Source organism: Poromitra crassiceps (assembly GCF_964638095.1).
Source record: "Poromitra crassiceps genome assembly, contig: HAP1_SCAFFOLD_136, whole genome shotgun sequence".
Lineage (NCBI taxonomy): Eukaryota > Metazoa > Chordata > Actinopteri > Beryciformes > Melamphaidae > Poromitra > Poromitra crassiceps.
Genome location: NW_028152226.1, coordinates 411,534 through 555,712, shown reverse-complemented (window position 1 = coordinate 555,712; position 144,179 = coordinate 411,534). Strand labels below are relative to the sequence as shown.

The 144,179-nt window shown below is 44.2% G+C and overlaps 2 protein-coding genes and 1 long non-coding RNA gene across 3 annotated transcripts; all 3 read right to left on the bottom strand.

Annotated features, from left to right (window-relative positions):
- Positions 1-52,540: 52,540 nt before the first annotated feature.
- LOC310770618 lies at positions 52,541-57,199 on the bottom strand. Its single transcript, XR_014552332.1, has 3 exons — positions 57,099-57,199; positions 52,871-52,943; positions 52,541-52,677 (listed from the first exon to the last, which is right to left on the bottom strand). It is a non-coding gene; the product is annotated as an uncharacterized lncRNA (long non-coding RNA).
- Positions 57,200-66,916: 9,717 nt separating this feature from the next.
- Positions 66,917-92,912, bottom strand: LOC310770632 (uncharacterized protein; the record flags this gene model as incomplete). The annotated part of the gene is made up of 5 exons (XM_083663375.1): positions 66,917-67,027; positions 69,193-69,388; positions 80,427-80,720; positions 90,262-90,361; positions 92,831-92,912. 5 exons carry the CDS (start codon positions 92,910-92,912, stop codon positions 66,917-66,919), a joined length of 783 nt encoding a protein of 260 aa, XP_083519501.1.
- A 5,195-nt stretch (positions 92,913-98,107) lies between these two features.
- LOC310770631 (angiotensin-converting enzyme-like) lies at positions 98,108-121,515 on the bottom strand (the record flags this gene model as incomplete). Its single annotated transcript, XM_083663374.1, has 9 exons — positions 98,108-98,281; positions 98,440-98,537; positions 99,174-99,365; positions 102,219-102,362; positions 104,799-104,886; positions 105,706-105,882; positions 109,063-109,317; positions 117,261-117,323; positions 121,420-121,515. The coding sequence occupies 9 exons, from the start codon at positions 121,513-121,515 to the stop codon at positions 98,108-98,110; spliced, it is 1,287 nt and encodes a 428-aa protein (XP_083519500.1).
- Positions 121,516-144,179: the final 22,664 nt, after the last annotated feature.

Below are 144,179 nucleotides of genomic sequence, written 5' to 3'. Positions count from 1 at the left end.
TTACATGTGCGCTAAACTGCGACCATATTTGTTTGCGGAAATATCAGACTGCTCTCTCTACTCTCAGAGCACAGAGAGCTCTGCTCTGCTGCGCGCGCCCGCGGAGCTTGGAGCTAGTGCATGAGGTTTACAGTACGACTCTCTCCCGCATGCCTGGGCTGGAGAGAGCTAGCCTAGGTAAACCCAGCCACCACGTGACCTGCTCTCTCAGTTCCCAGTCACTAGTAGTGATAGTAGTAGTCACTTCATAGTGACTGAGAACAGGTCTGAGAGCAGGTCACGTGGGGGATGGGTTTACCCAGGCTAGGAGAGAGCTGCTTCCAACTCGGACTGATAATATATACATCATCATTCGAGCTTATTCAGGTAAGATATAAATAAAGTAGTGACACATTCAGCGGGAAACTAACTATAATTAAGACATGTGCCAACTTTGACAACGTTTGGTTCAGTATTTTAAGAGCAAACTTCAATAAGAATAGGCTTGGAGTTCTGAGGAGCCGAAAGGGTACAGAGGGGGTAGGGGAGTAATTATCTTGAAATCCCATAGTCTTTGGGGGCACTGTGACGTCAGTGTGCCCCTAATCTCCCATTCATTTGAGAAAAAAAAAAAAGCAGTCTTTGACCCTAAGAGGGCGCTTATGCCAGGTATGCTGCTGAAAAATGATACAAATGGTAAAATGGCAACAGTTTGGTGTCAAATGTGGAAATTCTGACCAGAATTCTTCACACATCACCCCCAAAGTCATATATATTGGTTAAAAGCTGAAAAAAAGTGTTTTGGAGGTTAATTCTCCTTTAAGGAAATCCCAAAATATCCAGTGCTGATGTTGGATTCATTTGATCCCTTTCTAGATGTACACTGATCCAGAAAACCCCCAAGTAATTTGCAAGTCTAGTCCTTGCAGTTGTTGATGTTTTAACACCCGGTCAGCTGGGCTCCATGTTGCTATGTGTTTACAGATCTCTCTCTCTCTCTCTCTCTCTCTCTCTCTCTCTCTCTCTCTCTCTCTCTCTCTCTCTCTCTCTCTCTCTCTCTCTCTCTCTCGATCAGCTGGGCTCCATGTTGCTATGTGTTTACAGATCTCTCTCTCTCTCTCTCTCGATCAGCTGGGCTCCATGTTGCTATGTGTTTACAGATCTCTCTCTCTCTCTCTCTCTCTCTCTCTCTAACACCCGATCAGCTGGGCTCCATGTTGCTATGTTTACAGATGTCTCTCCCTCTCTCTCTCTCTCTCTCTCTCTCTCTCTCTCTCTCTCTCTCTCTCTCCACCACCAGAAAGTGACTGAGTTTTACCAGTTTAAGATTGAATACACTGCAGAGGGACCTCAGATGGCCTTTGAAAGGTAGGATTTGTTATGCTGGGAGTCAGTTAGTTAACTGACTCATTGAAACATGTGGGATGACGATTATGCAAACATTTTTTAATGTCTACTTCAAATCAGTGCAGAAAACAGACTTTTGAGGTGCTGAGGACAGGAACACCTCTATAAGCTGCTGTGTGTGTGTGTGTGTGTGTGTGTGTGTGTGTGTGTGTGTGTGTGTGTGTGTTGATTTGTAACAGTGCACACACTGCTTATGGGCATTATGGTACGTGTTGTTTATGTGTGTCACACAGAGTTGTAAGAACCTTCCATAAGGGAAATACAGTGTGTACTCATGCAGCAGCTGGCAGTATGGTAGAAGTCAGCACGGTGGAGCAGTGGTAGCGCTATCGCCTCACAGCTAGAAGGTCCTGGGTTTCGATTCCTGCCTGGGACGCTGTGGATGTGACCCCCCCCATGTCCTCAGTGCCTAGGTGGGCTATCTCGTCAAAAGGGCCTCTCTGTGTGGAGTTTGAATGTTCTCCCCGTGCTCCCCTGGGGGTTCCTCCATACAACATCGGTATGGGCCCCCACCAAAAAAAAAAAATGCAGAAGATGGTCACCTGACCGGCGACGACAGAGAACTGAAGATGATCCTCGGGCGCTTTACACTGAAAGCTGCCCACTGCTCCTGGCTGCCCCCCGGAGGAAGGGCATGCCTCCATGGAGGAAGGACATGCCTCCATGGAGGAAGGACATGCCTCCATGGAGGAAGGACATGCCTCCATGGAGGAAGGACATGCCTCCATGGAGGAAGGACATGCCTCCATGGAGGAAGGACATGCCTCCATGGAGGAAGGACATGCCTCCATGGAGGAAGGACATGCCTCCATGGAGGAAGGACATGCCTCCATGGAGGAAGGACATGCCTCCATGGGATAAATGCAGAGACTAAATTTCATGGTGCCACTCAGCATGTGTGTGTGTTCATGCAGTGTGGTGATTTAAAGATGGGCGTGTCATTCAGAACCTCCTTAGTTGGCACATTCACTTCCTAGGGATTAGCGAGTTAATTGATAACTGTGATTGGCTGAATCTACGCATGAATTATTACATATTTGTTCATCTTAGTTCCAACTAGGGATGGGCATTTCTAGCAAAAACACTATTCGAAATTCGCTGGCCAAAGTCGACTTTTAATCGAAATTCGGAAAAAAGTAAAAAAAAAAAGTAAAAAAAAAAAAAAATTGTGAGTGAAATGCTGCATTGTCTCCCCTTTTCTAACTCTAAGGCTTTATTAATTAACTCATTGAGTGCCATGGACGAACATGTTCGTCATTTCAAATAGTGACGTAGAGTGCCAAGGACGAACATGTTCGTCAATTGCGTTTTTCGTCAAACTACTTTCACCATTTGACATTATAATTATTGCATTAGCGTAACCGTGTCCTGCAACGGACACCTGGACGCCTGTTTCGTCACGTCCGGGTCAGAGGTCTCTCGACGTGGTTTCCGGTACTTTAGCAGGCATTTCAGATGCTGGATCGCCGCTTTGTGAAAGTGGAACTAATTTATACATCTATATGTGTCAATATGTGGAATTTCATATGAATATGTGCATGGTAACATGTCAAATTACTTTAGGAAAGTGACTTTGATGACAGAAAGCCATAAGACGTGCTTGGGCGACGAGAGTTACTGATCGTTAAAGTTGCTAGCTTGCTAGCTAGCTAACGCTAGTTTTGTCTAAAACACAACAAGGCCAGCGGGTGGCAATAATGCAGCAAAATGGGACTCAGCGACCACTACAAGCCACTCTTTGTTGACTATTACTGGCTTGCTAACCACTGGCTTGCTAGTCTCGCTAGCCAGCCTCTCTTCCTTTCCGTCAGAGAGAGAGGCTGGCTAGCTAACCAGCAGAGCCGCAGAGTGAGCTGTCCGTAACAGGACAAGAGCAGCTTTCAGTTAAGACGCCAGCGGTAGCGTCCGTTCCCCGACTCTGGTAAATCAAAGACACAACTAAAAGAAATGATTTCAACGGTATGTTGCTAGAAAGAAGTTCGACTTAACGTTTTCGCCGTTAAACTACACGGAAACATGACATGATCATTGTAGCAGTGTTTGAAGCACAATTTTAACAGGAGTTTTGTAAAAATATTGTCCGTTGCAGGACACGCTTCCGTTATGTCATTTAGCAGACGTTTTGATCCAAAACCACTTACAACAATAGTACATTTTTGTCAATAGTAGTGAAATCAACTGTGTACCACAGTCTTCAGGTCTTTTGACTAAAATGCCATTTAGTTTGAGTCATATTTTAGTCATCTGAAATAAATGTTTTAGTTTTAGTCGTTTTAATTGACTAAAGGACTGAGTCTGTAAACGCCTTAATGCTACACTGGCTGCTCTATGGCTGAGCCTGACCTCTGACCTCTCTAAATGAACAGGGACTGAAAGAGCAGGCACATTGAGCAGCAGTAGTGGGCTGGTGATTGCTGTTGACTTGTCATCCGGCCATTTTCAATCTCAGCAACAACAACAACAAGGTGTCGGCCATGGCCTGCGAGAACACCAAGAAGGCCAGCATCCTGCTGGTGACGAAGCTCTACACTCTGATGCAGAACCTGGGTCCTCTGTCAGAAGAGGTCTGCCTCAACATGAAGCTGGCCTACTACGACCATGGTAACACACACACACACACACACACACACACACACACACACACACACACACACACACACACACACACACACACACACACACACACACACACACACACAGCTTTAGCACAGTTAGAATCTCCAGCAGTGTAGCATAAATTAATTGCATAACTCAAGAGTAATTTCTTTAGTGCGCCCGGGTAATGCAGCGGTAGTTTGCCTGCCCACCTACACGAGGGTTGCTGGTTCAAACCCCGGTGTTACCTCCAGCTTGGTCGGGCGTCCATACAGGCACATTTGACTTTTGTCATTTTAAGCATTCTCTTATTTTATCATTGATTATCTGTACCCCAGTATTGTACCCCAGGAAATTGGCAGTTAATGGGGATCCTAAAATAGATGAATAAAACCAAGGAAATGTTAGCATTGTAGCCAAAAATCATTCATCAATTATCCAAATTGTAATCAATACATTTTCTGACAATTAACTAATTGGTTAATGGACTAATGGTCTCAGCACTGTCTGTCCCTCTGTCTGTGTCCCTCGTCTGCCTGTCCTCCAGTCACTCCTCAGGACTACCAGCCTCCGGGCTTCAAGGAGGGTGACAGCTACAGCATGGAGTTTGAGAAGGAGCCGGTGAAGCTGGCCCTGGGCGAGGTGTCCACCGCCTTCCACAGGGTGAAGGTGGACATGACCACAGAGAAGCACAGAATGGAGCAGGTGAATGACAGGAGAAGACAGAGGGAGAGAAAATAGAAAGAGAAAACAGAAGGTTGAACTTAAGGCCTAAACATGGTCGTCCGTCAGAGCCTCGCCCCGCCCTCCCCGTATGACGGCGGGTGGAGCGCCGTCCTACGGGGAGGGGCCGCCGTCGGCTGACGGGGGCTGCTCGAAAATGTGACTTCACGGCGACGATACGTGCGTGACGTCAGCTGCAGGAGAGTTGTGACTGGCCGTTGCCTTGGCTCATCATCGTAAAGTCGCCTTTCAAAACATGACGTTAGATTATAACGAACTAGTTGTGTGGCTTAGCCTTCCCAAATGTTGAGGGTCGTTTTTTAGAATTTAATACATAGAATTGGGAACGTTACATTCAATTTCATTCAGACTGCCTGGCACACAATCTCCGCCATTTTCACACGGAGCTTCCACAGGAGGAGGGAGGGTGGGAGGAGGGAGGGCGTAGTGGCGTCCGAGCATGTAGGGCTCGCTGGCGCCGCCAGACGGCGAGACGGCTCCAATTCGAGGCGGACGGATGACCATGTTTAGGCCTTTACCTTCAAGTGAGCTGTGAGGGTCAGAAGAGGTATTATTAGCCGATTATATATATACTAGGCATCTCGTGCGCGAAGCGCGCTCGATGCCTAGGCTCGGCCGCTGCGTGGCCTCGCCCGTGGCTCGGCTGCTGCGTGACCTCACCTGCACTATTGGCGCGTGCTGTGTGTTGCTCACTAAATGTTAATGCATCAGTAATGTCACAATGCCTCCTTGTGTGTGTGCCCCATTATGATATCACTGATGACATCATCAGTGTGTGTGTGCCCCCCTATGACATCACTGATCAGTCTTGTCACAATGCCTCCTTGTGTGTGCACATGTGTATGCGCCTTTATGACATCACTTTTGACATAATCACTGGTGACATTACATCATTAGCTAATTAGCCTAATTAAAAAATACGGCTCCGTCAGGTCACCCGCACAGGTGCCCTTTACACACCCTGAAGGTTTCAGCCCGATCGCACGTAAAAGATTCAAGATTCAAGATTCAAGATTTATTAAGTGTCCCAAAAGGGCAAATTGGATTGCAGAAAGCGTAGTACGAAGTACATACATAAAAACAAATAAGACAAAAAAACATTGTAAAAACAGTCTAGAGCAGCAGGTTAAAGTGCAACACAATAGTTAAAGTGCAAATGACAACAGTAGCAACGATCTAAAGTGCACAGTAGAGATATAAAGTGCATAGTAGCAAAGTGCAGTTCACTCTCAGCAGCACATTTATATCACAAGAAAGAGCTACAATGTATCATTGTATTAAAGCACAAAAGAAAAAACCTCGGTCCAGACCAAAGGGCAGACAAAGTATATTTAAGCAATATAGCATGAGAGCTAGTGTGTTGTGGCAAATTTATAAAACGGCTCTCTCAAATCAAGCAATCTGATTGGTTCACAGCCATTGTATAATTCCAGTAACCGAGTTCAATAACCCATGGCCATGGGTTATTGGTTGCCATGGCAACTCTCTTACTAAAAGGCAGCGCTGCGCTCGAGCCAAACAGCTTTCTCCTGATCTGCTGTATGGAGGGTCACTAGTCCTTCAAGTCTTTGTACAATGAGTCATTATGGACGCATGATGGCGCAACTCTCTTACTAAAAGTACCTCAAAAACAAAATGGCGGAGACAGCTTTCAGATCCTTGTACTGTAAATCGATCTTCGCTTATAACTTTACTAATACTTCGCAGAAAATGATGTTTTGTACAAGAATAGACGCGGGCTAATGTCTTAACCCCTCTCTCGCGCGCCCTCACTCTTAACCCCGCATTTCTAAATAAGACGTAACGTTACTTGGTGTCGGCATACGGCTCTGGTGTCGGGCTTTGCAAAAAGCTCTCAGCAAGCGCCAGGATTGGCCAATGTCGACTTCAGTCTCCAGAACGATCCAATCAAATCACCCGCACGTCTATCTTCTTGCTAGAGGTCCCGCCTTACAGTAGTGCGGCCTCGTGGGATAACAACTGATCAGCGGGATATTTGCCACAACACACGCTGCTCGAGTGCTATATTGCTTTTATAAAACGGTTTCCAAGTATGATAATATAAATATAATAATAATACTATAAGTCCGACTGGCATGGTATTCTGATAGTCAGTTGAAACACTACTGTAAGGCGGGACCTCTAGCAAGAAGATAGACGTGCGGGTGATTTGATTGGATCGTTCTGGAGACTGAAGTTGACATTGGCCAATCCTGGCGCTTGCTGAGAAGCTGAGAGCTTTTTGCAAAGCCCGACACCAACTAACGTTACGGTGTTAAATGCGGGGTTAAATGCGGGGTTAACAGCCTTTTTTTTTGCAAAGAAGACATTAGCCCGCATCTATTCTTGTACAAAACATAATTTTCTGCGAAGTATTAGTAAAGCTATAAGCGAAGATCGATTCACAAGGATCTGACAGCTGTCTCCGCCATTTGTTTTTTTTTAGGTAACCAAAGGCTTTTAGTAAGAGAGTTGCCATGGCAACCAATAACCCATGGCCATGGGTTATTGGAGTGGGTTATTGGATTTATACAATGGCTGTGAACCAATCAGATTGCTTGATTTGAGAGAGCCGTTTTATAAAATACAGATATACTGTACTGTACCCCTAAGAATAAATAAAGATAAAAGAATAAAAGGATAAAATAAATAAAATAATAAGTAACAAAATAACAGCAACGGCAGATGAGGGGACATTACATTTGTACCCCAGCAGCGTTCAACGCTCTTGATAGAGACAGGCACAAAGGAATTTCTGTATCTGTTCTTTTTAACTATGGGGGCACGAAGGCGGAGCCCGGAAGGAAGCAGCTCATATTGGAACCTCAGAGGGTGGGCATCATCTGATCGGATGGACACAGCTTTTTTCAGCACCTGTTTATTACAGATCTGGTCCAGGCTTCTGAACTGGGTTCCGGCTATTTTTGAAGCCACCTTCACTATTCTCCCCAGGGAGTTCTTGTCTTTAGTACAAAGATTACCATACCAGCAGATTATGGAAAATGAAATGACAGACTCCACAAAAGCACTATAGAACATTTTCATCAGAGTTTTATCAACCTGAAATTTGGCCAGCTTCCTAAGGCAGAAAAGGCGCTGCTGACCTTTCTTACACAGCATGTCGGTATTCAGATCAAACTTCAGCTTGCTGTCAATTACCGTACCCAGATATTTGTAGTCTGTCACTATATCGACAGGCTGACTGTTGACAATACTGCTCTGGGGAACAGGGGGGGAACGTCTAAAATCAATACAAACCTCTTTCGTTTTGGAAACGTTGAGTTGTAAGGAAGCGTTTTCGCACCAAGAAACGAAGTCGTCAATGACTTGGCCGTGTCCCACATCATCATCGTCAAGCAAACTGACGATGACAGAGTCGTCAGCGTACTTGACGATGAATCTGTTGGCGAAACGGCTGCGACAGTCGTTACTGTATAGAATATATAAGAAAGCAGATAAAACACAGCCTTGGGGCGAGCCGGTAGAGGACAATAGGATACTGGACAGTATTCCATTGACCCTCACCTGCTGAGATCTATTCGTTAGAAAATCTAGAATCCAACCAACGAGGCACTTATCCAGACCCAAAGAGCTGGTTCATTTCTCCACCAGAATGTGCGGCTGGATGGTGTTAAATGCTGATGAGAAATCAGCAAAGAGCAGTCTAACGTGATTCTTACTGCCCTCTAGATGCTTGAATATGAGGTTCAGTAAGGTGGCTGTAGCTGTGGCCGAACACAGAACTTGAAACAAACAAACAAAGCCCACATACTCAATTGTATATAGAATATATAATCTATCTATAATCTATTATATATAAGGGATTTTATATGATTTTACTGTGTATTGTTTATCATTTTAGTGTTTCATTGTTTTATATGCACAATCTTATTCTTGATTTTAATTGTTTTAACTTGTTTCAATTGTGATTACACTGTAATCAGGGCTTCCTTGGAGTGTGCTCGCAATGGTCCTCCCTGGTAAATAAATGTTAAATATATATACGGTATACTAGTGATCTATATATACTAGGCTCTTTTATATACATAAAATGTTGATCTATGGGCCACTCTACCCCACAGAGCCCAGTACAGCCGCACTGCACTGCCTGTACTGTCTATATATTTACACCCCTCATTCTGTCTATTATAGCATCTAATGTTCAACTTTATCATCAGTATGGGAGCTCTGTTTGTTTGTTTCTCTGTCCCACTGTGATAGTCCCACCGTGATGTCATAAATCCCACTGTGACATTATCACTGATGTCATAAATCCCACTCAGTATATAAATGGGAGCTGGGGCTCTGTTTGTTTGTTTCTCTGTCCCACTGTGAATGTCCCACTGTGATGTCATAAATCCCACTGTGACATCATCTGTAATGTCATAAATCCCACTGTGACATCATCAGTGATGTCATAAATACACTGTGACATCATCACTGATGTCATAAATCCCACTGTGACATCAGTGATGTCATAAATCACACTGATGACATCATCAGTGATGCTGGTCTCATTGGCCTAGCAAGCCTAGGAATCGAGCGAGCATAGCGCACGAGATCCCTAGTTATAATAAAATCACCATGTGCTTATGATGCCTGAGCAACGTGTAAAGTGAAGTCATGCCATTCGAAACATTTAGAAAACCACGGACAGAACTGGAACAGGAAAAGCTTGGTATGGTATGTAGCAATAGCAGGGAAGTGTTCTACCTTTGGATGTTCACTGAAGGCAGCAGCAGGGAGGCTAGCCGGTTAGAGTAGGGCTGGGTATTGGCAAGGATCTCACGATACGATACGTATCACGATATGATTGTATCACGATATATTGCGATGCGATACATATTGCGATATTCTACAGAATTTACTCAAAATTAAATAATAGAGCTAAAGATACAACACACTGTGTACCACCCAGGTAGTGTAATAATATGTACATCACTTGAGAACCATTGCTTTAGAGAGACACTAAAGGCCACAACAGACTCGTCCGTCCGCCTCGAATTGGAGCCGTCTCGCCGTCTGCCGGCGCCAGCGAGCCCTACATGCTACATGCTACATGCAGCGAGCCCTACATGCTACATGCAGCGAGCCCCTACATGCTACATGCTACATGCAGCGAGCCCTACATGCTACATGCTACATGCAGCAAGCCCCTACATGCTACATGCAGTGAGCCCTACATGCTACATGCAGTGAGCCCCTACATGCTACATGCTACATGCAGCAAGCCCTACATGCTACATGCAGCGAGCCCCTACATGCTACATGCTACATGCAGCGAGCCCTACATGCTACATGCAGAGAGCCCTACATGCTACATGCTACATGCAGAGAGCCCTACATGCTACATGCTACATGCAGAGAGCCCTACATGCTACATGCAGCAAGCCCCTACATGCTACATGCAGCGAGCCCTACATGCTACATGCTACATGCAGTGAGCCCCTACATGCTACATGCTACATGCAGCGAGCCCCTACATGCTACATGCAGCGAGCCCTACATGCTACATGCTACATGCAGCGAGCCCTACATGCTACATGCTACATGCAGCGAGCCCTACATGCTACATGCAGCGAGCCCTACATGCTACATGCAGAGAGCCCTACATGCTACATGCTACATGCAGCGAGCCCCTACATGCTACATGCTACATGCAGCGAGCCCTACATGCTACATGCAGAGAGCCCTACATGCTACATGCAGAGAGCCCTACATGCTACATGCTACATGCAGCGAGCCCCTACATGCTACATGCAGCGAGCCCTACATGCTACATGCAGCGAGCCCCTACATGCTACATGCTACATGCAGCGAGCCCTACATGCTTAGGACGTCAGTCAGCACGTTGGTTGAGTCGTTTGAATCACACAACACAGGCCTTGTTTACATGCTGGGCAAGTGAGTGGTGCAGCACAAACCCAATCTGCACTGCGGTTAATCAATACAATATAAGATAGCCCTGATAACAATAGTGATATATTTTAGTATAGTGATTAACTAGTACAATAGTATTGTTAGCTAAAAATATGATTGTATGTAGGAAGGAAGAAAGAAACACAGAAGCTACGTATGCGGCCCAAGGCAACGGCCAATCACAACTCTCGTGCAGCTGACGTCACACACGTATCGTCGCCGCTGAGTTACATTTTTGAGGAGCCCCCGTCAGCCGACGTCATCCCCTCCCCGCATGACAGCTTCCACCCGCCGTCATATGGGGAGGGCGGGGCGAGGCTCTGACGGACGAGTCTGTAAACGCCTTAATGCTCCACTGGCTGCTCTATGGCTGAGCCTGACCTCTGACCTCTCTAAATGAACATAACAGCCAGGAATCAATAGAAAGAGAAAACAATGAAACGGTATTTGGGTTCATTAACACTAGAAAGGCCAAACTGCTCTCAGTTAACTGCTGTTTGAATTGTAGAACAGAAATAACTTTGAAAATGTCCTTCCATGACTCATCCTACAGCCACTTTCAGTACAAAGAAACGTAATAATTGTATTGACCAGTGATGGGCAAGCTACTTGGAGAATGTAGTAAGCTAAGCTATCAGTTACTCTCGATTAAATATAGCTAAACTACATTGAAGCTATCCCCAGAGAAATGTAGCAAGCTAAGCTACGAGCAACATGGCAAAAGCAGCTTGCTACATCAAAGCTACTTTTTTTCTCTCACATTGAATCAACGTCATGTCAAAGAACAACTTTCCACCAAACAAAGGCAGGCAAAAAAAAATCTAATTTTGATTGTTTATTATATTATAAAACACTCACTGGCACAATATTCAAAAACAGACAATAAAACCTGAACGTCTTCTTCACTGCCAGTGGCTCCCTCTGGCTCTGCCATCTTTCAAAGTTAATTGCTGATGTGACTTCGCCAGTACAATGACATATTTTGCCCTACCCTTAACCAATCATCAGTCTTCATTGCCTAAACCCAACCCAATCAGAGGCAGAGTAGTGCCGGGTCTTGCTGCAAGAGAGGCAAGGATGCTAAAAGGCAAGGATGAGACAACAACACTTGTTGTCCGTCATAATGGAACTGGAAGTGCTTTATTGGCTACACAGGCACACTTGACATATGCAATGTCTCCTCCTGTTTAATCCAAACCGCAGCAGAAATCTCCACTGCGTGCTTTGCTCATGGCTCTTCTCTGGCAAGTAGCTTGTAGCTTTTGCGGGAAGCTACAAGCTACTTGGGTATGTAAATAGCTTAGCTACTGAAAAATCTACTTGGTTCAAAAGTAGTGAAGCTACCACCAAGCTACTGAGAAATGTAGTTAAGCTATGTAGCTTCGCTACTTGTAGCAAGCTACTGCCCAACACTGGTATTGACCCTCTTTATAACTGACTTTCTTGGCCTTTGCTTGGAGCCCCAAAAATTCAATGGCCTTTCTGGAGTTAAGACCAGTAAAAGACGGTGAATAACACGCTTCATGACAGTCAAGGCTTCTGGGAGGTGGTTTTATATTTTGATTGACAGCTGTGTTGGTGAACGTCTGCAGGTGGAGGAGGAGCCTGAGTGTTCCAGGGACAAGTGGGACGTGGAGGAGGAGGAGGAGGAGGCCACTGTGATGCAGGTCAGCACACAACTTAGATATGGATCTACGTCTTTTAATATATCTACAGTCAAATACATTTAAAGGGATAGTTGGGTTTGTTTGAAGTGGGGTCCTATCAGCTAGTTCCATACACTAACTGAAATAGGTAAAGTGTTCTGGACGCTGAGCACACTGTGTATGGCGACCCAGCACTCTGAAGCAGCAGCCTCCAGAGCTCTCTCTCTCTCTAGTTCAGGGAACCAGGAACTAAAATGTAATTTAGCCACATAAAACAACGCCCATATATACAAATCAATATCAGTGTACATGTACGCTCTATTTTGACCATTTTCAGCGCTTTACTTTACCGTCAAACAGCCCTCTCATTCGGCACTTCATTTCCTCCCACCCATAGGACTACCGTGTTCCTCCGCTAAACGCCTGCACAGAGCCGCGGCGCTGGATTACTCTATATTATAGAATATTGTAGTCTATATTATAACGTTACATATCAGATGAAGGTGGTGAGATTATCATCCTTGCCAGTTACAAAACAGGAAGGCTTAGAAGAGAGACAAAACACTGACTTACTTTAGAGACAACAAGTCACCTGGCCTCTCTGGTCTGGGACGTTTTCCACAATTTATCCTGGGAATGGTGAAAAAGGTCTGCAGGACACTGGCATTCAGTAAGGCAGCATATTATGGCAGTTCCCCGTCTCTCTCTTTCTGCCTGTTCACTCTCTCTCTGCAAAAGTTCCTCTTCTGTATATTACTGTCTCTGGTTCATAATTGTATCCTCTTGTCACCAAGGTGAATGGCATATCGTCCTCACTATCAAAATCACTCATATTTTCGTTTGTGTATTCTATTTGTTGTGTCTTCAATAACAAACCGGGAGAAATAACCCAAAATAACAGCTGATCTGCGGAGTAATCCAGCGCTGCGGCTCTGTGCAGGCGTTTAGCAGAGGAATACGGTAGTCCTATGGTTTACTGGCTCACCCCTGTGTTGGAACATAAGGTGAATATGTATTCCAGATGGAGAGCTCCCATTTCCTCCTCTGGCAAAACGCTCCGTTGTGACACGTTTTACATAAACACTGCCCATCTGCTTATATTAACCACATTAGATGCAAAGTGGGTTGATAATCGGTAAAACCATCCTTTAAAGATAAGCTATACAATATGTTGGAGACTAGCAAATGAAGACTTCTCATCAGAGGCGCTTTATTATGATCCAAACATATTCATGCATATCATATAGAACGCAGAGCCATCTTGACAATGTTCCCCAAAGTATTTTTTTTTTTTTTTTACCTTTATTTATACAGGGAGAGTCCCTTGAGAGCAAGCTCTCATTTGGAAGGGACAAAGAATATATACAGCATTTACAAAATTACAGGTTAACAAGACAGACAATAAGAACAACAAGAGCATAATTAAATAATTTCAAAGAAAACATGAACACACCCTACGAGGAATGCTTTCTAAAAGTGCTTTAAAAGAATCAAGTGATCCATTTTTAAGTTTTCCTGGAGCACATTCCATTTGTTGGGGGCGAACCAAGAAAAAGCGGTCTTTCCTTGTTCGGTCCGCACCCGTGGGACAGACAGTCTGATATAGGACCGCGATCGTGTTTGATAACCTCCACTGTTACAAGAGAGGAGTGAGGATAGGTAAGATGGAAGTTTCCCAATTAATGCTTTATAAATGAAGTACCAGGAACATTTCTACAAGTTGAAAATGCATCTCTGTCGTCTCTGCAGTGGACATCTTTCCATTGACTATGATGTTGTCATTGTTAGCTCAAATAAATGTGTTCACGACACTGCATCAATCTGGGCACCCAGAAACTGGTGGGAATAGCGTGACCCTCCCACGTGCTACGTCCGTGCTATGCCCCCCCCCATGACATGGTTTTCATCTTTAGTCATGTGACCAGTCATGTGACCAGGTCAGACATATTAGGTCGTTGACTCATGTTGTTGTGGTCATTGTTGACATGTTGTTGTGGTCATTGTTGACATGTTGTTGTGGTCATTGTTGACATGTTGTTGTGGTCATTGTTGACATGTTGTTGTGGTCATTGTTGACATATTGTTGTGGTCATTGTTGACATGTTGTTGTGGTCATTGTTGACATATTGTTGTGGTCATTGTTGACATGTTGTTGTGGTCATTGTTGACATATTGTTGTGGTCATTGTTGACATGTTGTTGTGGTCATTGTTGACATATTGTTGTGGTCATTGTTGACATGTTGTTGTGGTCATTGTTGACATATTGTTGTGGTCATTGTTGACATGTTGTTGTGGTCATTGTTGACATGTTGTTGTGGTCATTGTTGACATATTGTTGTGGTCATTGTTGACATGTTGTTGTGGTCATTGTTGACATGTTGTTGTGGTCATTGTTGACATATTGTTGTGGTCATTGTTGACATGTTGTTGTGGTCATTGTTGACATGTTGTTGTGGTCATTGTTGACATGTTGTTGTGGTCATTGTTGACATATTGTTGTGGTCATTGTTGACATATTGTTGTGGTCATTGTTGACATGTTGTTGTGGTCATTGTTGACATATTGTTGTGGTCATTGTTGACATATTGTTGTGGTCATTGTTGACATATTGTTGTGGTCATTGTTGACATATTGTTGTGGTCATTGTTGACATATTGTTGTGGTCATTGTTGACATGTTGTTGTGGTCATTGTTGACATGTTGTTGTGGTCATTGTTGACATATTGTTGTGGTCATTGTTGACATATTGTTGTGGTCATTGTTGACATATTGTTGTGGTCATTGTTGACATGTTGTTGTGGTCATTGTTGACATGTTGTTGTGGTCATTGTTGACATATTGTTGTGGTCATTGTTGACATTGTTGTGGTCATTGTTGACATATTGTTGTGGTCATTGTTGACATATTGTTGTGGTCATTGTTGACATATTGTTGTGGTCATTGTTGACATGTTGTTGTGGTCATTGTTGACATATTGTTGTGGTCATTGTTGACATATTGTTGTGGTCATTGTTGACATGTTGTTGTGGTCATTGTTGACATGTTGTTGTGGTCATTGTTGACATGTTGTTGTGGTCATTGTTGACATGTTGTTGTGGTCATTGTTGACATGTTGTTGTGGTCATTGTTGACATATTGTTGTGGTCATTGTTGACATATTGTTGTGGTCATTGTTGACATGTTGTTGTGGTCATTGTTGACATGTTGTTGTGGTCATTGTTGACATGTTGTTGTGGTCATTGTTGACATATTGTTGTGGTCATTGTTGACATGTTGTTGTGGTCATTGTTGACATGGTTTTCATCTTTTAGAGTCATGTGATTGAAGACGTGGAGAAGCCTCGCAATGAGAACTCGGACGACTCTGGTACGTCTTCCTCTGAGTTCACTTTCAGAAATGCTTCAGTCCCACTTTTTTCAGTCTGTAAAGTGTTCATCACCCTTGCAGCTTTTGTAAAATTTTGAAGGAAGAAAAAAAGTGTCTTCAGATCCTGAGAAAGTATTAAAATGTCTTAAAGATCCTGAGAAAGTATTAAAATGCACCAAAACCTTCCAACTATGTAATTTAGGCTCTTATGTGCCTAATTGTAAGCATCAACATTGTAGACATTAGTTTCAACCCAAATCCTAAATATTGCCATTTCTCTGTTTTTACTGTTTGCTGAGACTGGAGTTGAAGTGGGCGGTACACTTAGGGCTCATGATGTTACAACCATATCCCATCATAAATGCTAATTAATCTTATAGGAGCTCTCAGCTGTCTGTCAAACCTGAGATTTAAAAGATGCCGCCTCCCTCTCCAGCATGAGACGTTACTCACACATGCTCTGTGTCATTTGGCATTTGCCAGCCCAGGGACTGTGACTGACTATTGAGCTCCAGGAATCCCCCCGGCATTCCAGTGCAACTAAGCCCGTTGCCGAGTGCTCACATTCAGGATGCAGTTGAGGAAGCGGGTCGGGGAGCGACCTTGAGCTCCAGGGAGAGACAAATCGCGGAAAAAAACAAACATTTTCATGATAGAAAACATTTATCTATCGTTTCACTTTCATATTATGCTCTATCGTTTATAGCATTGTGTTGCAAATCACACGCTCTTCCGTCAGTGTTTTTTTACTCACCTCCACACCGCACCAGACTCTGTCAACACGCCCCTTGTGAAGTTACCTCCAGTTATCCACTATAAGTCAGCCTACAGAGGCATTTGCGCTGTGTTAAGTCCGCGTTTGATCCAAATTTGCGTGCGTCCTCATAATGTTAAACATGGCAAAATATCTCCTCATCCTCTCGTCATCGCCAGGAAATCCATTGAGGAGCCGACAGACAGCTGTTCTAATCTTGTAATTGACTAACCAACTAATGAACTAACCTGAACTGACAACAGCATGTCAGCAGCCGTGCGTTGGCATAGACGGGTGACCACTTGACAAAGCTTTGGTTAATAGCTTTGGTTAGCTTTACCAGCTTAAGTTTATATATCTATAAAATAGTTTCCTTGGGTCGCATTGGTCCAAGTTATTTTTCTTGGATAACAGGTGTTAGAGAATGGAATTTCCGGGAAATTACATTCTCTAACAACAGGGACATCCCAGAATGTATTTTTGTTGAGTGAACTTGAATGCATTGAACTGGTAACATGGAAATCCCGAAGTGGAATATTTTTGTTCATTTATAAACTGAACTGAGGGAACTGGAGTGAACTATAAATGAGAACAGTCTTCTAGCCGTTTCTACTCTCAACACAGTCTTGTGCACCAGTTATATCACACAAAGAAATCATGTTGGTGGTTTCCTTTAGCCTACACAAGAAAATGTGCTGCACTTTCAATTTGATGCATGAATTGTAGGCCTATTATGTCAAATGGAAACTGTTTTATAATTGACTATAGCTGCTTTAAAAAAGAAATTGTAGTTGGTGATCGGTCAGGAAGATATTTCTCATGGGTGATCGGTGGCAAAAAAAAAAACGTGATCGGAGCACCCCTGTCTTAAATACTGTTAAATATAGCAGTTTAAGTCTTCAGTTAAAGACGTCTTCAAAATGCTGTTTCTTTGGTGCGCTGTTTTATGCTGATCTTCTCAATTCTGAGCTTTTACATTTTTCTGATTTGACAATGACAGTGTAGCAAGCCATAACAAGCCCTCAATAAAAATATATCATTTATATATATACATTGGTAATATCACTGAAATAAATGTCACTATGGTTGAATGTGTTTTGTGCTGTTTTTATTGGATGGACTGTTCAGATGAGATCCAGATGATCTGCCAGGAGAACATAGAGTGTGAAGAAGTCATGGTGAACTCACAGGTTAGTGTGGCATTAACAGCAACACACAATGAGCATGTGTGTTGTTGGTGGGAGCAGAGAAGAGCGCCCCACCCCCTCTTAGTGATACACTGTGACATTTACCTTATTCACCCAAATCTATTTCAGGTGTCAGATATAGCTCTCTCTTACTCTGAAAAAACACATCTCAAAATGTCTTTATTGGATAGAATTACATCTTGAACAAAGCTGTGTTATCAAATAAACACAAATGACAGTGGAGATTGTTGACCAACAGCAGCCAACACAGTGGGTAAAGGCAGAGTCTGTCTAGCCTGGGTAAACCCATCCCCCACGTGACCTGCTCTCAGACCTGTTCTCAGTCACTAGGTAGTGACTGGGAACTGAGAGAGCAGGTCACGTGGGGGCTGGGTTTACCTAGGCTAGAGTCTGTCAGCGCTGTGTAAACACAAAGAGAAGGACCACTTCAAGTGCTCTTCTAGTCGGTGGAGTTACGGCCATCTGTCTGTCCCCTTTCAGATGGACACTCTGGTGAAGAACACGTCTGACATGGAGGTGACCCTCATGAGGACCAGGAGTGGAAGAGTCACCAGGTCCACCACGGTCAGTTCACCATCCAAACCTCAACAACTGCCAATTATCTGCTTAAACTGTTGCTTACAGCTAGGGGGCTTGAACGCCCTTCACACTGAAAACACTGGCTAATGGCTATGTTTCCATGCACCAGGCTATTGGCCACACTGGCTCTTAAGCTCTTATTCAGGTTCTTCTGTTTACATCAGGGATGGGCAACTTTGATGATAGAGAGGGCCACAAAAACATCCTTGCTACTAGAGGGCTAGATTGTGACCGTGCACTTCCACCAGTAGCCTACTGCAACACCATCACTCACAATTACTGTATAGCTACTAATTTGATGAAAAAGACTGGTAATCAACATTTATTATACCAACAACATTTATATTTTTCATATTCAAATTTATTCATTCTTCCATTCAGATGACACCAGAAACTATGCTTCAGCTTTAAAACAGCCCGCTATAGCAATTTGATGAGGTAAATCACCCAAATATGTGATATTAATCAGATTAGTAATGTTGCATGTGCAATGCGCATGCTGGTGGTGTATATAGTTAGTTACAATAGCGTTAGCTCAAATGCTAACATTAAACAGTATGTGGGTGGACAATGCTCACGCCATTAGCGCCATGTTCTGGGATGTACAGTAAAATAAAAACACAGATTTTGGTTTTTTAACCAAACCAAACCAAAAATGTCTGCCTTGTTTTTTGTTTTGTTAGTTTTTTATTGACCCACACTGAGTGAGTGAAGCCAGTTGCCCACCCCTGGTTTACATGAACCTTTCATACCCTGTGATTCATTTCCTCCGTCCCTCTTCGACTGAGCAATAGATGACTTTAGAATAGACATAATAAGTAGCTTAGCTGTTCCCGGAAAACCCAAACACCAGAAGCATAATCCGACACAGGACAGACATGATTCATACAGTTGTGTGTTGAGGAATACAGAAATGACAAAATGAGACGTTACTCTTTATTGAGGTAGAGGCAGAGCAGGTATGCAGAAATGCATGCCCAATGTTGCCCATGTCAGGCTGTAGTCACTCAGCCACCCGCAAGAAAAATCCCTATAAATAATCCCCAACCTAATGCTGGCCAAAACTTAGTTGAGTTGGCTGAGGCAGTCATGTTCTCAGCATAGTCAGATGAGGCAGTCATGTTGTACACATGGTCATACACAGGGGGGAAGGGGGGGGGGTGTCTGCACCAGCTTCCACTTCATTGGTTTCCAATCATAGGCTACTGTAGAGTAAAAAAACAATGAGAACTGAACACTCATGATTACCACATCAAAGGCTAAAAAGGCAAAGCCACACAAAATTAGGCTAGCTATGGATTTTCAGAGAACCCATTTACCCTCCCAGTGATTCCCAACCTGTGGTTAAAAAAAAAATAGGTGGAGAAGCCCACTGGGTTTAGGTGGAGAAGCCCACTGGGTTTAGGTGGAGAAGCCCACTGGGTTTAGGTGGAGAAGCCCACTGGGTTTAGGTGGAGAAGCCCACTGGGTTGAAGGTGGAGACGCCCACTGGGTTGAAAATTAGGAAAGCAGTGTAGCAGTTTCATGTGACGGCCTCTTACTCACGTCTGTCACATGTCTGCTGCCTGGCTGCGTTTGTTCTCAGGTCTGTCACATGTCTGCTGCCTGGCTGCGTTTGTTCTCAGGTCTGTCACATGTCTGCTGCCTGGCTGCGTTTGTTCTCAGGTCTGTCACATGTCTGCTGCCTGCCTGCGTTTGTTCTCAGGTCTGTCACATGTCTGCTGCCTGGCTGCGTTTGTTCTCAGGTCTGTCACATGTCTGCTGCCTGCCTGCGTTTGTTCTCAGGTCTGTCACATGTCTGCTGCCTGGCTGCGTTTGTTCTCACGTCTGTCACATGTCTGCTGCCTGGCTGCGTTTGTTCTCACGTCTGTCACATGTCTGCTGCCTGCCTGCGTTTGTTCTCAGGTCTGTCACATGTCTGCTGCCTGGCTGCGTTTGTTCTCACGTCTGTCACATGTCTGCTGCCTGGCTGTGTTTGTTCTCACGTCTGTCACATGTCTGCTGCCTGGCTGCGTTTGTTCTCACGTCTGTCACATGTCTGCTGCCTGGCTGCGTTTGTTCTCAGGTCTGTCACATGTCTGCTGCCTGGCTGCGTTTGTTCTCAGGTCTGTCACATGTCTGCTGCCTGGCTGCGTTTGTTCTCACGTCTGTCACATGTCTGCTGCCTGGCTGCGTTTGTTCTCACGTCTGTCACATGTCTGCTGCCTGGCTGCGTTTGTTCTCAGGTCTGTCACATGTCTGCTGCCTGGCTGCGTTTGTTCTCAGGTCTGTCACATGTCTGCTGCCTGGCTGCGTTTGTTCTCAGGTCTGTCACATGTCTGCTGCCTGGCTGCGTTTGTTCTCACGTCTGTCACATGTCTGCTGCCTGGCTGCGTTTGTTCTCAGGTCTGTCACATGTCTGCTGCCTGCCTGCGTTTGTTCTCAGGTCTGTCACATGTCTGCTGCCTGCCTGCGTTTGTTCTCAGGTCTGTCACATGTCTGCTGCCTGGCTGCGTTTGTTCTCACGTCTGTCACATGTCTGCTGCCTGGCTGCGTTTGTTCTCACGTCTGTCACATGTCTGCTGCCTGGCTGCGTTTGTTCTCAGGTCTGTCACATGTCTGCTGCCTGCCTGCGTTTGTTCTCAGGTCTGTCACATGTCTGCTGCCTGGCTGCGTTTGTTCTCACGTCTGTCACATGTCTGCTGCCTGGCTGCGTTTGTTCTCAGGTCTGTCACATGTCTGCTGCCTGGCTGCGTTTGTTCTCAGGTCTGTCACATGTCTGCTGCCTGGCTGCGTTTGTTCTCACGTCTGTCACATGTCTGCTGCCTGGCTGCGTTTGTTCTCAGGTCTGTCACATGTCTGCTGCCTGGCTGCGTTTGTTCTCAGGTCTGTCACATGTCTGCTGCCTGGCTGCGTTTGTTCTCAGGTCTGTCACATGTCTGCTGCCTGGCTGCGTTTGTTCTCAGGTCTGTCACATGTCTGCTGCCTGGCTGCGTTTGTTCTCAGGTCTGTCACATGTCTGCTGCCTGCCTGCGTTTGTTCTCACGTCTGTCACATGTCTGCTGCCTGGCTGCGTTTGTTCTCAGGTCTGTCACATGTCTGCTGCCTGGCTGCGTTTGTTCTCAGGTCTGTCACATGTCTGCTGCCTGGCTGCGTTTGTTCTCAGGTCTGTCACATGTCTGCTGCCTGCCTGCGTTTGTTCTCAGGTCTGTCACATGTCTGCTGCCTGGCTGCGTTTGTTCTCAGGTCTGTCACATGTCTGCTGCCTGGCTGCGTTTGTTCTCAGGTCTGTCACATGTCTGCTGCCTGGCTGCGTTTGTTCTCAGGTCTGTCACATGTCTGCTGCCTGGCTGCGTTTGTTCTCAGGTCTGTCACATGTCTGCTGCCTGGCTGCGTTTGTTCTCAGGTCTGTCACATGTCTGCTGCCTGGCTGCGTTTGTTCTCAGGTCTGTCACATGTCTGCTGCCTGGCTGCGTTTGTTCTCAGGTCTGTCACATGTCTGCTGCCTGGCTGCGTTTGTTCTCAGGTCTGTCACATGTCTGCTGCCTGGCTGCGTTTGTTCTCAGGTCTGTCACATGTCTGCTGCCTGCCTGCGTTTGTTCTCACGTCTGTCACATGTCTGCTGCCTGGCTGCGTTTGTTCTCACGTCTGTCACATGTCTGCTGCCTGGCTGCGTTTGTTCTCAGGTCTGTCACATGTCTGCTGCCTGGCTGCGTTTGTTCTCATGTCTGCTGCCTGGCTGCGTTTGTTCTCAGGTCTGTCACATGTCTGCTGCCTGGCTGCGTTTGTTCTCATGTCTGCTGCCTGGCTGCGTTTGTTCTCATGTCTGCTGCCTGGCTGCGTTTGTTCTCATGTCTGCTGCCTGGCTGCGTTTGTTCTCACTGCGCGTGACGGTGTGAGTAGAACCCCGTGTTAAACAGTGTTAGCCTGAAGGACCCCGCCCAGCCAGAAAACTAGAGACAGTCTCACAAAGCCCTCATGTTAGCCGGCTGCACACCAAAAGAGATTTAAATTTTACACAATTACTATTTTGGGAAGCGCCACGTGGCGGTAGACCCCGGAGCGTCACCCATCAACCGTAAAATCTAGTCGCCAACATGGTGCTTGGCGTTGGCGGCCGGGTGTTAATTTTAGGCCCTGTGTACAGGTAGCTTCACAGTCTCTCTGCCCGTGGATTTTTTTTAAATACATTCGGAAACCTGTATGGTGGAAAATCTGATTTACCTCCCAGGTTCTTCAAACCATCCTCATGTGGGTCCCCAACTGGTGAACAAGGTCCTGTAGAATAGATGGTGCACTTGCAGTTAATACAGGTTACTGCCGTTATTGATAACAAAATACAGGGCAAAGCCAGTCCAATTAAGCCTCAATATTTCTCTTGCCTTGTCCAATGCAATAAAGAACAACCTGAAGCTGCAAGGCTGAGAGCCCAGAATATTGTGAAATTATACATGGCCTTACTCTCACCTTAATCAAGTTAATTTCCTATTTCATACAAACTGATGTAAACAGCATTATAGAGAAATACAAACCTTTAGCAAGCCAAACAGTCAGCACACAGAGAACCAAAGCCCAAAAAGTTTCCATTGCTCTGCTGATCACCAATAGACAAAACAACTGAACTACCAGAGCCACAGCAGAGGCTTATAAAAGCACTTCCTACTGCTGCCACAGCTGTTGCTGATCAGCTCTCATCAGTAATTGGCTCTCTCTCTCCTGATAGGAATCAGTGCAGGTTCAGCTGTTCAATTAGTCTGATAGGACAAATCTGCTTGAAGTTTTATGGAAGATTCTTACCCCCCCCATCCACCCCATAAAAGATCTTGAAATAAAACACTGCAGGATATTGTCAAAGAGTCAATAAAATGGGGGTTGGATTTAAAAGTAAATGTAACTACATGTACATTTTGGGGGAAACTGCACCCTGATGGTGATTTTTTTAATATTTAAGTGTGTCCTTTAAAATGTTGCTGTTTGTAAGAGTGCAAGATAGTTAATAGTGCAGTTTTAATAGTGCAGTTGCTAGTGCAGTTCACTCTCAGGAGTCATTTTGTCAGTTTTCACACTCATTTTAAAATGAAAATCTTCATTTTGGTACTAATTTCCCTACAGATTGATTCACACCGAAATAAATAAATAAACATCAGAAATAATCTGTTGCTTTCCTTTCCTCATCCCAACACAAACGTGCCATCTAGTGGTAGAGGGATATGAGCTAGTTTTCCACTGAGCGTGATAGCAAAGCTGTCACATCTGGATAACAGGAGTTCATGTGATGGATTTGGCTTTGTTGAGATGAACTCTGAAATAAGAACAAACAAGTCCATTCCCTTCTAATCAAATTAGCAGTAAATTCACCTAAAGTCCATTCCCAAAATGTAAAAACAGAAACAAACTACTTTAGGGTTTGCTACAACCATGGGCGCAGGTTATGGTGGAATTTTCAGAGCAGCTAAAATTGTCCCCACCACTTTTTGGGTGGGCCCGAAAATCCACGATTGATGTTATTACTGTCTTTGGGAGGCTGTGGCTAATTTTTAAAGCCAACCTACCATGTCGCGAAGGGGGCTAAATAACGCTCCAAAGTTAGGCTAAATTTTGGCAAGGGGAAAAAATTGGCATGGCCATTTTCAAAGATAAGATAAGATACTTTATCAGTGCCACACAACAATGTTGGTGGTAATTGTTAGGTACAGCATGGTAGCTCAGCTTCAGTGCAAGAAGTAGACAAACAGACACAACACCATAAACATTACAGCACGCACAGAGAAACATACAGCAGCAGAGAAAAGTCAAAGTCCAGATTGGGGGGGGGGGGGGGGGGGGGGGGGGTGCTAGCAGGGGGAGTTTAGAGTTCTGGGCCCGTATTTATCAAGCTTCCTAGAATTACTCCTAAGAACACTGCTAAGAGTACACTTATGAGCAAAAAAATTCCCAGCCAAAAGCTGCACTTAAAAGTCAGTTATTATGCATCTCACTCCCGCTTTCAGCGAGGTGTAGGACTGAATCCTAAGTGTCAATCTCAGAGCTGATTTACGACAGGTGTGTGTGACAGGTGTGTGTGTGTGTGACAGGTGTGTGTGTGTGTGTGTGTGTGTGTGTGTGTGTGTGTGTGTATGTGTGTGTGACAGGTGTGTGTGTGTGTGTGACAGGTGTGTGTGTGTGTGTGTGTGTGTGCCGTAAAGGGAAATGTTGATGACGCAATTCCAAGTACACAGGAATGGCCAATCGCTGAATGGAATCCCTTATGCACGAATATCCTAAATAGAGATGATTCAACAGTGAAATGCACAATGGGAGTGTAGCATATATTCACCAATAATTTCAGAAGAAATTATCAACTAAATAATAAAAGATAGCCTACATTGAAAATGACTCAAGAATAGGCTAAATGTTTCCTAATCCACCCAATTCACCTAATCCCACAACTGACTCGAAACTGGTGTGCTGTCAATTGACTACCCTATATAGCCAGGTTCTATAGGCTGTATGATTAGCAAACATGTTCTGCTGTTATGGCATTGCTGCGAAGGGTCAGTGGTGTGATGATGTCCCTAATCAAATCGGTCACATAGATGATGCCCGCTCTGTCTAATCGATATCGTTTGATCAACTGCTCGTTGTCAAATAATTCAAGTACATCCTTCCGCTCTCTGAAGATTCGCGCACGTCTCTGTCTCCTGAATGCCATGATGTCAACATCATGCTTGATAAATACGGGCCAAGGGCCCGTATTTATCAAGCGTCTCAGAGTGCCATTTTAGTCGTAAGTGCTGAGAATTTGTGAAATTTAGTCTCTACTCTCACACTTAAGAATAAAAGCTTTTTATCAACCTTCTTAAGACTAGGAAACACTCCTACTCCCCCAGCTATTTAGGAGTCCTCAGGAGGTGTCCTAAGTGGTTAGGAGTTGCCAGCAGGGCAATGTTGATAGGACACTGTACCATTTCTTCTCACAGTCTGTTGGTGAGCGAACACAATGTACTTGTGATGCATTCAGCTCCAATGCAATATGCTCCCATGCCTTCTTCTTGTCTCGACTGGTGAGAGTTGGGCTGAACTTTCCTTTGATTATTTGTTTCCTCTGCTCTACTAACTCCACTAAGCACAGCGTGTCATCCTCCCTCCAATTCGGCTTTCTTTTGGATTCCATGTTTGCTCATCATACAGCCTATAGAACCTGGCTATATAGGGTAGTCAATTGACAGCACACCAGTTTCGAGTCAGTTGTGGGATTAGGTAAATTGGGTGGATTAGGAAACATTTAGCCTATTCTTGAGTCATTTTCAATGTAGGCTATCTTGTATTATTTTGTTGATAATTTCTTCTGAAATCTGCTACACTCCCATTGTGCATTTCACTGTTGAATCATCTCTATTTAGGATATTCGTGCATAAGGGATTCCATTCAGCGATTGGCCGTTCCTGTGTACTTGGAATTTGCACATACTTGCGTCATCAACATTTCCCTTTACGGCACACACACCTGTCACCACACACACACACACACACACACACACACACACACACACACACCTGTCGTAAATCAGCTCTGAGATTGACACTTAGGATTCAGTCCTACACCTCGCTGAAAGAGGGAGTGAGATGCATAATAACTGACTTTTAAGTGCAGCTTTTGGCTGGGAATTTTTTTGCTCATAAGTGTACTCTTAGCAGTGTTCTTAGGAGTAATTCTAGGAAGCTTGATAAATACGGGCCCTGATCATTTTGTCTTGTGTTGTAAATCCAGCGTACACCTTTCCCTTGCAACAGTGCGCTCCGCCCCTCTGCCAAAGCCCAAACACGCTGTGTGTAGTTTCAGCTAGAGTCAGTGTGTATTTAATTTCTTTATTCAGTGGGCATAGGCTATGTTTGGAGTCTATGTTAACATTATTAAAGCAGAAAGACATAGGAACTGTATGGCTAATATGCATACTTTAATATTTGTTTATCGCAAGTCGTATCGTCATCGATCAGTGCAGCTAGCTAAAGGAGGCTACAGGCAGTGTACAGGCACAGACAGCTGGCCCAGTCAGTTGCTCTAGGCTCAGTCAGCGTTTGCTTTGAGTGACAGATCAGGCGGCCAATCAGAGGGGCGCCTCACCGGAGCGCCTCATCGGCCAATCAGACCAGGACCTTTGTAGAAAAAACTGCCTATACTGAGCTGCAGAGGGTAAATAAAAGAAAAAAAATCGAGATGTCTCCAAATCCCAAACAGAATGCATGACCTTAAGACCCCTGACAAACATTTAAAACACCAGAAAACTACACAATATGGGACCTTTAAGGCAAGAAACTGCTGACTATTCCAACTCTAGACTCAAAGCCAAAGGTGATTGTGGCTTTGCTCTTAAAGCTCTGAGGGCAATATGCTGGGCTGGCATACGCTCATTCATGACATAACTGAGAAAAATAACCTTCCTACTATACCAACTTTAGTGAGGGTCACAACAAGTGAATCGTGGAACACATTCTTGTGGAAATTGCTGTAGGTTTTGATTGATTGATTTGTTTTAGTCATTGTGTCGTGCACTGTTGACAGTGCCCCGCCCACATGGGCTTACAAGACACACGAAATACAAAATCAACAATACAACATAAGCCAGCGCTACAATAGCTAGTGGGGGGGTACGGTGGTGCAGTGGTAAGCGCTGTCGCCTCACAGCTCGAAGGTCCTGGGTTCGATTCCCACCTGGGACGCTGTGGGCGCTGGAGTTGTGACCCCCCCATATCTTCAGTGCCTACTGCCCAGGTGGGCTATCTCGTCGAAAGGGCCTTTCTGTGTGGAGTTTGCATGTTCTCCCCGTACCCCCCAGGGGGTTCCTCCGTACATAACCCCCCACTAAAAACATGCAGAAGATCGTCATCCGACCAGTGACGACAACATCTAGAGTTGGTCCAATGATGGTCCAATGAAGGTCCCCGGGCGCTGGAAAGAAATAGCGACCACTGCTCCTGGCCTGCCCCCTGGAGGAAAGGACAAGCCTGGATGGGTCAAATGCAGAGGACATATTTCACCGGCCACCGTCAGCATGAGTCTGTGTTGTGGCCGCATGCATGTGTTGTAGTGTGTTCGTGTGACAATAAAGACGGGCTGCCGTCTGAAATCGTCGTTTAAGCTAATGACGGAGCGGACGTCAGCTCGAGCTCGGCTTTCCAGAAAAACCGGACTCACTATTAACACATTCACTGCCAGCCTTTTTTTTTTACTGTAGGTAGCTTTTGCCAGAGGGTTTTTTTGAGGATTCTGGCTCATTTTACAAGAGCCAAGGATAATTTTCTGCTTGGAGTTTGTCAACACAAAGTTCACAAAAGTACTAATAGAATGTGTGCTTTCTCTGTCTAAAAGAGTTAGTTTGTAGAGTTAGTAGTTATGTAGATATTAGCCGTTGAGTACAGCATGGTTTCAGCGTCTGAGACAAAAAGCTGAGATAATCGCAGTTTTGTGAAATTCAATATCAAACAGTCACTTTAACCATTTATTTTTGGCATCAGTGAGACATCAGACATAAACAATATAGTTCTGAACAGTAATTTCCTCCATAGCAGCACCCGCACCCCCTCTCCTTACAACTCCTCCCTCCGTGGGCGTGTCTGGTGGATTTCAGCAGCGTTTGTCAGTCACAAGCCAGTCTCTCCTGCCTGTCTGAGCAGTGAGCAGCAGCCTCCCTCTCTGGCGGCCCCTCGTCGGCGAGCGTGGATGTGGCTTAATCCGTTCTTGGATTTTCGGTTGAGAGCTTTGACGAAGCCTTGTGTGACTCTAGGCTTTATGCTGCGCGCTTCAAAGTGTGCTTTCCACCCAGTCCACCTTTGGAACCCCCCACCGCCGTGCGCCCGTGTGAAAGGTTTTCGCCTACAGTATGAGAATGAGGCTCGTTCGCTTCTGGGTCCTCGGTTGAGCTCAGCTGGAATGCGTGCGTTTCTGGCCAAACAACACTCAATAGTCTGAGCACCGTCGCCACTCAGTGGGTCGGCGGAATGGATTGCACACGCCCGGCGGCTCTAACAGTATAATAGAAGATGCAAAAGGGCCAGATCAACGATCCACCGTCCAAAAAAAAAAAACGATTTTTTTGACGTATCAATACGTCGCTGGCAGTCAACGGTTGGATTCTGCTTGACGTATCAATACGTCGTTGGCAGTTAACGTGTTAACAAACAGATGCACCATGCCCATATCCTCCAATACAACTCACTCCGCCCCCCCGATTCCCTTCCCCCACACTTCTACTCCACTGACCACTGTAACTCCCTGATGTCATTTTTCAATTCAAAAATAGCCAATATCCACCAGCAACTGACCCCTCTCATGTCCGGTTGTCCATCTCCCCTAGCCCCCCCCCCCCCCCCCCCCCCTCTCTGCACCTCTCTCCTGCTTCCATCTCCCCTCTTCTGCTGATTTATCAAAACTCATCCGGAAATACAAGCTATCCACCTGCCAACTTGACCCCCTGCCCTCCTCCCTGGTTATAGCCTCCCTCCCCTCTCTCCTGCCCCTGATAACTGCAATCATCCATTCCTCCCTCACCTCTGGTTCTGTCCCATCATCTCTCAAATCCGCTGCTGTAACACCGATTCTGAAGAAACCTGGTTCAAGCCTGTCTTTTCTCTCCGTCTTTTCTCTCCGTCTTATAGAACAGTCGGGTGGCTAAGCAGTTGACAGTCGGTGTTCGTCAGCTGGGGGACAAGAGGCCGAGCAGTTTCTGACAGATCCACTGACAGCTTTGCCATTATCAAGAGTCTCAACGCAGCGGGAAACCACCATGGTAATTACACAATATATTGTTAAATATCTACTGCAGGGGTTCCCAACCTGTTTTGGGAACAAAACTGTGACCCCACTTTGATGTGACAAAAATATAGGGACCCGAGACATTCAAATTCCGGTACAACATCGGTTATGGTAACATCATCAGTGATCATGTCACATGTAACAGTATGCAGACTTTTTCCTCATAATTTTGACTTTAATCTTATCATTTTTATTTTTTTCCGTCAAAATTCTGATTATTCTCTTTTTCTTTTTCTTTTTCAGAATTCTGACATTAAACTCAGAATCCTGATTTAAAGTGATCTCAGTATTGCAGCATTTATGAAATTGTTGTCTGTGGTGACACACGGTAGGCGGAGCTAACACAATAGACTGACTCTGCGGGTTACTGTAGGTTCACAGGGTGGGTGGAGCTAACACAATAGACTCACTCTGCGGGTTACTGTAGGTTCACAGGGTGGGCGGAGCTAACACAATAGACTCACTCTGCAGGTTACTGTAGGTTCACAGGGTGGGCGGAGCTAACACAATAGACTCACTCTGTAGGTTCACAGGGTGGGCGGAGCTAACACAATAGACTCACTCTGTAGGTTACTGTAGGTTCACAGGGTGGGCGGAGCTAACACAATAGACTCACTCTGTAGGTTACTGTAGGTTCACAGGGTGGGCGGAGCTAACACAATAGACTCACTCTGTAGGTTACGGTAGGTTCACAGGGTGGGCGGAGCTAACACAATAGACTCACTCTGTAGGTTACTGTAGGTTCACAGGGTGGGCGGAGCTAACACAATAGACTCACTCTGTAGGTTACTGTAGGTTCACAGGGTGGGCAGAGCTAACACAATAGACTCACTCTGTAGGTTACTGTAGGTTCACAGGGTGGGCGGAGCTAACACAATAGACTCACTCTGTAGGTTACTGTAGGTTCACAGGGTGGGCGGAGCTAACACAATAGACTCACTCTGCGGGTTACTGTAGGTTCACAGGGTGGGCGGAGCTAACACAATAGACTCACTCTGCGGGTTACTGTAGGTTCACAGGGTGGGCGGAGCTAACACAATAGACTCACTCTGCTGGTTACTGTAGGTTCACAGGGTGGGCGGAGCTAACACAATAGACTCACTCTGTAGGTTACTGTAGGTTCACAGGGTGGGCGGAGCTAACACAATAGACTCACTCTGTAGGTTACGGTAGGTTCACAGGGTGGGCGGAGCTAACACAATAGACTCACTCTGTAGGTTACTGTAGGTTCACAGGGTGGGCAGAGCTAACACAAGATTCAAGATTTTTTTTTTTTTATTGTCACTCCATGGTACAAATACCACGTGTGAAATTCTTGTGCAGTGGACTCCGTTTACGACATAGTACAAATAGGCAACAAGCAATAAGTAATAGGCAATAAGAAATAGGCATCAATAGCAATAAGACAGCAATAAGGCAAGAAATAGGCATCAATAAGCAATAAGACAAGTCGGTGGCTTATACGACAGTGGCATATTCATTGCACATAGGTGCACATGTCATGTGCTTACGTTAGACGTGTTCAGACATTCCAAATTCGACGTTTTATACATACATGTGCAAATAGCATGTACCTTATTAAACATACACTTAAATTTACAATTAAACGTTAGGCACCTTATTAAACATACACTTAAATTTACAATTAAACGTTAGGCATCCGTAATAGTAGCAGCTGCAGTACGGTACGGTACGACTACTGCACTATTTTGTGCATATTAAGGAGTCTCGTGGCCTGCGGGAAGAAACTGTTCCTCAAGCGATTTGTGCGTGTTTTTGGAACCCTGTATCTCCTCCCTGAGGGTAACAGGGAGAACAGGCTGTTGTGGGGATGGTTTGTGTCTTTGATGATCTTCAGGGACCTCCTGAGGCACCGCTGTTTGTACAGTTCGTGCAGTTCTGGCAGTTCACATCCTGTTACGTGCTGGGCCGCGCGCCTCACCCTCCGTAGCGCTCTGCGGTCCATGGTGGTACAGTTCCCGTACCAGGCGGTGAAGCCGCCTGTCAGCAGGCTTTCAATGGTGCCTCTGTAGAAGTCCCCGAGGATTTCTTTCCTCAGCCCGAATTTCTTCAGGCGCCTGAGTCCGTGTAGTCGCTGTTGGGCCTTTTTGACAACAGTGGCGGTGTGGCCGGCCCAGGTCAGGTCCTGGTGGATGTTGACTCCCAGGTACTTGAAGCTGTCCACCCTTTCCACCACTGTGCCGTTGATGGTGATTGGGGGGTGTGTGCCCCCCCCTCTCCTGTAGTCTACAATGATCTCCTTGGTCTTGGAGACGTTCAGAGAGAGGTGGTTGTCCTGGCACCATTGTTCCAGTACCCCCACCTCCTCTCTGTAGGCCGTCTCGTCGCCCCCCGAGATCAGCCCCACGACCGCTGTGTCGTCTGCAAACTTCACAATTGTGTTTGAAGTTTGAGTCGCCACGCAGTCGTGGGTGTAGAGGTCGTACCAGAAGGGGCTGGAGACGCACCCCTGGGGCGCTCCTATGCTAATGGTCAGTGGGGAGGAGGTGAGGTTGCCCACCCTCACCACCTGGCGGCGGTCTGTCAGGAAATCCAGGATCCAGTCGCACATTGCCGTGTTTAGTCTCACTAAATAGACTCATAGACTAATAGACTCACTCTGTAGGTTACTGTAGGTTCACAGGGTGGGCGGAGCTAACACAATAGACTCACTCTGTAGGTTACTGTAGGTTCACAGGGTGGGCGGAGCTAACACAATAGACTCACTCTGCGGGTTACTGTAGGTTCACAGGGTGGGCGGAGCTAACACAATAGACTCACTCTGCGGGTTACTGTAGGTTCACAGGGTGGGCGGAGCTAACACAATAGACTCACTCTGCTGGTTACTGTAGGTTCACAGGGTGGGCGGAGCTAACACAATAGACTCACTCTGTAGGTTACTGTAGGTTCACAGGGTGGGCGGAGCTAACACAATAGACTCACTCTGTAGGTTACTGTAGGTTCACAGGGTGGGCGGAGCTAACACAATAGACTCACTCTGTAGGTTCACAGGGTGGGCGGAGCTAACACAATAGACTCACTCTGTAGGTTACGGTAGGTTCACAGGGTGGGCGGAGCTAACACAATAGACTCACTCTGTAGGTTACTGTAGGTTCACAGGGTGGGCGGAGCTAACACAATATACTCACTCTGTAGGTTCACAGGGTGGGCAGAGCTAACACAATAGACTCACTCTGTAGGTTACTGTAGGTTCACAGGGTGGGCGGAGCTAACACAATAGACTCACTCTGTAGGTTACGGTAGGTTCACAGGGTGGGCGGAGCTAACACAATATACTCACTCTGTAGGTTACTGTAGGTTCACAGGGTGGGCGGAGCTAACACAATAGACTCACTCTGTAGGTTACTGTAGGTTCCAGACAACTCTTGTGTGAAGTAGGATAACAAGCTGCATTTTTCAGGTCTCTGCTAGCATTACGGGCTATGGCTACTATGGCTGAACACATTATATACCGGTAATGCAACAGTTTGGATCTCACCTGCAATTACCACTAATCACCATAGGTGTCACCCAAGAGAACAACACTGACATCTTGGAGATTATCACTTTAAAGTGACAGCCAACCTCTAATATTATAAGATAAACTGTTCTTTCCTCATCATTATGTTTCAATGACGTTACAGTTGACATGTTTATGGTTATGGTATAGTTGTGACAGAGAGCTATGTGAGGCAGCCATATGAAGGCACCTTATTGTAAACTAATCTACCTCTTGTTGTTGTTGTTGCAGGAATTCACAGCATTACAGTGAGGAGAGTGTCAGTGAAGGCAGGAGGCTCCATCTCCATTCCTTGTCTCTATAATGCACAGTAGGCTACATAAACAATGTGAAGTACTTGTGTCAAGGGTTTTTCTTCAACGGCTGCAGTCCTGTGGTCAAAACTAACCTACCAAGTCCTTCAGGAAGATTTTCTATATCTGATAACACCGACCAAAGAATCTTCACTGTGACCATTAATGACCTGGTGCCACAGAACACTGGTTATTTCTGGTGTGCTGTGGAGAGGATTATATTGCCACATGTTAGAAACAAATTCAACCTGGATGTCTCGGCAGGTAAGATCACCTCGTTTGCCTTGCATGTACAGTGGGTGCATTTGTAGGAGCGTAATGGACTTTCCCTTTTGCACCGGTCTGTAGAAATGTAAGATGTTTTTCAGTTTTGCTTTTATTTATACTTTATACTCATGTTCTTCCTCTATGCCTTTGTTTGTAAGATAAGCCCATTCTCTATGTCAGTGGTTCCCAAACTGGGGTACGCGTACCCCTAGGGGTACGTGGCGGTACTACAGGGGGTACGCCAAAATAAATCTGACCCCCCCCCCCTCTGGCAAAGTTAAACCCAGACATATGACCCGCCACACACTATACACACACACACACCGGCATTCTGATTAGACCCGCCCTACTCTGCCTCTGATTGGCTCTCAATCCTCGGTGAACTGTCTGTTCCCTGTATCTGTGTTGACTTTTTCACCAAAATAAATCAATCAATCAATCAAATCTACCAACGAATGTAACGAGTATTAGCCAATGAGAGGCGGAGGAATCCAGGGCCTCAAGTGGAGCGATGTTTAGCAGAGCAAACAGTAGCGTTAGCGGTGCTAGCCTCGCAGCTAGTAGTGTCAACACGGGCGCTTGCGCTGGTCAAAGTGATGGTGAATCCGAGCCCGAAGCCCAAGATGTCCCAGGAAAGTCCAGAGGAGACAGGGAAGTTAACGCTAAAAAGACGAGATGACGAGAACTACATTACTATGGGCTTCACTTGTATTAAACCAATACAAACAGGGCTGTACAAGTGGAGTTTAACCACAAGCCACTGCCAGACTTTTGGATTGCACTGTGCACAGAGTGTCCTGCCCTGGCACATCGTGCTGTTAAGACCATAATGCCCTTTGCAACAATATGTGTGAGAGTGGCTTTTCAGCCCTCACTGGCATGAAAACTAAGTTCAGGCACAAACTGTGCGTGGAAAATGATTTGAGACTGAAACTGTCTTCCATTCAACCCAAAATTGCAGAGTTATGTGCATCAAGTCAAGCACACCCCTCACATTAGTCTGTGGTGAAAAGTCTATTCATTTTAATTTTCTGTATTTTTTCCAGAGAAGTCATTTGTACTTAGCTGATGTGCATGTCACGTGTTATCAGGGATGCAAAGTAGTCACATTTAGGTGACAGTCACCTTTTTTAAATCCCAAAATAGGGCTCTTAAGATTTGAGTTGTTTGTTCCTGCCCTAGTGTGTGTGTGTGTGTGTGTGTGTGTGTGTGTGTGTGTGTGTGTGTGTGTCAGTGTGTGTCTGTCACCTTTAAAAAAAAAAAAGGCGAATTTGTTTGCATCCCTGTGTTATGAGAGGGCTTTTTACAAGGCTGAATGAAGAGAAAACCTTTTTCCATATTATTTTATAACTTTTCCGTAGAAGTCATTCATGCTGTGCTTGAGGTATTATGCATATCAGTTGTTATGAGAGGACCCTTTTTTTCAGATTTTATTTGAGACTTTTCCAGAGAAGTTTGTGCTTTAGGTATTATGCATGTCTGTTATGAGGATTTTTTTTCATATTTTATGTATAACTTTTCCAGAGAAGTCATTCATATTGTGCTTGAGGAAATGTACATGTCATTTGTTAAGATGACTTTTTATGAGGCTGAATAAACAGCAAAATTGTTAAAAACACTGTCATGTCTTCATATTTAACATCATATGAGAGTTGCCCGTCTGTGGAGGTCTAGGGGGTACACGACAGGAGGTTGAATGCTCCAGGGGGTACATGACTTTAAAAAGTTTGGGAACCACTGCTCTATGTGGACGAACAGGAGATACTAGGATTTGAAGGAGGGAGCGTGACTGCCAGTTGCCGCCATACTGATTCCTCTGGAGAAATGGCGTGGTGTGGACTGGACGGTGTCTGTGTGGGGCAGTCTGGATATTTAAATGGAACTAATGTGACAATCAATGCGAGTGCCTCTGTCTTCAATGTGACTATGAGTGAACTGAAGATAGAGAGCAGTGGTTGGTATTTGTGTCGTAAAGGAGCCGTAGATATGCCGGTGCAAATCACTGTTGAACAAAACTCATCAACGACTACAATGAGCCCTACCACAACAAGTAAGAATCAAACCATTTCATATTGCCACATACGATTGCCTATATGATGCATAATTTAAAAAAATCAAGCCATTAAGCAAACACACACAAATGTAACATAAGTCAAATTCCAAAATAGTTCCAAATTCCAATAATCATGACGTATAGAATCCATCCTTGTCATTTACTTTGGAAATGCCAGACATGCCAGAAAACCTCTAATAAATGCACTCTAGAGCTTAGAGACATTCAGAAAGCTGACAAGTTTTTAAGCATAACTCTGCATAATGTTAGTATCATTCATCCCAATCTTTGTTATTTACAGATTGAGTTGAGAATGCCGGACGAGAGAAGCTGAATACAGCCGGTGCGCCCAACAACCACTCGACTTTTCAAAACCACTAGTTTGTTTTCTAAATACTCCCCGTCTCCCTCTGATCTCTTCTTTGCGGACTAAAATTATATTTTCCAATTAAAGCTGTGAAGAAAAACTACGGTTGAGCTCTTGACCCTGGAGTCAATTAAGCAGATGAATTTATGATTGTGCGGTTTTCTTTTCACAAAAATGCTAGCCACTTGATAATCTCACTAGTGAAATATTGAATAACAATGCTTAAGCCCAGTGGTAAGGCAGACATGGGCAAAATACAGCCGCAGGGCAAGAACCGGCCTGTGGACCATCTCATTGCAGCCCACAACGTCAAAGGGGAAAAAAAGTGAATGATTAAAATAAGTCTGTAGTACTATTTATCTATTACATTTTGAAGTCAGTCTGCCTTGGGTCCATATTTATAACATAATACAATGCTTCATCAGTGACCTATGCAGAGGTGCACATCGGCAAAATGTAGGTTAGTGATACTGCTTTTAAGTGAATTGTTTTATGTAAGTAAATATTTTCATTCTAACACAGTAGGGGGGGGGGGGGGGGTGTGGCCCACTCTTGGTGTAAGGGTAAAGATGCACCTCGAGACCTGATGCACTCCTGCTGGTCTAGGATCAGATTCTACTAGAACTCCTGCATCTCCCAAACTTCCGCTTTCCACTGTCTATTGATTGAAAAGGAATACTTAAGTGCTTGACTGTCTCTTCAAAATTTGCTCAGTGGTTTCCTCATCTTACTAAAGAAAACGTGAAGAAACTCAAATCATCTTAATTTCTTTATTTCCTCATTTCATTACAAAAAGATCTCCTTTGGAAGAATTGCCGATAACTTATTTAAACTTTTTTTCTTGGGGAAATCAACTCTTCTTAACAGAGAGGAGAACACCTCTCATCCTCCATATGTGATGCACTGAACAGGCAAACACACGGGCATGGTTAGTAATGATGAATGTGTCAGTGCTACTGTTGATGGTTTAGCCTCAGTGCAAACACGCATGGCTAAACGTCATTACAGGATGAGACGGGTGTTGAGCAACAGGAAAGAGGAATGTACAAAAAACACAAATCAACTCAAATTCCATCAAGAAAAAGCACAAATAATGATCCTAGCTCACTGATAAAACATTAGCATGTCGGACAGTCAGAAAACAAACATCACAGGAAAATGAAGTGCAACAATCGTTCGCTTTACAGCCCTCAGTAGGAGTATCTGTCAGTGAGCGTTTTCTTTTGAGTGGCAAAAAAGGACAAACTGCATTTTTAAATTGTCAATTGGATTCATGAAATACCATGCCATGTTCAACAGTCTGATGTGATCCTCAATGACTCCTTGGAAACAAAAAAGAAAAAAATGAAAGACCTTCCTCCGTGTCTTCTTTAATTTTCTTGTCCTCATTTGCTTGCAATTCTGTAAGAGAGAGAGAGAATATACTTTGAGTTACTTCAACAGGAGAGAATAAGACATTTTATTTTCTATCACCATCACACATACTTAACATCTGATGACAAGGGCTGACTCATGCATTACTGTGTACAGCCTTCCACAACAAAGACGTCACTTGCCAAGAACACAGAGATTCTCATGGTGAATGTTAGCCTGGTAACCAGCCCAAATGAATCCTTCATTAGGGTCTGGACGCTTTGCTATCCGCCACGTATTTTTCAGCCCAAACTGATTGGTATCTGTGTCAATCATCGAACTACTTCGACAATTCTGCGCCAAAGAACTTAAATGGATAAGACCTGAAGCGAATACTTTGTTCCAACGATTATTCCACTGCAGCCCAATGACAGCAGTGTTGTGTGTCTGTTCTCACTTTGTTAAACTCTTTTCTGGTCCAGAGCTGGAAGACCGGAAACAGCCGCCATGACAGTCTGCCCGCATTGATAACATTTTTACTTTAGAGCCACAATATTGTTATAAATATCAACAAATAGCCAACATATATCAAAGCTGGTGGGCTTTATGGTAAGAGCGTCACTCGAACTGGTTGACAGTTATATTAAACTGGTCATTCAGTGGCGTTTTACTGCCACATAACTAACATGCTAACAGCTAGCTAGCCTAGCTAGCAGCACTCGGCAATGCGTTATCGCATTATTATCCGTAATGTTAGATTAATTATTTACATGTAATAAGGTCCCACTGCCTACGTCGACCAGCCAATCAGGTGTCCCAGACAGTATGTGTCCTGAATAAACGCAGTGGATGGGCGTAGGTCCAGGCCCAGATGAAGAGTGTGACAACTGCGATTCATATGGGTCTGGAGGATACCAGGCTAGGTGAATGTCTAAGCACTGGACAATGCACATCTTGGCTCATGAACACAAAACATAATTAAACAGTATGGTACAACCAAAACCATGGGCACTAAGCCTACAATGGAGGGATTAATAATGTGCTGGCACGGCCGTGATGGTAATGGTCATGGTGGGATGAGTGAGAGGCAAACCAGGGGAGGTCAAAGGTCAAATACACGTGAACACTCGGCACTAGAATGAGTGAGCACCACACAGCCATGCACGCTGCCGGCCATATGGAGATGCACTGGGATGCAGTCCATGAGGATGCCCTTACTTCAGCCTTGAAGCCCGACCATTTGTTACAAATGAGGCCTTTATCGTAGGCTCCTATACTTTGCCAACCTACTACTTTGCTCTGCGGCAATCCTGAAAGAGGAGTAAAGAGACATTTACAGCAGGGTGTTGAGAGAGGGGTTAAAAAGAGGCACCAACTACAAGAAGAATGGAAACTAGCTGGGACATGAAAATGACATTTCTGACCATCATTAATTGCAATCTACTAAAAAACATGGTTAAATGGGCTATGGCAAAAATGACAGGAGTCATTGGTTAATCTGGGGTAAAGGTGAGCAATTACAGGCTGACATCTTCAGCCAGCGATACAGGGCGCACAATTGTCACTCTAGCCTTTTGAGGGCTCTGCATATTGTTGATGGCTTGAAGAAATTGCCCACTCAGATCATAACCTGGGTAACATTGCCTGGGAAGCACTTCTCTGCTGGTCCCAGTAGGCCTGCGCCCTCTACAGATGAAGGCTACACTCCACTAGCAGAGAGCCTGGCGTTGCCGTCGGCCTCTGGGGAACCTACTGAGGAGCTAGCGGTGCAGAATAGGCCCTTTAAGAACTACAGAGAGGCCTCAGGGGGACCAGGGGCCTTCTCCATCTGGAAGTGGCCACCAGCCTTTCTTCCTGGTATCAAGGGCTCTCTAGAAACCATGTGTTGGCCTGTGTGGCCATGCGCCATCAGGAGGCGTACCTCTTGACTGCTTTCTGGGCCAGCATACGGTTCCCGGCGAGGAAAGTTAGACTGCCGATGGTGGCCAGGTACTTCAGAGTCTGGAACATGTTGAGGTGAGTCCAGTAAACATACATCAGGCCCAGCATGGCTGAAACAAAACACCAAAGCGGGATTGAGCATGAACATGTAAACAAGAACAGCTGCTGAGCAGAGATTGAGCCATAGAATAACAATCAGATCAGATAAAAAATATGAATGTGGTGAATAGTGAGACAATCATTTAGAATTGTGCCACGAGGTACACGTTTGTCAATTTAAAAGATAACTTTGCAAGACATGTCATGTCAGGAAAGTCACCATTTGTCATAAAACTTTTGCACTACAAGTTATAAATCAGAAAGACTACACAAAACAGTCATAAGTAACGTCATAACTTTCTCTCGTGCCAGGCCATGCCGTTGTTACGTAAATAGTATGTGAGACGAGAGATGTAGTTGATTGAGCGGTTTCATCTGAAGCTCAGATCCAGGGTTCCACGTCACAGTGAGTGGAACAGGAGAATAACCATCACTCACAGACAGATCCAGGGTTCCACGTCACAGTGAGTGGAACAGGAGAATAACCATCACTCACAGACAGATCCTACTGTGCTATGCTCGTCTCTATTACATCACCTTGTGAGATACTCACTTGGTCACTATAGTTAGTTTAGTGATCTCAACAATGTATTCACGAGTTTCCTGATGAGACCGTGGACACCCTCCCTCCCTGTTTCCAGCTGCTGTTGCCTGTTTCCGCCCAGCACCGTTCATAGCGAAAGAGACTGAAAATAATCATAATAATTGTTGTGACTTTGTACCTACCTATGTCTTGTAATGGAGCCCCCCTGCATAATAATTTCACACGTGCATAATTGTACAAAACGGAGTGACAATATCTTGAATCTTGAAAGAGAGAGACCGCGAAAGCACCGTTCAATGACCAAATAATAAGAGTTCCGGTTTGGACGTTTAGCCTTCAAAACAAAAGCGGACGCTATGCAACCACATACCGTACTATGTTTAGCAATTTCGGCTAAAATAAGCCCGTACAGTACGAGTGAATTGACATTCACCTCGTTTTTGTAAAATATCGCCGCTATGCAACCACACAACGTTACTATTTTTAGCCATTTCGGATAAATAAGCCAAACGTTCCCACTCTTTGACAGTGGCGTGCACATCCTTGCTAGTGAAAAAAATGTAAACAGGAAGTCGACAACCGGCAACGGCTGAGAATCATGGGAAACGTAGTTTCCTCCTGGTCTATTGTCCGGGAAGCGATATTTGTTTCCAATGATGGCGAAGGCGTGATCCGCCCCTCTCTGCCTCTGATTGGCTGACTGCATTCGGCCAAGCGGATGTGATTGGATGAACGTTTGACGCTGGGCCAATCAGAGGCAGAGAGGGGCGGGTCATGCCTTCGCTATCATGGGGAAAAAATATCGTGTTCTTCTTCTTCTTCTTGTTTGGTTTTACGGCGGTTGGCATCCAAGATGTTGCATTACCGCCTCCTTCTGGACTAATCCATCCAATGTTTCCCTACTCCATTACAGTCTTGTTAATTATTAGTCCAGTTTCTCTCAAAAACGGACCAGTATAGTTTCTTTCCCTCCACTGCTCCCACACATCCCATTATATCCTTCACACTGCAGGGCTGGCGCGTGCGCCATCGAAAAATGTGGGACATTTGAAGCCAGATTTAGAGAAATAACTTTTTTAAAATTAACAGTTGTGATGTCATTATTCAGTCTTAACCACCAATATCTGAGCATTTGCTCTTCTTTTTGCAATTCCAGCATGGGCCACACAGGGGGTTAGAATTTGTAGAAGCAATAAAATCATTGTCAAGTCTTCTTGGAGTGTGATCTGATATTAATAAGTGTCAGTAGTGTCACATTAATATGAACTAGGCTATTCTGAGGCAGAGTAACATGTACTGTACAGTACATAGGCTTGACTCCAGCCTATAAACTACCTCCAACCGCTAGAGGTAGTTTATATAGAAGAGTATATATAACTGATAACAGCAGGGGGTCGCCCTCAGGCCTGATCCACTATGCGGTGAAGATGTCCACACAGAGAGCAGGTGTGTGTCTGCTGGATACGGCTGAACTTGACTGTTATGTGGAGGCTTAAGCTACAGTACCTGAAATGTGTGAGTGTCTGAAGTGTGTGCTGAGCTAATAAAAACATGAATCTTACATGCAGCGTTTAAAATGTACAGTAAAGGTTATCCTTGAATGAATTATGTCGGTTGTTCCTCTTCCTGTGCTTGAATGTGTGTTTAAAACATAATGGTAAATCAATATTAAAACTTGATATTCAGTCTGTTTATTTGACTATCATCAAATGAAATACACCCTTACATCCTACACCAGGGGCACTCAATTAAAATTCTAAGAGGTCCAGATAGAGAAAATGTCCTCAAGCGAAGGTCCGGAACATTGAGCTTGCGTTATGATTCAGTGCCATTGAACTTAGGCTACTTCAATGATTGCAGTAGCCTAATGGTACAATGTCTGTATGTAGTCAACGACTGACTGTTAAATCAAAACAAACATCAACAATGTTTATTTAGTTTTCTGATTTAACTGGATTAATTATAAATAACTAGCCTACACTAATAATAAATACATGTTCTTTTCTCATTTCAAGTAAAATAATGGCTGCATTTAGAAATAACACAACAGAGTGCTTTGGAAAAATTTGCATCTTAAAATAAAGTGCTTTAATTTTAGAAAAGTAAGTTCCCCCTTTTCTTCCTTTTCTTAACTCCATTTCACATTTTATCAGTCAGGCTCTCAACCAACAAACCTCCTTTTCTCTTGATAGAAGTGAGCTCCCACTCTGTTTGTCTGTGCCTGCCTGCCTGCCTGCCTGTCTGTCTGTCTTTCTATCTATCGGTCGCTCGCAATGCAAACTTTGCATGCCGTTGGGCAGTGAATGTGTGTGCGCCCTGGATTTGAGTGTGTGTGTGCTCATGTGTGGCACTTCCATAGACAGCTGGTCAGGATCGCATCACACTTCACGAGACATACTGGTTTTGAACTGCTCGTGAGACCAATGAATGAACATGAGTCTGCCTGCTCTGGATTAAAACTAAAGCTTTGTTTTCACGGGCTACTCGTTTCTTTTGAGCACGCGATGTGAAATACTTCTCTCGCATTTCTCCGAGTCTCGCCTCTCCTCCGTCCATGTGTCAACTCTCCCGCAGCAGCAGCAGGCAGAATCGATTCGCTTGTTGATTGGCTGAGTAGCATCACGTGTGATGATTTACAGCGCATGCATTGGTCTGTGAGCTTCCTGACAGATAAACCAGTACCGTAAAGGCTAGAAAAGCATGTGCCGGTTAAAATAGAAATGCTCCGTGAAAATGTAACTATTTAGTGATTTGTAGGTTATAGGGCTCGGTCCGGATAGGACGGCGTCTGGGTCCGGATGCGGACCGGAGTCCGGACTTTGAGGATCGCTGTCCTACACAATACACAATACATCCTTGTGGACAATTCTGAATATTCATAGGTGGATTATGACATGAGGGGCCCGGGCCCCTGGGTCTGGATGTATGAAGGGCCCCCCTCACAGCACACATATGCAAAAGACCAGACATACACTCACCTGCATCTCAACAGGATTTACAGCACAGACACCTGAACACTCAAAGCCAACAGCACAATAACAAGAAATAAACTCACTTGTATCTAACACAGGATTTACAGCACAGGTAGACTCAATTAAAGCCAAAAGCACAATAACCCTCTATAATTGTCCATACACTTATGGAACATTTAATAAAAAATAAACGGTTGGGGCCCTAAGGGATCAGTTGGTCCCAGGCCTGGGCAAGAGACGTGGTGGCCCTGTGAAGAGGCTCTGGGTTATGGGCCCCCTGAACTCTTGGGCCCCTGGCCTGGGCCCGGTAGGCCCGATCGATAATACATCCCTGTGAATATTAACAATTCCTATTCACAAAGATTTTCTTTCTTTCTTTCTTTCTAATGACCTCTCTTTGTTATCCTTTGACTAGTGTTTAGTTGGGAATTAACAGGGTGAGTGTGCAGGTTGGCATGCAAGTTATTACTAGTGAAAACACACACGTGCATGTATGCACACGCACACACACCCTCCACAGATGGTTGTTGTCACTCAGGAGGTGAGGAGGAAGGAGAATGATTGGTGCAGCCTTTTCTCCTGACAGGGGGGTTATCAGGAGTCACCTGGCAACCGTCACCTCCGTGCGGGGACAACAGTCTTTCACCCCCAGTGGGATTGGGTGGGTGAGGTGTCTGAATGACAGCCAAGCTCTCTGTCCAGTCTATGTCTGCAATCAACCAATCAGCTGGAGGCTGAGACAGAGCCGGTCAACCACAGCAGAGCACTAATTGTTCTGTCTTGTTGTGCTCGCAGGAGCTGGTTTGGTTATGAAATATGATTATTAATAATTATGAATTATTAATATTCATAAATGTATTAGATTTGACAGAAAATATTGTATTCTCTGTAAGATTCGGGGCACCACTGTAGTTAAGGCTACAGACCTGTCTAAAAGTCAGTTATGACTAGATTAGACACCAAACCAAATTGTCATATCAGTCTCATAGTGATATAGTGTACATTGTACAGTTAATTGAAGGTCAAAGTTCGTAAGCTTCTGTCACAGATTTCCACAGATAAAATACCTCATGAATAACAACCAAGATTCAGGGCCTTATGTAATAAAAAGATTTAATAAATCACAATATCAATTGACATTAACATAATGATTAAAACATCAGTTCATCACATTTACTTTTATGACTAATACTCTACCACATCTATAGCTAATACCTAATGTGAACAAACATTATCAATTGTGTGTGTGTGTGTGTGTGTGTGTGTGTGTGTGTGTGTGTGTGTGTGTGTGTGTGTGTGCTTTAAGTCTGCCTGGCTGGCAGGCCTGGGTGTGTGGGTATGTGAGTATGTGGGTGTTAATTAGCACTTGTGTGTGTGTGTGTGTGTGTGTGTGTGAGAGAGAGAAGGAGGGAGGAGAGGGCGGAGTGTCTTATGTCACCCCAGGATTGGCTGAGGGGCGGGCTGATCGTGTGTAGACCGCCTCCTTTTCAAAATGGCGGTTTTGCCAAAGTTGGTGGAAGGAGAGAGAGGGGGATCGACGGGGGGAGAGAGAGAGGGAGAGCAGGGGAGAGAGAGAACACGCTGGTGGCCTCAATTCTCACAGATCGCTAACAGTCACATACAGGATACTGTAATCAACACATATGATAATGCATTTTAACCCTAACTCTGCCCAGAACCATTAAACCATAAACTCTCACGTGGGTCTCGCTCCGAGAGGGAGAGCGAGTAGGGAGAGTTGCTCTGCACGCGCCTCTGGGGTTGCCGTGGAGCGGATGGCGATGGCCTGCAGCGCGGTTCACCCTGGCCTGGGGAAGCGTGCAGCGGACGTCTGGTGGGAGTTGACGTGCCTGGGGGTTGACGTGCAGTCTCTCTGCTCGTTGAGTCGAAGGAGTGGGTGGCTGCTCTCTGTGGCTGGCACCACGGTGGGTCTTCTGCGTCCTTCGTCGGCTGTGGGTTCTGCGACTGGGGCCACGGTGTGTCTTTCTGCAGCCGTTGGTTTGCCCTGCTGCGGTGTGGCGTTCTTCTTCTTCTCCTGCACGTGCGGTGCGCGGGGAGGGTCGTCAGTCAGGCGTTCTTGCCTGGAAGCTTGGTCAACAGCTGGCGTTATGCCAGGCTGTGGTAAGTCTGGAAGCGTAAGGAGGTTTTTCCCTGCGACTTATAACGCTAAACCGACTTAAATTAAACTGAGACTAAGTATAACTATCTCAGTGTAAGCATGCTATGTCGGGTGGGACTTACGGCCTTGGTAGGCGATCCCTGGGCCTGCTGCGTGGTTCACCCTGGCCTCTGGTGGCTGTGGTCAGGCCTGGTTAGGCCTTTGTTCAGGGGGTGCAGCGAGCGGGGGAGGGGAGCCGGCTTCTCTGGCCCCTCCAACCCCTGGTTCAAGCTTAGTTGAGACTCTTACTGTAGACTGCTGAACTCTGCTGTGTGCAGCGGTTTTGTTGTGGTAGTTCGACCAATCGGTGGACGTGGGCGTACACCTGATTGGCCAATGGCGTCTGGTTAGAAGGTTCGACCGAACCCTCTTTTGCTAAGAGGGAGGAAGTGTCCTTAGGGCCCCCCCGATCCCTCGAGGGGGGGGTGGCCCGGCTCCTTTCAGTCTGGGGACTGGGAGGGAGCGACCCCACCCGTGGTGAGCTGTGCTTTGAACCATTCAGAGGTGTGAAGTCACCTGAGGGATGATTTAATCAGCATCTTGGTGCTGATTAGATTCAGTCTGGCTCTCTGAATGATCTCAGGATGTGAGGACGGGGCTCCTGATTGGATCAGCCTTTGATCAGGACAGGTCAAAAATGTAGTTTTAACCTGGAGAGAACTGTTCAGTCATATTTCTCATGATACAGTACAGTCCATAATGTGTCGATCACAACATCCCCCCTCCTCGTCTGTGGACTGCGGTCGACCTGCGGTCCGCAGGCGAGGATGAAGGGCTGTACCGTCAGTTTGTGGTAACTTTTGGTCACCATGTCCATCCCGTTCTGTGGGATCAAAGTGTCATATTCTGTCTAGGCAGTTCATAGTTCATCATCGGTTCAGGCTTGGTTCTGGGCAGTTCCTAACCATACCTAGACTCATTACCATATAGATAATACAACCTTAAGGTCACATACACAACATCATTTCAAAATCAACATGGTAAACAGGGAAGGGCAGGAGGAGAGAAGGAGAGAGAGGGTGACAGGGTGTGATTTTGAATGTGTGCTGCATTCCAGCAGTGTTGTGCTATGTGTCTATGTGTAGCTATGTGCCAAGCTTTGTCCTATTTTGATGTGGTCTGCCTGCCGTAAAGGTGTTATGTTTCACAGCACAGCGTTGACAATGCATCTAGCCTACATAGAGATAAGGGTGAGAGCCGAGTGACAGGTGACTGTCAGGGGTGACAGGGTGGCTGCGTCCAGTCACCCGCCCTTCACCGAGTTTGATGTCATCTCCTGGGAGGGCCTCTGGTGGCTTGAATGCCCACCCTGCCCGTCAGGCGTCTGGTGCCCGTTCGGATGTCTAATTGGGTGGAGGGCCTAGTGTGCTGAGGAGACTCACGCCGTTCGCGCCCTGTGGCGCGACTGTGATGTCTCTTTGGGCAGCAGCTACCCCCCTTGGCTCTGTCCGGCAGAACCAGGTGGTCTGGCCTGCGTGGTGAGCGTGGGTGTGGTACCGTCTCTGGGTCCACACACACGCGGTTGGTGGGTTGAAACTGGCCATTTCTGCTTTTTGCTTCGGTTTCCACCTCCCACGCTATTGAGGCGGTTTTGAGGACCGTGCGCATGCTTCGGTCATACCAACGTGCGTCTAGGGCTACGGATGGGCGCACCGAGTCATGCAGACCGTCTAGGAAGAGTTCCTTGAGACGTGGCACGTCTGATTGATCCGGGCCATTTCTACCTTGACTATATATCTTCTTCAAGCGTCTAAAGTAATCCCTAGGATGTTCCTGGTAATTCTGTTTGACGTGTAAGGCCGCGTTCCTCCCTGCCGCTGGCGACTGGGTAAGGATGTACTCTTCGCCCAAGGCTTCGCGAAGCTTGTCAAAGTCATCTCTGATATGGGAAGGTTGCGTTTGGATAAACGCACGCACGTGCTTTGAGCTCGTGCTCCATATCAGTTGAGCTTTCTCTCGCGGCGAGGCGTGTGGCAGAGCCTGCGAACCACGTTCGACTTCGTTGAGATAATCTGTCAAGTGTACCTCGTGACTGGCGGGATCGAACAAGTCAATGTCGTTTGCGATTGACTTCAGTAAGTGATAGCGTGACTCTGCTTCTCGGAGAGAGAGTCCTGAATCACTCTGTTTTGGCAGTAGAGGCTGCAAGAAGGAGTGGCCGTTTGCCCGATTGGGCACCAAAGAGCGACTAATGTCATCATGCCCGGGGTCCCCCCTTTCGGGGGGAGGGGTGGAAGAGCTGACTTCCTGTTTCCTTGGTGGACAGGAGCTAGAAAGTGAGTGAGGCTGGATAGCCTCTGGTGAAAAAGACCTAGCAGGATCCTCTCTGAATGACAGGTTAGCATAACTGGGCAGTTGGTCTGTGTCCAGCTGTGAATGCTGTTTGTTTCCCCTGCTCATCATAGTCACGCTCTCTGTTTGGGAAGCGGAGTGGATCTGCCGGAACTTAGTGACTGGATCTGACTCATCAGCGCACCCGCTGGTGGCCTGAGTAAATGACGGTTTATAACGCACAGGGCGGTAGTCGATCGACTCGCCCCGGGCGTGATAAATGGAAAGCCGGTAAGACACACGTTCCTCCCTGCAGGGGGTTGCAGTGTGGATCGTTTTGTCATAACCGGAAGTGGCGCTGTCAAGTCGTTTGACTGTCAGCAGTTTGTGCTCTGAGGTGGAAGTCAGAGCTGGATGAAAGCGTGAATAACGTCTGATTCTACACGTGGGTTGCTCGGATGAATGACTGACTGGTATGTCATAAGCATGAAAGTCGAGCTCTGAATCGGACGACGACTGTTGGGCTGAATAGCCTGAATCAGTTTGCTCGTTGTGAGAGCGGTCTCCCCCCTTTCGCGGTGTGGTGTCGCGATGCCTAGGGGCGCGGCTGCTTGCCAGCGCGGGCGCTAGGTAGTGTGCGGGGGTCTGATTCAAGTCGAGGGTTGGTCTCGCCCTAGGAGGCGTGTCAGCCTCCGGTTCCGGCGGGGTTAAGGCCTTCTGGTGCTCTCGCTGCTTGGAAGCCTTGGCTGTTTGCCGTGCTATTACTGCTCGGGTGGTCACCGACACCATGGGTGGCTCAAGAGGGATGTAGGTCGTTGGACCCACCTGCTCTGCCAGTGTTTCCTGGCGTCCCGGTTCTGGTGGTGAAGCCGGGGATCCGGTCTGCACGCCTTTTTGGCTCTGTTGCAGCCGGGAAACTTCTGTACGCAGTCGGGCTAATTCTGTTTGGCAGACCTGGGCTTGTCGATGCAGGCCCAGATTGGCCTGCAGCGTAGCTTGACAGCTGTTGCGCAGTCTGCCTATCTGCGTCTGGTAGACAGTGGTCTGCCGCTGATGCGCAGCGTCCTGCACCTGGAATCTGCGATTTTGCAGAAAGAAAATAATTCCCAATGGAATTATTAGGACCGCTAGTGTTAGCATTACAATGCTAAATTCATCTGCTCCTCCTGTGGGCGGGCAGATGAGAGAGGCGGCTACCGCTTGCAAGTCGGTGGCGGCCATCTTAAAGAAAGTTTCAGCGCTGACCATCTTGTGGCAGCGCAGACTCATTGCGATGAGTCAAGCAGCTGTTTTACTGCTGTCAATTTTAAGCAAAAGGTGTGTGCACTCACCGTGTTGCTATGGCATCAATGCCGTCGGTGCCCACAGTTCTAATTAAAGAATGGCCCAAATGTGACAGTCTCTGTGTGAGTTAGCTGCCAATTGCATGCAGTTAGTTTGACATCTGTCAGCTGTCACTCGGCTGGTGTCTGCTGTCAGTGTCATCAGGTGCAGGTGTCTGCCTGTCTTTCGCATGCAAATTCACTGTGACTGGTGGTCACAGGGCTTTGTTTACACTTTGTCTCTGGCTCTGGAGGAGACAGGGTGAATGTTTTTGAATGCTAATGTGAGGGGGGGGCAGCCTGACTTCCCCCCACCCTTTGCCAGTGTGGCTTTCAAATTAGCATCAAAGGTTCCACTTTAAAATGCGCAGCACTGTCTATTTACTCTCTGATAGAGTCACTCTCTGATAGATGGAAAAATCGCTATCTCTCATAATTTTAGGTTGAAGGCACAGTGGAAAACAGTTTGTTAACTGTGGTTTCTAACATAAAAATGGAATCAAGGATTTTAAACTGAGCTGTTGTCTTTGGGACGGTTTTGCTCAGAAATATTCAATACGAATCCTAACTTGTGTTAAGATTATGGGAAGATTCCATATTTTATGATTAGAGTTCCTTTAGTGTCTTCTGACGCATGTGATTTGCTTGGCAAAGCGCTATAGAAAACCTGATTTTGGAAAAATTTGAAAAATTTTGATTTTTCAAAAATTTTATGAATTTTTATTATTCATGCATATCATATCTGTGGAAATACTGATATTAGAAGCCTCACACGGGGCACCATTTATGTTGTGCTCGCAGGAGCTGGTTTGGTTATGAAATATGATTATTAATAATTATGAATTATTAATATTCATAAATTTATTAGATTTGACAGAAAATATTGTATTCTCTGTAAGATTCGGGGCACCACTGTAGTTAAGGCTACAGACCTGTCTAAAAGTCAGTTATGACTAGATTAGACACCAAACCAAATTGTCATATCAGTCTCATAGTGATATAGTGTACATTGTACAGTTAATTGAAGGTCAAAGTTCGTAAGCTTCTGTCACAGATTTCCACAGATAAAATACCTCATGAATAACAACCAAGATTCAGGGCCTTATGTAATAAAAAGATTTAATAAATCACAATATCAATTGACATTAACATAATGATTAAAACATCAGTTCATCACATTTACTTTTATGACTAATACTCTACCACATCTATAGCTAATACCTAATGTGAACAAACATTATCAATTGTGTGTGTGTGTGTGTGTGTGTGTGTGTGTGTGTGTGTGTGTGTGTGTGTGTGTGCTTTAAGTCTGCCTGGCTGGCAGGCCTGGGTGTGTGGGTATGTGAGTATGTGGGTGTTAATTAGCACTTGTGTGTGTGTGTGTGTGTGAGAGAGAGAAGGAGGGAGGAGAGGGCGGAGTGTCTTATGTCACCCCAGGATTGGCTGAGGGGCGGGCTGATCGTGTGTAGACCGCCTCCTTTTCAAAATGGCGGTTTTGCCAAAGTTGGTGGAAGGAGAGAGAGGGGGATCGACGGGGGGAGAGAGAGAGGGAGAGCAGGGGAGAGAGAGAACACGCTGGTGGCCTCAATTCTCACAGATCGCTAACAGTCACATACAGGATACTGTAATCAACACATATGATAATGCATTTTAACCCTAACTCTGCCCAGAACCATTAAACCATAAACTCTCACGTGGGTCTCGCTCCGAGAGGGAGAGCGAGTAGGGAGAGTTGCTCTGCACGCGCCTCTGGGGTTGCCGTGGAGCGGATGGCGATGGCCTGCAGCGCGGTTCACCCTGGCCTGGGGAAGCGTGCAGCGGACGTCTGGTGGGAGTTGACGTGCCTGGGGGTTGACGTGCAGTCTCTCTGCTCGTTGAGTCGAAGGAGTGGGTGGCTGCTCTCTGTGGCTGGCACCACGGTGGGTCTTCTGCGTCCTTCGTCGGCTGTGGGTTCTGCGACTGGGGCCACGGTGTGTCTTTCTGCAGCCGTTGGTTTGCCCTGCTGCGGTGTGGCGTTCTCCTTCTTCTCCTGCACGTGCGGTGCGCGGGGAGGGTCGTCAGTCAGGCGTTCTTGCCTGGAAGCTTGGTCAACAGCTGGCGTTATGCCAGGCTGTGGTAAGTCTGGAAGCGTAAGGAGGTTTTTCCCTGCGACTTATAACGCTAAACCGACTTAAATTAAACTGAGACTAAGTATAACTATCTCAGTGTAAGCATGCTATGTCGGGTGGGACTTACGGCCTTGGTAGGCGATCCCTGGGCCTGCTGCGTGGTTCACCCTGGCCTCTGGTGGCTGTGGTCAGGCCTGGTTAGGCCTTTGTTCAGGGGGTGCAGCGAGCGGGGGAGGGGAGCCGGCTTCTCTGGCCCCTCCAACCCCTGGTTCAAGCTTAGTTGAGACTCTTACTGTAGACTGCTGAACTCTGCTGTGTGCAGCGGTTTTGTTGTGGTAGTTCGACCAATCGGTGGACGTGGGCGTACACCTGATTGGCCAATGGCGTCTGGTTAGAAGGTTCGACCGAACCCTCTTTTGCTAAGAGGGAGGAAGTGTCCTTAGGGCCCCCCCGATCCCTCGAGGGGGGGGTGGCCCGGCTCCTTTCAGTCTGGGGACTGGGAGGGAGCGACCCCACCCGTGGTGAGCTGTGCTTTGAACCATTCAGAGGTGTGAAGTCACCTGAGGGATGATTTAATCAGCATCTTGGTGCTGATTAGATTCAGTCTGGCTCTCTGAATGATCTCAGGATGTGAGGACGGGGCTCCTGATTGGATCAGCCTTTGATCAGGACAGGTCAAAAATGTAGTTTTAACCTGGAGAGAACTGTTCAGTCATATTTCTCATGATACAGTACAGTCCATAATGTGTCGATCACAACAGTCTCTATTCACTAAAAACTCTCTTCTCTCTAATTGAGACTTGCCAACGCTACATGCATACAAGCTGTATGTAGAAAGAGAAACACAATGAAGATATCCAGCTGAAGAACTATATGACATGGTTTCCTGTAGTAGTGAGGTGGCATTGCATATAGGATATAATAAAGGTGATGTACAGATGCACTGACTTGATCTTTTCTTAACTGGAGTTTGAACCAGAAAAACCTTGTTTATTTTATTAATACATTGATTTAATTAATACAATAAGCACAACCCTACAGATGGCTTCATAACAATATTAGATCAAATGAAAGTTCAGGTGTCACATATTCCATCATACAAGCACAATGTGCTTGATAGGTAGAATGAAAAAATATATTAAAAATAATATAAACTGTTTAAATACGATGGATGAGCTGTCAAATTAGTTGTACAGGGGAGAGTAAATAGAAAGTAAATCTGATCTAGAAAGTAAAATATAGGCTATATAGAAATTAGTATGGATATTCATGTGTATTGTACATTGTACAGAATGTGGCTGATGTATACAGTATTCCTAATGAGTAATAAATAGGCTATAAAATGCTATAATGTTGTTTTGGCAAAGAGCTCCACCTCCAGTAACTGAATGATGATGCATAAAACAAGACTTACTTGCGTTTATTTGAAACACTTATATTTGCATTTTATTTTGAAGGCAGACATTCTAACGGAAGTGAGTTTCCTCATTGCACACCCTACCCTCCCCCCTTGCCATATCAACAAAAACATTTCTCATCTACAGCCATAGCATATCATTATTCACACATATATTATGTGTTGTTAGGGCACCTGAGTGTCTGAAACTGCTCCCACATTGGTCACAGTGGTAGGGCTTATCTCCAGTGTGAATGCGTTTGTGTATCTTTAGGTGACCTAACTGACTGAAACTGCTTCCACATTGGTCACAGTGGTAGGGCTTATCTCCAGTGTGAATGCGTTTGTGTGTTTTTAGGTGACCTAACTCACTGAAACTGCTCCCACATTGGTCACAGTGGTAGGGCTTCTCTCCAGTGTGAATGAGTTTGTGTATTTTTAGGTGACCTAACTGACTGAAACTGCTTCCACATTGGTCACAGTGGTAGGGCTTATCTCCAGTGTGAATGCGTTTGTGTGTTTTTAGGCTACCTAACACACTGAAACTGCTCCCACATTGGTCACAGTGGTAGGGCTTCTCTCCAGTGTGAATGCGTTTGTGTTTTGTTAGGCTACTTGAGTGACTGAAACTGCTCCCACATTGGTCACAGTGGTAGGGCTTCTCTCCAGTGTGAATGCGTTTGTGTGTTTTTAGGTTACCTAACACACTGAAACTGCTCCCACATTGGTCACAGTGGTAGGGCTTATCTCCAGTGTGAATGTGTTTGTGTCTTTTTAGGTTACCTAACTGACTGAAACTGCTTCCACATTGGTCACAGTGGTAGGGCTTCTCTCCAGTGTGAATGCGTTTGTGTGTTTTTAGGTTACCTAACACACTGAAACTGCTCCCACATTGGTCACAGTGGTAGGGCTTCTCTCCAGTGTGAATGAGTTTGTGTATTTTTAGGTGACCTAACTGACTGAAACTGCTTCCACATTGGTCACAGTGGTAGGGCTTCTCTCCAGTGTGAATGCATTTGGGTCTCTTGTTGGTGTCTCTCTGTTTCTATAAAGACACAAAGAAAGACTTAGGGGATGGGGGCACTGTGTGTGTGTGTGTGTGTGTGTGTGTGTGTGTGTGTGTGTGTGTGTGTGTGTGTGTGTGTGTGTGTGTGTGTGTGTGTGTATGTGTGTGTGTGTGTGTGTGTGTGTGTGTGTGCGCTGCAACATCAGTGATACAACAGTGATATTTTTCTCACCTCTTCTGAAGAATTCATTTGGACAATGCTCCTCCCCTCCTACACCAGATGTCTGTCCTCCCACCAAGCAGCTCTGTAGATACAGCAGGGTTACATTAAATCAGTGATATACAATTTAATTACAAATTGGGGTCTCAAACTCTTTAGGAAATTGTTCAAAATTGAAAGGTATGTTGCTTAAAATGTATTGAGATAATCATAGGTTTGCAGGTCTACAAATATTACAATCTAAAGGTTGAAGATTTGTGAGTTTTTAAATAGCAGAGGATGATTTCAATGAATAAATTAAGACAGATTCCTATATCAGATCTCTTGGCCATGTGATCTCATCTCATGGCTTTTGCCTCAAAGACATCGATGACTGGATGTCTGCCCACCACCTCAAGCTCAACCTTGGTAAGACAGAGCTACTCTTCCTCCCAGGGAAAGACTGCCCTCTCACAGACCTCTCCATCTCCATTGACAACACCACTGTACTGTGCTTCCGTCCCAAACAGCTAAGAACCTTGGGGGGATCCTTGACAACCAGCTGTCTTGCTCGGCCTACATTGCTGCGAGAGCACGCTCCTGTCGGGCCTTGTACAACATCCGCAAAATCCGTCCGTTTCTCACCAGGGAAGCGACACAACTCCTGGTCCAGTCACTGATCATCGGCCTACCTGCCTCTGACATCCGACCGCTTCAGCTCATTCAGAACGCTGCAGCCCGTCTGGTTTTCAACCAACCTAAATTCTCTCATGTCACTCCCCTCTTCCGGGACCTTCACTGGCTTCCCATCTCGGCACACATTAAATTCAAAACACTGGTTCTGGCCTACAGGGCAGTACACCAGTCAGCTCCCCTGTACCTACAATCTATGTTCAGGCTCCAAACCTCTCACCGTTCCCTCCGCTCCTCCACCAGTGCAGGACGCCTCGCCCCTCCTCCGCTACGGGGGCTCAAAAGGCGCTCATCTGTTTTGCGACTCTTCTCGTCCCTGGCACCTCAATGTTGGAACGAGCTTCCACCTTCGGTCAGGACGGTCAAATCACTGCCGATCTTTCGGCAAAGACTAAAAACACACCTTTTCAGGCTCCATCTGGGCCCTTCTTGAACTAACATCTCTGTCTCTCTCTCTCTCAAAAAAATAAAAAAACCCACTATAGGACGAATCAGCGTGACGTCACTGCCACCAAAAAATGCGTAACCCTGCAGCAGTGAACTATATGAGTTACTGTAAGTTGCTTTGGATAAAAGCGTCTCTGCCAAATGATGTAATGTAATGTAATGATGTTTAGTTTAGTGTGTGTGAGTGAGAGAGAGAACAAAGGGGTTTCTTGAGTTCGATGGACATGAGAGAATTTGGGATCACGTCTAATAACGGAGATCGAGAGAGAAGGTGTGCTAGGGTTGCCAACCATCCCTTAAAATACGGAATCGTCCCGTATTTGCAAACAAAAATACGTGTTCTGTATTGAACTGATACGGGATGCGATTTGTCCCGTATTCGAGAGACACTGTAGTACAAAGTGATTTGAGCGAGTAAACTCCACAGAGGAGTCTCGTCCGCTGGCAAACAATGGCACCGCTGCCTCTCCCCTATGTAGCCGGTGACACCGGCCCGGTGTCATGTTACAGCAGCCTAGCGAGAGGCTGTGGACAGTGTGCAGGACACAGGGAGCTACTCAAAAAAAGTTCCTCACTCACCAGGCATCACAATGCCATTGTTTTTGTTTTGTTTTGTAAATTGCTTTTTGTGCTTGCCAGTAGGTGGTGCTATGCCGAATAGCAGAGAATTTGGGCACTGAACTCCATCAGGTCCCCCTAAGCGCACTCCCCAAGTTTGAAGTCAATCCAACAAATGGTTCACGAGGTGAACCACTTTTTGTGTTTGCCAGTAGGTGGCGCTATGTCGAATTGCACAAAATGTGTCACTGCACTCCATCAGGTCCCCCTAAACACACTCCCCAAGTTTGAAGTCGATAGGACAAGTGGTTCTCAAGATAAACTGCTTTTTGTGTTTGCCAATAGGTGGAGCTATGCTGAGTCTGTGTGTGTTTGGGGGTGGGCTGGCGTGGTATCTGACTTACTTTCGTGACACAAATTGTGACTGACACTGCCCGCGCCCCACCAACAAATCCGACCTGGTGTGTGGGCAACATAATGAGCATATTCTGAGACATATTCAGACGACAGATAAACCTATACATCAGGTTTCTCAACAGGGCATGAAAGGTGTTAACTCCTGCTCCACAAAACATTTCACTGGCGCTGCTACACCTTGGCTTCCTAAGAAGGATCCTCAGGCAGTCATTATAAGCAACCTGGAGCTTTTGAATGCTAGCCTGCTTAAACTTGACCCACAGGGGGGCAGTATACAGAGGAGTACAGTAGGCTCTAAACAGGTTTACATTTACATCATCTGAGCAAAAATAAAACTTCTTCCTCAGCATGTTAGCTTGAGCATACAGTACACGCCTCTGTCTGTACATGTCATCATCATCACTCATTTGATCAGTTATAATATGACCCAAATATTTAGTTCGACAGCAAACTGCCAGCACCTGCCCAGACAAATAAAAAGAAGGAAAGGAGAGATCCTTATCATCTCTTGTTCTGCAGATCATAGTGACACTCTTTTTAGCATTATATTTCACATCAAAACGACCTCCATAGTCAGAACAGATATTCAGCAACTGTTGGAAACCAGTACTGCTTGGAGACAGGATAACCAAATCATCGGCATACATAAAGTGATTCACAGTGGTGTTACCAATCACATATCCCGTTCGGCAGCTGCTATGCTGTACAGAGAGTTCATTCATATATAGATTGAACAGGGCGGGGGGAAAGAAGCCCTCCCTGACGGACGCCATTCCCGACACCAAAAGGAGCAGAGACCGTATTACCCCACCTTACCTGCATGGTCTGGTTAGCATACCAGAATGCCAGGATTCTAATAATGCTAACAGGCACGCCCCTCTCCCTCAGTTTAAAAAAAAGTTTCTGGTGGTTCGGTCGAATGCCTTAGAGGCATCAATAAACCCCACTAAAACAGAGGAATGCTTACCTTTATACATATCAATAACCTCTTTCAATGCATAAAGACAGAGGTCAGTACCATGCTTGGCTTTGAATCCAAATTGATTGTCAGAAAATGGAACTTAAATGATCTAATAAAATGATCTCTAAAACTTTAGAAAGTACACTGGCTAACGCAATAGGTGGGTAGTTGTCCACACTCCCCACCTTACCTGCCTTGTCCTTGATGACTGGCACCAAAGTGACCGACAACAAGGAGTCCGGCAGCAGCCCATGTGTCATGAGGCCTGTAAAACAGATGGAGAGCAGGACAGCCACCCTGGGGCTCGATGTTTAAGATGCTCTGCAGAGAAATCTTTGAAAATGACCCATATGATGCTACCAAAAACGTTTATTTATTTATTTTTTAACATTTTATTTTATTTTTTATTTTCTCCTTGAAGCAAAAAACACATACAGGATATAAGTGATGAGATTTATGTCACATTAAAAAAAAAAAAAAAAAGGCTTCCATAGGCTTCCATCATATTTAGGTCATTTTCAAAACTTTCCCTTCATACATTTCCTTAACACTTTTTTTCCTTCATTGAGGACATATTGAGGATACAAAATCAGTTGAGTTTGGTTTTGTTGCAATTAGTGTGAGGTTGACCCACATATGTGCGTAAAATGCCTGGACTACTACTGTTAGGGAAGCACCAAACAGCCTCACTGTTAGGGATGCTGCTCACTTGCAACGGGTCACTTTTTACACAGTTAAACACAGCAGTTAGTGTTAGTGTTAGGCCGTGTCTCCGACAGATACAGTAACAACGTAGCCTATTTTGGTCTTCATGTCTTGTAGTAGTAGTTAGGTAGTAGGAAGGTTTGTTGTCTGGTCCGGAGCTAGCCTGAGAGGCTAATAAAAGCTAATAAAAGCTACATGTTACAGAGTAAGCTGACTATCAGTACGTTATTGCACGCATAGGCCTATCTTTACATTAAAACATTTTATTTCATTTATTTTGATTAGAAGTAGGCTATGTCAGTGTTTCCCCCTGAATAGCTGAGAAAGTGGACACTGTAAATAGTTAGCACTGTGAAGCTGATACAATTCAGGTGGTGGTAATGCAACATTTAAGGATGCCAACCGCCATAAAACACAGAAGAAGAAGCGGTTGAAAACCGTCTAGTCTATATCTAATTCTGTACGATGATTCAGCCTTACTTGCGTTTCCAAAGTTGTCCTTGCTTGTGCGCATGTAGGTTAGTTGTAGACTGGATCGGAGCACAAATAAACCTTGATCAGAGGCCTAGTCCTCCTGGTCTATTGTCCGGGAAGCGATATTTGTTTCCAATGATGGCGAAGGCGTGATCCGCCGCGCTCTGCCTCTGATTGGCTGACTGCACTCGGCCAAGCGGATATGATTGGATGAACGTTTGACGCTAGGCCAATCAGAGGCAGAGAGGGGCGGGTTATGCCTTCGCAATCATGGGGGGAAATCATCGTGTTCTTCTTCTTCTTCTTGTTTGTTTTACGGCGGTATATATATATATATATATACATATATATAAAAAAAAAAATATATATATAGGCTATATATATATATGTATTTATTTATTTTTGCAAAAGATGCCACATCACAAAAAAAAAATCTTTGCAAGAGGCCCTCCCCCCCCCCCCCGATTTGTATTTATTTATGTATCCTACTGTATGTCCGTGATCATCAGTCTGGTCGCCAGAATAAAATGTGATCATTGTACATTGAACAAAACTTTAGAAGCATAAAAGCAGAGGAAGGTGCGTTGTCGAGCTTGTTCGACTGGTTAGCGATGCCTCATTCTTGTTGGCGATGCCTCATTCTTCTCGAGCTCCGCACGGCTCTGGCTGTTGTCATCTCCGTATCCAGGTCAAACGCCCAAGTCAAACGCTCTACACGGTTCAGCCCCCCTCTGCCTGAACTACACTCGTGAACGAGACCTATTTATACCTCTCAGACCAAACAGCATCTGTATCATGGTGTCACTTACGTGACATCTTTCATTCATTCACCAAATATATAACAATACAATGACATAAAACTAACGTGTTTTACGGACTCATATATCCATCTTTTATTTTAAAATGCAGTTTATATGAGGATTAATCGGCGATTTGATGTGCTAAAAGTGCGCCCGTGGAATTGTGGGTAATGTTGTGGTCATGTGACAACGTGCATGAGGAAAATCACTAAACGTACGCAGCACATGAGTGAATTTTCTGAAGAGAAAGCAGAAAGGAGAGGGAGAAATAGACAGCAGCAAAGCTTAAAAAAAAGCTCAACTTTATGAGCTAGCAGTAGCAGTTAGCAGCAGCGCTACTACTAGTAGCAGCGAGCAAGAGCACCTGCAGGCCGCTATCCAGTGACGCCTGCGCATGCGCTGTGCTGTGCGGTGGCCGGTGGAAGAAAACAGACGTGACGTCACAAATGGCTCGCAGCAACACCAAGCGAAAGTACTCGTCTCTGCAGTGCACATTTGGTCACAGACTCACAGGTGAGTTTCAAAGGGAAATACTGGAACTAGCGTTAGCTTAGCGTTAGCCTGCTAAATCAAAGATGCTAAACATATATAACTGAACTGGCTAAAAGTAAAATCTTAATTTGGAAGCTTGTGTATTTCATTTGAAGGAATGGTTCAAATCATGTTAAAATGTGAGCTGGTTGTTTTACGTTAACCCGTCTGACATAGCCTACGAGACTTTACAAACAAAACTATCAAACTAGCGTCAGCTAATGGGGATCCGTTTCAATAACCAGACCCATGGCATTCATTTGTTAACTCACTATTACTTTAAAGGAAATATATTACCGTTATATAATTTTTTACATAGAATGATAGCAATCGTATGTGTGTTCAATATTGATTGAAATCCTCACCATCTGTGCCCAGTCAACATCCAACAGCTCACCCAAAGTGATGCATTTTCAAGGCTTTCAAAGTGGCTACATTACCTGTTCACAATAATCATAGCCTACATAACTGTAAGGAAGTTGCATCTTCCACTTATTATGTGCTGGGTTATTTGAATTGGAACACACAGGGATTTTCCCCTTTGGGATTAATAAAAGTACCTACCTGATTGATCAGAATCACAGAGATATTTTATTGGGGCATTACCTAGCTGAGGTAGTAATGCAGCGATCAAGTACTTAGCAATTGAACAACACAGAACAGAACATCGCTTACGGTATTTATATCTTGGCATGTATGACATCACTGATGACATCACAACTGCACTTATGACATCGACCTCATGGACTTGACCTCCATAATCTGTCACTCCGCTGTGAGGTCATCAATGTTGTCACTGCAACTATGAGGTCATCAATGATGTCATAAGTGATGTCATAACTGCAGCTGTGATGTCATAGGTTATGTCACCATTGTATCTCACTATTATCACGTGCTAATGAAACCCTCCATTCTCTCTCACCAGGCACAACAAAGGAGAACCCTCTCAGCCCTGGCTTTGTGCCAACAATCATTTCCTGTCGGTTCACCTGACAAAAGGAAGAGGCTCTACCATGTTACACTAGTTTGAACAGACCCAAGCACTGAAAAGAAAACGCCAGCAGTATGGACAGAGACCGAGAATGCACAAGAGGCTCATTGTCTTCAAATGTGAGTTCTTTGGTGACTCAACAAATGCATTTAAATAAATGTTGTCAAATGGCTACATGCGTGTCTTGTGTGGCCTAAAGGAGAGCTGTAAAGTACAACTTGTAAAAAAAAAAATGGGTCAGGTTATGCATTGTGGTATATTGCTTAATCAACAATTCATAGATTGTTTTAAACATCAAAAGGTTTTATTAGAATACATTACATTTCAGACCATGTTGCTTCTGTACAGTTTACCCAACACTTTAAATATATATATATTTTTTTAGCCCAATACATTTTTAAAAGCCCAATAAAAGCTCCTTATTGGGCTCCTTAAAGAGCTTTTATTGGACTGTTTTCTTTAAGGAAAGTGTGTAATTCTATTTCCTATTTTCTATATTTCTATGTTGGTATTTCTATGTACTTGCTCTATTTTAATGATGTGATTCTCTAGCTAAACTTCCTGACTGATCATAGCGGGACCATTGCCCGTGCTTCCCCCTTTTTCTGCTTGGAGCTTACTACTGCAGCATTAAGAGCTTCCAAAGCATCTGCTATATGTTTCACATATCTTATATGTATTTGTTTCCTATACTACTGTTTTGTGGTGTATTTGGAAAGAAACTATTTGCTGAATTTTTTGGCTTAATTGATTGTGTTTCCGGATGCTACCTGTATATAATTGTCATTTCCGCCTTATGTATCACAACGCTGAAGAAGGCCTGTTGGTTTAAACGTCCGTTGTGTATGGTCTCGATGACGGAATAAAACCTTGAAAGGACATTCATAGCGTGCTGGCGTTCCTTGTTGATTTGACTGTTACTTTTGTGCCGTGCACCTGAAGCTTTTTTATTATTGGTGAATATATATATATATATATATATATATACTGTATATAGGTATATACATAATCAGTGTTGGGGAGTAGCGAACTACATGTAGTTGAACTACATTTTGTAGTAGCTTGCTGGTGGTTCAACAACATTCATATTTGCGTAGTGAGTCAAGTAGTTAAACTACTTTTTGGTCATTTTGGTGTAGTTTAAAATACAGTGTATGAAATCTTCTCCCTTCTCATTCCTGGACTTCTGATGGATGGTGCTCAGTCTCTCTGGCTATGGTCCAGCAAGTGAACTGTGTTGCCCAGAAGCATGCGAGACCTCCAAGAGAAGGAGCATGTGAGACCTCCAAGAGAAGAAGCATGCGAGACCTCCAAGAGAAGGAGCATGCGAGACCTCCAAGAGAAGGAGCATGTGAGACCTCCAAGAGAAGAAGCATGTGAGACCTCCAAGAGAAGGAGGTGATGAAGACATTTCAACAGAAGATCAGGAGATCAGAGTGGAGACCTGCCTGACGGGGTGAATCCTGAAGCTGTCACCCGCTCCATGGCTTAAGATGGAAAGTTTGATGTGCTGAGAAGAAGGCTGACAGATAAATGACCATCAGTCAAGTCTGGATGAAAAGATGCTGCAGTCCCTCGACTCACAGACAGGGAGCAGCATTGCATGCAGGTTTATTGCAGACTCACAGTACTAAAATACAGACCACACAATGAAATGAGACTTTTTGTTGACATGTTTTGATTTGTTTGACCTGCTGTTTCCTTTGCTAATTCATTATAATATTGACTGACTGCAGATTTGCTTCCATAATCTTAATAGTTTATCTTAAACTGCAAAAATCCAATGTTTGTTTGTTAAAATCTTTGTCCCACATTAGATGCTGTCATCAGTGAGTGACATCACTGATGATGTCATAAGCATTGTGACACGCGGCAGGTGAGCTGTGTATGCAAGGTCATGCAGCAGGTGAGGCCGAGCCTAGGAATTTCTAGTATATAATATATATAAATATATATAGCTACGCGCTGCACGTTTATTGCGTGTCCCAAAAAAAATTGCCATTAAAAGGAATTTGCGTTAACGCTAACATTGACAGCCCTAATATATATTTGTAATTCTCATTGGCCCTGCTTGGTGAAATGGTTTGCACATTCTTTTACCACATAGTCTGCAAGAGTGCAGCAGATAAGTGATTGTACATTAATGAAGATTCTTTAGGCTATTCCATTTATTTCTATTGTGCAAGTATTGGGATAGACATATTATTTTCATATGGCAGTTTTGGATATACTCGTTCAGTGAAATCCTGTTTTGTAATGACCCTTCTTCATGGAGTTTTCACACCTGGCATCAGTCTGGAATAAGGTTGAGCCAACTTGATGCCCAATCTGAGGTGCTGATCAGAATTCCAGGGCGCCTGACAAGATGAACATGTGAAGACCATGGGACCACAAGAAACCCCTGCTAATCCAGAATATTCAGCCCCCTTAAATCATCATGACCTTTCCCCTTCGTCTTTAAATCCCAGCGACCCCACGACTGTGCCCGACCCTGAGCACACATTCTTAACGTTGAAGAGAATGAGGATCTCAGAGGGGGGTCGTTTTGGGGGTTGAGAGAGGGAGCCGACGTATAGAGGGTGAAAATGGATATCAACCAAAACCATGCAGAACCTGTATTTGGTCTAATTGGTGTGTGTGTGCGTGTGTGTGTGTGTGTGTGTGTGTGTGTGTGTGTGTGTGTGTGTGTGTGCGTGCACCTTGTGTGTGTGTATGCGCCGCATAGGCGTGTGCGTGTCATGACTCCAAGTTCAAGCACCCAGTGTGGGCTTCCTTCTATCAATAACCCTAAACCCCCAAAAAATGTTTCCTGTGAAAGGCATCCATTGACCCCAGCTGTAACTGAGTGACACCCCATGGCGTGGCGCCAGCACACAAATGTTTCATTTGTTTATAACGCTGACAATCACAGACGAGAAGCACTCAGACCACTGTTACACACACACACACACACACACACATGTGGACACACGCATGTGCACACACAAACATGTATGTGCACACACACACGCACGCACGTGCACGTTCACTCTCTCTCTCACACACACACACACACACACACACAATAATGTATTATCAACCTCTCAGAACAACCCTGTCCCAACCACACACATAAACATACATAAACATGTCTTCTTCTTCTTCTTCTTCTTCTTCAAATGTACAAAGATGACAGATGTGTATATATATAAACCCCCTTTTCCAAATGGATTTCCCATGCATTTGCAGTTACAGTCATTTTGTAAGTGATTATAGTACAGTATGTATTTATACTGGCCATTAAGGAAATCGTCTTTCAACCGCCGCTCCATCACAGTGTTGATAGTAACATGGGTCTGGATGAAAGACTGAGTAAGGGAAGGTGCTGTACAGAGGGGAGAGAGACATAGAGAGAAAGAGAGAGGGAAGGTACTGTACAGAGGGGAGAGAGACATAGAGCAAGAGAGAGTGAGAGTGACACAACATCAATACGTCTATTTTCCTTTGACTTCATTACAGTGATAGGTTGAGACAACCCAAGAGAACAGTGTTTTTAGTCAACTGAATCATTCTATTGTTTTCTCTTATGATTTCCCCCATATGGGTCAAAGCACTAACCAGCGCCGATAACATATTATAACCCCAAGGAGATTTGCTATGTAAATATGCAGAGAAGTCGCTCAACACTCGGCACTAATCACCGTGGGTCTGAGTGAACACTCCAGTGGCTGCTAGCTTGATGCGCTGATAATAGCCGGCGTGAAAACAGCAGACACACGTTAGCTTATTTGTGTAAGGCTGTGAGGGATTAGCCAGAGCTACATCACATAAACAATCACATTCTGGGCTTGTTTGAACAATGGAAAAGTGATTTGACCTTGTGCAGTGAAACGTGTAGATGGATGCATGGAAGGACAGACAGACAAATAAATTGATAGATGGGTTGATGATGATGATGATGATGTTGATGATATGGTTGGTAACAGATAGATGATGCATGGGAAGCTGGAAGGAATTAATTTAATAAATAAATGCATGAATGGATGAATGAAAGCAAAGTAATTTTATGGTTAGTGCAGATTATACTTATTACTTCTGCCATATGTAATGCCAAAAATACAATTTGTATTTTCATATGTCTCAGAAATCAGATGTACAAACTAAGACACACACACACACACACACACACACACACACACACACGCACACGCACACGCACGCATGCGTGTGTGTGTGTGTGTGTGTGTGTGTGTGTGTGTATAAAATTGTATTTTATGTTTCAAGTAGTATTATAGTCAATAGATTAGTAGTACGCCTATGAATAAATGACAGAGGTTCACTTCCTTTAGTTTTTTTTACTTCTACCGTTGCATGTATTGTGCATTTTATTTTTTCAAAATAAAAGTGCCACGATGCTGCCACTAAGATAACAGTTGTATTTGCCCCATGCCAAAGTATAATGTACGATAAGCAAAGCAGAAAATGAGGATGGGACTTGGCAGCAGGACACACCGTGCAACAAGAAATTCAAGTACAAGTCGATTTGAATTCTGTGGGAAACACTGGATGTTTGCAAAGTGCTTAATAACTTCATTTGCTTTGAAGTAAACAAAATTAAAGCGTTACCTGTTTAAAAAGGGCAATCACCACTTGCAACAATATGCTCTATTTTGAATACAATCTCTGTCTTTTAAAAAAATACATAAACGAGTGATTTTAAAACTTTCGCAAAGACTTAATGATTTCACAAATAGCCTAATTCAAAAAGAGGGTTATATTAAATTTGACCATCTTAACTATTTTACTTGATGATTGGCCAGTATCTCAATATAGCCAATCATGTGGTATTCTGCTTTAAAGGCTCTTAGGGTGAAAGGGCGTTGGCAGTATAAGCTATATTGTAATAAATAACTTCTGATACCAATTTATCCAGAATAATTAAGGGGATCCATTTTAACCTCATGCAAACTACCTTTGGGTCAAGACAGGGCTTTGAAAAACATACGTCTAATCTTTGATGCCATATCAATATTTTCTACCTCTAGTTGTGTGTTCCACAGGAAACAGACGTCTGTGTGGACATCTGCTTTCAATTCCTGCAGGTTTACTTTGTCCATTCTGGCAACCCCAGCTCCGGTCCACCGTGGTGTGTTTTCAGCTCCGGTCCACCGTGGTGTGTTTTCAGCTCCGGTCCACCGTGGTGTGTTTTCAGCTCCGGTCCACCGTGGTGTGTTTTCAGCTCCGGTCCACCGTGGTGTGTTTTCATACGACATATTTTCTTATTTGATAGTGTTTTAAGAAGCCGTCCATTCAATATTTTAAAGAGGATATCTGTCGAGAGCTGACTTTTCAGATTGTGATGAACGAGGGCATAAACGGCCACTTTGGCTGGACATACATATAGAGCGTTACAGTACATGTGGAGTGAAAATCACATGGAGGATGATGATGATGATGATTGACTGATTTTAAAATCGGTTCTGTATCAACGGGTGCAACAGATTTGAATTCATGCCCTGAGATTCACCAAACTAAATGAATACCAATAGATGAACAAATTCTCATAATTGCTGCTGCTCTTGTGTGTGTGTGTGTGTGTGTGTGTGTGTGTGTGTGTGTGTGTGTGTGTGTGTGTGTGTGTGTGTGTGTGTGTCTGCGCGCATGCGCATGAATCACAGAACAAGTTGATTAAAATCACTTTGGTTGAAATACTATCCTCCAGCTAATTCAGGTCATGTCTGTCATGCTGAACTCGTGGGTTTGGAACAGCAAAATGGCCCAAGCTATCGTCTTTGCTAGCTTTGAATGACACTGTTATGTGTTTTATTGAGCGTGTGTTAAGAGGTTTCAAGAGATGTGAAAACTATATTTTATCAAGCGAGAAATACTTTTGAAATTCATTGAAAATATCACTCAAATTTACGGAGTTGTCCAAGGATACTGAAATATTTTACTCAAGTAGGAGCACTACTGTATATCTATCTCAGTAGAAATGACACAAAACTACACACGCGCACGCGCACACACACACACACACACACACACACATGCACGCATGCACACACACACAAATGAGCAGCTTAAGAAAAGAGTCACATGTCTTTTCAGTTTCAATTTGGACTGATGGAATTCACACCATTGTTTACTCAATGTTTTCACTGTTAAATGAGCTGCAGAATCTGTCAGCACGAGTGCTCTGTAGGAGGCCATTAAATGAGTGACCTGCCCCTTTATTTGTTTATTCTAGTATAGAATGACTGAGTGACTTAAAGGGTATGTTATTATAAAAGTGTTGTTTTACACGGAGCGGATAAGATCTATTTTTAGAGTCACATATTCTACAGTCTGATCTATGGGCTTATGCGGTTTGCTTTGGGTAAATGTAGGACTTCAGGCTCTTTCTAGCTCTTTTTGGTATCTTTCTCTGCCATTCACTCACACACACAATGATAGTTACAGACATGTAATAATCTGAACCTTTCTATATTGCACATTAGATCAATAGAGAAAGTATTTGTCTCGTTAGAGGGACATTCAGACAATTATAACTAATCAATTGCGTAAAAGGAAACTGCACCCTCAGGTACTCTTACACTGATATCATAATATAGGTTACAGTCTATCATTATTCTGTGATGTTCAATGCAAGGTCCATTACCAATAGTTGTTTTTTGAAGTGTTATTTTTGTTTGTTTGTTTGTTTGTTTGTTTGTGTGTTTGTTTTTTCCTGGGGCAAACTTTCCTCGTTGTGATGTAAGCACTCAAAAAAAATTTGCAAGGAGATACACTATGTACCATATTAATAAAAAAATAAAAAATTTAGACACAGCCAACATTTAATCAATTATAATTAATAACTAATTAATAACTCATTCTCATTACGTTTTCCAACTGCTCTTTGATGGCATCTTTACATTTACATAGACAACTATGCAGTCTTATTTTTATGTTCTTACCGTAATATGATTCTTACAGTTTGTCTTTTTAAAATAATTGAACAACAAGCCTACACCAAAATCCACAACATCTTCCAACTCACCGAGCACTCCTAAATCAAAGCAGCAAACTAACAAGTCAACTGGCTTTCCTTTCCTGTTGATATAACAAATCAATTAGCTCTCATTTCCTGTACATCTGAAGAATCAATTAGATCTGGTTTCCTGTTTGTTTCCTGCAGGATCAACATTCCCTGGCGGAGCAGCAGCCTTGTTTGTGGCAGCCCACATACACACATCAAACCGCTTCTAAAAGCTGCCTTATCACAGCACGTTAACCTCACATAAACACACCATCAACCCTGGGTCAAGGCAGGACATGTGTGTTTGTGTGTTTGTCTATGTGTACGTGTGTGTGTGTGTGTGTGTGTGTGTGTGTCTGTGTGTGTGTGTGTGTGTGTGTGTGTGTACGTGTGTGTGTGTTCGTGTGTGTGTGTGTGTGTGTGTGAGGTCTGGTACAGTAGGTAGGTACGGGATCGGGTGTCTGGGTCGTAGAGGTAAAAGCACTCGCCTACCACCTTTATGTGGTTACCTTTTCAGGTGTTTCAGGTGACTCAGCTTCTTCTTCTTCTGCTCCTCCTTCAACCATGTGCCATCCACACAGAGTACGCCCCCCTGAGGCTGTAATGGAACTTCAGCCTGCGGATCACATTTGGTGAAACTATCAAGCGTTTATCAATGGCTAAATCACTTTGCTAATTTGGATGTGAAACAACAGTGGGTACTAATTTCTACTAATAAGTACTAAATATGTATTCATATTTGACTAAGCACCTATAATGCTTCATACCTTTCCAGTGTCTAAGTCCAAAATGTGTCAAGACCTGACAATGATCAAATTAATTTCCCAGACCCGAGTAGAAAGTGAATTCCCGTTGATTTTTATGTGTCACAAAGTACATCAAAATCAGATTTTAATCTAGATAAATATTTTATTGTTTTCAACTTTATAGCAAAAAAATATTACAATCACCTCATGCCACATAAGTGAAATGCGAATGACAGAAGACCTGAAAGAATTACGCTGTGTGGAATAGCATTATGTATTTGGAACTGACTTAATCATTACTGTCATATGCATTTGAAAATGTACTTGAAAACACATTTGAAACCATAGATACATATTTGGACATCACAGTGACTGCAAAATAAACACTGGGAGTGATTTATGTGACCTACAACTATAGTTAAATAAATTAAACAAATAATCTCTATGTGAAAACAAAAACAAAATTCTTTCAGGAAACACATACAGCAAAACCACTGATAACACTGATACATAAACAATACAATCATCTCTCCCTTCCAAACATTTCACCTCAGAGAGACACGTGACACGGGCTATGGTGGTTAGTTCCTGATTTCTTTTTCAAAAAAATATACTGCATATCTATTTATATATATATATAAACAACAACAACAACAACAACAACAAATCTTTTGATAATTTTCTTTTTTTAGATTTCTAAAATACATCTATAATATGTAGAAACAGTATGTACAATTTCCCCCCCACAGTATTACGCAACGCTAAACAAATTCTTCTGAAAAGGGAAGAATAAATTAAGGTTGGAAGAGAAAACCTCTGTTTGCGAGGGCAGGGGATTAAGAGCTGATAGAGTCTGTCGTAAACGCATACACACACACACCTACATACCTACACACACACACACACACACACACACACACACACACACACACACACACAAATGACATACAGTAACGATGCAGTTGTGAGTATTGACGGTATTTGACATTCCTTGACGGTTCCTTAAAGGAACACTCCGCCCATTTTCAACCAGCTTTGTATCATTAGAACATCAGTAGTATATCAGTCTGTCATTTAATTTGACAGTTATTGAGTGTTAAAGTGTGGACCAGTGACATCACTGGTCCACACTAACTCAAATTAATAACTCATTAACTCAAATCAACTCTCAATAACTGTCAAACTATTCATCATTGATCTAGTTTGACAGTTATTGAGAGTTGATTTGAGTTAATGAGTTATTAATTTGAGTTACTGTGGACCAGTGATGTCACTGGTCCACACTTTAACACTCAATAACTGTCAAATTAAATGACAGACTTCAAAACCGTTTACAGTTTTCTGATATACTACTGATGTTCTAATGATACAAAGCTGGTTGAAAATGGGCGGAGTGTTCCTTTAATGTTTGAACTAAACTAATATCTATTCAGTCTACAGTCGGTTCAGCGAGATGGCACCTTCTCAAGAGACATTGGATGTTGAATGATGGACCGTCTGTCACAACATCAGAGCGTGTAACGGTCCATAATGTCCAATAAAAACTCCTCCGCTTGCCTTTGCCGTGTTTCTCACGCTGTACGCTCGCTCCGGGTTTCGCGTGCGCGTCTGATCGAAACCGCATGAAACCTCGTGCTCGGCGTTCCAACAAAGCCGCACGTTATTATAAAACTCCATGTTCATTGGGACCTCATGTTCTATTGACGCCGTTTAACCCAGATGACACCAGCAATCCGTGGAGTTTCGACTGTAGAGTGGCACTTCTGGTTAGACTCAAATTCCATGTTCTTAACCTCACAAGACATTTTTATGTTAATGCATGTTGTATTGTGAATGGACAATGTGACCTAGGATTCCATAAAACCAGCTCCAGCTGCAGCGGAGCACGCAAGAGTCTTTCAACAACTCCGGGTCCCCATTACTCTCCGCTAAGATCTCTTCTAGATCTCGTGATCCCGTGATCAGACCCAATTATGACACCTCGTTAATTTGTAGAACAAGTCCTCTACCATCGGGCGAGAACCTAGAGCAGCACGGTCCACGTCTTTCGGAGGAGTGTCAACAACGTGCAGAGAAACGTCAGTAAGGAAGATGACGAGGAGGAGGAGGAGGTCGATGACGAAGGTGTGTGGTGGTAGTTGTAGTGGCTGTGGACTCGGTCGGGCGGCTGCACTGTGATGTAACCGTTGATGATGCGTACCAGCGGGGGAGGCGGAGACTGGACCATAGTGCTGAGGGGGGGAGGAGAAAGGAGAGAGGGGAGGTTATTCAGACATCGATTTCCAGTCATTTCACAGTCTCTCCAGGAGTTGTGTGTGTGTGTGTGTGTGTGTGTGTGTGTGTGTGTGTGATTGTTGCGATCAAAAATGCTTGATTTTGCAGCTGCTTTACTCAACAAATTGCAACACAATTTTTTTTCTGTAAAATTGAAAAAAGTTGTGATTCTTTTAACCACTCCCCCCCCTCTTATTTATGTCGATGCTCCCCTCCTAACTACTAACTAATGGCAACCTTTTAAAAAAGGAATGCAATTTGCGATTTCTTTCTTTCTGTAAAATTTGCGGGAACTGGCAAAAATGGCAAGTTGCGTTTTTGCAGAGAAATCGTGGGAATCTTGACAAACTGCTAGCTCCTGCAAATATTGCGGAGAGCGGTTGAATTTGCATTAATTACTGCGATCGCACAAATCACGATTTCCTGGGGGGGACTGTTTTCCGTTATAACACACGCTGCTGCTTGAGGTTTGAGCTCTGTGATTGGTCGCAACGCATTTTGAGTGCAAACCGTTTGCTTATGAAGGGAGTGACCATAGCAATAGTCACAAATCTGACCCAGACGCTTGAGTGAAGGCAGACCGCCCGGCCCGGGACGAGGGGAAGAGACCGTCTTATTTCCAGACTGATTTCCTATTTTTAACGTGTTGCATGTGTTCTATCTCTGCCCTGCTAGGCCACTGCATTGTTCATATGAAAGGAAAATCATAGTCATAGTCTGCAGAAGTCTCCCTAGTCTCCCTTACAGTACGTTCCTATATTGTCCACAATGACCAGAGAAAAGATGGCAGGGACTACAGAAGGAAAACAATGGAAATAACAATGATGCCCGCGGGCTACAGAGGAGACTTCCAAGACAAAGGAAACCACTGCTAACATCGCATCGGCCAATTAAAAGAGATTTCACTGATACGTGGGTGACGGGAGTGCAACTCATTGGTCAGCTAAGCCAAACTCTCCATCTGTCTGCTCGCTCCCCTCCCCTCCCCTCCCCTCTCTCCGGGTTCACTTTCATACTCTCTATTTCGGTCTCTGTCTCTCTTTTCTCAATAAGACTATTAAAGGCAATTAAATGATTTCTGTTGCTCCGTTTGATGTCGGGCCCTGCGGCGCTCGTGTGGTTCTGACTGGGACCCGGCCAGGCAAAACAAACACACACGTTCCTGAAGTCTGGTCCGGCTGCCAACGCACTAACTACAACAGCGGGCAGAGCCACTTCACCCAGGATTACAACGCTAACTCCAGTTTGGTAGACAATTGGTAGCATGTTGGTATTTCTCTTTTTCTGGTTTCATTTTATTTCTTTATTGGGGGTTTTTCCCCTTTACAGAGTCGGTCAATGTAAAAAAAAAAAAAATCTACAGTATGTAAAGAAAAGGAAAATAATACAAAGGGAGAATATTAAATATTGTCCCACTTCCAATCTCCATCACCAAGTCTCCCTTTCGCCCCTCATCCCCTTCCTTCTCCCCACTCTGACCAAGATTTAAAAAATACATACAGGAATGAACACTGACATTGATCTGTCCACAGACAGATGGAGAAGAAAAAGAGAAAAGAAATGGGCTGAATATTAGAGAGACTTGTCACAGACAGCATTTATTGTTCAAATGAGTAACTGTGGGATATTAAAAGTGATGATTTAAAGCCACTAAATGTGATATTCAGCACGACTAGAAGCCAGCAATCCACTACTAGGCTATACTGTGTATCTGGCGAGACAGGCGAGTTATATTGTTGTGAGCAGTGAAAGAAGCCACACCCCTATCTGGAGGAAACCCCAGGGGAGCACAGGGAGAACATGCAAACTTGACAAGCCCACCTGGGCTTAGCAGTCCGCTCTGTCATGTATTTTACCCGACAAATCTGATGCTACAAACAGAATATAATGTCTGACTCACTTCGCCCAGCCCCCAGAGCAGAGAACCTGGCTGGCAATACAGTAGCCTGTATTGGGAAAAGTGCGTTTAGACAAGAAGATATAATTATTGAGAAAATATGCATATATTATGAATTCATTCACAAAGTAAAAATATGCAAATAATTTTGCACTGTGACCGTTTGGATCTTATATTTTAGCCTGTAACACACTCTCTCTCTCTCCATGGTCTTTTCTTTTGATCTGTGTTGTGTATGAAATGTGCTATGGACACAGACAGGGTCTAAAGGGTTTGGAGAGCAAAGTGTTGGTCAAGGCGAGGTGTAGCCAGCCATGTTTTAAAAGCCACATAAAATATATATTCTTTCCTTTTGTGAAAAGAAAACCTTTGCTGTCTCCGACTCACTGCTGGATACAAGAACCATCTATTCAAGTATGCAACAGGAACACTATAGATCCCAATGAACTTACCACAAGTTTGACACTATTCACCTTATTCCTGGACTTACGTTTCCCATGATTCTCAGCGGTTGCCGGTTGTCGACTTCCTGTTTAAAAAAAATTCACTAGCAAGTAAGTGCGCGCCGCTGTCAAAGAGTGGGAACATTTGGCTTATGATCCGAAATGGCTAAAAATAGTAACGTTGTGTGGTTGCATAGCGGCGATATTTTACAAAAACGAGGTGAATGTCAATTCACTCGTACTGTATGGGCTTATTTTAGCCGAAATTGCTAAAAAATAGTATGTGGTTGCATAGCGGCAGCTTTTGTTTTGAAGGCTAAACGTCCAAACCGGAACTCTTATTATTTGGTCATTGAACGTAGCTTTTTTTTTTTTTTATATATATTTTTTTTTCCCCAGATTTTTTTATCCCCCATTAGTGCTAATTTATATTTATCCTGGTTGCTGCTCCACCCTCTGCCGATCTGGGGAGAGCCGAAAACTGGCTCCATGCTTCCTCCGAGACATGGGCAGTTAGCCAGCCGCTTCTTTTCACCTGACAGGGGAAGCTTCACCAGTAGGACATAGCACGTGGGAGGTTCACGCTATTCCAACGAGTTCCCCTCCCTCTGAACAGGCGCCCCGAACGATCAGAGGAGGCACCACATCAGCAACCAGGATATTGCATGTTTTGGTGAAGGGGGTTCCTATATGAAGGAAACCCCCGGGAGGCACGGGGAGAACATGCAAACTCCACACAGAAAGGCCCTTTTGACGACCCCACCAGGGCAGTGGGCACTCGAGGACATGCGGACGGGCACGCATTCCTTCAGCGCTCACAGCGTCCCAGGTGGGAATCGAACCCAGGACCTTCGAGCTGTGAGGCGACAGCGCTTACCACTGCACCACCGTACCCTGAACGTAGCTTTAGCGGTCTCTCTCTTTCAACATTCAAGATATCTCCGTTGTACAATTATGCACGTGTGAAATTATTGTGCTGGGGGGCTCCATTACAAGACATAGGTAGGTACAAAGTCACAACAATTATTATGATTATTTTCAGTCGCATTTGCTATGAACGGTGCTGGGTGGAAACAGGCAACCGGCAGCTGGAAACAGGGAGGGAGGGTGTCATGGAAGTGCCCACGGTCTCATCAGGAAACTCGGGAATAGCTTCCCATTAAATTAGGAACAGTAATAGTTCAGAAGCTGTTCTTCAGTATACAAAAGTGCCAAAGTGTTTCCCTGTAGAACAAGTGCTTTGTGGAGAGAAACTCAACTGAATGGATCTGTTGATGATCTCATAACTGTGATGAAAAAGACAAACACATCTGCACCTTTCATTCAGTGTCCAAACATTTCACATCACGATTTCCACATCAACCTCAAAGTGAAGTGTTTTCATCACTGGCATTAAGCTCGCACTTCATATTTACTTTACTTTGATTGGCGCTGGCGAGCTACAATGCCTGCAGCTCTTGGCTTTAGTTCATAGATGGATGTTAAAGCTGACCATTATTTCAGATAACGTGAAGAACAGATATTTGAGGCGTCCTTTTAGCTTTATTTCTGTCAATAATAAGACCGTTTCAGAAAAGTCTTTTTTGAAGCAGGTTTATTTGGGTAGAGCTGTACTACACAAAGCTGCCAGCAGGTTTATTTGGGTAGAGCTGTACTACACAAAGCTGCCAGCAGGTTTATTTGGGTAGAGCTGTACTACACAAAGCTGCCAGCAGGTTTATTTGGGTAGAGCTGTACTACACAAAGCTGCCAGCAGGTTTATTTGGGTAGAGCTGTACTACACAAAGCTGCCAGCAGGTTTATTTGGGTAGAGCTGTACTACACAAAGCTGCCAGCAGGTTTATTTGGGTAGAGCTGTACTACACAAAGCTGCCAACAGGTTTATTTGGGTAGAGCTGTACTACACAAAGCTGCCAGCAGGTTTATTTGGGTAGAGCTGTACTACACAAAGCTGCCAGCAGGTTTATTTGGGTAGAGCTGTACTACACAAAGCTGCCAACAGGTTTATTTGGGTAGAGCTGTACTACACAAAGCTGCCAACAGGTTTATTTGGGTAGAGCTGTACTACACAAAGCTGCCAACAGGTTTATTTGGGTAGAGCTGTACTACACAAAGCTGCCAGCAGGTTTATTTGGGTAGAGCTGTACTACACAAAGCTGCCAGCAGGTTTATTTGGGTAGAGCTGTACTACACAAAGCTGCCAGCAGGTTTATTTGGGTAGAGCTGTACTACACAAAGCTGCCAACAGGTTTATTTGGGTAGAGCTGTACTACACAAAGCTGCCAGCAGGTTTATTTGGGTAGAGCTGTACTACACAAAGCTGCCAGCAGGTTTATTTGGGTAGAGCTGTACTACACAAAGCTGCCAGCAGGTTTATTTGGGTAGAGCTGTACTACACAAAGCTGCCAGCAGGTTTATTTGGGTAGAGCTGTACTACACAAAGCTGCCAGCAGGTTTATTTGGGTAGAGCTGTACTACACAAAGCTGCCAGTGAGGGCCTGGGAAGGCAGAAGGAAATCAGGTGCGTCGTGTGTGTGTGGCCATGCATCAAAGACAGCAGAGAATTACAGCAGTGTAGTCTCTCTCTCTCTCTCTCTCTCATACACACACACACACCCCCCTTAACTCTTTCTCTCTCTCTCTCATACCTGCAGAATCACACACACACACACACACACACACACACACACACACACACGCACACGCACACGCACACACCTTCTCTCTCTCTCATACCTGCAGAATTACACACACACACACACACACACACACACACACACACACACACCTTCTCTCTCATGCTCTCATACCTGCAGAATCACACACACTGACACACACACACACACACACACCCTCACTCTCTCTTTGGATCTGTGTTTTCTCCCACGCTCTCTCTCTCCTCTCTGTCACTTTGCTGTGGAAAGAAGTAGGCCTGGGAGGAGACCTCCCCCTACAGTGAACTCCTTCAACATGTTGAATATTACTGTAATATTAAAGTCATAGCTTGTCAGACATTAAAATATACAAACGAAGACGTGCACCAGGCACGCTTTGGAGCATATGCACACACACACACACACACACACACACACACACACACACACACACACACACACACACACACACACATGGGGGGAAAAGAAAAGAAAACACATTTGCAGACATAATGTATACAAACATGCTTACAAGCCCCATCTGTTCCTGTGGAAACAGGCTGTATGCTTGGATTTCTCAAACATTGAACCCTTTTTAACCCTGATTGTGTGTGTGTGTGTGTGTGTGTGTGTGTGTGTGTGTGTGTGTGTGTGTGTGTGTGTGTGTGTGATAATCTAGTGGATCCCAGAGCCGTATATATAGAAGACTTGCGACATCTCCATTCACTCCAATGGACCAGTTTTTTACTCTCAAGAGTTCCAGGAAGTAAGGTCCTGGATTAAGCAGCACTGTCGAGTTGCAGCAAAATAGACAGTTTGTGTTGTACTTTGAAAGGGTTTTTCATCCCTTGAATCAAATTGTACATTATCAGCTTTATTTTAACATGCAAAAGTAGCGCGAGACCCATTCCTGGCTGTTCATTGGCTAATGAGTCTCGCATTTTGGTCCTCCACTGACGCCACTCTCTCTCTAGACCAGAGGTTCTCAAATGTTTTTCAGCCAAGATAGAAAATATACCGGGGACCCCCTCATTCTGATTTGTGATTTTGGGCTAAGCTTAATTGTTTCCACGGTAACGTGCTTGACTTTTAATTTGATAGGTTTGTTATTAGAATGTAATCCATGAACCATTTTAGATTTAAAGCATAAACTTTTTTCATTGAACTATGAAGATTTTGCAAAAAAAAAATATATATATTTTTTTTTTACATTACATTTACATTACGTCATTTAGCAGACGCTTTTGTTTTGTCCAAAGCGACTTACAATATCACAATTTGTCAACAGTACAGAAAGCCACTATGCAACACAATCAATGACAGCCAAGATATTTTGATAGACTAGCACCATGTAGGAAGTAGTTTGAGAAGGAATAAGTAACATGTAGCATTAAAAAAAAAAAAAAATTAAATAACTGAAAACTTTTCGCGGACCCCCTGGCAAAGTAACACGGACCCCCATTTGAGAACCACTGATCTAGAGGACTGGAGCCATAAAACCATCCTACTCAGAATATTAAAATAGAGAGAGATTGAAGAAATGTGTTTAGGTGAGAGCAACAATACTGCTGACCTAGTCACTTTTACTGCGAAGCCTGAAAAATAAATATAAATCCCTCGTTAAATCCCTCACATTTTGAGTAATGCTTTACAGCTTCACTATTATGTCATCTTAACATCAAAATGAGTATTTTGATACAATGTTTGCTGCTTCGTTTGTTGAAACACCTTTTTCTCTTCCAACGTGCATCAGTCAGGCTATTTACTTGTTTAAATGACATTAGTTTGACATTTTTATCCGGAAGTTTCCATTTTGTTTTAGCTGACCTGACACTACTGCACCTAGGGCAGCCGTGAGAGAAGGGAAAAGGGAGGGGGAAGAGACAGCCTGCAGCCGTGGAGAAACGTGGGTTGAGAGTGTGATATAAAAGTTTAAAAGGCTGCTGCTGTTGCCCCCTGCTTCTTTCCTGGGTAACAAAAACACGTGTACTAGTGGGACTTCTGATGTAAAAAAGGTATAATGTTCCTCCTCCCGTGTTTTATTCCAACACGAAACACGCAGGAGGCTTCATCAGGTATTGACAAGAAGATCATCCAGATCAGACTAGTCTACACACATTTATTGCAGTTACACTTTCCATAGGCTGCCAGTCTGTGTCAGTTACACTTTCCATAGGCTGCCAGTCTGTGTCAGTTACACTTTCCATAGGCTGCCAGTCTGTGTCAGTTACACTTTCTATAGGCTGCCAGTCTGTGTCAGTTACACTTTCCATAGGCTGCCAGTCTGTGTCAGTTACACTTTCTATAGGCTGCCAGTCTGTGTCAGTTACACTTTCCATAGACTGCCAGTCTGTGTCAGTTACACTTTCCATAGGCTGCCAGTCTGTGTCAGTTACACTTTCCATAGGCTGCCAGTCTGTGTCAGTTACACTTTCCATAGGCTGCCAGTCTGTGTCAGTTACACTTTCCATAGACTGCCAGTCTGTGTCAGTTACACTTTCCATAGGCTGCCAGTCTGTGTCAGTTACACTTTCCATAGGCTGCCAGTCTGTGTCAGTTACACTTTCCATAGGCTGCCAGTCTGTGTCAGTTACACTTTCCATAGGCTGCCAGTCTGTGTCAGTTACACTTTCCATAGGCTGCCAGTCTGTGTCAGTTACACTTTCCATAGACTGCCAGTCTGTGTCAGTTACACTTTCCATAGACTGCCAGTCTGTGTCAGTTACACTTTCCATAGGCTGCCAGTCTGTGTCAGTTACACTTTCCATAGGCTGCCAGTCTGTGTCAGTTACACTTTCCATAGGCTGCCAGTCTGTGTCAGTTACACTTTCCATAGACTGCCAGTCTGTGTCAGTTACACTTTCCATAGACTGCCAGTCTGTGTCAGTTACACTTTCCATAGGCTGCCAGTCTGTGTCAGTTACACTTTCCATAGGCTGCCAGTCTGTGTCAGTTACACTTTCCATAGGCTGCCAGTCTGTGTCAGTTACACTTTCCATAGGCTGCCAGTCTGTGTCAGTTACACTTTCCATAGACTGCCAGTCTGTGTCAGTTACACTTTCCATAGACTGCCAGTCTGTGTCAGTTACACTTTCCATAGGCTGCCAGTCTGTGTCAGTTACACTTTCCATAGGCTGCCAGTCTGTGTCAGTTACACTTTCCATAGACTGCCAGTCTGTGTCAGTTACACTTTCCATAGGCTGCCAGTCTGTGTCAGTTACACTTTCCATAGGCTGCCAGTCTGTGTCAGTTACACTTTCCATAGACTGCCAGTCTGTGTCAGTTACACTTTCCATAGACTGCCAGTCTGTGTCAGTTACACTTTCCATAGGCTGCCAGTCTGTGTCAGTTACACTTTCCATAGGCTGCCAGTCTGTGTCAGTTACACTTTCCATAGGCTGCCAGTCTGTGTCAGTTACACTTTCCATAGGCTGCCAGTCTGTGGCCGCAAAAAACATCCACAACCCCCACCCCCCGCCTCATATCTAATACTTTTTTGGAATGCCTTTGGCTGTAGGTGTACCAAATGATATGCTTTTCTCACAGAATGCACAATTGTTATGCTTAACTGCCCCACTAAAAGAGAGCAGTTTCAGCACAGCAGGTTTCAGCACAGCAGACCACATCACCTTGAGAGCAGGTGCCTGAAAGGTGAGCTTGCTTTGCCAGCCGGTTAGTCCCTGCCCGGAGCTACTGGGAGGCCCAAACCCAAACCGGATGCTCACAGGATTTCCCAGCTGCTGTTCTCACATCCAAGACACTCATAGCAGCTGGCTGCAGCCAGCTGGGTCCTACAGCCCGTTTGGGCCCTACAGCATGTGTGTTGCTGTGTGCAGGCTGCAGCCAGCTGGGTCCTACAGCCTGTGTGTTGCAGGCTGCAGCCAGCTGGGTCCTACAGCCCGTTTGGGCCCTACAGCATGTGTGTTGCTGTGTGCAGGCTGCAGCCAGCTGGGTCCTACAGCCTGTGTGTTGCTGTGTGCAGGCTGCAGCCAGCTGGGTCCTACAGCCTGTGTGTGCTGCTGTGTGCAGGCTGCAGCCAGCTGGGCCCTACAGCCTGTGTGTGTTGCAGGCTGCAGCCAGCTGGGCCCTAAAGCCTGTGTGTGTTGCAGGCTGCAGCCAGCTGGGTCCTACAGCCTGTGTGTTGCTGTGTGTGTTGCAGGCTGCAGCCAGCTGGGCCCTAAAGCCTGTGTGTGTTGCAGGCTGCAGCCAGCTGGGTCCTACAGCCTGTGTGTTGCTGTGTGTGTTGCAGGCTGCAGCCAGCTGGGCCCTAAAGCCTGTGTGTTGCAGGCTGCAGCCAGCTGGGTCCTACAGCCTGTGTGTTGCTGTGTGTGTTGCAGGCTGCAGCCAGCTGGGCCCTACAGCCTGTGTGTTGCAGGCTGCAGCCAGCTGGGCCCTAAAGCCTGTGTGTTGCAGGCTGCAGCCAGCTGGGCCCTAAAGCCTGTGTGTTGCAGGCTGCAGCCAGCTGGGTCCTACAGCCTGTGTGTGTTGCAGGCTGCAGCCAGCTGGGTCCTACAGCCTGTGTGTGTTGCAGGCTGCAGCCAGCTGGGCCCTAAAGCCTGTGTGTTGCAGGCTGCAGCCAGCTGGGCCCTAAAGCCTGTGTGTTGCAGGCTGCAGCCAGCTGGGCCCTAAAGCCTGTGTGTTGCAGGCTGCAGCCAGCTGGGTCCTACAGCCTGTGTGGTGCTGTTTGTGCAGGCTGCAGCCAGCTGGGCCCTAAAGCCTGTGTGTTGCAGGCTGCAGCCAGCTGGGTCCTACAGCCTGTGTGTTGCAGGCTGCAGCCAGCTGGGCCCTAAAGCCTGTGTGTTGCAGGCTGCAGCCAGCTGGGCCCTAAAGCCTGTGTGTTGCAGGCTGCAGCCAGCTGGGCCCTAAAGCCTGTGTGTTGCAGGCTGCAGCCAGCTGGGCCCTAAAGCCTGTGTGTTGCAGGCTGCAGCCAGCTGGGTCCTACAGCCTGTGTGTTGCTGTGTGTGCGGACGGCATGACGAGTAGGGTGAGATGTGATATGCTGGCTGTCTTAGCCTGCAGCACAACACCAGGCAGTGTCAGTTTGAGTCTGTAACAAAGTCACGCCATCTTCCTGGTTCAGGCATGGGACCTAGACATTTCATTCCCCATTCGTTTTCCCACAGACGTTTCGGAAAATCCTCATCAAAAGAGTTGGTACTTGGTACTTGTTGAGCCGTATAGTCTATCCACCTTATCTTTGAATGCCCCACTGTAAAAAAATAATTGTGGGTACAAGGTCCGGTTTAACGTGACTTATTGTTGCAGCTTGCCATTTCCTTTGTTATACTCTTTGGCTGCAGACCCGAAATTATAAACCGGAAGCTGGAGTATGTTATAAAAGTTATAAATATAGTCACGTTATAAACAACTAACCAACGCTGGGGGTCCGTATGGAAACAGTGTTACTCGAAATGGTTAAAAGTTAAATCAATTTGGTCATTCAGTGGCGTTTTACTGCCATGTAAAGTAACTATTACGCTAGCCGCTAGCATTAGCCACAGTAGCCGACTACCCACAATGCATTACGTTATCCCAGCACCCGAACGACACGGCTGTAGAGCAGAATGGCTCTGCTGTAAAATCCTCATAGACGTTTTTTTTGTCAAGTTAAAACCATAGACTGTAAAACAGTCTATTACACCAGAAGAGGAAGAAGCACCCATCAGGCATCATGGCAGCTAGAAATAAGGTGGATAAGCCTCCCCAGTAAGCAAATGTTCAAGTATCTCATGCAGGTACCATGATAAACTTTGACAGTATGTCTTGTCCCACACTGTGCCACAGCAACACTACAATAATCTGTGCATTAATAAGGCAATCGAAGGAGACTTTTAAAAGTAACGCAACTGTTACTTTCCCTAGTAAATAATTACTTTTATTATGCAGTCATTTCTAAAGTAATTAAATTACTTTTTGAGACAAATAACTAGTAACTGTAACTAATTACACATTTGCAGTTAACTTGCCCAACACTGGTGGTCATCATCTGTCCCCCTCTTACCTCTCCTCGATGCGGACCCACAGGTCGTTGAAATGCCGGTGCCGCTGTTTCTTCTGCTTGTTCCTCCTCTTCTTCTTCATCATCCTCCTCTCGGCCTTCTCCAGCAGCACCAGGCTGTCCGCCGGCAGCAGCATGTGGGGCAGCGGCTCCTCCTCCAGGGGGCGCCCCTGCTCCTCCTCGTGGTGGGGGAGCTCGTGGAGGAACGGCTCCAGGGGCGGAGACTCGTCGTGGCCCCGGTCCTCGCCCCAGGGGAGACCCTCTGCCTGCGGGGAGGCGGGTCTGGACGACGATCTTCTGGAGGATGGAGAAGAGGAAAAGAGCTTTGGTCATACCTGAAGATTAAATAGAATAGAATAGAACTCCACATTGGCTGAGGTCAATTGCAAAAAGTATATATAAAATGATAAATTGTCTTTTAGTGTTAGCTCAAATGCATGTCATGGCATAGAAAGGCAAAGTGGAACATCACTTCCTGCTTCAGCACTGTACCAGAGATTTTCATCCGCCATTTATTTTCCCATAGACATTTCGTAAAATGCTTATAAAATAGTTTTACTTGGTCGAACCAAACGGTTCAGCTAACGCTATAATCGGGAGAGACCATAGAACATTTCACTTGGACCAAAACTTAAAAAAACAACATCGAAAAAATATGTTCTTTAAACCCGCATTTTTTTAACGATTTGGTCCCAGTGAAAGGTTATGCGATCTCTCCTGTTTCTAAATATATCTGTACCGTTTGGTTTGAACCAGTAAAACTATTTTTATACGCATTTTAGGAAATGTGTATGGGAAAATAAATGGCGGATGAAAATCTCTGATACAGTGCTGAAGCAGGAAGTAGGCGGTCACTTTGCCTCTCTATTTGCAGATGAAGTGGAGTAGAATAGAATAGAATAGAAAATAACAGAGTAGAATAGAATAGAATAGAATAGAAAATAACAGAGTAGAATAGAATAGAAAATAACAGAGTAGAATAGAATAGAATAGAAAATAACAGAGTAGAATAGAATAGAATAGAAAATAACAGAGTAGAATAGAATAGAATAGAATAGAAAATAACAGAGTAGAATAGAATAGAAATGTGTGAGGAGGATAGGGGGAGGATGAAACCAGACGTGGAGGAGAGAGGAACAAAAGAAGAACAGAGGGAATTGACGTTATATAAGAATGGGATGGTCACGGATGTTCCAATAACCAATACGCAATCTAATGGAAAACATCTCCAGGACTTTCTGGAAAACAAGATAATGTCCAGGAATGGGGAGAATGAGAGCGAAACCAAAATCCATCTTTTCGATGAAAAACACATTCGCTTCTTGACGAGCTACTGGCCGTCTCTAGCAAGGCCGCTAACAATCAGGAACCAATCGCACGCGTGTGCGCGCGCACACACGCACACACACACCCACACGCACACACACACACACACACCCACACGCACACACACACACACACACACACACACACACACGCACACACACACACACAGATGACAGAGAGATAGCCACCCACGCAGCGTGCCATGCTAGACTGCACTACACGCTTCACAGCTGGAGGTACGAGTTCTGCCTTATCTCGGCCGCACTGCAACACGTCACTGGTGGCTTATGGGAAATATACAGATGTATCTATGGCACAATCTAATCTACACATGGAGGGAAACAGCAGACGTAAGGTTGTTAACACACCGAGAGCGCTGCGAATATACAGCACGAAACTGCGATGCGAATATTGACCCATCTGTCAATCACAGCAACAGACGTGTACATGTCGGAGGCGAATTTCTGAAAAATCGACCTTGGTCCGAGAAAATAAACGCTCAGCGAAACTTCGCCGTTGGTATGCACGGTTGCATTGACTGATTCTGAAAATATTATTGACGTGCGAATTAATCGCACGGAAAAAAAAAACACTCTCGATGTGTAAAGGTCCTAACTGATGTATCTATGGTACAATCTAGATGGAGGAAAACAGCAGACTGACTAAGAGACATCATCAACAACAACATCCAGACATACCATCCCCACAAAACTGTTCCAGCAGAAACATATTGTCACATATGTTTTGGTGTGTGGTCAAAACCAAGGTGGTCTTGTTGCTTCAGTGCACTCATGTCGACGAGCACAGTGAGGCCTGCTATATATCAATTAAGCCTATGAGGAATATTCGATCCGCGCGCGCACACACACACACACACCCACACACACCCACACACACCCACACACACACACACACACACACACACACACACACACACACACACACACACACACACACACACACAGAAGGCATGAATATTTTGGTCATGGGTTTCATGCACTTTCTGCAATACAGTAAATCATCTTAAAGCTAAAATCATATCAGATGGGGGACCCTGGGACAAAATCATATCAAATGGGGGTCAGTGGTCTAATTTGGGTCAGTTTAGGGGTCCTTGACGTGAAAATATTTGAGAACCACTGTATTATATTTAAAATATTTGGTATATTTGTAACCAAAGATTCTGCCCCTGGGAGAAAAACAACGGCGTTCTGGATATGCGTATTTATTTTTCCTTCTGTGATCACCAATATCCACATCAGAACGAGCCCCTTATGTGATTAGCCGATTACTATTTACTAACTTAACTTAACTTAATATCCACATCAAAACGAGCCCCTTATGTGATTAGCCGATTACTAACTTAACTTAACTTAATATCCACATCAAAACGAGCCCCTTATGTGATTAGCCGATTACTACCGTAAATTCCGGACTATAAGACGCACCGGTCTATAAGCCGCACCTTCAAAGGTGACTATTTTTTTCTTCTATAAGCCGCACCGGTCTATAAGCCGCGGGTGTTTTGATGTTTAATTACCATATGAAAGGGTTCGTGCACAGAGAGGAATGTCGGGAAAGAGATCGCTGTTTGGGGAAGCTCCCATTTATTAACATTTCAACAAAACAAAAGTCAGGTCACTAATCCCCAGACAAAATCACACATTGTGGTATTTTTTGTTTTTTTTACAGTGCACACAGTGTCCGCGGTGTGGTGAAAAGAGGGCAAGAGAGGAAATTAAAACAGAAGTGGATTTATAGTTAGAAAGAGTGCTAAAGAAGAGAGAATTCCGTTTTTTATTTTTTTATTTTAGTTACTCACAGTACTATTGACCAGTCCAACTCAAAAGATATTCGGCAGTTTCACTTTGAGCTCTTGTTCCGCCGCTGGGCACACAGTGTCCGCGGTGTGGTGAAAAGAGGGCAAGAGAGGAAATTAAAACAGAAGTGGATTTATAGTTAGAAAGAGTGCTAAAGATAGTCCGGTCTGGTTATGACGAGTCTCGCTGGGTACAGTACGCCAAAGCGATATCCATTGACTCGATGATGCTGTTGTATGTTGCGCGTTTCTGTTGCACCAACGCGGAGAGGTCCTGCCCGGACGAAAAAGCGCGTACCCTCCCAGGTGAGGGGCTTCTTCCCCGCAGCCTGGAGGATGAGTTGACGGTCGGGCCAGCGGAGTAGGCAGATGAAGATGGCCCTCGGTGGCAGGCCGGGGTCTGGACGTGGCCGAGGCGCCCGGTGTGCCCTGTCCACCTCTGGTGGTTTCTCGCCTTCCTTCAGGTCCAGGATGTAACACAGGATTTTGCCACGAAAGCGTCCATGTCACCGATCTCAGCTCCTCTTTTACATTGATCAGGCGAATGTTATTTCTTTTACTCCTGCTGATTAAGTCATCAACCTGCGTGTGCAGGGTTTCGATTTTGCATTTTATCCATTTTCGGACTCACTGTGTTGTTTTTGTCCTCCAGTGCGCGGATGCGCTTTTCCGCATTATAAACTCTGTTCACGGTTGCCTTAGTTTCTTTAGTGAGTGAGTGGATGGACTTCTGCACGTTTTCAAACTTGTTTTCAAGCTGCTCAAAACCTCTGAGCGATGTCGGACTTAATCGATAGTGTTTCACGGAGTAAAAGTTTAGCCCAAGCGTGTATCTCCAGCCTCCAGCAGGTGAGTCATTTCCTCATTCATGGCGTGATTGCTTCGTCTTTTTCTTTCTGCTTACCTGTGTTGTGTTATGTTATGTTATGTTATGTTGTTAAAAGAGGGCAAGAGAGGAAATTAAAACAGAAGTGGATTTATAGTTAGAAAGAGTGCTAAAAAAAGAGAGATTTTTTTTTTTTTTTGGAAAAAATCCATAGATAAGACGCACCGTTATATAAGCCGCAGGGGGCAAAAAAGCCCAAAAAACGGGAAAAAAGCCGCGGCTTATAGTCCGGAATTTACGGTAACTTAACTTAATATCCGCATCAAAACGAGCCCCTTATGTGATAAGCCGATTACTAACTTAACTTAATATCCACATCAAAACGAGCCCCTTATGTGATTACCCGATTACTAACTTCACTTAACTTAACTTAATATCCACATCAAAACAAGCCCCTTATGTGATTACCCGATTACTAACTTCACTTAACTTAACTTAATATCCACATCAAAACAAGCCCCTTATGTGATTACCCGATTACTAACTTCACTTAAAGTCGAGCTGAACCCAAGAATGACTTTTCTTTTCTTTTACTTCAAATACCTGGGTATGCAGTGCACCTATTTAATAATGTATGCAAAACAAATCACAACAATCTAATTTCTTTAGTTTTTCACACTTTTCACATCAAAAGTTCGTTTTTCAAGATTTCATTGATAACAGTGATTTACAGTTTGCTGACGTCACCCAATACTATCAAATTTCTACCCCATTTCAACCAATCATATCACGACATGCAGCTGTCAATCAAATCTTCATTTCTGGATAATTTTCTCTTCCAAATGAAGTCGAAAATGGCGCCTAGTGCCTGTCATCTGGCAGAATTCCTATCCCATAAACTAACTACTAACTTGGCCAATTGTTAGAAACATGGATAAAAAACAAAAACTATAATCTCTAAGAATGCAAAGAAATGTAACTGGCTCGTTAAAACGCGCATTCCAGGGATAGCGTATCGTTATAGCAGCGATAATGGCGCGCGCATCCGAGAGCTTGGTTGTCAGGGGTCGCACTTTGGAGATTCCAGGCCGACGTGCTGCACTCTCCGCTCGGCAACACGAAGGCAGCTGGCTGCCTGCGGCTCGCTGAGCTCCACTCCTCCCGTCAAACGGCTCTTCCCGAGGGGAGCGCCACAACTACTGAATCCCACTCGATTTGGAGGCGGAACACGCCAGGATTGGCCAAAGCCCAATCCAGTCCCCAGAATTGTCAAATAAAATCATCGACATGATACTATGACCCGCCTCTCAACTTGTCATCTTAGACAAACTATGTTTTCAGTCTGAAACGGACTCATTATGCACGTGACAAACAGGTTCAGTTCGACTTTAACTTAATATCCACATCAAAACGAGCCCCTTATGTGATTACCTGATTACCAACTTCACTTAACTTAACTAAACTTAATATCCACATCAAAACAAGCCCCCTTATGTGATTACCCGATTACTAACTTAACTTAACTAAACTTAATATCCACATCAAAACAAGCCCCTTATGTGATTACCCGATTACTAACTTCACTTAACTTAACTTAATATCCAAATCAAAACGAGCCCCTTATGTGATTACCAGATTACTAACTTAACTTAATATCCACATCAAAACGAGCCCCTTATGTGATTACCCGATTACTAACTTAACTAAACTAAACTTAACACATTGAGTGCCAGCCATTTTTTCAACCTGTAGGTAAGTTGTGCCAGGTTTTTTTTTGAGGATTCTGGCTCATTTTACAACAGCCGAGGATCTGTTTTCTGTTAAGACTTCGTGAACACCAATCATCTAAAAATAACTAATAGAATGTGTGCTTTCTCTGTCTAAAAGAGTTAGTTTGCAGAGTTAGTAGTTATGTAGATATTAGCCGTTGAGTACAGCATGGTTTTAGCGTATGAGACAGCAAGCTGAGATAATCGCAGTTTTGTGAAATTCAGCAGAATAGTCACCTGCCTGTGATTGTGGGTGCCTTTGGGCGAGTCTGTATACTGTATTGTGTGTGTGTGTGTGTGTGTGTGTGTGTGTGTGTGTGTGTGTGTGTGTGTGTGTGTGTGCGTGTGTGTGTGTGTGTGTGTGTGTGTGTGTGTGTGTGTGTTCGCGCGTTGCTCCGCGGCTCTGGGGGGAGGGGATCTCTGTCCGTTCTGTGTGTGTGTCTCCGGGCTCCTCCCTCCGTCTGTGCTGCTGGGAGTTTCCAGCGAGTTGAGCAGCCTCTCCCTGGCAGCGAGTGTGGATAGGTCTCACTGTCTCTTGGGTTTGAGAGCCCCGATTAAGCCCCGTGCGACTCTAGGCTTTATGCTGCTCACCCAGTCCATTTCTGGAACCCCCCACCGCAGCAGCGCGAAGCGTCCCCGCCTACAGTATGAGAATGAGGCTCCTTCGTTTCTGACTGTAAAATCGCCAAGCCATTTCCGCGGGAGGCGGCTGCTTTTGGTCCACGGGTCCGTGGCTGTGGCTTTCTCTCTGTCTCTGTCGCCACTTAGTGGTCGGTAAAATAGATTATACACATTCTCTTGCTCCAATAGTTATCTCGAAGATGTAAAAGGGGTTGATTGATGTCCCACCGTCAAAAAAAAAAAATGTTTATGTAAGACGAGTTAGCTCGTCCTTGGCACTCAAGCGCTGGATTATGTAAGACGAGTTAGGTCGTCTATGGCACTTAATGTGTTAATATCCACATCAAAACAAGCCCCTTATGTGATTACCCGATTACTAACTTCACTTAACTTAACTTAATATCCAAATCAAAATGAGCCCCTTATGTGATTACCCGATTACTAACTTAACTTAATATCCACATCAAAACGAGCCCCTTGTGTGATTACCAGATTACTAACTTCACATAACTTAAAGTGTAACTAACCCCCAAAACACTTTTTTTCAGCTTTTAACCAATATATATGACTTTGGGGGTGATGTGTGAAGAATTCTGGTCAGAATTTCCACATTTGACACCAAACTGTTGCCATTCTGCCATTTGTATCATTTTTCAGCAGCATAACTGGCATAAGCGCCCTCTAAGGGTGGAACACTGCTTTTTTTTTTTTTTTTCCTCAAATGAATGGGAGATTTGGTACAACCTGACGTCAGGTTGTCCCCAAAGACTATGGGATTTCAAGATAATTACTCCCCTACCCCCCCTGTACCCTTTCGGCTCCTCAGAACTCCAAGCCTATTCCTATTGAAGTTTGCTCTTAAAATACTGAACCAAACGTCGTCAAAGTTGGCACATGTCTTAATTATAGTTAGTTTCCCGCTGAATGTGTCACTACTTTATTAATATCTTACCTGGATAAGCTCGAATGATGATGTATATATTATCAGTCCGAGTTGGAAGCAGCTGTCTCCAGCCCAGGCAGGCGGGAGCGGGCGGGAGAGAGTCGTACTGTAAAACCTCATGCACTAGCGCCAAGCTCCGGGGGCGCGCGCAGCAGCAGCTGGGCTCTCTGTGCTCTGAGAGCAGAGAGAGCAGTCTGATATTTCCGCAAACAAATATGGTCGCAGTTTAGCGCACATGTAAAATATAACGCTATACTACGACGTGACAACGTGACAAAGCTTCTCTAAACACATCGGCTACTATCATATTTCCCTGCATCCCTCCTACTGAGATTATATCGGTAATGATTTTGGACAGACTGAATGCGCGGAGGAGGAGGAGGAGAGATCTGCAGCTCTGCCCTGAGTAGCCCTGAGAGACACTCGCCTCGCTCCGACTACTGTGCCCGTCTGTGAAAAGCGTCCTGTCCAGTCGCACCTTCGCAAACAGATGCGGGATTCCCTCAATCCTGTACCCAATCTCAGACTGTATTCTCTAAATCGCACACCAGCTATTTCTGTCTGTGTTTGTTTGTTGCTCCGTGAGGTTAGAGCGCCCCATGCATGCAGCAGGCTGTTTCGCCAGCCGGGGTCTGGCAGGAGGGAGGAGGCGCAGCCTGCACTGCGCTGAGAGGAAAACTTTTGCACAACTTTTAACAAGAATCACGAAAAGCCCCCAAACTAAAATGAAAAAGGGACTATATGGCAACTTGGACGAGGGAATGACGTAGAGAAATCTCGCATTGTGTTACCCCAGAACGGGGGGTTTGTCGTATTGTGTGGTGTGCTGCTGTAACGAGCCCACGTCACTTTGCTCTCGTAACGTAGTTTGAGACACTGCCATAGAGATACATGCAGAAAAATAATTAAATTTCTAGTTCGCCACTGAATTACCAAATTGATATAACTTTCAACCACAAACAGGCCACCAGCGTTGGCTAGTTGTTGATATTTATAAAGATATGGCCCCTCTCAAATAAATTATTTTTGAGGCAGTAGGCAAACTGTAATGGCGTCGTTTTCCGAAAAAAAATCTTGACTTGAACACAGCCAAAGAGTCTAGTATAGACAAGAGTATATGTCATTTCTTGGTTTTTTCCATAGGTATTTTCAAATCACTGTTCTAATACATATCTAGGGGGTAAGTCCTCCTTTAAGCTTAGGGAAATCCTCCTGGTCATTGCCAAAACATGTATGACAGAAGTCAGACCTCCCATTGCCAATGTGAATGTGGCTCTCAGAGGTGAAGAGCTGCATACCTCTGGAAAAGATCTCACATCCCACAGGATTGAATGACTATGTGAATGGTCTCTCTATTTTCACTCATCTAATGCTGTGAAGATGATGTATTTGTACGTATTTTTGTCTCTTTATCATCTTATTTACTCGTTTTTTTGTCTTGTATTGTGAACAACACTTTTGTACTGTCATTGTATACGTTTTACATAATGAAAAACCAAAATAAAATGTATTAAAAAAGGAAAATAATAGAACAGAAAATGACATCACTTTACTGTAATGCACTTATGCCACATCAAGATATTACGACATCCAAAATCTAAGAAGATCGTCTCATGTCACAATATCAATAATATTGATATATTGCCGAACTCTACTTTGGAGTCAAAGATATACATCTCGTAATGACGGGTTGTGTGTGTGTGTGTGTGTGTGTGTGTGTGTGTGTGTGTGTGTGTGTGTCTGTCTCACCAGGGCCATTGCCAGCGCGGAAAAGCATTGACGAGCCTGTTGGCTGTAGCAGGCATTGTTGTTGTTGTTGTTTTGTTGTTTTTTTGCATTTTAATAGATAGGACAGTAGGCAGACAGGAAAGGTGGAGAGAGAGAGAGACAGAGAGAGAGAGGGGATGACATGCAGCAAAGATTGAGGGCCTGTGTCCTGGTCGCTGCACTAGCACCCTGGTCGGTTGGGGCGCCTGGTTGGGGCAGAATGGAACTGGTGAGAATAGTGTGATCCTCCCACGTGCTACGTCCTGCCGGTGAACCTCCTCGCTGTCAGGTGAAAAGAAGAGGCTGGCAACTGTGCATGTGTTGGAGGAAGCCAGCTGCTTCTTTTCACCTGACATCGAGGAGTTTCACTAACAGGACACTATTCCACACAGTTGCCCTCCCCCCCCGAACATGTGCCCTGATCGACCAGGGGAGGCACTAGTGCAGCGATCAGGACTCATAACCCACCAGCTTCCCACCCGCAGACACGGCCAATTGTGTCTGTAGGGACGTCTGACCAAGCCAGAAGTACAGCTGCCGGGAACTGGACGCCAGTCTCTGTGGTGTTAGGCGAGTGCTTTTACCTCTACACTACAATACCCAGACACCCCTATTTTTTAATGTATGTTTTTGCTGAATCCTTTTCTAAGAACCCAATTACCCCCACAGGGATTGATTCCAATGTAATCATATCTAGTATTATGGCTCTAGTGCTGTCTCTGGTGTCAGTGCAGTGTGGGTGAGTGACGCGTGTCCGTGGGCCTCACCCTCCTGGCTCCTCATGCTGACCATGAAGCGGTCCAGCTGGCAGCGCAGGAAGTTGTGCTCCTCCTCCAGCTCCTCGATGCGTTTCTGCAGCCAGGCGTTCTTCTCCAGAGCCACGTACAGGTGAGCCCACAGGTTAGAGACCAGGATGAACAGACTGTACTGAGAGGGAGGCTCTGGGGGAGGAGAGAGGAGAGGACATAAGAGGAGAGGAGAGAGGAGATGAGAGGTAACATTGTGGAGAGAAGAGGTTTATAAAGTGGAGGGCAGGCCTCCCCAGGAGGGCTCCAAACAGTTTCAGGGGAGGCTCAGTGAATGGAAGTGAACAAATATTACATTAGTTATCAAAATGAGATCACATAGCCTGTAACATACAGTAACTTAGCTCTGATGCTCAGCTCCTATGCTGACTAGCCTAGCCATTGTTTACACTGAGGACACATGCGTCTCACACTAGAGCAGGGGTGCCCAAATTCTTTCCCATGAAGGGCCAAAACTCAATCTGGGTGGAGGGCCGAGGGCCAAAAATAGACGTTGTGGAATTACATTAAAATGTATTGTGTTTTATAGAAAATTAACATTCTAAATCTAAAATAACATTTCAATATAATAATCTACTTTTTATCTGTTTGGTAATTGTAATAATTTGCAATTGGTTATATATATATAAAAAAACATCTGCATTTGTGGGGAGCTTAAACATTTAATCAGTAAACACCCAGTTAAAAACAGTTGTATTTTCCACCTTTGTAATCAAGAGAGAAATTTGACTTAATTCACAACTTGAAAAATCCTCAAGGTACTTTGAAAATCAGCTTTATTGTCCATCTTTTGTAAAAAATTTGCCATGACAATTTGCAGGGATGCAATCTCAGGAGTGAACACAGTATCCGCAGCCACATTCAGACACTGTCGGCCAGGTCTTACTCGAAAAAGAGATCTTGGATCTCAAGTAATTTTCCTGGTAAAATAAAGGTGAAATAAATTTCACTTGGCCCGCGGGCCCCAAATTGGTCAGCACTGCACTAGAGGCATCATCTACCTGTGTGTTCCATGTTGAGTTCTTGGCTACAGCCTAGTTGTGCTCTCTCACAATGTTGGCTTGCATGACGGCCCTGCATAGAATAGTCTAATAGAGCACCGCAGGAATGAGTCCAGAAGTAGCATGGAAGGAGGAAGTCCTGCACTTCCTGGATCTTACGGGGAAAGTTCAATTTAGAAGGGGATTTCACTTAAATGCATAAAATAAGGTCTGTGGTTAACAACAGTTTATGGGAGTGGTCATTTGGGTTCACCAGGATAATCTTCACAAACGTGAATCACTTTATTATGACTTCTGAAACGTAAATGCGGTCGGTGAGTCGGTGTGTAGACGTGCGTAGACCGTCGATCACCTGCTGTTCACACACACACGCACGCACACACGCACACACACACGCACGCACGCGCACGCGCACGCGCACACGCACACACACACACACACGCACAAACACACACACACACACACACACACACACACACACAAACACCTGTGGACACCTCATATGCATCCAGATACAAGCCACCGCCCCCACCTTCTTTCATCTGCTGTTTCTTTCATCTGTGTAATATTGCAAAAATTAAATCAGTTCTCTCTGCAAAAAATATGGAAACACTCATTCACGCCCTAATTTCCTCATGCCTTGATTACTGCAATGCCCTCTTTACATGCCTCAGTGATGCCAACTTGTCCAGGCTTCAACTGGTCCAAAATGCAGCTGCAAGGCTTTTAACCAGGACAAGCCGTAGGTCTCACATCTCCCCCATTCTGGCCTCCTTACACTGGCTGCCAGTGAGACAGAGAATTTATTTTAAAATACTTTTAATCACTTGTAAAGCTTTGCGAGGCCTAGCCCCTCGCTATATCTCTGAACTCCTGAAGCCATATAATTCAGTAAGGCCACTCAGGTCATCGGACCAAGGACTGTTAATTGTCCCCCGAACCAGACTCAGAACAAAAGGTGAGCGGGCTTTCTCGTCCATAGCGCCGACACTGTGGAATCGCCTCCCCCTAGGTATGAGATTGGCAGACTCAGTGTCCACTTTTAAATCGCTTCTTAAAACCTATTTATTTAAACAAGCCTTTTATTAATTTTATCCCACTCGCTTCTTTTATTTTTATTTGTGTTGCCTGATTGGTTTTAATTTTTGTTGTTTTATGCGCTGTTCCTTCACATGCTATTGTGTTATGTACCTGTTGCAGTTTGTGCCGGTTGACGTTTTTCTAGCCTGCTTTTTGTGTACTTGTTGGCTAAATTTTGAACGAACCTGCTATAAATCTGTTTTTATTTCCTGTATGTAAAGCACCACTTATTTCCTGTATGTAAAGCACCACTTATTTCCTGTATGTAAAGCACTTTGTGATCCATGGATTTGAAAAGTGCTATATAAATAAAGTATTACTTACTTACTTACCTGCTGCTGCTGCTGAGTGAGACATGTAGTGCTCTGACACACACACACACACACACACACAAACACAACAGAGCTGTGGTGGGTGTGTGTGTGTGTGTGTGTGTAGACATGCCGTACCGTCGTGGGTCATCTGGTAGGCAGCAGGTGGCCGCTCTGCGCTCTCCTCCAGTGGAAACGAGAAACGACACCTCGTATGCATCCAGATACAAGCCACCACCTGCTGCTGCTGCTGAGTGAGACATGTAGTGCTCTGACACACACACACACACACACACACACACACACACACACACACACACACACACACACACACACACACACACAGAAAAGCTTTACTGGCATGAATAAGATATTGAGTGTTGCCAAAGCATAATATTACAACAGAACCTAGATGAGAAAATAAGCTACGATACAGATTAATACACACACACTGTTGATGAACACTAGAGCTGCAGCTTAGTCAATTCATCAATCCGTTGATAGACAAAAGTAATTGCCAACTATATTTTTTATTATTGATTAATCATTTTGTAGACTAATTTTTTAAGAAAAAAATGATCTCGTTCCAGCTTTTTAAATTTGTATATTTTCTGGTTTATTTAGTCTTCGATGACATTAAACTGATTCTCTTTAATTTGGGTTGTGGACTGTTGGGTCAGGCTGAAAGATGGCATTTGAAGGTGACATCTTGGGCTTTGGGGGAAAAAGTGATTGACATTTTTCACCACTTTGTGAAATGTTATAGTATTACAGACAGACTGACAGACACACACACAGACAGACAGACTGACTGACTGACTGACTGACTTTCTGCATTCTTAGAATTTTGGATTGTTTACACTGATTTAAAGGCGGTTAAAATTATTTTTCTGGATGGTTCTGGGGCGGCGATGTAATTCTGCTGCTGCTGTTGTTTTGGTAAAAGTAATGCAATATAATATAGGCTATAATAAGGGTCAAACAATCATTAAATCAACAAGCATGAGATGGCAGATGGCAGCAGCATTCATTACCTTGTTTCCTCTGATTAATATTTCAATTCAAATACATGTCACTCTTGTGTTAAAATTAGCTGAATTAAAGTTCACTGTAATGAGCATTGAACCTGTTTTTATATCACCCTATCAATTCTTATGAATCTTTTATTATTTTTTGAAAGATTTGTCTGTTTGGCTACATACAGTACGTGCACTGCCAAGACCAAGGTTAGACTTTTCATTGGACTTCTCTGCTATCAGTCAGAGCGAAGCCCCATCCCTGCAAGCTGCACTGCAGGCCGCTGCAGCTAATGTGCTGCTGACGCTGCTGGTGTATTAGCCTCAAGAGTAGCACAGAAACAGAATGCCACAGGACCAGTGTTGGTCAAGTTACTTTATGTATGTAATACACTACATATTACTAATTATTTTGATTTGAAGGTAAGTTACTTTACAATATTACTGTATGTGTAGAGCTCGTTACTTTACAATATTACTGTCTGTGTAGACTAACTCATTACTTATTACACTACTTTTGCATTACTTTCACCAAAACAACAGCAGCAGCAGAATGACATCGCCACCCCGGAACCACCCCAAAAAATAATGTCAACCGCCTTGAAGTCAGTGTAAACAATCCAAAATTCTAAATGTTATTCTTTTCCTTGGTAATTGTCATCTGTAGTGGTTATTTGCATAAAAACAGAAAGTTTGATTAGGAAATGATTGTATCTTTATTTAAACATGTGCTTTGATTTAAAAAAAATCATTTTGTAACTTGAGTTACTTGGCAAAGTAACTGGTATAATATTACTGAAATCATAGAAGTAATATATAGTAATATAATATAAGTTATATTACTGAGTTACTGCTAAAAGTAATATATTACATGATGTAATATATTACTTTTGTAATGAGTTACCCCCAACACTGCACAGGACCAAACGCAAAACACCTCAGAGAGCTGTGATTACGCTCGCATTAATTAAAACAAAAAAAGATAAAAAGCTAACGTGCATAAAGTGTTCAAGCCGACTAGTCAAGCTAACAGCTAGCACAGTCGTCCATTGACAGTGAATAGACAAGCTAACAGCTAGCAGAGGCCTCCTCCATTGAGTAGCCCCGAGCTGCAGTTCTATTGCCTCCATTGACAGTGAATAGACAAGCTAACAGCTAGCAGAGGCCTCCTCCATTGACAGTGAATAGACAAGCTAACAGCTAGCAGAGGCCTCCTCCATTGACAGTGAATAGACAAGCTAACAGCTAGCAGAGGCCTCCTCCATTGACAGTGAATAGACAAGCTAACAGCTAGCAGAGGCCTCCTCCATTGACAGTGAATAGACAAGCTAACAGCTAGCAGAGGCCTCCTCCATTGACAGTGAATAGACAAGCTAACAGCTAGCAGAGGCTTCCTCCATTGAGTAGCCCCGAGCTGCAGTTCTATTGCCTCCATTGACAGTGAATAGACAAACAGCTACTGTACAGCAGTAGGTTTGACAAGCCAGTGACAGGCAGCTGCATACCGAGACAAGTTTCATGTCATGAATGAATTGTCACGAAAGCCCACAGTTATGAGACTAATCTCCACTGTTCACAACTTCAAACCAGCATTTACCTCACGCGCTCCCTGTTGTAAGTCTCCTCTCCTCTGACAACCCAGTAACGTGCTGTAACAGGTTTGATGGTGTGTAGCTTCTATTGTTAGCATAATTATGTTGCTCAGATAGCCAGCTTCATATAACATAACAGACTCAGGCCACGGCAATTGTGGGATTTCATTAGGGGACTTAAGTGTCTAGCGAAGTCTTCTGAGAAGGGAGGAACGTAAAGCAAGTTGTTGTCGTAAAAGCAATAAACAAGAAACGCCGTGGACTCGAGTACGGCTCTGGAGTGGACTATGCATGTTCAATAGTTGCCACCACTTGCGCATGCACAAATCACAACGGAGAAAGTGTTTCTCAGTTACCGTAATTTCTTTCATTCTTTCTTTTAGTTTCTGTAGGCTATAGTTTTATTTTTGTATAGGGCCTACTGTATTTTTCTTAGCTACTGCTAGAAGTGTCTTGGTTTCATAGAAATCATTAATCATACAAGTCCAGCACAGTTCACAGCTAGAACCATGCATACTCATAGGAGTATATTGTATCCAAGGTTATTTGTCAATTTATTTTGACAATACAAATAACACTATATAGCTACAAATATCACACAGATGAATAGAAAAAGTATAGCCTATACAAAGCATATATATATTACATGTAAGATAGGGACAAAAGGACAGTGAACTCAAGAGTGAGGAAGAATATACAAATATATAAAAAATAGCCTACATCTAGCGGACACAAAAATAATTTGATGGATTTCATGACTAGTCAATTGATAGGCCTACACCAACACTGGCTCAGTCCCAAACTGACAAAAACAATCGAAGGGAAAATGTGCAATTACAGTACAATTAAAAAAGGGAAATGGGACATCATCATCAGTGGGACAAAAATTGAAACAAACAGACAAAGCCCACTTGCTCCGTTTTATATGATGATATATAAACTTTTCCTGGCTGGATTCTTTGCGTTATATAGAAATGCGTATAGTTAGGCTGTTTTTAACCAAATCGGAATATAACATCAGATGAAACTGTAATGATGGTCAACAGTTTCACCTGCTATACAAACACTGAACAATGCAGAAAGTAGTTTCAAGAACACAAACAGAAAGAACAGCACAGTTGAAAGTTGACTTATGTTCCACCATGGAACCACGATTGACGTCACTCACGTACGGCCACGCCCACCGCCGCCATGTTCTCGACATAGCGCTGCAGCTCTTAAGTGACAACCTATGTGAGAGCAGCATTTATAGGAAGCTAGCCGCCGTTAGCGTTACCTGTATCGTTCCTATTGTGTTGGGATGGTGACCTGCGTTACATGTGGCTGTAGTAATGACAGCAATAAAGTCCCCGTGGTTTGTTTCTATCTCTACCGTCCACAGACGTGAAGGGAGCGAGACGGAGGATATGTCAGCAGCACAGGAGAGGTGTGTGGATAGTTGGGAGAGACAGGTGAAACTTTCTGACAGCTCCTCACAGCAAAGTCTGTTCACCTCGTTTTTTCTTTTGTTTATTATTACAGGCATTAACGGCTGCATACAAACAACAACTCTGGGGTTTTTATTGCTGTCATCACTATCGCTATTTTGTAATGGAACAGAAACGACAATAAGGCCGTTACTATAGTTGTCAGCTGCAGGACGGTATGTCAACAATATGGCGCTGTCCGGAGTTAGCGAATAAGGTCTATAGTCCCCCTACAATTGTTGCAATGTCGATATTGAGGTATTTTTGGTCAAAAAAGATTGTGATATTTGATTGTCGATATCGCCCAGCCTTAGTCTATCCATAATATCACTCATCTGAGATGGTCTATAACCTCACTCATCTGAGATATCTATCCATAATATCACTCATCTGAGATGGTCTATAACCTCACTAATCTGAGATATCTATCCATAATATCACTCATCTGAGATACAGTAGCCTATCCATAATGTCACTAATCTGAGTCTATCCATAATATCAATAATCTGAGATAGTCTATAACCTCACTAATCTGAGATTCCTATTCAGATCAGGTATAGATTAGTGAGATTATGGATAGGTAATACCTATATGAGAGTATATCCATAATCTCACTAATCTGCGCTCAGTTTGGTGTGAAAAGTATGTATATTGATATTGTTCTAGCAACTAAACCAGCGTATATGCTTTGATTTTCAATGGGCAGCATTTCAAGCAATTTTATATTGTATATTGTTTTTAAACTATTTTGGAACAGAAAATAACCTTTTTTTGTAAATTTTTGTATGACAGCAGTTTTAATACAGTAACTTAATATAAAGAAATATCGGCAATCAGCCGATCGCATATATGAGGTCAAAATCGGCCGATACAGATTGCGTGCCGATCGATCTGTGCACCCCTAGTCGGTAGGGATCACGGTGCGGTCACCGGAGGCGCAGGGCGCCCCGGTTGCGTGAGGGAGCGGAAGGACGCCATAAACGGGATGATTGGCGGCAGAGTACGCGGAAACGCAGGGGAGGGGAGGCAGTGTAGCGATCCGGTCTCTATGCATAAAGTGAGCATGTTGGTCCCTTTAATGGTTAATGTGTTGCGCTTACGAATGACAAACCCGGGTTCGATACCAGCCTCGCCTGTGCCGTTACAGTATTATCAACGGTAATGGCAGATCAATACAGTAGTACTAGTCAAAAGTTTTGACACCTGATTGAATGTATACATTTCTCATGAACTTGAAGCCATTCTGATCTAAAGGCTTTTGCTTAAATTTCTTTCCAAAGTTTTTGACTTTCCATCCAGGCAAAATGTTCTAAGCTGACTCCGCAGGACCTTTTCTGTTGTCTACCTGAAGTCTCTGCGGTTTAAGAAGTCCGAGGCACCCCCGTGGCACACCACCTCCCGATCAACAGGCTTCACCAGCATGGATTTGTCCCAGAACTCCTGGGGCATCTCCAACAAGCCCAGAGAGGTGAAGAAGTCCTCAGCAACATGGAACATGCGTGTGGCATTGTAACCCTGGAGAAAGAGAGGTAACAATTAAATGCTTCACCTCAGTGGGTTCTAGCAAAGCAACCTTCAACAGAAAAACAGAAAGGGTTTGATTTCATTGTCTGCAAGACCTAACAACTGAATTTCACTTTTTCCATAGTCATGTCAGCTTTCCCCTGACTTACTTGTTTGACCATTTCATCAGTCACGTCCACGTTGGGTTTGTCAGGGAAGGGGACCATCATGTCATAGATATTGTGCCAGGTCTGAGCCCACATGTTTCCTGAAGGAGAGGGAGAACAGACACTCGAGCATCAGCATCAACTTGCTGATCAAATTCCTTACGATAACCGCACCGTTTCAAATTTTCATTATCATTAAAACCGTGTTACCGTGGTTACCGCGTTACCATGGTTACAGTGCTTTGAAAAACATGGTAAATACTGTCCATCATCAACCAAAGTTGGCAACCGTCTCCCAGACGCAGACGTGCAGCCTTGGAGAAATGATTTCAGTGAGTGTATCAATCCTTTTTGGGTCTGAGTTTTCAATATAAAACGTAAAATGATTTCAGTGAGTCTCTCACTACTCTTTGAACATTTTCAGCAATTTATTACGAATACCGTGATAATACGATAACCGTGATAATTTTGGTCACGATAATCGTGATGTGAAATTTTCATACCATTACATCTCTACTCACAAGCACCGTTTCTTTAAAGCAGTGAGACAAAATGACTGGCAGGCAATGGCGTGCCTCCCTCGATACTGTGGACTGTCACCAGGAGTTGGTGTGATTACATTTCACTTCCTCCTATGCATCTATAATAACTGTTGATGTATAGGCTAGTCTAGTGTGTAACACACATTCATCCCTCCAGCCAGGTACTGGCAACATCAAAAGGTGCATCTGCCCTACCTAGCAGGTGAGCTGGGATGGGTCCTTGGAGGTTGATGTACTTGGGGCCGTACTGCTTGTAGAGCTTGCGGCGGACAAAAGCATGCAGTTGCTGGTAGAGGGGCTCGACGGTCTTGTAGATTTTCTCCAAATCCTCCTCAAACGTTGGAGTGTCATACCAGGAGCGCCAGTAATCTCCAGTGTCCTTAAAACCTAGACAGGACATAATGTTCATCTTGTCAGATGTTTGCCTGATGTATATATATTTTGAATGTACTGTGCACACTACCAGTCAAAAGTTTGAACGCCCCTGATTGAATGTTTTTCATGATCTTAAGGTCATGTCAATCTAAAAGCTTATGCTTAAATGCTTGTTTCTTGCACAAGTATAAATAGTGAAGTTGATCCTATGTATGAAGTTATTTCGATGCGCTACGCTCGCTCGATGCCTAGGCTCGGCCGCTACGCGCCCTCGCCCGTAGCTCGGCTGCTGCGTGGCCTCGCCTGCCCAATTGGCGAGTGCGGGTGTGTGTGTGTGTGTGTGTTGCTCACTAAATGTTATTGCATCAGTGATGTCAACAATGCCTCCGTGTGTGTGTGTGTGTGTGTGTGTGTGTATGTATCCCGTTATGATATCACTGATGACATCATCAGTGTGTGTGTTAGGATGACGTCATCATTCCTACTTTGACGTCGTCATTCCTACTATGATGTCATCGATCACTGATGATGTCATGATTCATAAGTGTCTATCATGCCTTTCGCTGGTGATGTCATAACACAGGTGATGTCATATTCGGGTCTATAAGGGCCTGCTCCTGCACGCCCTCCTGGTAAAACGGCTAGATCTTCTCGACGGTCGCCTGATTGCCCACCAGGAAGAAGCAATCCAGGCTCTGGCTTCCAAGGCCGAGGATCAGTACGCCCTCCTGGTAAAACGGCTAGATCTTCTCGACGGACTAAACCCTCCTGAGGGGGTCATTCCGCAGCCTTCTGCCCCTCCTGCCCCAGCTTCCGAGCGCACCGTCGTTCCGGAGGTTTCCAGACCTGCTACCCCCCCGGTCACAGCGGCCGTTGCTTCTAGCTCTGCCTCTCGGCCGCCTCCAGCTGCTAAGCGCATATTCTGGGGGGGAGTTCGCGTCATCCCAGAGCAGGGGCAGCCACATTTGAGTCCCAGCAGCCATCTGTACCGTGATCTGACCGGCAGGGTTCGCATCACACCAGAGGAGAGGCAGTGCCGTTTGGACACCCGGAGCTGCCTGTACTGTGGTCGAGCCGGGCATTACCTCTCCTCCTGCTCCCGGCGTCCAGTAAGTGGTCCCACCGCTCGCCGGCCCGTGGTACTCCCAGTGGATCAAGACTCTACGGGTTCAACCCCGAAACCCATACGGTTGGGCAGCGTTCACGTGACCCAGGAGTGGCAGTGTGTCTCCAAGAAGGTTAAGGAGTTGGAGAAGACTGTAGATCGTCTCATTGAGAAGTTCAATCACTGCCTGCAGATCAGCTCCGTCCCCCCGCAGGGGGACTCCGAGTCTGCTGTCCCTGAGGCACAACCTGTGGACCTTCCCCTCGCCGAGTCTGAACCCGTACCTCAGCAGCAGCCTATTCCAGTTCTTGACCCACACGTAGGTTCCAGCTTGATGCTGGGAGGTCCCCGTAGTGTCGTCAGCCCTCGGTCAAGAGCAAGAAGAAATAAGAGGCGTTTAAAGGAGGAGGCGGTGAGTGACCCCCCCAAACTACAGGTCGGGAGGGCAGGCCTCGCTGAGTCAGATCCCACTGTGGCTCTGCCTTCGGAGACGGCGGCATTTGACCCTTTTGATGGTCTCCAGCCTCCCATGTTTGGATCGTGCCCCGGGGGATGGCCGGCTCCAGAGGATCCACCGGACCCGGTAGAAGTTCTGTCTACGTATCGGTCTATCTATGGCTTCGATATCCAGTATTAGGGAGGAGCACCTCCACTGTCCTACACCCCCTTTGGGGTCTGACCACCTGCATCTAACCACCTGCTGAAGAGCACCTCACTCTCCTACACCCCCTTTGGGGTCTAACCACCTGCATCTAACCACCTGCTGAAGAGCACCTCACTCTCCTACACCCCCTTTGGGGTCTAACCACCTGCGTCTAACCACCTGCTGAAGAGCACCCCCACCAGAACCTGCGGATTTTCTGTCTCCCAGATGCCATCCTTGATGGCCTCATTGGACGCCAGGTGGCGTCCGTTGAGGGGAGGGTACTGTTAGGATGACGTCATCATTCCTACTTTGACGTCGTCATTCCTACTATGATGTCATCGATCACTGATGATGTCATGATTCATAAGTGTCTTTCATGCCTTTCGCTGGTGATGTCATAACACAGGTGATGTCATATTCGGGTCTATAAGGGCCTGCTCCTGCAGGTCCTGGCCAGTGATTCATAAACTCACATCAAGGATCACACCAACCTCTGCAACCTCGGCAACCTGCAACTTCTGCAATCTCTGCAACCGTTCCCAAACCTCGAACAGTGCAGCCCCAGCCATCAAGTTCCACAACACCCCAGCTTCTCAAGACTTACCAAGTTTCCCGTGGCCCTCAACTACCCGCGAATAGATCCACATGTCTGACTCTGATCCTGACAGTGTGTGTGTATACCCCCCTATGACATCACTGATCAGTCTTGTCACAATGCCTCCTTGTGTGTGTGTGTGTGTGTGTGTGTGTGTGTGTGTGTGTGTGTGTGTGTGTGTGTGCGCGCGCCCTTATGACATCATCACTGATGATATCATTGCTGATGTCATCACATCATTAGCTAATTAACCTTAATTAAAAAATTTGGCTCAGTCAGGTCACCCGCAGGGGTGCCCTTTACACACCCGAAGGTTTCAGCCCGATCGCACGTAAAACGGCATAGCTGTGGCCGAACACATAACTTGAAACAGACAAAGCCCGCATACTCAATTTTAATTTTATACATAGATATATAGAAGATAGATAGAAGATAGTGTTGTAAAAATAAAGAAAAATGTATCCAAACTTTTGACTTGTAATGTTCTTGCAACATGTCAGGTCATGGTGAAGTTCCTACCATCAGCTTGAGAGGCCTTGTTGCTGAGCTCCACAAATTGGGGGTAGTACTTCTGAAGAGGTACACCTGATGCATTGTGCCAGCCCTCCCAGGCGTACAGCAGCTTCTTGTAGCTCTTGGAGTTGGCCATGATAGATGTCAGCTCTGGAGAGAGAGAGACAACAAAATCAACACACCCTCAGTCACAGAGATGACAGCAAATAGAGGGACGCTGAGGCCTCGCCTCCAACAGAAAGAGGAGGCTAAAACAATAGATATGTGTCCACTTAGCAGTGATGGGCAAGTTACTCAGGAAATGTAATTAGTTACTTTTTTCCAGTTTTTTTTTTATCCCCCGTTAGTGCAAATTTTTTAATTTATTTATCCTGGTTGCTGCTCCACCCTCTGCCGATCTGAGGAGAGCCGAAACTGGCTCCATGCTTCCTCCGAGACATGGGCAGTTAACCAGCCGCTTCTTTTCACCTGACAGGGGAAGCTGCACCGGTAGGACATAGCACGTGGGAGGATCACGCTATTCCGGCTGCGCTTTACTTTACCTCTTCCAAGAACCAACGCACTTAAGAAAACTGTCATGTATAGAGCTGTTTCCCATTGGAATAGGCTACCAACAAATCTTACCAGGATCAACAATAAATATACTTTTAAAAAAAAGCTAAAGGAAGCAGTCCTTTGCAAAGACATTGTACTTAGTTTTGTCTGAGTGCAGTGTTTTTGTTTTGCTATTCTTTTCCAAGTCTCTTGCTCGATTGAATATTCATGTTCATGGAAAATGTGTGCATTCTCCATGAAAATGTGTGAAAATGTGTGCATTATTAGGGCAGTATGCCCTTGTATGACACTGTTGATGTTTATTATTTAGTTTATCTAATTTTATTTAGTTTATCTAATTTTATTTTTATTTTATTTGAACACAATCTTGTGGTTTTAATGTGAACATTGTTCACCGTTTTGTTATGTGCAGTGTAACTGTTTTGTATTTTCTGTATGTTGCAGGGACCCCAGGAAGAATAGTCTGAGTAGTCAGACTAATGGGGATCCATAATAAACAAACAAACTAAACAAACAAACAACGAGTTCCCCTCCCTTGGAACAGGCCCCCCGAACGACTAGCGGAGGCACCACATCAGCAACCATGATATTGCATGTTTTGGTGTGGGGTTCCTATATGATGGAAACCCCCAGGGGGCACGGGGAGAACATGCATACTCCACACAGAAAGGCCCTTTTTGACGACCCCACCCGGGCGGCGGGCACTCGAGGACATGCGGACGGGCACGCACTCCTTCAGCGCTCACAGCGTCCCAGGTGGGAATCGAACCCAGTACCTTCTAGCTGTGAGGCGACAGCGCTTACCACTGCACCACCGTGCCCCCAGGAAATATAATTAGTTACTGATTACTCCTTTGAAAAAGTAAAAAGATTACTTTACTTATTACTTGGTATCAAAAGTAATTAGTTATGTTACTCGTTAATTTACTACATCACTTTCGCTGCCCCCCTTCTGAAAAAGTGGCGTACGTTTAGCCAACTCCTTTTAGAACTGAATCCCCTTTATTATTATTATTGATTATTAAAATTTAACCTTAGAGGAGGAGTCAACAACCAGCCAAACCATACTTTTTATTTGTCTTCTCTTTTCAGTTTTAGAGCTACAGGATATCGGACAGATTGGTCATTCCACCTACTGGAATGACCTACCTTTGATGCTCCTGATAGATGGAACAAACTTCAGGACTCATCAAAAAAGGTTCCAAGGCACTCTTCATTAAAAAGCTTTAATATAAGGCTAGTTCTTCATAGAACAGAATAAAACAGCCAACATGTTTCGGCCATAAGGCCTTCTTCAGGGCTAGTTGCAAAACCTCAGGACTCTCTTAAACTGGACAGACTGGTCTCCATAGAGACGTTCAGGTCAGGGTCTCCATAGAGACGTTCAGGGTCTCCATAGAGACCTACAGGGTCTCCATAGAGACGTTCATGGTCTCCATAGAGACGTTCATGGTCTCCATAGAGACGTTCATGGTCTCCATAGAGACGTTCAGGGTCTCCATAGAGACATTCATGGTCTCCATAGAGACGTTCAGGGTCTCCATAGAGACATTCATGGTCTCCATAGAGACGTTCAGGGCGCTACTTGAGGATGCATTACATAGGAGATGCACCTGCTTTGGATAGCCCTTTTACTTGTCTGCATCTGTGATTTTTATGATGTACTGCAACTTTTGTCATTGTAATTGTATTATTGTAATCAGGACATCCTTGAGAGAGCTTGCTCTCAATGGTCCTCCCTGGAATGGATAAATAAAGGGTAAAAAATATATATATATATTTGCCTAACTACCTACCTAAAAAAGGAATTGCGTTGTGGCAACGCAGTAGTCTTGCATAGCCAGACCTATCTCCACACTTCGTTTTAGCGCTCATTTCCCATACCAAGCCCTTGTAAACATGCGAGAGCCTGTATCTTCCGGATGTGTAATTACAGGTTTCCACCCGTAGACACAACAGAGATTGTTCTGCAGATATTCGAAGAAATCGGTTTCAAATAATTCATGTGAAAATGTATTTATACCAACTTACCAGGATCCAGGCTCCAGCAAACGTTTGGCTTTGGACACACCTTGGCTGTTGAATAGATTTTGTCCATGGTGCTGAGAATTTCATTATACTGGAGACAAGAAAAGAGTGGAAGTCATGCTTTCATTTTAGAAAGAGTTCAGCATTTCTGCTAATATAGTAGTACATTACATAATATAATATATTAAATATATATAACATATATATATAGTAGTACATTACATTATATATATTAGGGCTGTGGCGATTCACTTATCTCCCGATTCGATACTATCACGATTCTTGGGTGCCGATTCGATTTATATTGCGATTCTTAAGTATTGCGATTCTACGATTATTGCGTTTCGATATTACGATTTATTGCGATTTTTGTTTATTTTTTTCTTTTCTTTTTTCAGTTTGTTTGCTTTTTTACACTAGATTAGAACATGGGAAAAGTTGAATCATACACTAGAGACTGTATATTATATATCATGAGTAGGGCTGGGCGATATAGTTAAAAACAGGGGCGGACTGGGATCATAATTCAGGCCGGGCATTAGATAGTATACCAAGCAGGCCAGGCCGATATGGGCCGACGCGCGTGAAATTTGGGCCGTTTGAAACCCAATTTGGGCCGTTTGAAGCCAGATTTGGGCCGTTTGAAGTCCAATTTTACAATGAGATGCACCCACTTTAACCCTGAAGTGTAATTATTACTTCAGACTAACTAATAAAGTAATAAAACCACATGCAGTGCTCGAGTGACGTCACTCAGCGCACAATTGCTCAACTTCATAGACATTGTGACATCATCAGTGAGATCACAATTGTTCTCGAGTGACCATCACTGATGACATCATCCAATGTGGGACAGAAATTGAAACAAACAGAACCCACTTCCTTGTATATGATGATGATGACAACAAACCTCCTTTCTGTCATTCTCCGGCAGGTTGGCGGCTCCCAGTCTGCTGATCTTGCCTATCAGCTTCTTGACGTCAGCGAATTGCACAGGGAACGTGTCCACGAACTCAGGAGGGAACACCTGCTTGGCCTTCTTCCCCCAGGCCTCGGTGAAGGCCTGCTTTTCTAGGTGTGCATTTACCTATAGAGCCATGGGGGGAATGAGTTTGTCATCTCTGCAAATATTACCTTAAGTTTCAATCTTAAGTTTGTCCCTTAGGCAATATCTTTGCCTAAGCTGAGGGATTCACTTAGGAGCGTTGCATGAAGGATCTTAGGTTTTCTCCTTGCTTGTGTTTAGACTGAGGTTTTTACGGTAGTTACTGTCAGAATACAGCACAGAGCACTTCAGTTACCATGGTTACGCACGCTTCACTCTGCTCACTTCACTCACAGCATCCTTCAACATTAACATGACTTGACAGCATGTTATAGCTGGCTTCTTCCAAATGGACAACAATGAGAATATTAGACATAGAAAGCCAAACTAGACCGAAGATGAAAATGTTATTCTCCTTGTAGAATGTGGCAAGCGTAAGCAAATTATACAAAGTAATTGTTTCTATGATGCAGCAGCCGTAAAAAAAATATGCACAAACAGAGGATGTGGCCAGAAATAATGGACAAAATCAATGCAAGAAATCTCTGTCAAAAGAACCGTGGAAGATCTCATGCCTTTTGGTTCTGTGCTTCACTAGCGGGATTCTGGGCCAGGATATTTGACTGGTACTCTTAAGGCCTCCAAAATAAACCTTCAGCCGGAGGCAGAACTCGCCATCTTTGGCTGCTCGGAGACTTCTCTGAACTTCCCTGCAGCTGTGCAACAGTCTCTGACACAGGGGACAACTGTCGCCAAAAGACTAATTCTGAAGGAATGGAAGTCTCCCTCTTCCCCTTCATTTCAGTTGTGGTTAACAACGTCTGGGACCCGTTTCTGGCCTATCTTGACGAGGTCAGGGGTGACGGGTGACTCGCGGACCCTTTGCGTGGGGCCCCACGCACAGCATCTCCTAGAAGCACATAAGCACCGTATGTGGCTGGTAGCACTACGTTGTAACACTGAACGTCCTTATATATGTTTTTTTTTCTTTTCCTTTTTTCTCTCTGTGTCTGAGCCTCTTCAACCACCATAAATTCAGCCATTCTGATATGTTACTATGTTACACAAATAATTTAGTTACTAAGGACCTTGTTGCAACGCATAATTCATAAGGGAATAGGGATGTCACGATACTAGAATTTCTACTTCGATACCGATACCGAGGAAAATATCGATACTCGATACCATTTTCGATACCACGCGGCGGGATGACAACACATCAAGAGGCATAAAAAAGAAACAAACAGATGGACGGACAGATGCACGCTTCTCCATAATCTAGACCTGATAAAATTCACTAAAAACTTTGACCTTACACAGCAGATTACACCTGCTTCTAGTCATCAGCCTATCACAACACAGCAGATTATACCTGCTCTAGTCATCAGCCTATCAGAATACTTTGAATTTATTGAAGCAAAAGATACCCACCAATGACAGGGAGGGAGAAATCAGTGGTATGTTTGATTTTTCATTAAGAGAAAGCACTGCTGATATTGATACAGTTGCAAATGAGTATTGTATCCGTTTCAATTTTTTAGTATTGATACGTATCGATACTATCGATACCTGTTGCAAATGAGTATTGTATCCGTTTCAAATTTTTAGTATTGACTTTTATCGATACTATCGATACTTTTGACAAGCATATAAGGGAATACTTAAGTTAAGTAGCTAAGAGCAAACACTCTAGATCGAATGGTTTTCCCTTACTACATCCTAAGGTAATCTTTGGGTGATTTTATGCAACAATGTTTTTCCTAAAGGCATCCTTAGATAAAAGTTTAAGGGTAACCTTACAGCACAAACTAAAAATATCAAAAAGTCCGACAGTTGAACAAATAATCAGTTGACATATTAAGCTCGCAAGACCCCCTGCACATTTATTCAGAACACGCGAGCAAAGTTGGCCACTTTGGGAGGAAACTGAGCCTGTCATTCTCCAAATCAACCAGGGCTCGAGTGGATTTTCACTCCTGTCCCTCCCAACCCAGTCCCACAAAGAAAACTCCTGCCCGTCTTAAGAACAATGACTCCCATTCCGACTGTTTATTTAACTACATATTTATATCAACCTGATTTATTGTTACCGTAAATTTCGGACTATAATAAACTATATATAACTATATAAACTATATAAACTATATATAACGGCTTTTTCCCCGTTTTTTGGCCCTGCGGCTTATATAACGGTGCGGCTTATCTATGGATTTTTCCGGAAAAACAAAAAACAAAAAAAAAACGGAATTCTCTCTTCTTTAGCACTCTTTCTAACTATAAATCCACTTCTGTTTTAATTTCCTCTCTTGCCCTCTTTTCACCACACCGCGGACACTGTGTGCACTGTAAATAAAAACACAGGTGGTGTTGTGTTATGTTGTTTTGTTGAAATGTTAATAAATGGGAGCTTCCTCAAACAGCCATCTCTTTCCCGACAATCCCCTCTGTGCATGAACCCTTACATATGGTAATTAAACATTAAAACACAATTAAAAAAAAAAAAAAAACATTAAAACACCTGCGGCTTATAGTCCGGTGCGGCTTATATATGTAACAAACAGGCAATTTTGCTGCTGCGGCTTATACTCCGGTGCGGCTTATAGTGCGGAAATTACGGTATTATGATTCCTGTCCCGCCGGCTCCCATTTACTTTGTTCCTGTGAAGTTTTCAAGTTTCTTGTCATACCGGCAACAATGCAAACATCTGTCACCTGCAATGAAACTCAGAGCCCACTCAACTTCACTGTAGTAAAAGAAATGTAAAAAGGAATATCAATAAGAAGCAAGTTTCAAGCAGAGTAATTAAAATCAGATATCAAAAACATACTTCGTAAAAACAAGTAGGTAAAAACCAAAACAAACCCCACAGGATTCCCGAAATAATGTCAGCCTCTACCGTGCATCCATTTGTGAGTGGGAGGTGCCAGTCCGGGCAGGGACCTCTCTATGGGAAAGGTTCAACTCACACCAGTTCAACATGCCTAATCTCTGTATAGACTGCCCATTGGTCACATGACACCGGCCTGGGCCCGAGGAATGGAGGGGAACTCAACTCAAAACGTGAGTTTTTTATTTATTTATTTATTTATTTTTATTAATTTTATTTTAAATTTTTATTTATTTTTTATCTATTGTCAGATAAACGGGCTTTCTCTCCAATGGGACATTTTTCAGACTTTTGGGGTGTGCGACCAATGACATGGAACCGTCGTCGTACCTACCTGCAGCTTGGAGTTGTGGTCTGTCAAGTTGGTGTTGTAGTTCCAGCTGGCGGTTTGACTCTGGAAGAACACCTCCTCGGCCGTGCTGTTGTAGTCACTGACGAACCTCGCTGCTTCAGCCGCGGTGCTGGAGTACTCCCCCGGCAGCCAGCGGGCAGGCAGAGCCTCACACAGTCCCAAGACCGGCAGCAGCAGCAGCGCTGCTGACACAAAGCTGTCCATCCTGCTCCACTTGGCTCTCAGGGAGGAAACACACTACAGTGCAACGTGTCAGAAGAGTTAGAAGAAGAGGCAAAAAAAACCTTTTCGTGAAATGAGAGTGCGCCTCCTCCACCCTGGGGCTGTTGTATCATCCACTCCCTCACACGCCTCCACCCTGGGGCTGTTGTATCATCCACTCCCTCACACGCCTCCACCCTGGGGCTGTTGTATCATCCACTCCCTCACACACCTCCACCCTGGGGCTGTTGTCTCATCCACTCCCTCACACACCTCCTTCCTCACCCTTGTCTGCTGGTTGAAAGGCACAGAAGCCACAGCCAGCTCCTTGTTAAGGAGCCGTTTAAAGCAGCCCACACTTCTCTGCAGCCTTGCCTCTCTCAGCAGTCTAAAGTGGAGGATGACATGGGAGTGGTTTTTCACTCCTGTCCCGTGCCAATCCCAGGCCAGGGTAAAAAAAAAAATCCTGTCTCGTCCCACTCCTGGTAGAATGACTCCCGTCCCATCTCACTCCCATTTTTTTTATATATATATTTTAGTCTCTAGGCAATGCAATGATTTTGATTTGATGTTCTATCCTTCTTAGATTACTTTGTGTTCTATTGCACTTTTAATTCGCACCATTTGGCCATATCTAATCTATCTATCTATATATCCCCAACATAAATGGGAGCTCGGGCTCTGTGTGTCTGTCCCACTGTGACATCAAACGTGATGTCATAAATCCCACTGTGACATCATCAGTGATGTCATAAATCCCACTGTGACATCATCCGTGATGTCATAAATCCCACTGTGAAAGCATCAGGGATGTCATAAATCCCACTGATGACATCATCAGTGATGTCATAAATCTGACATCATCAGTGATGCTGGTCTCATTCGGTCTCATTGGCCACACAGCAGCCGAGTTGCGGGTGAAGCTGCATGGCCAGCTTGGTGAGCTGCAGGACGGGTGAGGTTTATGGCAAGAATCACTGCCATAAACCATAATATTATATTATCACCCAGCACTACTTGTACAATAATAACAATAACAATAATAATACTAACAATAATTTGTCTATTTGTCTGGTCTATTTGTGTGCCACAGTGTTTTCGTTCCCCCGGCCATAGAAATGCAGCAGTAGCTAGCAGCCAGAACCTCGCCAGAGCTAGAGAAAAAATAAGAAGCATGGACATACCAAACGAAGTATTCAAATAAGTACTTGAAGAAACTTGCCGGATCCATAACATCACATCTTTGAAGCTTTGGTTCCTGTGTTCCGCCCATAGCCGACGCAGGGAGTCATCATGGCGACCCCGAAGAGCACTGATGGCCGTGCCCACGGCTGAAAACAACAAACCCCACGGCTATTCTCGCTAGCTCTCTCCTAGCTTAGCCTAGCTCTCCACCTCTCCACACACAGCCATCTCTCCCAGGCTCTCACGCAGCTCCCCTCCCCCAGCCAATCCCAGGTGAGCCAGCCTCTCTCTCACCCTAACCTCGCGGCACCAGGCTCTTCTCAGCGAGAACTCTCACCCAACCATTGACAGTACAATACACCAACCCACTGGCTGTTGCCTTCACGGTCCCACAGAACCCCGTAAATCCCCACATACATGATACATGCCAAATCCCACAGGTAATTAGCCGGTGGTTTTCATGTAGTTATTGTGTAACAATGGTGGTTGCACATCAAAGTGGAGCATGTCAATACAGAGAAGATGTATTATGGGCACCCCTGCGCGGGTATGACGTGCAAAATCGTGAGAAGTGTTCCTAATTTTCAATTTTTTCATATAAAAATGTTTTTTGTTTTTGTTTGTGTTGAGGAACAGCGGCCACGCTGGCGGCGGCCCCCGCCACTGCACCGTTGCACTGAGGCTGCTGTACACATGAGTGGTGAAGAAGGGCTCGCAACTCGCTACTAGTGGTGATTAATAGCAAACATTCAACAGTTTCTCCTCTAAAGATATTGTAACAACACAGGCGAGGCCGTTCGCGAACCCGGGTCTCCAACTTACAAGCCCAACACGTTAACCATCAAGCTAGCTAAGGCTCACGTGTTGGCTTTTATCCTTACAGACCCAGGATCGCCACACTACCTCCACCTGTGGGAAGCGCAGCCCCTGCGCCTCAGCTTACTCCCTGCCTTACCAGCGCTTTCGGCTCCCTCACGCATCCCATCCGGGGCTGCCTTCCGATGACCGCGCGGCCATCCTATCCCACTTCTGACACCAAATGTAGCGTTCCTGGTATTTAAGAGGCAGAGGCTTCTTGCTGGTACAGGGTTCTTTATTCACAGTTAGTCATATCACAACTCTAGGCGGTTGCTACGCCATAGCTAGCTAGCTGCTTCTCCTTTGGCCGTCACCGGAGACTGACTCCACGCATGCTCTTCCCCCGGAAGCGTTCCCACAAACCTAGTGTTCCCCCTCGGTAACACTCCCACACATCAGTTCCTAGCTGCAATCTAGACATGTAATACCTGGATTACCTGGATCGCTACAATATCTCAGGACGTCTGAAATCAGCCTCTCTAGCTAAGCTAACTGTCTCATATGGTCTCGGTGTGTCACTGTATCTGCTCATATAGCATAACGTTACTGCATGTAACCTGGGTTAGTCTCACTGGCTAGCCAAGGGTTCATCTGAAATCACGTCTCTGTGTGTGGGTGACTTGCCAATGCTATTGCTATGAGAAGCATAGCACTTTTCATGCTCTTCTGAGAAATCTGACGTTTAAGTTTATTTGTCGTTTGAATGTAATTGGATTATTATGCTGCTGACTCAACCCAGTTTCAGTAATGTGAAATACCAATCGTGCATTTGGAAACACTGGTATAGTGCCTTACTTTAGTGTTCTGATTGCTTTATTTTTATTTATTTATTACTTTTTTTGGTGTGATGCTTTTAAATGTAGTGTTTTTGTTTGTGTGTCTTCTTATTGGACCTTATGTGTCTGTCAATAAAAAGTTGATGATGATGAATAGCATTACAGATGGACTCATATAGTATGAGTCCATATAATCACGGAATCACTGTCTCATAGCATGCTGACTGTTCACGGGATAACGTTACTGCCTGCCCGTCTGTTTAGATGTGTCTGTGTGTACTTTGATTTTGTAATCCAAACGGGTTTTGTGAGATCAGTTATTTTCACATCAATTATTCTGTGTGGACCATTGGTGTGGACCTGTTCCCTCCCGTGTCCTTGATTTTGAGGGAATTGGGCCTTTAAAGTCTTTGAACTTGATATTTAAGAATGTGTGGGAGGAGATAGATGAATGAGGAGGGTAGCTACCTATGACAATTAATGGTGTGTGTGTGTGTGTGTGTGTGTGTGTGTGTGTGTGTGTGTGTGTGTGTGTGTGTGTGTGTGTGTGTGTGTGTGTGGCTAGTTATTACTACTACCTACTGTATAATTACTTTGACTAGTACATAGCCTACTAGAATGACTACTTTTAGTCCATGGGCCGGAGCTCAAAATTCCACTTGTCGGTACCATTCAAGGTGGCAAAACTTGCTTATAAGTTTTGATAAGATACATGTCTGTAGATGATATTTTGGTATGATAGCCATTCCTGAGTGGTAGCTGACACACAGTTATCAGCTCTTGAAATTAACGAAGGAAGTTTATCCAAATATGTGGGTGGCCCTCAGCATCGCCGTCACTTACAGTGACAGTTGCAGCTGCAGAGAGGAGCTTCTCCAGATTGAAGCTGATTAAAACCTACCTGAGGTCTACAATGGGTCAAGAAAGAGCTCTAAATGGATTTGCATTAATGAGCATTAATCAGGTGGTTTCAAGGAAGATACCTTTTGATGACACAATAGATGACTTTGCAGCAAGGAAGTCCAGACGTGTCCACCCCTAAGAAACATGCATGATGCACCATATACATGGAAGATTACATGCTAGTCTTCTGTTTTCTTTTTCGCACATTTTGCTTTTAACTAAGGACCATAGTTTTACAAAAGACTACTGAACATAGCACATTTTCAATGCATGTTGTTGAAGCAAATGTTTATTGTTTTATTATTTTATCATTATAAGTTTTATTTTATCATCCTTGTTTAAAGGAGTAAACCTGACTTTGATGTGATACAAAGAGTATTGAACAGCACCATTTCTATGCATACAAAAATGTTTACTGTCACTACTAGGACTGGCTGACTTTGTTAATCATTTTGTTAAAACTGCACTATATAACCTTTATAAATGTGAATGACACACATGAAAAACAATGCACAAAGTCGTGTTGTTTGAAGATTGTTTTATCGTTTTATTTTTTTCTCTTACCTCTTAAAGGAGTAAAACTGAATTTTCTACTCTATGTGAACCAAATATTTACAGTATTACCAACAGTGTTGGGCAAGTTACTTTCAAAATGTAATATACTACATATTACTAGTTACTTTCATTTGAAAGTAATACGTTACTTTACAATATTACTTTCTGTGTAGAGTAACTCATTACTTATTACACTACTTTTGCATTACTTTCACCAAAATAACAGCAGCAGCAGAATGACATTGCCGCCCCGGAACCATCCCGAAAAATAATTTCAACCGCCTTGAAGTCAGTGTAAACAATCCAAAATTCTAAATGTTATTCTTTTCCTTTGTTATTGTCATCTGTAGTGGTTATTTGCATAAAAACACACAATTTGATTAGGAAATGATTGTATCTTTTTGAAATATGTGCTTTGATTTAATCAAATGTAACTCAATTTGTAACTTGAGTTACTTGACAAAGTAACTGGTATAATATTACTGAAATCCTATAAGTAATAAGTTATATTACTGAGTTACTGCTAAAAGTAATATATTACATGTAATATGTTACTTTTGTAATGAGTTACCCCCAACACTGATTACCAAAGACTATTGAACTGCACCTTTCAGAATATGTTTACACATACAGGAAAAATAGTTATGGTCTCTAGGACTGAGGAAGGACCTCCCTCTAGTGGGAGAAATAAGAACAGCAGCTACTGCATCTACCTCCAATGATGACCTGTTAACAATTGTGTTAAAAGTGCATTTTCTTGCCACTTTCTCATATCCTCTCGGTTTATTTGAGAAGTGATTTGTTTGTTTGAGAAGTGATTTTATTCAACAACAACAAAAAGAACAAGAAAATAAAAAAAACATGTTTGTATTTTTCTCTTGAATCCATGGTGATGTCTGAGTGATGTTTGTGATGTTTGTCGGGGGGGGGGGGGGGGGTGAACAGGGCACTCCTGAAAAAGAGAGCATTGCTCTCAGTGAGACTCCCCCTGTATAAATAAAGGTTAAAAAACACACACAAAAAAATAAAGTAAATTGCATAAGCTTGTTTAGGCTCATGGTCAGGACTTTTTTCAGTGTGTTATAATGTGTTTGGTCCTATCTTCTTAAATCTCATTAGATATACCTTAAATTGTAAAAAAATATATATATATATTTGGAGCAAAAACCAGTTGGCATGGGAAACGATACACAGAAAATCATTGGATGTCCTTCTCTTTTAAAATAATAGCAACGTCAACATCAACATTTTAAATAAAATGAGTGAAATTGCAAAGGTCCAGTGTTTCAGAAAGTGCTTTATTTCTTTAGAGGCATAATAGGCCTTGGTCCTCTCAACAGCTCACTTTTCTATCTTTCTTCTAAAAAAAGTACAAAATTAAATATGAATACACTTAAATACCACTAGAAATACAGTACCTTAAATTGTAAAAAGGAAAAATGTAAAAAAATAAAACGGTTTGCATAGGAAATACTAAATACACAGACAATCTTCATTGGATGTCATCAACAATTTAAATAAAAAAATACAATTGCAAAGGTCCAGTGTTTCAGAAGTGCTTTGTTTCTTTAGAGTCGTAGCAGGTCTTGGTCCTCTCAACAGCTCATTTCTAGCTCTCCCCACTTTTTGTAGTCGTCAAAGGCTTTACCAAACAAATACCTGACACAATCATTCTGTATAGTGTCCAAATTCACATTAAAAAACAGACACTTTTTTTAGTCGTCACAAAATCTATACCAAACAAATGCATCATACAATCCTTCTGTAGTGTCAACATTCACATTATAAAGATACATAAAAAGTGTCCCACCGTTTCATCTTTTTTTTTCTTTTCTGAACAACATATGAACAAGACAAACAGTCTCAGACACAGGAAAACAAAAGAAAGAAAAACAAACAAAAACACATTATCAACATTCAGTGTGACGTCATGCTACCAGTCTTGTAAGGTGCTTATAAGCACTGCTTATATGCTTGCGTATTGTGCCCAGGATCCCACACAGGGGATCCACGGGGAACCAGTCTGGCGAATCAGCCGTCGGCCCCAAACTCAACGAGGTACGTTAGAAACGGGTCCCAGATGGCAGAGAATTTCTTAAGTGAGTCAGTCCTCAGGAACCTAAGTCTCTCCATCCATATAACAGAGGTCATATCCGTCAGCTACAGTTTAAAAGAGGGTGTGGAGGGGGACTTCCATTCCTTCAGGATTAGTTTCTTGGCAACAGTTGTCCCTTGTGTCAAAGACTGTTGCACAGCTGTAGGGAGGTTCAGAGAAGACTCCGAGCAGCCAAAGATGGCGAGTTCTGCCTCCGGCTGAAGTGCGATTTTGTAGGCCTTAGAGTACCAGTTACATACAGTATTTTGGCCCAGAATCCCGCCAGTGAAGGGCAGAATCAAAAGGCATGAGACAGCGTGCCCTCCGACACCTGACACCTTTCACACAGTGGTGATACAGTAGGATACATCTTGTGTAATTTCTGCTTGGAGTAGTGGAGACGGTGAGCAACTTTAAATTGGATCAGCTGGTGTCTGCTATTAACTGAGCAGAGTTGCACAACCGACAAACTCCTTTCCCATATAATGTCAGATAAATCAGTACCAAGTTCCTCCTGCCATGCTTCTCTAATCCTCTCAGTAGAGGCCATGGTATGGTGCAGTTGTCAAACAGACATACAAATCTAGAGATGAGGTGCTTGGAGTGAGGAGGGCTCAGCAAAACACCAAAAAAAGCATGTTCACTTGGGAGCGCTTCAAAGGCCCGAATCTTGGATCGAACAAAATCTCTGATTTGCAGGAGTCTGAGCCAGTTTGTGCTGCTGGGCAACTCAAACTTCCTTTTCAATAGATCAAAGGATGTAAAATGACCATCTATGTATAGGTCTTTGATGGAAGTCAGACCCTTCTCACTCCAGGCATGCTAGTTTCTATCTGACCAAGGAGGCAAAAAAGAATGACTGAAACAAATAGGGGTGTGGATGGAAACATCTGGTAGACTCAAAGCTTTCCTAACTTGGTTTAGAATTCTGAGTGAGTTTCTCACAACAAACCCCAATTTATGAAAAGTCCCTGGCCTCTCCAGCTTGGAAAATAAGATGGCTGGCAGAGAGGAGTTGACAATAGAGCTGGCCTCCATTTTCAGCCACAGGGGGGCACCAAGAGCTAAATTGTCAGGGGTCCACCGTTTCATCTTGGTTGCCAAGGCTGACAGCCTTAACTCCAACAGGCCTGTCCAAGTGGAAATCTTTTTTTAATACCTCCCATCTAGCTAGTGGGGTCTTTTTCCCCTCCAAAGTCATTCATTTATTAGATGTTCATTTTGTTTTCCATCAGCGATGCGATGGGATCTCAGGGAGGTCATGTGTCCATCAGGGTTCATGCCATACCTCCTGTGCAGAGAACAGTCCTTTCTCAGGGCTTTGCTTGCTTCAGGCAAGTTGATGATGATGTCTGGTCCATACAGTGGCTCTCCCTGCAGAAGCAGTCCACTATGGTCAAGGCCGGGTCCTTCTATGGCCCGACTTGCAGAAGGGGCGAGGGCCGTGCGCTCGGCCCAAGGCTGCAGACTGGGAGCGGACGTCCGGGGGGATTTTTTACCGTGCCTGGGATGACGATGATGTCGTTTTGGGGGACAGCAACCTCTTCTCAGAGGCTGCTGATCTCCGCAGACCTCTGCGGAAAGCAACCACAGAGGGCCACCCTCACCCTGGCCACCAAACGCTGCAACTTGCTGTTGCCCGCCACAGTCGGCTCACAGCCACCACACAGCTGGGGAAGGAGGGGGAGAGGCAATCAGACACAATCCAGATACAAGCCAGGTTGCTACAGTAGCAAATGTAAACAGGGGCCATAGCTTTCAGTCCAGACCAAGGGGCAAACCCGCCCCCTTTTCCCTGAAGACGCGGAAGTCTTTATTTAAGCTGTAATTCCTCAAATGGCCACTTGAGGCCGGGCTCAGTAGTCCCGTTGTTCCTGTTTCAATGCCCCACTTCTAACTGTAATTAAACATATTACAGCCCGGTCCTTAACACGGTTTTGGTCTATATAGCTGATTTCACCTTTTCATAACATGTGTGGGGGGGTGATATATTTGGGAACTCACCCGTTTACATTTGATAAGGGTTTAAAGTTATGCATAATATAGGGCTGGACTGTATGAGCTGGGTGTGTGTGTGGGGGTGGGGGGGGTGTAGCTACCGGTAGCTACCTAGCCGCTCCGCTCAGCTAAGCTAACCCATTAGCCTAATTCGAGTCGAGCCCCCCAGTCGTGTTTAGTTTAGTGTTGCGGTCTTTTTGACAATCTAATATCGGACAAAATGCCTTCTTGCTCAGCAATTGATTGTACTAACAGGCCATGCAAGGATTCTGGTCTCCACTTTTTTCGGTGAGTGTATGCTGGAAGCGTATTGTAAAGATTTTAACATGATTTTAATTAACGCCATTGCCTAGTGCCTACCACGCAGTTGTGCTAACAATGGTAGCATTTCCCTTTTCAGAGCTTACGTTAAACCGACATACACCTACGATAAAACGTAAAATAGTTTTCATTACAACATACTTCGAACAAAATGCGTATGTGTTGGGCAATTAGTGTAACTGGTGGTAGGGGGCTTCCCAGGGTGTCTGGTGGCCGGGAGAGAGGCTCTGAGCCCGGGTAATGGTAGGGTGGCTGGGATGGGTAGTCGGCTAATGCTAGCTACCACGGTAACATTAACGTTATTATATATAACATTATGGGCAATGCAATTTGCCTCAAACAGTAACGTTTAGGTGTATGAGGCTTATTAGAAATATTAACGTTATTGTCAAATTGCAGCGTGGTTCCAGAACTAACGTTTAACGTTACGGCTAGCTACAGGTTTTACTGTGCACGGAAAGTACCATTAGGTAGGGGGCCGCCCAGGGTGTCTGGTGGCCGGGAGAGAGGCTCTGAGCCTGGGGGCCGAGAGACAGGCACTTGGGCTCGGTAGTCGGCTAATGCTAGCTACCACGGTAACGTTATGGGCAATGCAATTACCGTAGTCTCAAACTGTAACGTTTAGGTGTATGAGCCTTATTCGAAATATTAACGTTATTGTCAAATTGCAGCGTGGTTCCAGAACTAATGTTTAACGTTACGGCTAGCTACAGGTTTTACTGTGCACTGAAAGTACCATTGACTGTAAATAATCGGAAAGTACCAGCCTCGAGGCTATGGAACGAAATTACGAAACCAAATTTCGACAAAGAGCGTTTTATGTTTTATATGATAACGTCTACGATGACGATATTTGTTCATAATCAAAATTGACACACTTTACCTCTCTGGCCATATGAACGTTATTGCACTCCAGAAACCGACTGATTGTGATGTCACATATAACGTTACCTTTACATCCCTCGAAAGCAACTGTTGCATTCAATATTTGTACATATTGTCCTTAACACATTATATAACTTAATGCATTTATGTCAATCGTGTTTTACACAAGTGAATACGCATTCAAAAGAACTAGGTATCTGACGGTCATGAAAGATAAAAAAAAAAAAATAGTATAGTGTAATAGTGTAGTTAGTATAACTACACAAGAAGTAATTAACAATGCAACCGATAGAATATGAAGACACTGAGGATGTGTGTGTTTGTGTGTGAGAGACAGAGTGTGTGTTTAGCTCAAATATGACCTTGTTTGAATGTAATAAAAAAAAGGGGGAAGGGGGGTTGCTCTGTGAATGAGCTAACTTAATGACTTGCATATCTATGTCTGTGTAAAGTTTTCCTCTAGGTGATCCAGACAGGCTGGACCAGTGGGTCCTCCAAATGCGACGACAGCTCTGGACTCCTAACAAAGAGTCACGTCTGTGCAGTGAACACTTCGAGAGTCATCTCTTCATCACTGACTCAATGGTACAGAGAGAGCCTTTTTTCTATACCTTGCAAAGAATAAAGCAACTTATTGGTTTAAATTGAGGAAGTATTGTGATATTACTGACACTCAATTGAGTTGCGTGTTCCCTTAATGCAAAAGGTCAAGTGAGGATTTTAACAAGCAACATGAAACACTTGTTTGAGAACTTTCACAATTCAGTGCATTTAATGCAAAGACCCTTTATCACAGAGTGAGAATTGTAAAATGTCCCCCTCCTATTGTAAAGTTTGTGAAACGCCTACGGAACAAATATTATCGAAGAGAGACAGCCGTACATAACATGTTTCCACGCTGACAGTAAAGGTTTTTGCACACCAAGTCTGTATTTTTCGTCCAAAAGTGTTACATGTTTTTAAATCAGGGTTTGATTTTCTGTTTTTTTTTTTTTTGCATGCGTCAATAGCCTTTTGTGAGCTGTTTGACCGGTCAGTGTTTTCAGGTGACAGATTAAAAAATGCATGTGAAAAAATGGACTGTGTGCAACAGAGCATGTGAGCGGAGCGGGGGGATTTTGGCTTGAGTAGGGACCAGAGCGGTACCGGAGAAAAAGTTTGAGCGGCATCGATCACCCGCTCCAGTTTCGATCACAACATGTTCGAACCAGAATGCATCGGTGCGTGGCTATGTGCACGCCCACTATAAGGAAGTGAAACAAACATGTAGCCGACTCTGCTGAGCTCATGTTATTTGTAGTGAGCAATGCCCATTGCCCAGGCGTTTAAACGCTAATTAAAACACGCTGGCCTTTTTATCTCTTTTATTCTTTTGAGCGGAGCGGTGAGTGCGAGCGGGTGAACTCTGTATTGAGCGGTCTGGAAATTAAATTAGGAAGTTAAATATTTTAATAAAATAATATCAATGTGGATTAATTCTAATTCTAATACAAAGTTGAGTATCCACAGAACTTGAAACACACAAACCTCTTTATTCTGCAATACTATCATATTTGTTATGTTTCTTGTTTGTTATTAGAGAAGGACATGCCTGAAGGACAACGCTGTACCTAGCATTTTCTCTTTCACCAAGGACAACAAGGACCCCCCTGAAAGGAGAAGCAGGGTAAGTACTGGTAAGTACCGTACTTCAGCAAATAATGATGAGGTAGATGTGCAAAATGGCGCCAGTCTTGCTGCTGATCAGAGCGACGTCATCATGGAAGACACATCTGAACAGGCCTTTGTTGCTCCAGATGTCTTGCTCGATGACGTTACTCTGACAGCAAATGTGTGCGACGATGTTGATTTGGGTAGCAGCGTTCAACATCTTAATAGCTGTGAAAAACAGACAGACTCCGCATATCATCACTCGTACGCCAAAAAGCTGCCTCCAGTGCCTAGCTGCTCGAGCGATCACACCTACATGGTTTCGGAGTCTCCATGTACACTTAAAAGGAAAGCTCGGGTAATAGAGGGAAAGCTTGTGGCAGCTCGCAAAAAGCTTAAATTGAAAGGCCAGCAGAACAGGAGACTGAAGGAAAGAGTAGCTTCCTTGAAAAGTGTAGTCAAAGTGCTTCAGAAGAAACTTTTAATTTCAACTGAATGTGCCTCTCTTCTTGACGGTGTGGCTGATGTTCCCCGAGAGATACTTCTGAGAATGAAGAAGAAGAAAAACTCAGTGTTTCCAGAGAGCCTGAAGCAATTTGCAACTACACTGCACTTCTACTCTCCAAAGGCCTATGACTATGTCAGATTGAATTTTGACCTGCTTCTTCCTCATCCTCAGACAATTCGAAAGTGGTACAGTAGTGTCTCTGCGGATCCTGGATTTACTGTAGCTTCATTCACAGCTTTAAAAAGTCATGTTGCTGAAAAGAAAAAAGAAGGAAAAAACACAGTTTGCTCATTGATGATGGATGAAATGTACATTCATAAGCAAACTGAGTTTGCAGGCGACCAAATACATGGCTATGTTGACATCGGTGCTGGTGAGATGGAGAATGTTGTGGCAACACAAGCCTTGGTCCTGATGGTTGTTGCGATCAATGAATCTTGGAAGCTCCCCATTGCATACTTCCTTATCAACAGCATGACAGGAGCCGAGAGAGCAAACATCGTCCGAGACAGCCTTGTTAGGCTTCATGAAATCGGAGTTAAGGTTGTCTCCTTGACGTGTGATGCACCCTCCCAAAACTTGGCAATGATCAGGGAGCTCGGTGCCAAGCTGGACCTCATGGAGATGAGACCATACTTTCTCCATCCAGAAGATCACACGCAAAAAGTCCATGTTCTCTTGGATCCATGTCACATGCTCAAGCTCCTTCGCAATGTTTTTTCAACAGCTGGGGTTCTGGTAAGAGAAGATGGCCAGCAGATAAGGTGGAAGTACATTGAGGAGCTCAACAAGCTTCAGGAGAAGGAAGGCTTGCGTCTTGGCAACAAACTCAAAATGGCGCACATTCAGTGGCGAAATCAGAAAATGAAGGTCCATCTTGCAGCCCAGCTCTTCAGCAGCAGTGTGGCTGATGCCCTCGAGTATTGTGAGCAGGAGCTAAAGCTTCCCCAGTTCAATGGATGTGCAGCCACCTTTCAGTTCCTGCGCACAATTGATGCAGCCTTTGATGTCCTCAACAGTCGCAACCCACTTGGCAAAGGACACAAAGCACCCCTCAAGCCATCTACCAAGGACCGTGCCAAGGGTATTTTGGAAGAAGCAGAGTCACTTCTCCGTGGGCTGAAAGTGACAGGTAAGGACAACAAACTGGTTCATCTGCATTCCACACAGAGGAAGACTCCTGTCTATGGTTTCATTGCTTGTGGCAGAAGTGTGATGGCCATCTATGAAGACCTGGTAGAGCAGCCAGCTGCCCCATGCAGATACCTTCTCACCTACAAGCTCAGTCAGGACCACTTGGAGCTGTTCTTCTCTGCAGTCAGATCACGTGGAGGTTTCAACAACAACCCCAATGTGAGGCAGTTCCGTGGGGCCTACAAGCGCCTCCTTGTAAGGCACCAGGTGAAGAAGGGCACTGGCAACTGTCTCCTCCGTGACAACACAACCATCCTTGATTCAACACCTGCGACAATGAACATCGCTCGCCGGTTGGATGTGGAGCCCGTGGAGGTGCGTGTGCCAGAGGATGACACCTTCTCCCACCTCCCAGATGTTGACAACCTGTCTGAGTACAAGGAAGCAGCAATTTCTTACATCACAGGCTTCATTGTGAAGAAGATGAAAGAGAAAATCACTTGCATGCCTTGCTCACAAGCACTGACCACAGATGACTCTGTCCATCGATTTGTGGCTTTGAAGGACAGAGGTGGACTGCAGAAACCATCACCGGGCATCACTGCAGTTTGTCAAGCTACTGAAAAATGCTTCCAGCGTCTCCTAAAAACAACCAATGAGGGAAAGGCTCCATGGGGAAGAGGAACAACCGCAGCCATTGTCACCCAGGTTCTTTCTGCTTGTTCTGACAAGAATCTCTTCCCACAGCTACACAGCCACATGTTTGACATGTCTGTTGAAGCTAACCATGTTCACGTTCTGGTGAAGATGGCTTCTCGATGGTACTGCAAAGTTAGATTAAATCATATAGCAAGGCGCGAGACAGAAAAACTAAAAGAAGGAAAGGGAGTCCGCCGAAAACTCACCAAACTAATCCATTTTTATGGAGAATAAGGAAAAACTTATTGGTCATTTCTGTGTGTGTGTCTGTGACTGTGTGGGTGTGTGCACAGAATATGGCCATTTAACACCTTTATTTGCAGTATTCACACAGAACAGGGGAAATGGCAAGTACCCGAGCCTATCTCTCTTTGGAAAACTAAATTAACTCTAATGCCAGATGTACATAGCTGAGATAAAATCAGTTCTTCAGTATTAACTTAGAGCCTGCTTGTACGGGGCCTAAGTACAGCATATACTGAAGAAACTGTAAATTACCAGGATCTCATAGGATACTTACTATACTAAAAAATGCCCTTAGTCTCCATCCCATTAGCTGACCAATACGCCTAAACGACCGCTAATCCTCCTGGGGTCCAAAATGTTAGGTTTTTGTGTAGAGTTTTATGATCTGTTCGTGCACACTTTTTGGGTTACTGAATGTTCGATTTATTTAGTATTTATTATGATTTATTATTTTTATTATTTATGGATTTACTGTTTGCACAATAAAAACTTTAAAAGAGTTTGAGTTTTTCTGATTCTGTAATTTACTCCATGTTTAAATTGACTATATTAGAGATATTTACGTTATCAAACTTACGAAGATAATGTGATATTTAATTTGGTCCCTATTGCCCACCAACGTAAATATCTATCATATAGTTAATAATGTTAAAAAAAAAAAAAAAAAAAAAAAAAAATGTTGCACTCCTTTTGAACTTTGCACTTTACTCTTTTGTATAGACGGTTTTCACCAGAGCGCAACCCCACAGCACTTCCTTTTGAACTTTGCACTTTACTCTTTTGTATAGACGGTTTTCACCAGAGCGCAACCCCACAGCACTTCCTTTTTCTCAGCATTCGGCAAACTGCAGAAATATTCACTTGACATCGTTACTTTTGTTTTCGCTGCTCAGCTGTATAGACGGTTTTCACGGAATGGTCAGTCCTGCACTTGAATGTTATTTTTTCTTTTATGTCCATAGCAAACACTGCAACAGGAAGTGAGCGGGGGTTCAATTTAGAATGTTTTTGTTGTCAAGTTAAAACCGTCTATACAGTATGTTTTAGAAACTGTCAAGTGTTTTGTGTAGAGTATGTTTTCTGACCCGTTCACTGCACACTGTTTTGGTGTCCCATATGTTTGATTTAGAAAATTACTACCGGTACATAATAAAAAACATAAAAAAACAAGTTTGTATAGTTCTCTCGTTTACTCCATTGTTAGCTCTACTTTATATTATAGATGTGATTAAACTGTTAGCGTTGGCATTCAAAGATACTTTGATATTTAATTTGTTCCCAATTGCCTGCCCTGTTTTCACTGTTGTATATATGTTCTCCAGTGTTGTCTGACATACTCATATTCATTTTCTCTCCTTATGTCTTTTCTTCGTGCTTTTTAGTTTGTTGTCTGTTTGTCCCATGTTACATTGAATGTTATATAATGTTGTCCGCACCAGTGGCTCCTGCTTTATATTACTGGCTTTCCTGGGGAAGCTAAGCAGGTCTGGCCTACTTAGCTCCTCCTATACTCCTTTGATGGGACACTGGTGCTAGAAGTGGTGTTGGAGGACCAGTAGGAGGTGCTCTTCCTGTCTGGTCTGTTGAATAATCTCAATGCCCCAGGACAGAGACAGGGACTCTGTCCTGTGAGTGAGCACCGTCCTTCGGATGAGACGTTAAACCGAGGACCTGACTCTCTGTGGTCATTAAAGATCCCATCGGCACTTTTCGCAAGAGTAGGGGTGTAACCCCGGTGCCCTGGCTAAATTCACACACAGGCATTCGTTTAAACATGGACACCTAATCATCCCTCGTTACTTAATTGGCACATTCAGTCCTCAACTTTCCACTGTGATAGATGATGTGTGGTGAGTGTTCTGGATTATTACATGTTCCCACTCCTGGCCTGCACCTTGCCGTGGTGAGTGGGCTTTTAACCAAGCCAGGCCATAACAAATGTTTTCTACCAGTGTTTTTAACCTGTCTTTCTTTTTCTGCAGGACGCTTGAGGAAAGTTTAAACACCTAGGCCGATGTAATGTGTACTCTAAGGCAGAGGTTCTCAAATGTTTTTCAGCCAAGGACCCCTTACAAGAGAAAAGAATATACCGGGGACCCCCTCATTCTGATTTGTGATTTTGGGCTAAGCTTAATTGTTTCCACGGTAACGCGCTTCACCTTTAAATTGATAGGTTTGTTAGATTAGAATGTAATCCATGAACCATTTTAGATTTAAAGCATAAAATATTTTCGTTTAACTATGAAGCTTAAAAAAATATATTCATTTTTTATTTTCCTGAAAACTTTTCGCGGACCCCCTTGCAAAGTGCCACGGACCCCTGGGGGTCCCCGGACCCCCATTTGAGAACCACTGCTCTAAGGTAAAGAGGTTGAAGGCATCCTTTTTTTCACAAGACAAAGATTTCACTAATGTAATGTGGTCGCAGGTCAAATCCCCCTCCACAAAATAATGTCTGAAACAGATTCCTGGTGCCCGCTCCTCAGTGTGTCAACCTTCTGGCCCATGCCTTACCGGTCTGCCTGCCAGCCAGCTTTGCTCGGATTGGTCACACCGCTCTTCCTTATGACTCAACCCATCTCTCTGTTCCATTCCCAAATCTACCATTTGCCTTACAATAACAGCTTTTCTGTCTGCATCCATCATTGTCTGGGTTTGCATTTGGGTCCATGAAGATAATTGTAACATTTAGAGTAAAAGCACATTCTTAAAAGCTGTCATTCATCAGTTTCCCATGTTTGCTGTAAATAGTGGTGATCTAAGCTTTTGACAAAATATTAGGGATGCCGATAACCAATATTAACATTGCTGTTATGGCCGATAACCAGTATTTACCGGTTGATATGATCTGTATCAAACATCACATTTCTATGGTAATCTATACTGAAAACATATGTAAACACTGAATTTGGAGAAAGTAATGCATGTCTTTATTTCCCTGAAATTTTTAATAGCCCATAAATCATACATTTACCGCATTGTTTCCTCTCCATGTGAAAATGTTTGGTGATCCCTATAACCGATATTAACATTTCAACATTTGACTGATGCTGATATATTCTGCAACCTTACAAAATGTAATAGTGGTTAGAAATGGTTGAAGACTATTTGGGAGGTTACTGAACACCAAGCTAGGGCCGGGTGAGATCTACCTAAAATCCATATCTCTATTTTTAGGCTGGATATCAATACACAGTATATCTTTCTGCAATTTCTACAAAGTGGGCTAAATGTTCAGTTGTAAGTCAAAGCCACATGTGAATGTCACAAGGAGTTTTATTGAAACAATACCCATTCAAAATAGTTCAGTCTGACAGTTTTGTGCACATAGCTTAAGTTAGTTAGTTACATATAAGTGCCTGAGTGGTGAGCAGACAGGAGTATTTTACAATTTAGCTGGGGCTCAGTCAAACTTTATTTTGTGCCAGTTTTCATTGTGAATTAGAAAATGGTAGGGGGGCCACTCTGCACCCTATCACGGGCCACAAGTTGAGTATCACTGGTCTACAGACTGAGTCTGTGCATCTGGCAACCGCTATGGCCCGCAGGGGCCTTGAGAGCTGGAGAGGCCATGTGGTAGGGGGTAAAGGGGATAGGCTATAAGGGGCAGGATTGTATGGTTGAGGAAGAGCAGAGGTAGAAGAGGTTGTAACAGTGTTATGGCTACAGATGTTCTATAAGACTAACACAAAAAAATAAACTCTACATTAGCCATGATGGTCAGGGCTATGCTTGTTTTGGCATTACAAAATGGGCCATAAAGTCCAAATTCAAAAGCAGTGACACTGGCAAATGTCAGCTGTTCACTGCATTTTGAAGTGGTCTTTAATGCTGTTAGCTAATGTATTTATAAACCTATCATTTCCACTAGGTGTCAAATGAACTCCATCTCTCAAAAATAGCCCAGGACTGTCATATCTAATGTAAGGGTGCTTAATCAAGGCACCATTTAAGCTACCAACAAATGTAGCCATAACACTGTTTACAAACTTCCTGGCCTTGTTGGTTTTAGATGGATTTGCCACACCTCTCCACTGGCACCTCTGGGTAACCTCAGAAAACAGAATTGTCATGCCAGGGTGCTGGAGGTGGAGATGGTGAAGGTCCTCCTTCATTCTGTTGACCAGCACGACGCTCTTCACCGCCCCGATGTCATTGCCGCCACAGTGGATGATGAGGAGATCCGGTGGTGCTGCTGCGCTTCCTTCAAGGGCATAGTTAAAGAGGGGAAGAAGGGCATCCCACCGCAGTCCACCTTTCCCAAACCAGCTCACGTGAATGTCTGGCAGGCTGAGGTAGGTTCCCAAGGTCTCTCCAGCTCGCTCGGACCCTCGCCGGACATAGCTGTCACCGATGATCCACGCTGCTGTGGGAGGAAATAAAGTAATAAATACTTAAGATCATGAAATATAACCTATGAATGGTGGCTCAGTTTATGTTGACACTACTATAGCCTACCACATCTGTAGGATACAATTGTAAAAGGGAGTGACCCTTTACAACAGATCAGTCTTTAAATACTTGTCCTTTGAAGACAATGCACAGTAACAGCTGTCTAAAAGTCAAGCAGCCAAGTTTGGTGCTTACATTTCATGCTATGTGCAGCAGGTGTGATGGAGGTGTCACTGGTGGCCATGCCCTCAAGTACAGCAAAAGATGTCTGAAAGAAATAAACATTTCTAAGGCACTGACGTATCCGCACGGATAATCAAACTGCAGATTTCTGCCGTTGTACAACGGCAATAGCATCAATCCAGTATGAATAAAACATTTAAGAACATACATAGGCTACTTAACTAACGTTCCCATCACAGGTTATCCAAACCCTTAACTTAATACAATTATAATCAAGTGACAAAAAGAAACGACTTGTAACTAACTAACGTTAAAGTTATTTGATCAATCGAAATTCAGGTCAACTGTCAACGTTGATTGATATATAGCGTTAGTTAAAATTAATCATCTAAGTAGCTAGCTTTACATTGATAAACGTTAATGTTGATTCACGGTAGCTATTATGCTTAGTACATTATATAACGCTCTAGTTAGAATGTCAATAACAGATAAATCTTTGGTTCAACTTTTTTATTGTAATTTCGTGTAAATGTAGCCTACCTGAACGTAACGTTATGTGGGATGACTCCACTGCCTCAAGGTCCCGGCGCAACGGCAGAAAAGGTGGGTAGCCTCGTCAGACTGGGTGCCTGGATGTAGCATTAGCCGTGTTAGCTAGCTTGATCTTAGCAGGTTGTCTGCTAGCTAGGATAGCTCAGGCCCCTCGCTTGGGAAGAAAGGTGGGCGTGTTTGTCAGCACGTAGGCTCACCCCCATAGGTTATGCTAATCGGTGCTCATCTCACGCCCCCCCCTAGCTCCACCCTCTCAACCCCCACCTTCGCACTAAAATCAAAATGGCAACGTCCAGCTCGTGTATGACTTGAACTCAATTCAGAAGAACAAATTCAATGGGGTAACGACGTCCATTATATTTACAGTCTATGGTCCAGACAGAGCCATGCTTACCGGTACATAGGGATATTAATGATTAATCTGCGTCAACCATTTGATCGATCCAAACATATATTAACCGATTAATCGACAATGCTATGTGCCATTTTTTTTTAATTGCTGAAATGATTTAACAAGACAAGGGTGAAATTTAACATTCAGCGGTTATACAGAGGAAGAAGAAAGCCAAGCAGATAGGCAAAAAGTCCAGTGTGGGAGAATTACAGCCAAAAAGACAACAGTATTCATTGTAAACATTGTAATACAATGTTGAAATACAGCACGTCTACAAGCACAATGACAGCTAATGCAGGAAGTTTGGTTGGGTGATTAACTTGTTGAGTGGGCCTAAAGACACGTTTTCTCTTTTCTATGTTGTATGACAAAAAGCTGCTTTTTGATAATGATTGATTAATTGATCGTTAACATGACCAATTAATCAATTAAGGAAATTGATTACAATTTGCATCCCTACCGGTACATATGGCTCAGCCAATTCCACTCCAGTATGAAAATACCGTGTACAGAAGCTGTTTTGGTGAGTGTGTGTGTTGTGTGCGTTCTCACCTTGTCACTGTCCAGGGTGTTCTGTGAGGTGTGTGAGGCCAGAGAGACGGTGTCTGGCTGGCTGCTGCTGCCTTCACCGTGGCTGTCCAGCTCCCCCTGCTGGTGAATGGTGCGCTCCTGGATCAGGTCCCTGATGTGCTTAATCCAGGTCTGTTTGTTCTGGATGCTGGACGCCTGCCATTGGTCAGTGACGAGTGGGGGGAGTGAGGGTCAAAAGGTCAAAGGTTAGGGTCGGCCACAAATTGACTTCCTTATGCATTCTCATTTTATTCTCTGAGTGTTTTCGTGCAAGTCTAAAGCAACCTGTGCTCTTTATCTCTTCTCTCATTGGTTCCCAAACTGGGCTACGCGTACCCCTAGGGTTACGTGGAGGTACTAGAGGGGCTACTTGAGAGAATGGGCAAAATGGACTTAAAGTCCCTGGAAACCAAAATCCACAAAAACGTTCTAACTATGTTATTTAGGGTCTTATGTTAGTAATTTTGTGCCTCCGAAATTATTATACATTACTTTCAACCCAAAGCCTTAAAATCGCCACTTTTCTACAAGATTCTACAAAGTACTTCCTCATTGAAGACAGCAGCGCGTGAGGTGCTAAAACGCAGGAGCTTATGACGTCATAAGCTCTATATAACCTTTGTACACGCGCGCAATCCGCACCCACCTATGGCAAGTCCGTTCTTTGCCCCCAGTGACAGCGCTCCCTTGCTGTCCGTCTCCCTCTGTGTGCGTCTGCCAAGCGCTATGCTTGTGAGATTAGCAAGGTGTCGGGTTTCAGCCAGGCCATGTGCCTCTCTCTCTCTCTCTCTCTCTCTCTCTCTCTCTCTCTCTCTCTCTCTCTCTCTCTCTCTCTCTCTCTCTCTCTCTCTCGACTAGTGAGAGAGCGAGAGACACACAGGCGGGTGGCTCTCACACACACACACACACACACACACACACACACACACACACTCGCAAGTGCTGTGTAACTTGATCTCTTTCTCCGTTTCCCTCCCCCCCCTCTCTCTCGCGCTCTCTCTCTCGGAGGAGATAAATGTCCCTGCTGCAGACGGACACGCCCACACATTCCTCGGGAGAAAGTACACTCTAAAAAATAATGAAATCTCATGCGTTTTGCCACACCTGTCAAACCTAAATTTATATACTTTGCAACGTTCATCATCGTTCAAATTTGGCTGGTAGCTTATTAACATAGGGTCCTGTGATGTGATGAACTCAAAATGCTAAATAATAAAGAAATATTTCTGGTTTCCAGGGACTTTAAGAATAAACCATGAAAATAAATGTGCTCAGGAATTGGAATTGCAACTCTTTCACTCTATTTTTTATTTTCTAAAGTTCTATTCTTCAAAAGGGGGGTTATGTAAGGGTTAATGCACGATGAGGTGTCCATTATCAGAAATGATTGGACGACGTGGAGGCGTGAACCGTCCGAGGCGAAGTCCAATCATTTCTGATAATGGACACCTGGAAGTGCATTAATCCGCTTATACCATGGTCACTTGCCAAAGAAACAAAACAAGACCATTCATTTATATTTTCATCCATTTTGCAATCAAAATGTAGTTTTCATAACCTTGAATATGAGTTGAGAACCGGCGAGACAAAATAGTCCCCTCGGCTGCTCAAGATTAGGCTATCATTGGATAAAATGGCCGCTTAGTGACTGCACCTGGCACAATTCTAGAGTCAAGCTAACTAATAATTTGGCCAATTGTATGTAACAACATACAAAATAAAACGGCAATGTCTAAGAATGCAACGCCATGTTACTGGCTCTTTTATACTCGCATTCCAGGGAATTACGTTAACGTCTGCGGGTCTTATAAGACGTAAATGGCGCGAGGCTGGAGTAGACTGAAAACCATCTGCTTTCTGTATGTTGGAGTCCAGGTATGTTTTGTACAAGGACGTCTCTCAGTGTGTTGCCGTTAACTGCCCATTTCGTTGTTTTCTTTTTGTTGATCTCGTCTTTTTCCTCTTCGACTTGATTTGTATCAGTGATAAGAGGCAGCAGCGCGCTCTCCCAGAGCGCCTGGCTGCTGCTTGCTGCAAGTTGTAAACAGAGGGTTTGACAGTTGACAGCTGAGAGCCCGGCTTCTGTCAGCTGACCAGAACGAAAATCAGATTTCTAAATAGCCGCTATTTTAATAAACTGAGAACTCAGGGGTAATCTAAATACTTACTTTGACCGACAATTTTTTTTTCCTAAACTTATAAAAGTGCCATATTAAGCGTTAACGGTGGTATAGAGCTCAAACGGCTCTGTCGTGATCCTGGCGCATTGATATGAACGGTGGGTGTACATTATCACTGTACATTATCACTAATTAATGGACACCTTGCAGCCAATCAGAATCGAGTATTCACCCAGACCATGGTATAACATTCATTAATGACATATGTTTCACTTGCAGTTTCCTAAGCACAATGTTGTAGTGGGGTAAAGGAGGTACTTGGATTCAGAAATCAGGGAAAAGTTGGCCTATCCCTTTAAATTGTACTAAACATCAGCTACTACTGACAGTTCCAATCAGAAAATGGCCTTTAAAAACCCATATTGGTCGAACCCTAAAAGAGAGCACAGAAGAAGAGTTTTACCTTGAGCACGATCTTCTTCTTGTTTTTGGGTGGGGTGCGTCCCACCCAAAGAGCAAACTTGCAGGGGTCTCCTGCAACATGCTCCGTCACACCCAGCTCTGATGTCTGTGCAGGGAGAGGGAGGAAGACGGGAAGGTCATGCGTGATGTCATCAAAAAGGGACAGTGTAAAAAAAGTACTTATTTTCTCATCTACTAGTCAACATTTTCAATATGAACACATCCAACATTCAGAATCAAATAAATGCCAGATTGGCGATGGGTGCTCTCTGTTCAGTCACTGGTGGGCAGAGGAGCATCTTATCATCTACTTACCAAGAGTTTGCTCCTGTAGCTGTATTTGCTGGTGCTCTTGGCGATCTTCACCTCTTTGCTGAAGACCAGCGACTTCGCAAAGAGGAACAGCTGCCGCTCTCGCCCCTTACGGATCACCTTCCTTTCATCCCAGACCTGGAAGGAGCCGCAGTCGATCATCTCCCCCTCTGACTCAACATCAACAGCTGGAGAAAAGTGGGGAAAGGAGCTGTTATTCCCTGGAGTCAAGCATAGATTTGTGCTGTTTTTGTTTTGTTTTGTTGTCAAATTTGACTTCAAGATGTGAGAGGGTTTTACAGAATGTAGGGAAACAGTTGATGGAGAAATCTAGAAGGAGACGGTAATGCAACATAAAGGATGCCAACTGCCATAAAACACCACAGAAGAAGACTTCCAGACATCTCACCTTCCAGGTTAGAGAGGTGCATGGCGTTGTTGGCACTCTCTGGAACACGGAGCATCACCTCCAGGCCGTCCTTGACGTTTCCTTTGCCCTGGCTGCACTTCAACAGCTCCTGAACACACACACACAGAAACCATGACAACAGGAACCATGGAGACGGCAAACATTGCAACTGGATGATACTGCGGTAGCCTGGCATGGCAGGTTATTTACCTTTAGCAGGAGCTGATATTTGACAATCCTCTGCACGGGTTTTAATAGGTAAGAGTCGATGGTTTCGGCCTGTGAGTGCCTTTGTTGGATCGCCTGTAACACACACACACACACACACACACACACACACACACACACACGCACACGCACACACAGAGAAACGCAGTGCTGTGATTGGAGCAGAGTGATTTGGACATATTTTATTACCGGCCAATGGGAGAAGGAGATACCGGTACTCACGTTGAAGTAGGATCCGGCATGCTGCAGGATGAGCTGGTAGGAGTCGGGATTGTTCTTGCAGTAATCCACATACATCTGGAACTTTGTAGCCTACAGGAGAGAAACCAGTCACAATCTCAGCATCACTGCTGCTGCTGAGGGAAAATGCTTCAGATCATTCGATTTTATTGAGAACTGTGTATGAACCTATATATTGTACCTATTGTAATTAGGGATGCACCGATTGCGATTTTGTTGGCCGATTCCGATTTCCGATTTTTGAATAGTCTGACTTGCCGATACCGATTTTTGCCGATTCCGATTTTCTTTCTAAGAACAATAATTGACGGGTTATTTTTTGACATTTTTTTTTTTTTTTTTTACTTTGCTTTAATAGAAAATTAACATGCATGTCACATTTCTTATCATTTGCATGAGGTAGGACGATCTCACTCAAAAACATCTAAAAATAAAAGTGTTCCAGGTTACTGGACAGAGCTGTTCTTTTTTGTGTAAATACAATGAATATAAAACAATTAATTCCAGTATATCCCACAGCTATCATGCATTTACTTTTCCAAAAGAAAAAACGTGCAACAGAACAGGGGCTTCAGATGGAAAGTAGCCTATGGCTGAATCTGTTACAAAGCATATCTTCCCCTATGGGGTTTAATGTTTTTTTTGTATATGTCCCTGCCAAATAAACGAATAAAATAAAATAAATAAACGTCAAAATGTTATCGATGGACAAGGAGTTTATAGCCTATAGGTCTGGAGCCCAGAGACCTTCGAAGCCATGCCCACTCTACAGTTGTGGATTTGGCTGTTATTGAGTAGCCTAGATGAGGAAATGAGTTTGAGTTGACTCAGTTTGAATATCGTAGTTTACACACAGTCCGTTTTTTTAAATCCGCCATTCGAAAAAAAATCATCTCGCACAGTAAACCTTGCACACTGGTCCGATGCGTTTTATTATTATGTTCGTCGTTCTATTCGCAATACGAAACAAAAGTCCTCTCCTGTATCCACGTTACAACGTGACTGGCAGATAGCAGCAGCAGCAGCAGGCAGCGGTGATGTGGAGTGCAGCTGGTCGCGGAAGAGGGGTGAGGTGAAGCGAGCTGCTCAGACTGGACTGGAGTGGACTCCAAACAACCTACCCGGCCCCTCCAGTCCGCGGCTCCACACTGACGAAGACATGCTGTGGCATGTGTGTAGTGGCAGCAACTCAGCAACTTTTGGCTGCAACTCATCCGTCGGTCTCGCTGCTTTTGGGTGCGCGCACGTCACTTGAAAATCGGCTCACAGAATCGGCATTTTAGAGTGACCGGCGCAGATCACCGATCGAGGCCGATCACGTGGAAATCGGCCATTTCCGGTCACGTGCCGATCGATCGGTGCATCCCTAATTGTAATCCTTAAGCAATTTCTATGAGCCTTTGTCCACAAATCACATTCAAAGCCAAGTGTAATAAAAAAAAAAGTTGTGAATAGATTGTCTTTATTCCTACAAAATTAAGATTGGGATTTTTGGACAGTATCTATGTTATTTCAGCTAGACTAAAACATTTATGTTCTTATTCCTGAAAAGTTTACCATTTTGGAGGTGGGCTTTTATTGGATGACAGCTTTATGCAAACACAACAAACAGTGGTGAACAGACAGTACATACCCATTTGACGAAACATTGGCCCACTTCGTCGTCGTCCGCTGGCAGCTGCTCAAATTTCTCCAACTCTTTGAGGAAGACGCTGTGAAAGAAAAAAAACAGGGAGAGAGACAGAGACACAGACACAGACACAGACACAGACACAGACACAGACACAGACACACACACACACACACACACACACACACACACACACACACACAAAACATCATCATTCAATATCTCTAAAATAAAGTTATAACAAAGTGATTGCACATTTCATTTGATTTTTATCTGATGAAGCAATCTGGTTAACTTTGTTCTAGCAAATTGATTGCAATTGCAATTTCTGTTTGATTTAAATTTATTATAAAAAAAAAAAGCACAGATGTAGCAGTCGCAAAATTTTGTATAAAGTTGAAATGGAAGTTGTTTTTTATTTGGACAACATTACTGAAAGAAAATGGAAAGGAATGGTCATGCTCTTGATGTTATTTCAATAAAAGTCAAACAAGTTTGAGAACCACTGTGCTAGGGAAACCTAGTTATGGATTGTGGAAAAAGTTTAGATTTTCAAAATCTACAAATGTTTTTATTTTATATAGTTGGCTAGCGACCATGGTATAAGTGGGATAATCAACTGCTGTTGATGATCTGTGTTCTCTTGGCTTACTTATGGTGAAATTCATAGATGTCCTGCATGTTCCCAAAGATGATGTGCTCCTTGTTGATGAGCCCTGGAGGAATCTCCTCAACTCCACCGGTCATCTCCCACAGGTACGTCTGCATGGAGAACATAAGAGAGATCACCCACCAAACATCTCCAACAGGGTTCTTCCTATACATTTCCAATTGAAAATGATCTACTGCTGCAGATTATTCTTCACAAACACGAAGAAAGATTTGTAGTGATACTGTATGTGTATCAGAGCTTTGGTACAACTGCCACTTTTGAAGGTTTGGAAATTATCAAATTGGTTTTGCATACTTTCCGAGACCCTCTGTTGTGCAGCTGAACTTACATCTAAGCACCGACGCAGGTCTCGTACGTAGGCCTTTTCTGTCTGAATCAGCTCTGCCATGATGAACCTAGGAGCACACACACACACACACACACACACACACACACACACACACACACACACACACACACACACACACACACACACACACACACACACACACACACACACAATGAGCTATTGTCATAGGTACCCTCCTCATTCATCAATCTCCTCCCACACCTTCTTAAACATCAAGTTCAAAGGCTTTAAAGGCCCAATTCCCTCAAAATCAAGGACACGGGAAAGGGGGACGTACTGCTTCTTCCTCGCCAACTTGAGCTTCTTCTCATTGACCTCTGACCCTGGAGCCGTGGCGGGGATGATGTCCAGCTGCAAAAACATGGCAAAAAGGGATTTGTTATAATGGTTGACAGTTTTTTCTGCTTTATTCACCTTATGTAGCCCCGCCCACTTTACCTTATGTAGCCCCGCCCACTTGACCCAGTTGTGTTATGACTCCCTGTTCAAAACACCGTCTGTTTTACCTGCATCGCCAAATTAACTAATGTGATGTGAGCATATCAGGTGCAGGGTTTAATAAAATCATAACATCCTTTTGCTTCCCCTGTTTGGAATTGAAATTGAATTGGAATTAAAATTAAATTAAATTAAATGAAATAAATAAAAATAAAAAAATAAAGAAAGTTGGTAAATCACCTTGGTGACGAAGGAGGAGGTGGGAGCCGCTTGGCCCAGCTGCTCAAAGTGCTGCAGCTTCTCCTGGAAGGACAACTCAGAGGGATCGTCTGGAACCGCTACTTCTTCTGAACCCGTTCTTCCTTCTGCAGCGATCAGTCTGTCTGTCTCATTGGCCATTTCTGATCTGAACATACAGAGACATACAAGGTTCAAGGTCAACTTGATTACATACAATACAAAGTGAATAATATGCATGTTACAAGTACGGCCTTGCAATATTTTTGATGAGAGATTCTTGTTTCTTTACCTGAAGTGTAATTCATTCATTATTATTATTATTGTTATTGTAACAAGTTTGACGCGGCGCTTTGGCTCTTGGGGGCTGACTGGAGTGGGTAGGGCCGGTGTGGGAGAGTTGCGAGGCGAGGAGCGGTGGGGGGATTTGGGAGGAGAGGGTCGGCTCTGCTCAGCTTGAGGCTCGAGGTGGACCGCAGGAACAGGAGCAGAGTGAAGATTCGACCTGGAAATTAGGAAATCAGAAGGGGATTTAGATTTTTCACTGGTGCTTGAGACAGTCTAACATAACTTTAGAAAAAGTGTGGTTTGTCTTAACCAATGAGATCAGTCATTTGTTCATTTCTACCTCCAAGAAATGTTTGCATTAACTACAAAACTATCTGCAGCAAGGACTTTCAAGTACTTTTTCCAAGCACTTTTGCCCCCTTTCAAATCAAACGGGGCACAAATTTATTTGCATTATAGTAATAATATAATAATACATTATATATATTGTGCCTTCAACAAGTCAATTTAAAGTCTACTTAAAGGAGGGGGGAAAACAGACAGACCTTGGTGTGAGGAAAGCATCTTCTGAGCGACGAGCGAGAGGCTGACGTTTCAAGGACAAGCCGACAGGAGCCTGCAACACAAAGCCCTGAGGGGCAAAGGAGGCTGCCGATTCAGACGAGTCCACAGGAGGGAGCCAGTCGGCCGGAGCTGGGTCCAGAGACAAGGAGAAAAGGGTATAACAGACAAAAAATGAAACAGCATGGATATGGGTTGTGGTACGGATGTTGTGGAGACAGTCATGGTGAAAACAGTAGAAAATTGTGCATCCTTAATTGCGACTTCATGCTGCACTATCACATAAATGATAGCGAATGAAACCACCACAGATCGCTGAACAATCAAACATCAAATAAAACTGCCTTCCATTGGTTTAGACCAGGGGTTCCCAAACTTAAGAATACCGGGGCTCACTTTGAAATGTGAAAATCTTCCACCGAACCCTTTAATCACAACTCTGATCAGCACACGCAACTAAGATTATGTATTTCCCTATATATTTTTATTTCATTAACAGAGCATGTGAACATGGGCATATGGCAAATTAATAATCCATTAATAAATAAATAAAAGCAAAATACCTAAAAGCCAGATTGCCAACATTTTCTCCCCCTTACTCATCAGAAATATTTGCCTGCACAGGGGTTAAAGTGGGATTTGACAGGTGATTTTGAAAAGAAAATGCACACGCATTTCACCTCCTACTCTCCAACCAATGCACATAAACAACCAAAGATGATCTTAATCCTAAGTTTTTTTTGTCCTAGTAATCCAATTACAATTTACCTTTTTTCACAGTCATGCTTCGGACCTGTAGTTCCTTCTGAACTTTTGATTTCTCCGGTGACTTGCATTCTTCCCAGCGCTCGACCAGTTTGTTTGCGTTTACAGCCACCTCTGTGGAGAAGTGGAAGAGTTGTGGGATATGACAGGGTAGCCTGGTGATATGAAATATGATTTTGATTCCTGCAACAGCCAATGCATCCTGTCAAAACATCCTTGAGAGAGACCCTTATTCGTTCTTTAATTATTATTATCATTTCTGATTCCCTCCCCCCATTTTCTCCCCAATTGTACTTGGCCAATTTCCCCCTTGCTGACTTGAAGGCGGGTTGAAATTGAATGGGTGACAGGTCATAGCACCGATGAGAGAGTGGTTTGAAAAATGGGCTGCGCCTCCCGTGTCGTCTGATCGCAAAGTCGTTACTGACTGGCGAGGACTGAATCCACCGCTGGCCAATCACTGGCCAAGTGAACGGTTCCCTCCCATAACCAGCTGGCTGAGGGAAATTGTCCCAGACCCAGAGAGAGCTCTGCAGCATGCAGTAACGTAGCGTTGAGACTACTTTTCACCTGACAGCGGGGAGCTTCACCGGCAGGACATAGCACGTGGGAGGATCACGCTATTCCCACCAGTTCCTTTCCGCCCCCGAACAGGTGCCCCGACCGACCAGAGGAGGCCCTAGTGCAACGACCAGAACACTTAGCCCTAATCCGGCTTTCCACCCGCAGACACCAGCCAATCGTGCCTGTATGGACGCCCGACCAAGCCGGAGGCAACACGGGGGCGCGAACCTGCAACCCTCGTGTTGGTAGGCAGCTACAGCTTCACTACCCGGTGAAGCTACAGTGGTACTTCCAGCTTGATCAGAGACGTTGTGAATATGACCCTGGTTTGTTGTACTTACTCTTTTGTAACCAAACCACCTGCACACTACTGAAGTTACTCTTCTTTTTGGAATGAACTCCTGATGTGAAACAATAGGTGAGTGTAGCCTATTACCTTGAGCTGTTGCCTTGTCCTGAACGGTCTTGGTGTTGGCTGCCATGATGTCCAGGGTGGAGCTCTCGAGGTCAGGCATGGTACTGTGGAGATGAATGTGACATGAGCTGTGTCACTAACTTAGTTAGATATATTATTTTAGTTAGTTATATATTAAAACTATAACGGCAGTTGCACCCGAATTGGCCAATCTGTGTTTACAAACATGGTGATTGATTCATCCCAATGCAAAACCTCATCTCACGTTGAAGAGAGATGAGGACGTTATAACTACATTAACAGTGTAACGTTAACGTTCCTACGATGAGGAAGGTTATAACTACGTTAACAGTCTAGCATAACGCTAGACAGCGTTATGCTAGACTGTTAACATAGTTATAACGTCCAGAACGTTATAACTGCACAGCCTAGCATAACGTTGTCCACTCAAACACACAACACGGAGCGGAGGCAAAACTCACTACACATTCACACAAACGCACACACAAACACACACACACACACACACACACACACACACACTGCAGGCAGAGAAAGCCTTCGACAGAAACAATCTGTCTAACGGTGTTAAAGTCTGTCTCAAGAGATTAAACACAAACTAATGTTGCACTCCGAGTAGGTTACCTAACAACCAGTGAGGAGACGGGCTAGCTAACGTTACAACGTTTGCAAAAGACTTCAGGTGATGGTGTCGACTCGACACCGCCGGCCGCCGCCAGTAAAAGCATGATGCAAACTAAAGCTGATGCTGTGATAAATGCACGTTATCACTCAAATATTGACTTACTTGTAATTCCAGCCGAAGTAAAGTCACTTAATTCACCGGCTAAAACGTTTCGTTGTGCAGCTTCGATGTAGTCGACGGTGGGTGGGTCCTCCGTGATGAGACTAGCTTCCATGAGTTTGGCAACGGGCGGCTCTGACTTTTGAAGTTCGCCCCAGCGTCAACCAATCCGCTCTCGCTATAGGTAGGTGACGTCACGCAACCCTAACCTCGCGTCACCAGGCTCTTCTCGGCGAGAAAGAGCCTGGCTCCCGCCCACAATTGATTTTGTCACCCTACTGGTTCCCGCCTAGAGCCCGCCCTAGACCGGATGGCAGCGTTTCTAGCTCGTCAACTTTCACGTTAACTTGACAATTTGACCCAAGTATCAGAACGGCAAACAACAAAACAAAAGATGGACGTACCGAAGTTATTTTAGAAACATTGCGGATTCACAATCTCACATCTTTTAAGCCAATACAGAAGCTTTGCATCAGACAATTAATCGAGGGAAGAGACATCAAGCTAACAGCAACACAGATGTTAGCTTGAATTTTGTTTTTTTCTATTTTAGATCACATCCCTGGTTTCAGTGCACCTATTTAATAATGTATGCAAAAGAAAAATCACAAAAATCACATTTCTTTAGTTTTTCATACTTTTTCACAACAAAAATTCATTCTTCAGGATTTCATTCATAACTGTAATCTACACAGTATATGCTGATGTCAGTCAGTACCAGAGCACTTTCCTACTGCGGCTTCAATCACATTAAATCACAATGACAATAAATAAAACAAAGTAAAGCACATGTGAATGTGGGCTGATAAAGGTATGAGGAAAGCCACTCTGTCTACAGGATCATCACAAAACTCCTCGCCTCAGGCTGTCGCTCCCGTCCTCGGCCTGACATCCAGCTTTCCCACACATTTTCATGGATAACATTTCAAAACTTTTCCAGGACTTTTCAAGGATCCATAATGTTACCAGTGACTCTGAATCAATACCAGAAATGATTACTACACTGGACAAATAGCTCTTTATATTGGATTTCTTATACTGAGTCAATGGGTCACATTACATTTGGGGGGGGGGGGGGGGGGATTGAGGAATAATTAATTTTCCATAAAACTATTTCTAAAAATAGAAAAAGCACTAGAATCCAAATTCATGTTCAACGCGCCACACGAACATGAAGCAACATACTGTACGTGATAGTAAACAAAACATCGTGCAACGACACACAGGGCTACGTCACGTTTGCTGTTATGTTGCTTTATGTAGAAGATTACTATTGTAACTTACTAAACTAAACTTTTCGTAAAAGTTTCAAGGATTTTACAAATTCCATGACTTTTCCAGGCCTGGGAAATTAGATTTTGAGGTTTTCCATGACTGTGGGAACACATCTGCACAAGTCCAAGTGTGTCTGGAGGTGAGGAGGGCTGCCGCGGGCCTTCTGCAGGTGTGAGGCCCTCTGTCTCCATTCTCTCCATGTACTTCAGGAAGTCCCTCCTCTTGGTGAAGTACTTCACCTGCAGGGAGAGATGAGAGGCAGTTCAACAAACTTCTCTGAGTACAATTGTATTTTCAGCCACTGGCGTAGCCGGCGATAACTTTGATGCCCGGGTATAAATTTCACTTTAGGCACACGACTAATTACTTGGGTGCATTGGCTCAAAGGTCTATGTCTGCAGGGGGAACAAGCCTCTCTCTCTCCAACCAAACATGTAATGAATCAAAGTTCAGTCACAGCAAAGTCTGTCTCTATGCATAATTATGTTTGTTTCTCAGCCATAAATCTTGACATTGCGTTGCTACAATGTAAACAAAAATGTAAATATCTCATCATAAAGTAAATAATATAGTTTGAATAGAGAGCTGTGATTGTTAAGGGTCTGATTTGTGATGTGATTACTACAGCAGAATACCATGGAGCTAATATCACCATGATTTTTTTCTGACCCACCAGAGCGTCATGTTCTGTATTGAGATATATTGAATTTAGTATTGTCCCTAAAGTTGACTCATATGAATGAAACATGAACAGTGACATCAACATAATGAATGTAAAGCCCAGCTCTTCAGTGTATTACTTCTAGCCTGCCATTAACTCAAGTGACTAAGTCACAACAAGCATCCCCTATGACATGAATCATCTGTCGCAGCATCTGAACAGTCCTCTAATGCAGCCTTATGCAGGGATACTCAACTTACTTTGCCTGGGGGCCACTTTTGCAAAATGACAGGAGACCAGGGGCCAGTTAATAAACATACAATAATATAAAATGTTCTGTAGTGGATTGTAGGTTTTTGCAGTGCCAGCCAGAGTTTAGTCTGATAATTTGGTCCACACAGGATAGTTAAGTTAAGTTAGTTAAGTACATTGATATAACTGCCTGGGTGGCGAGCAAGCATATTTGACAATTAAATTGGACCTCAGTCAAACATCATTTAACATTACTTTTCATTGTGAATTATAAAATGGTCGGTGGGGGCTACTTGGCACCCTATCATGGGCCACATCTGGCCCCCGGGTTGCAAGTTGAGTATCACTGATCTAATGTTTAGCTGATAATTAAGTTTAACAAATTGTATTGTGATTTGGTTGTAGAGTTTGCTGGGTCAGATAGAGTCAATCACAACCCCCCCCCCCCCCCCCCCCCCCCCCCAATCAACTACATGGCGTTTACAGTGGTGTGTAAGTGCCATTCATCAATTTGTTTGCTTTGGTGTTTTATCTTTTTTGGTGTAATAAACTTGTTGAACCACTAGGTGGGAAGGGGGCGGGGTTATACAGTTTTTGACCGTGGCCATGGCGTCTGCAGGTGTAGCAGTAGCTCAAGTTTAGTTAGACTACCTGTATCATTAGGGCTTTTCACACTACACTTAGCCAGGGTTAAGTCATTCTGTTAGCCTGGGGCTAAGAGAGCTGTTAGCCCAGGGCTAAGACAGCTTTCACACTTGCACAATCCTGGCCCACTCCAAAGTGGGCTAACCCTGACTTCAGCCCCGGCTAGCTGGCCCTGCTCTGGAGCAGGCTTAGCCCCGACTCTCCATCTAAACACAGCAGGGCTAAATGTTGCCAGTGTGAAACGGGGCCAAGGAAACAAACAAAAGCATAGGCCTGTGGGACGGCACGGTGGCTCAGTGGTTAACACTGTTGCCTCACAGCAAGAAGGTCCCGGGTTCGAACCCCGGTCCGTCCCAGGTCCTTTCTGTGTGGAGTTTGCATGTTCTCCCCGTGTCCGTGTGGGTTTACTCCGGCCGCTCCGGTTTCCTCCCACCATCAAGAAAGACATGTATGTTAGGGTTAATGCTCCTGTCAATGCCCCTGACCAAGGCACTGGCAAAAGAACTGGAGTTGGTCCCCGGGCGCTGCACAGTGGCTGCCCACTGCTCCTAGTTCTAGGAAGGTTCCTAGTAGAGGATGGGTCAAATGCAGAGGATGAATTTCCCCATGGGGATAAATAAAGGATAACTTACTTACTTACTTACTTACTTACTTAGGTTAACCTGGGTTAACAATGCGTGTGTGAAAAGGCGCTAAGTTAGCCTGGAGCTATCTTAGCCCAGGGCTTAGATAGCTCCAGGCTAAGAGCATGTATTGTGAAAAGCCATTTTTTGATGTTTTACTCAACTGTTTTTGTCAATCTGCCTGAGTAATAATAAATGGAGCAGCAAAAGCAAAGCTAAACGTTTGGACATTGTAATTGGTTTGTGGGTTACACCGCCGATGTCTCCGGCACATGTCAATTACTTTCACCAACATGCAACAATATGGTGGCTTATTGGAAAGCCATTCTAATGTATACAGTGTTGCACTCTGAATCAGAATGCAGAGAGAGAGAGAGAGTCTCAGTCACATCTACTGCTGCTGTTTTACATGCAGCCCTTATATTCAGTTTTCATGCATATTTTGTACTGAACATGTTCTACTGTTGTAACTGACAGCTGTTTTGTTCAAACTGTTCTACTCCAGATGTGACTGTAATGAAACAGGTGGCTGCACTGCCTGTTGCTGTAATGACTATGTGAGTGAATATGTGCAGACACACCAGATTCAGCCAGCATGAGGTCATCACAGGTCAACCGTTAAATTATTACAATCACCTGGTATTGGGAACTGGGGATGTTACAGTATTTAGGGCCCCAACCCTATATTTTTGACAAAATGTTCCATATGTTTATGGACAAATAGAGGAATATTGTGCTTTTGGCTTTAATTGAGTGTACCTGCACTGTAAATCCTGTGTTAGGTAGCCTACAAGTGAGTTTATTTCTTGTTATTGTGCTGTTGGCTTTGAGTGTTCAGGTGGCTGTGCTGTAAATCCTGTTGAGATGCAGGTGAGTTATTATTCTGGCCTTAATTGTGCATATGCGCTGTGAGGGGGGCCTTTATGCATCCAAGATAAGTGCATACATACAAGAGTACAGCTTTCCCAATGACAAATAGCACAAATCTAAATCTTCAAGTAGGCCAGCAATGTAGGCTATAGTCAAAATCATAGGAATGAGA